Source organism: the organism of the source record quoted next, unplaced genomic scaffold (assembly GCF_019419815.1).
Source record: "Pyrus x bretschneideri cultivar Hongxiangsu unplaced genomic scaffold, Pyrus_bretschneideri_v1 Contig7, whole genome shotgun sequence".
In the NCBI taxonomy this organism is placed as follows: domain Eukaryota; kingdom Viridiplantae; phylum Streptophyta; class Magnoliopsida; order Rosales; family Rosaceae; genus Pyrus; species Pyrus x bretschneideri.
The window spans coordinates 5,510,830-5,652,666 of NW_025999809.1; the positions used below are offsets into that span (position 1 = coordinate 5,510,830).

Consider the following 141,837-nt stretch of genomic DNA (forward strand, 5'->3'; position numbering starts at 1 on the left):
TTTTAATTTAAAAGATGAAAAAGATAATATGAAAATCTATTAATCTATTGAGGTGTACAAAATCAAAGGACATTGATAAAAAATTAAAACTAATAAAATTTCAGTTTAAAAGTGAACAATACTGGAAGTGTTTCATTAAACTCTCTATTAATAGCTAGTCACCGCATCTAAATCTCCCTAATTTTGAACCTAGGGTTTAGCAACAAAAACTAGAAGTATTTCAGCTTCCAGCAGACCATAACTCTGTATAATACTGATACAACATCTTAGCTAGTATGAAGGAGCATTGTGTTCGCACTACTAGAATTATGCTCATTGCACACCATTTTTTGCACACCCTTTGCAATTGGTGGCCATAGATATAAAGCTACTACTCTTATTATTTTTTGGTGGCTTTACAGTGGGATGCCACTGCTATTTTGGTTACTTTACAGTGGGATGCCACTGATATCAATGGCCTTAAGAAATCAGCCACCAATGATTGGTGTCTGTTAACTAACTTTATTTCTTAAAAAATACACCAAAGTCTTTTTACATGTTTTTTCAACTTTGGGACATGTTATTTAATTTCTTTTTCAGTCTTCTCCTTTTTATCTGTCAAAAATAATTGTTTATTCATTTAATAATCCTATTCTACAGTAGCTTCACCCCCAAATAAATACGAAGTTAGACAACCCTAATTTTCATTTACATGTGTTCCTAGATTGATCTGTTTTAAGTTTAACTTCATTTCCTTGCAGGATGAGGTTGATGCTAAGATTGTTGTGGCTGGTATTTCAACAACCTGCAGTCAGAAAATTCACAACCGATTGGTATGTACCTGATTAAAATAATTTACGCTTTGCTACCATGTTGGTGCAATAGCAAGGTCTTGCACAGTTGTAAGTGTTATCTTATCGAATCATTATGTACCTATAATTGTTCTATATGCCGAGTTTCTTTTCTTTATGGAATACAGGAATAAAAATTTATATATACTAAAACCCAAACTCGGGTGGTACTGTTCTAAGGCAGTGTTGACCAAAATGCCCTTCAGTTCGTTTGTTAAGCCACTTTTTTGCCATCTTTTCTACAGTAAAATGACTTCCTTGCCCTCCAAGGCCACGTTTATCCTCTTCGATTTCAATTTCTTTGGGTGCTTCGGTTCTTTCTCTCCATTATCAGCTTTTCCTTATTTTGTTTGACTCCTGCTCTCCCCGTCTCCCTCCTTGCCTCACTCTTCTCTTGCACCAAGCAGCTCGATTTAGGGCTTCACCATTTCTCTTCGAATCAAGGTCTCTATTTCTTTCCCTATTTTCTAAATCTAGGTTTCATCTCTGTCTGGAAAAACCCTAGATCTCACCACTGTCAGAGAGTCCAAGCTCGGCCCTTCGTGCTTCAATCTGCCTTGCCGATCGGCTCATCTCGACGCCTCTACCTAAACCCCTATGGTAAATTTCTCAACTTTTCCCCCAATTCTTTTTTCTCTCTATTTTTGCGCTTTCGAAAGGTTTCAGATTTTCGCCTTCTTAAGCTTATGTTTCTAAAAGGACCTTGTTTTTGTGTTTAATTGGGTTGTTGCGTCGTGAATTTTGACTTTGATGTTTAATTTAGGTCTTTACATTGTGAATTTTGAATCTTTAGCCTGATTATGCTGTAATTAATTTTAATTTTGTGGGTTTGAGTAAATTCCTCACCTTTTCTTTTTCGTTCTTTAATTTTTGAGTTTGATCTGTTAAATATGTGTGTTACTGGGTTTTTCCAATCTGTTAAAGATTGAGACTTTTGTTCTACCAAATTTGAGTTGCAATAGAAGGAAGCTAGGAGGTGCAGCAATTGGAAGTCAGATTTCACTCCCGTTGCTGTAATTAGATCAAGTTCTGGCTGATTTGATATGAGCACACACAGATTGTTCTCTTGGTTTTTTACTCCTACCCTCCTAGAAACTTGAGGTACGAAAATTTCAATTTTTTTTGTGTTTTTGATTTATTTTCAGTGTTAATTTCTGATATGTGTATGAGTAATCAGGTTACACGACCAATTAGCTACATAGTATTCGATGAAAAGATTATTAAAATTAATCTCACCAACCATATATATGCAGAAGGAATTCTTTGAATTTAGAAGGTCATCATGTGCAAACTGATGCACTCAGCCAATGTAGGGTTGTCCTTCCTGTGTGCTGGGAAGTTTGTTTGGACATAAATGACTGGATTAAAACCAATTCCTAACTGATTTGTCTCAGAAATCCGTTTAGGTGTTAAGTAAATTCAAATCTCGGTTGATATGTCTTAGGAATCCTTTTAATTATTCCATCTGAACTTGACTATTTCCCATAAACTGGACTGATACTCCAAACTCTGTTTGGTGAACACGTAAGGTTTGATATTATCTGGGTTTGGCAGTGTTGCGCAAAGTAAGCCGTTTGTGGCTCACCAGAAAACCCCATGATTAGGCTTTATCATTAGGAACTCATAATGTAGTAGATATTCCTCAATGCAAAGGTCCCAATCCTAATGACTTTATATTTGATATTTAATCCTTGTATCAAATATAAAGGTCCCAAGTATAAATGCTGTTGTGGAGCTGCTTAAACAAGGTCCCTTTTCGGTTATTAAAACTCAATGTTACCTATTTTCATTTCCAGTTTTTAAGTCTTATATTTGTTTGCTTGCTACAATTATTCATTTTATGCCACACTAATATTTGTTTCCTTCTGTTTTGTCCTCTGTATTAACTACCATTTGGATCATGTGAATGACAACTTTCATGTATATTTCGAATAATGAGCAGTTTATTGTTGTTAATCTTTTGATCACTGTATATGTTGCTAATTTACCTTCTCAAACAACTTACATGTAAACATTGATATATAAAACTTATTTATGTTAATAGTATGGTTTCTTTACTTTTGAGATTGGTTGAACAACAACATTTTCTACTTTCTAGAGTTCATCCTCTTTATTTTAGCCCAGGCCGACTCACTCCACTCTGTTTGAAGATCTTCAACTTTTTCACATAAATTGCTCAAAAATTCCTGCTCTCAAACATCTTAGATCCCTCACTCAACCTTATGGCATCAACGCCCCAAAGGTATATTTCTCTCATTGCTTTCAGAATTTAGTGTGTATATGTATGTATATGTATATATATGTTGACATATATATGAAGACATTCACATATGGTAGAACTAAAAGGACGGTAGAATGCTTGAATAATGGAATAGAGTCGAGAGTATGGTGAGAAAGGACAATAAATAGCTATCACTATGTAAATGAATTCAATTAGAACTCAATTTTTTGTTTTTTGTTTTGTAGCTGCCTTGATCATTAGTTGGTGATCTCTTGTATTGGAATTTCCTGGTTTTTTGATATTCTGAAAAAAGAGAAAATGTTAATGCATTTATATGTGTAAGTATGCGCGCGCTCTCATTCATATGTAAATGCTTTGTTGTATCTTGTCCTCTGCCCATTGGTCATAAATATAGTATCTATACTTTCTTTATCTTATTCTTGAATACCCACGCTGATTGGGAGATCATTTGTTGTTTCAAGGTTGAAGGTGGTCTGCATTTTCATGAACTTGTCAATTTAATATGTTCTTAGTTGAAGTTGCAGAAGGGTTGCTGTGAATTTGTGGAGATTTTTTTATGGTAAACTATGACTGCAAACCCCTTGAAAATCTACTTTTCCCTGGTATTTATATGATCATATCTCAGTGTTGTCCTCAACTCTAATCACTTTCAGTTGGACTTGAGTTAAAGTTATTTTTACGAAATTTGTGGGTTTGATTTTGGGTGCAGGCTGCAGTTGATGATCAGATTCAAGTTATTGAGATGATTAAGCTCTTGGAAACAAAGGGTTCGAAGACTTTTTAAAGTTTGGTTACAACATTTGTACAAAATTCTATAAAATATTAGTTATGCAAATTTATAGTTGTATTCTTATATTTTAATGATATAACAATTTGTTTTCTCACCAAAAATAGAAAAAGAAATATGATACTCCAATTTGACTGCCCACACAGTGCATCTTTTTTTAAAAATATTATTTTACAACTTTGTCACCGATGTGAATTAGGGTGGCACTGCACGAAAGGCACCAATGCCATATTGGTAACCATTGTTACAATAAAGTCCTCTACATAGGTCACACTCTCTAGTTTAGTCGGTGCTTGGTGGCCATAGAGGTTTGCCACCAATGTGAGTGGCAACACTTGACAACAGCCACCAATGAAAAGGGTGGCTTATAGCCAAATTTCTAGTAGTGTTGTCAAATAAGGCAAGGCTTCCTACGAAAGAATCCATCGAGTCGCAACTGTACTTGCACATCCCATCAATCTGGAGTTGGTTATCCTGTTTGGACCTATGTTCCAGTAGTACAGCTCCACGCTCCACCCCGAGATCAAGCACTACTCCACCACTCTTTGTAAAACCAAGCGGCTTGCTAACCACATATTCCAGGTGTATAGTAAATAATTTAACCCACGATTTTGTATTGGGGGCAAGTACGCGTGTTATTGTAAGCTGCGAATGGATCCATAAGCTTGGTGTACTCTTCGATTGCAGGTTTATCCCAATGTAATGTGTAATATCTTTTCACGTTGATAAAGAAGTGGGAGTCCTAAAATCGTACTAGAAGGAGCTGAGCGTCGTTTTTTTGGTTGTCGGATTGGCGGCGAGTGTGATTGCAAATGAAGGTAGGGTTTTTTATGAGGCGACTCCAGGACTTGCACACTCGGCTGCATCGCCCTAGAGCTTTGATGGGCAGCCTCATCAAGATTTCCTGCATGATTTCTTCAGGAAGGAGAATGCTTTCCATTATTCTTCTACTTCTTTTGCTAATGACGAAGACGTCTGCCGTCGCTCCAAAGCAATATTGCAATATAATATTTTGCTCTAGTTTTTCTGATACAATGAATCTTATATACACACCTGGCAATTTCTGACACGACCCGATAACCCGACACGACACGACACGAAATTAACAGGTGTTTGGGTCGACACGATAACGAATCGGGTCGTTATCGGGTAACCCGATAAGCACCTGTTAAGATAACGGGTTGGTTCGGGTATACACGTGGGTAACACGATACACGATACGCAGAATATTATTTTTATAATTTTATAACCCTAAAAAAATACTATAATAATTATATACATTAATTTTACAATTTTATACCCCTAAAAATTATAATAAATATATATATATATATATTAAATTAACTATAAAATTTATAATAATTATAATAATTATATATACTATAATAATTATACCCCCAAAATATTAAGTCTATCTATAATAATTATATATATATATATATTAAATTTTATAAAAACTATAATAATTATTAATTAATAATTTAATATGCATGATGCATTGCATGATTTTGCATCCATTGAAATTTGATGTGATTTCTTTCCATTCAAATTTCAATAATCAATTTCTTGCCATTGCCAACTTGCCGCCCTTTTTGAAAAAAAAAATGGAGGGAAAATGAAAATGTTAAGAAAAGTTGAAAATGAAACAAAAAAGTGAGGGAATTAGGGAAAGATGTTGGAGGGAAAAGTGAAAATGATAAGAAAAAGTTGAAAAGGAAACAAAAAAGAGAGGGAAAATGAAAATTAATAGAAGTGGTGAGAAATTTTTTTTTTTTTTTAAGTTATTAACTTTTTATCACACACATGACTGTCATGATATATCTCACTATTTTTATAATGACACACGTGACACGTGATGTATGTACTATTCCGTGTACCAGTCAATTATAATTTATACGTACAAAATAAATAGATTTAAATCTACTTAATAAATATATATACACACACACACACGGAACTTGATTGATGGCATACGAATTCTCCAAAACTAATTTCAACGATCCAAACCGTCAAAATTGTTTGTATATGCTTGGAGATCACATCAGCAAAAAATCACAAAAAAAAAACATTCTGAGATAAAGTAACGGGACAAAGCTTTTCAACGGTTATAAACGAAAAATCACGATTTAACGGTTATTTTAACTCCGATTTTGATGATTTTTATAACTACACTCCTTGACCCTATATGAATACAATGAATGAATTCGATCTTCAATTTAAAATATTTACACAAGTGGATACCACAAAATCTTATGTTATACTTAATGAAAGTATAAATAAACTCTAAGTGTTAGTCAATCTATCGTTTTACGAATTCTCCAAAACTAATTTCAACGATCCAAACTGTCAAAATTGTTTGTATATGCTTGGAGATCACATCAACAAAAAATCACAAAAAAAAAACATTCAGAGATCAAGTAACGGGACAAAGCTTTTCAACGGTTATAAACGAAAAATCACGATTTAACGGTTATTTTAACTCCGATTTTGATGATTTTTTATAACTACACTCCTTGACCCTATATGAATACAATGAATGAATTCGATCTTCAATTTAAAATATTTACACAAGTGGATACCACAAAATCTTATGTTATACTTAATAAAAGTATAAATAAACTCTAAGTGTTAGTCAATCTATCGTTTTACGAATTCTCCAAAACTAATTTCAATGATCCAAACCGTCAAAATTGTTGTATATGCTTGGAGATCACATCAGCAAAAAATCACAAAAAAAAAAAACATTCAGAGATCAAGTAACGGGACAAAGCTTTTCAACGGTTATAAACGAAAATCACGATTTAACGGTTATTTTAACTCCGATTTTGATGATTTTTTATAACTACACTCCTTGACCCTATATGAATACAATGAATGAATTCGATCTTCAATTTAAAATATTTACACAAGTGGATACCACAAAATCTTATGTTATACTTAATGAAAGTATAAATAAACTCTAAGTGTTAGTCAATCTATCGTTTTACGAATTCTCCAAAACTAATTTCAACGATCCAAACCGTCAAAATTGTTTGTATATGCTTGGAGATCACATCAGCAAAAAATCACAAAAAAAAAAACATTCAGAGATCAAGTAACGGGACAAAGCTTTTCGACGGTTATAAACGAAAAATCAAGATTTGACGGTTATTTTAACTCTGATTTTGATGAATTTTTACAGCTACACTCCTTGACCCTATATGAATACAAAGAATGAATTTGATCTTCAATTTAAAATATTTACACTAGTGGATGTGGATATCACAAAATCTTATGTTATAATTTATATACTTAATAAAAGTATGAATCAACTATAATATTAATAATTATATACATTAATTTAATAATTTTATATCCCTAAAAAGTAAAAACTATAATAATTATATAGATGTAGGTGTAAATTGAATACAATTTCATGATGATCGATGTAAATTGAAGATTTTGTAAATGGAGGTATAAACTTTTGAGAAAGACTTACAATCTTAAAAAAAAAACTCTTTATCCTTGCACATTTAATATTTGTAATATATTAGTAGTGTATGTATTATTTTTTTTATTAGGCTTTTATTTTCGAGTGTAGATATAGTACTTGAACGAGAAATGTTTTAATGTTTTGAAGTAATATTTATGTGGCAATGTGTGGTATGTGCAAATTTAAAAAAAATATATTTTTTTCTTAACGGGTCATAATGGGTCATAACGGGTCGGGTCACTTTACCCGTTGGGTAAAGTGACACGACCTGTTAAGGACCCGTTAAGATAACGGGTGTGACACGACACGACCCGTTAAGATAACAAGTGTTACACGAAAACGACACGAACACGATAGACACGACCCGTTTGCCAGGCCTACTTATATATAAGGGACGAGGATTCGAACTCAAAATTTCGGTTGTGAATGATCTTAACCAACCGAGTTTTCGATGCAAAAGAGTTGGGAACTCCTTGAGGTATACATAGTAATAATACTTTCCTGATTTGGCCAGGAATTGAGAATTCTCCAATCAAACAAGGACACCAAAAAGAATTGAGTAATTTACTTTTGCTGGAAAAGGAAAAGGTCAAAAATTACATTGAACTTGTTCAAAATTAAAATGGGGCAAATTGCTGCTTCCAAATTTGCTCCTACAACGATGACACGAATCTGAACTCATCTAATTATTACATTGTGCATTCATCATATTTAATTCAAAATATGTTGAATGTTTTCCTTTAAGTTCATGATTAGTATTAAATCAAGTTCATACATAATTTTAAATCTTGGTTCATGTATGATCACTAGTAAGGGTTAGCCTATTCATGTAAGGTTGTTCCATGTCCACATTATTTAAAACCCCCCTCATGTATGAAAAGGCATTATCAAAAAATTGAGAATTACTTTTTAACTTGGTTTTGTGAAAGAGCGTTTTCTTCCATTCTCATCTCTTTTGTGAATTCTTAGAGTGACGACTTGTTTATCTTTGAGTGTTCACTTGTGATTTCTCTTTTGATCTCCATTATTGGTGTCAAATTGTTACCAAAGTTTCAGGTGATCCTACGGAGAAGCTCCTAAAGGAAATGGCTTATCCAACGGGTGAGAAGTTCCTAAATAATCTCGATCTTCTTCCAAAGTTTGATCATTGCCCGGATGGTTCTTGTGAAATTTGTTGTGGTGCATGTCTATACTTTTGTCTATGATGATGGTGAGGACGAATGAGAAGATAAAACCTGTAAGAAGGCTCCAACTACAGACAATGCCTAGAATTCATGTAGACTCAGAAGATAAAGTACACCGTCCGTTACAAAGTTTCAAACTCATTGTCATTGATGTATAGAGTACGGCTGCGGAAGCCACAGAAAACTTGAATTAAACTACGTCTAAAAGGGTAACTGAAATCACTTGACGGGCGTCGCACCCGTTCTTGGCCTCTCACCAAAATAATCTCATCGTAGGATTAGAGTTCCAATCTCTGGAAAACGAAGTTTTTCTATTCACAAACTCTTCATTGTTTTTTAATCTCAAGTACAAGGGATATTTATAAGGCCTTAAACCTAATGAACGCAGGGAAGTAAACTTGTTAAAATACTAAAACACCCATTGATTTAGGAAAGCCACCACTTTTGTTCCGCACCACTCGTGCGAGGAAATAGCTCAGGTTCTAGGCTAAATTTCGCGTTTTTCCAATTAACTTTGCCAATCATGTAGGACTTTCTGGGAAATCTTACGATAAAAATGATGCCAGGCGTGCATCTGTGCGGTGTGGAAGGCCAGTTCGAGCTCCTAAAGCCCTACAGCAGGCACCTGCCTGCAATTGATACAACACCAGAGGAAAAAAAAAGGTCACAAACAAATCTATGTTGCAGCAGCCTACCACATCAAAACACTGCCCCAACTTACCACTTGTGCAGCAAACGGCAGCATTTTCTCTGGTGGCATGTTGGTGCAAATGGCTACAAAACCAACAATCCCATCAGTGAAAAAAGTACATGACATGATAGAGACGACATCTTCGATTAGATAAACTAAAAGATTCTGGCAATGGATGGAGAGAAGAATTTGCATAAAGTAGTAAATTCAACTTTACGAAATCAAACAAGAATATGCGTGTGTGTGTGACTGAGATAGAGAGAAAGAGATAGAGAGAGAGACATACCATAGAGAACTGCTCCAATAAAACTATCTCCAGCACCTGTTGTATCTAAGAGTTCTTCTGGCGGTATTTTCTCAGCTGTTCCCACCAACAACCTCCCACAAACTCTCCCTATTCCGTTGGCTCTCAATTTTGTAACCGGCTGAAAGGATTAAAATAGAAAACTTGCAAATTAGTAGATCTTAATTTAGTACGAAGGACTATACAACAGTTCCAGGCTGATTTATTATAACGTAAAGGGAAACGAGTCTTGTTTGAAGTTCAAGTTCCTAACCGATGAAACACATGTTGGGATAGCTGTGCAATCATCCTTCTCTGTTTCAGTGATTCCAATAAGCTGTCGGCATCCATTTCTTCTATCTGTGGAGTCTCTGCCAGAAACAGAGTTTCAATGAAAACCTGTAAATTTTTTAAATCAGATAAAACAAACTATCTTTACAGAATTCTGAGCCACAGTTTTGTACCCTATGTTTTATATTGATTTCCTCCTCAATAAACCCGGGAGAGAACTTACCGTCCACACTTCTTTCAAGCATAATGCATCCATCTTCTCCCAATGTCACAATTGCAAATTTGATCTTTGGCAATTTCAAAAGCATTGAAACAAGAGCACTAGAAACAGATGCTGCTTCTGTCCATGCCTGTTCACATAAATGATCTAGCAGCGTTAAGCTTAAGCAACATGATGAAGATATACAATGAATGTAGAGAAAATCTTGTAAGAAATTTTTAAAAAACATAGATTGAAGAAACAATGAACAGCAAAAAAATGTTTCTGAATGTGGTCTAAGTTAACTGTAAAATAAGAGCAACACATTACCATACATCCTAAGTGAAACGTATATCTATAACATGCTTAAGACTAATAAATAATATGGTATAAGAAGAGCAGTGCTCTAGAAAACATCTTATTAACCGGAGATAAGTTTCCTTCACGTGCTATTTTTTTTTGGCTAAAAATTGTTTGGCACCAGACAGAAAGGAAATCAACGTCTTATCTCTAGTTTTAGGGGTTTCAAAAGAAAGAAATTGAGCATAAGTTAGTTTCCTTCAAGGAAGAACAGCTGACTTGCCTGTGGAAATTTCGCTGAGCATATGGCATAATCAGCCAAGTTTAGAAGACCATCCAACCCTTCTCTTAGCCGTTCACCTTCAACTAATATTGGTATATTTTTCCGAGCAGCCTGTAAGAATTCAGTTATGCTTTATTTATTCTCTTTAGTTAATGACAAATTTTCTTGGAAATTACCAAATGGTAAACTTGAAAGAAAATTAAATACTAGAAACAAGAAGATAACAGTTACCTCCTGCGCAACAACTAATGCAGTTTCATGTATTCGCCCATCTAAATAAAGAACTCTTGCTCCATCCAATGCAGATGATAAACTTAATTGGGAAAGGTCATCTGGTATCATGGGAGGATATCCTGGAGTATGAATACAGGTGCGGGTTTTCCTGGAAATGACACTCACAGTCAATCAAATTGAGAATGATTATCAAAAACAGCCTTTGAGATGCTACGTAAAGAGAAATTCCATTGCAAAATGTAAGGTCAGTGCCTACTTTTTCAATGCCCCTACTCACAGTTAATACCCTACACCTGCCCCTCCTGGGCAGGGCAAGTGCCTAACACTAGCTACAGTCATATGCATCAGATCAGATTCAAAATGTAGAAAGAAGAAAATAGGTTGCGTTAAGCAATACAGTCAGATTGCCACAAGGTTGTGTGTGCGTGCATGCAAGAACACGTGTGTGTGTGTGTGAGAGAGAGAGAGAGAGAGAGAGAGAGAGAGAGAGAGAGCATAACAGATATAAGAGAAGGTCCTAACGTTTCCTTGTCAACAATAATGTAGGTAAATGGTGAATTACCCTCCTTGGAAACCTGAAAATAAGACAGGTTGAGTAAGATAAAAATTGATAGCAATATTGGATTGCACAGCAGTCAAATCCTATTTGTTCAACAGTCGGAATTGATAATCAACCAATTTAAGAGTTCCCAGAAGCATTCAAGTCAAATTTTGTAACTATTTTTTAAATATATTTCTAAATCTACTTTTCAATATTGCAAAGGTGCATAAAGCATTAAGATACAGTAGTCGAAAGATACATAACATAACCCAAGAAATAAAAAGGATGGGCTATAGATTTAAAATACTTACGCAGCAATCATCATTATTAATATCATAATTGCCTGATAAAACACCGCAGGTGAAACCAAGATCATGAATGACTTTCCTTTTGAAGCTTACCACAACAAAAGAAGTATCAATGCCGTCGTCCTGTAGCCCCTCCAGTATACCCCTGCCTTGTGTATCATTTGCGACCTATAATTTCACATTGCTCAAGACATGTTACAAACTTACAATAATCAAACAACCAATGCTCGGCGAAAACAGTTGAAAATTCAAAGTAAAGGATTCAAATTGAAGACCTTGGAAATCAGCCTGGCATTCAAACCCAAACGAGCTGCGCAAGTTAAGGCATTACCTACATTCCCACCTCCTTGAACCTAAGAAACCAACCAACCATTGGCAACTATTAAAGCAAAGCCATAGCACAATTCACGCTCTAATAACACGTATTAACAATAACAATTGGGGGTCGTTATTGGCACTCCAAAACAGTCATCATGCGCTCTTAAGCATAAATGAAAATTTTCACTTGTTGAGTGCAAATGAGTTTTTTGGAGTGTCAATAACAGTTTAATAACACTAAAGAATAAAGCTTCGGCTGGATAGGGTGTTGGGTTTCACCCATGCGTCCCGGGTTTGAAACTCCCCCTCCCCTAAAGGCAGACGACATTTTTTACAACGACCTATCGATAACAGTTTACTAATTCCTTACAAAGCTTTCATCGGTAAAAATTGCACAAGCAACCGAGTTACTAAAGTCAAATCAAGTTGGGTAAATTCAAGTAACCTTTAAGCTGGTGGATCTGATTTTATCGTCCGGCTTAGGATAAGAGGCCACTGCGGCCAGAAAATCAACGACCACCGTGCCGACGCCGAGCTGCGCATTCACAGTTGGTCAGTATTTATATTATTAACAATCGTAAAAAGTATGATAATTAATTAATGGGGATGAACTTACGACGGTTCGGTTTTCGGGAAGAGGGGGGAGAGAATCGATTGACATTTTGAACCTGAAATCAAAACTTGAAATTAGTGATTAAAAGATGTAGAATTTTTGGTCGGAGGAGAATGGTGCGGTGGTTGGAGCAGAGGAGGGAGAAAGAGACCTGGCGGAGCGAGGTGGGGAGGGAGGGAGGGAAAAGGAGGTTGGTGAGTTGAGAAGAATGGCATTGGAAGTTGGGGAGAAAGAAAGCATTGTTCTGTTCTTTCTGATGTCCCAACGGCAAGGCGCGTGGAAGGCAATGCGTGTGTTGCGTCAGTATCTGTATGACTGTTGTTAAAGAAAGAGAGTCTTGTTTGGTTCGGTTTGATAGATAAAAGTATGTGTTATCCATATATTTTTTTATTTTTTTTATTTATCACATATATGATGGTTGAAAATTAAAAATGTGTGTAAGAAGTAAAAAAAGATATGTGGATATTATACTCCTAATTAAGTTCTGAATTAAATTGAATATGTTTAACCACATCGGCAATTGAACAAGTAAGATCCATGGATGGATTGGCTTGGTTGTTTTACGATTAATTTACAAATTGAACCGATTACGATTACGTTGGTAGATATTTGGTCAAATCGTAAACTGAACCATTAGTATTAGGTTTAGTAGTTCGTTTATTAAGATTGTGAATGTGAGTTGAACCGATTGATAAGTCTTCGAATTCATTTCCATTGTTTTTAAATTCAAATCCACTTTTAACCTTTAAAAAGTGTAGTTAAGAGTCTTAGAGAACAAATTTTGGAGCTAATAATAGTGCCAAAATGCAAACCTGCTTTAGGTCAACTGGTTACAGCAGTGAATATGCCCCTTGTGCTTAGTAATTTAGAGTATCGTTTTATTCGCTTTATTTAAGATAATGATCTTGTTCACTAGAAGAAGAAAAAATGAAAAATACAAATAAATGCTAGGCAGCTTGAAGACTAGGCAGCTTGAAGACCTTAATCTCCATATACTTCGTCCGTACAAATTAACAGAAGCTGACAATCATCAGCGGAAAGTGTCAATCTGAATCAGATAAGTTATATCTGGCTACAAGTAGGAGATGAATTTCAGCCCAACAAATACAAACGAGGGTAAAATTGTCAAATCAATAAGCCATTGAACTTACATTCAACTTACATTTCTCCATCCATCTTGAGCTTGTATGCAAATGAATCAAGAATTCCAAAATTAGAACCCATTAGTCCTCTCTCCTCACTTTCTCTCTCATCTTCCAAACATGGAATCCGCAGGATTTTCCAACCCTAATCTACACCGACGGCTTAACTAAAAAGCCGCCTCGGTCCTTTTTGAGCTGTACAAAATTCAAAAAATTAAGTTAACAAACTTGTTCAAACCCAGAAGCCATCGTTCCAAGCACGCTTCTTCGAGACCAGTCCCCCGTGCTCGCTCCTACTTCCTCTTACTCTGTAGAATGCTGGCTTGCTTCGGACCGTTCTCAATGGCCCTGACCTATTGCCGTGTCTGATTGGTAACAATATCTCATCCCCTACCAAACTTGAAGTTGCAAACGGTCTGTTTTCCATATCTTCAAGTGGTCCAGAACTGTACTCCATTGAGATGAATGAAGAGGCATGACCATAATTCATCCGGGAGTGAGTCCACCAGCATTCCACCAACTGCTATCAGATGGGGCAAGATCACCTTTAAAGTCAGAGTCCTGGACGGAAGACTCCTTTTGACTATAACAGTCCCCACCAGTCTCATCGTTATCATTGTATAGCAGCTTTAGAGCCTGCACAACTTCACCCATAAAAGGTCTGTGGGTCACCTCAGGGTGAACGCACATGGAAGCAATGGCTGCCACTTTAGCCATGTCGTCAAAGTCATAGGTTCCAGCTAAGGTGGGATCCACCAACTGCTGCAAGCCTTCTCTGCTCGTTAGCAATGGTCGTGCCCATGTTACTAAATTCTCCTGTCCCGGAGAGTGGGACATGTCAACCGGTTTTCTTCCAGAAAGGAGTTCCAGCAGCACAACGCCATAACTATAAACATCGCTCTTGACAAGTAGGTGCCCTGTCATTGCATATTCTGGGGCAACATACCTGTAAAATCCATCATTTTGGTCAAGAGAAGAGTTGAAATGGTGCTCAGACAAAAATTTATTAAAACATTATTTCATCACATAGTCATCAAAGTATACTAGGAATTTTACATTTATATGGACAGAGGATATAAAATTCTAATTAAATTGCTCCCTAAGTACTGTTAATCATTCATTAAAGGTTCCCAATCTCTAGTGAACTATGTTGTTATACCCAAGTGCATTTATCACCACTGTATTAGCTTAAAGAAAATATTGAAAACACAACGCACTGTAAAAAGCTTTGTGAAATCCTGATATCGTAATAGCTTAAGCAACTATGATTACCCAAAAGTTCCCATGACCCTAGTAGAGATGTGATGACTTCCCTCAGTTGCTTCCCTAGCTAACCCAAAATCTGAAACCTTGGGTGTGAAGTCAGCTTCCAGCAAAACGTTACTAGCCTTAAAATCTCGGTGAATAACACGAGGATTAGAATCTTCGTGAAGATAGGCTAATCCTCTTGCTGCCCCAAGGGCAATCTTCATCCTTGCATCCCAGTCAAGGGGCCCATTTATCTTGTCAATGCCTGAAAAACAATCATAACATACAATTAGTTAGTTGACACACTTTGGCAATTCAATTCAGAAGAATAACTTCAAGCCAAAAGAGACCACGGTAGACAAGAAAATATACCGTGCAAGTGAGATTCAACACTTCCATTGCGAACAATCTCATATACCAAACTGCGTGTCCGCCCTTCAATACAAATGCCTATCAACTTCACAAGATTACGGTGATGCAAACGGCTTAGCATCTCAACTTCTGCAATAAATTCACGGTCTCCATTCTGATTCTGATTATCCCTTGTAAGCACTTTGACTGCAACTTCAGTCCCATCTTCCATAATTCCATGGTAAACACGTCCAAATCCCCCTTCTCCCAAAACCCTTTGGGAACTGAACTTATTTGTTGCTTTCTCAAGCTCAGTTAGTGGAAATGTTTTGACAGAGAGAATACTGGTAGCCATGGTGGACATTAGGGACACTGAAGTGGAGCTTGCAATACTACTTGATAAGATAGACCCGATACCTGCTGCAATACACACATATCCAATCACTCAGTCTACAGTCGTTTACCATGGGACTGAATTAAAAATTTATTAAAAGCCACATGTTTACCAGATCTTTTGTGAACAGAAGGTGTGAATACAGGACCGACTGCGTTAGATGGTCTTCCAACTCTCCTCCCCTTCACAAAGATACAGATAGCCACAAGGAGAACCACCAGGACTACAAATGCAGACAGAGCAATAATCACAATCGTTCTAATATTCATCCTCTGGTTCTTGCCGCCAAAATCCGCGGTGATAGGGAGACCTCCAGCAATTCCAGCTGGATCATGCCCATTGTAAATCTCATATGGCGGTGAAGAAGGTAGCCCTGATTATAACCGTTTCAATCTCAACCTCAAACAATATTGAAATGATAATCCAACACATTAGCATGAGAATTAAGGGCAGTACCTGGATAACTAATGTATACCACTTCATAGTTTCCAAAAAGTGTCAAATTCAGAGGCACTTTCTTATGCTGAAATCTATCATATGTCAGTATCGCAGTGGTATTATCAAACTTCTCCCCTAGTGGAACCAAGTTAATATCCACCACTGTTCTTCCTTGATTTTGACTATCAGCACTTGCACCCATTATTTTCACTTGACCTTGTGTCAGATACGTGCCTTCAGCAATCTCAATCTCTAGCTCACTCATTACTGGAAAAATAGCATAAGGAGCTATGTCCAGTAAAAGTTGGACTTTCATGGGAAACACACAACCACAAGGTGAACCAAATGGAGATGTGGTAAGTGGCTCTACACAAATTTGATCACAACCTGCCAGAAGTACCATGATCACAGAAGTAAAGTGGTAAGGTACTTGCTAAGAGAAACAATATTCTGAGGCAAACTATCTTGTCATGACCATAGTTAAACTAACAAACTTTTTTTATTTCCATGAATCCGAGTCCCTTTTCTAGCAGCAGCTGCTAAAAAAGTTGGAAGCAGCACCCCAACCCAGAGTTGAAGGTAAAGCTTAGAACTTTTTTTTCCTTGTTGAAAAGATAAGGTGAAGCCTCAAACTCATCTTCCAAAAGATGTAATTAAATAGACCATTACTTTGTCGTCGTATTGAATAAATGGAAGGTCTAAAACATTTAACTATTGCCTGGGTAGAGGAATGGTTTTATAAGGGACTAGAAGATTAGTTGGTCCAGTTATTAGTTCTTGGCCACCCCATTGCGGTCATAATAGAAATTAAACAACTTTTTGGAAATTCAACAATTTCAACTGAACAGCTACTGATTGTCTGGATCTTGTACCAGATGAGTAACACCTGACATTGAGTGCGTGATAATTGATGACAAATCTGAAACCCCATATAATTACCTGGGTCATTTGATGGAGCTGGAGCAACAGCACGGGGTTTCACTCTCACATGATGATAACGATAATTGTTGCGCTGTGGTGGGTGAGGACTGCTAGGACCTGTAATTGCGAAGTCAACATCAATGCAATGCCAGGGACACTAGAGCATCTAGGTGTTCATAGTCTGAAAAGAATACATACCTAGATGAATTGGCGAAGGTGCAGGTGCAAGGATTCCCGTAAAAGGCTTGACCGCCCATGCTTTGGATCGTTTTGATGAAGCAAATGGAAGAACCATCAACATTGACCTTGCTGCAAATGGTAGGACAACCGCAGATTAAGAAACAAATGTATAGCTGTCAAAAGAAGTGAACTTAACACGGCAAGATGTATAACTAAAACACCGTAGCAGATGCAAGACCAACGCATACGCAGAGTTACGATTGGCAACCTCAAAGAATGATCATTTCACATACAATATTTATGCTAACACACTGTACTGCTTAAGGTGGAGCCTAGCAAATGAATTATGCATAGAATAGTAGCATCCTTACCGCGTTCGACTGAGAAATTTTTCATAGACAACGGTTGGTCTGGCAATTGAGAAGGAGACAAGTAAATATTTAGTAGAAAAACCCCCTGAAATAGTATAAAATTCAAAAAAAAAAAAAAAAACTACGTCAGTTTTCTACATAAACCACAACTTTTCGAGCAAACCGCGAAGATTTAAGCTAATAAAACCGCATAAACTAAACACTCCAAGCACAATTGGACTGCAATGCACAGTATACAGAGCTGAATATTTTACCTGAGCAGCAGAAAATCAAGCTGAGCAGGAGGAGAACAAACAGCAGAAGCAGAATTGGAGTTCGCATTGTCGAAATTCACACAGAACATCGTCAAAAGCAGCCTCCTTGGAGCTCGAGAGAGTGACCGGAGAAGTGTAGCCCGAGGCTTCTAGGTTTCCGGCGAGGTTCTCCATCGCATTGAGCTAGGGATTGCATGGTTTAAGCTACAAAAAAACAGTGGAAAGAGTGGCGGCGACTAAACCTAGGAGAGAGAATGAGAGGCGGAAACTGGGGGAGTGAGTGGGGGTTGTAGATCCATGAAAGGCGGTGGAAAGATCTAAAAGGAGAGAGAGGCGGAGGCGGAGGTGTAGACAGAGAATGTGGGTGTTTTAGAGAGAGAATGTGAAGAGAGAGAGGAGGAAGGAGGAGGCAGGTTGAGGGAGACAGTAGGAGGGAGGTGGGGGAGAATTTATTGCTTCTGTCTCTGAGTCTGGCGTGCGTGTGTACGGCTCCAGCAACACCGGCTTGGCAAAATCGAATGATGGCCGTCTGATCCACGCGCCAAATTGCGCGAATGAGTGTATGTGTTCGGGAAGGGGCCTACCTGACGAAACGCAAGTTACGTGGCCGTTTCACCTGATTTCTGTTTTAAAGATTTGGATTTTGTTTTATTTGATTGAACTTTTTTTTTGGTAAAAAAAAAAAAAAAATTCAATCAAATAAAACGGCCACGTATAAATAGAATTAGTAGTTAAACAATTGGATTTAGAAACTATTTTGGTCAGTGGTTCGCATCTTACCTAACATAGAAATAATTTATATATATTTCTTATACGTCTATTGAAACATATATAACGTAATTATTATGTGAATAGTCTGATATGTAATAATTGTTTATATTTGAGTTATTATAGTTGATAATAGCTCATTATTATGTGATGGTTGTAATAGATGAGTCCATATAATCTCACATTCATCGGTAATAAATAAAGTGATTGAAAAGTTAAAATCGCATAACAATATAAGTATAACTAAGTTTGATTTGGCACACCGTTTGATTAAGTTTGGTTTGGCACACCATTTAGTTAAGTTTGGTTTGTCAATTAGTAATTATCAAGATTGGGTTGAGGATCATCCTGATATCATTGAGGGTGTCCTCTTTTAAAATTGTAGTTGATTTGAAGTCCAATAAAGCTATCACATTTATTTTAAAAAATATATATAACTAAAATAATATTTAAAAATAAATATAACTAAAATAGCATTTGTTTAAGCTCAGTATTTTTTTTCAAGTTCTAAACTTTATTTTTTTCATAGGTCATGCATACTATATTACATTTTTTTAGATCATAAGCATTTTAATTTTTTTTACACAACAATATATTCTTTTGATAATATAAATAAATATTTTGATTTAGTCAAAACTCTATAAACGACGTGCCGTTTAATCTCGTTGGGATAAACCAGAAGATAAACTGGGACCTAGTCTTTCCCTCAAAACGAAGCAAACGATGTGTTAAACTCTCTGAATCTCTCCCATTAACTGCCACTTTGCTGCTTCCCAAAATTCCAACCCACCCTCACAAATTTACCACTTGTTTCCAATTTTTCCCCACGAATCCAATCTAATCTTCCCAACCGCCAAAAATTCCTACTGGTTTTCGAATTATCGTTCTTTCTTCCTCTTCGAGCTCCATGCTCTTCTGGGTTCGTTGGATTCTTCTGAATGGCCATGGCAGTTTTCGGCGTATCGGGCTCTAGGGTTATTTTCTCCGAGATCGGAGCTGTTCTGGGTTCGTTTTAATTTTGCCAGTTTTATCTGAATTTGTTTTTAATTGCCATTTGAAGGTTTTTGGGAATTGAGGGATTTTAGGTGGATACTATTTTTGGGTTGGTTTCTGTGTTTTTGGGCTTATGGGTTAGGATGGTAAAGCTGGCAGCTTCATTTGAGGTACAAGTGCTTTTCGCGTAAGGACTTCTGGGCATTGAGAAATGAGAATTGAGCTCTTCTGTTGTGCTGGTACGTTTTCGTTTGAGCTTTTGTTTGGCAGTAGATTTTGTTGTTTGAATTCAGAATTGGAAGTAGGGTTCTAGGGAGCTTCTCTGCAGAGTATGAGTGCTTTCTCAATGAGGATTTTTGGGCATTGAGATTTGAGAGCTTCCCTTGACTTGGTACGCTTTCGTTTAAACTTTGTTCGGTATTTACTGCTTTTGTTGTTTGAATACAAAATTGGAGGTTTAGGGTTTTAGGGAGCTTCTTTGCAGAGTGAAGGGTTATAAAGTTGATTTTCTTAGGTTTGGGGTATTTGGGTATTTGGTTACAGAGATATAAAGTAGAATTCTTTTCAAGAGTGGTCATTCGGAAGCCTCCTTTACTGGAAATTCGAGATAGGAGGCGTGAAATTTGGCAATTGGCAGAATGTTTGCTTTCTCTTCTGATTTCATGGCTGGTGGAAGGAATGGGGATCGTTGACTGTAAAAGGCTAGGAAGTTCATCAAACCATCAAGGATTTGCCAAACTCCATTGCTGATGGAGGGTTCGCCTAGGCTTGGGTCAAAAGGCCTAGTTAAGAAACATGAGTTTGTAAGGATATTAATTCAATGCCTGCTTTCAATTGGCTATGAGAAGTCTGCTTCATGCTTGGAGTTGGAGTCTGGCATTTCGTGCAAATCCGATGATTTTCAAATGCTGGAATCACAGATATCAAGCGGGAATTGGGATGGTTGTGTTGATACACTTAATACTGCTCAGGATTTGACAGATGAGACCAGAGCTGCTGCTTTGTTTCTTGTTCTCAAACAATGTCTTTTGGAGTATTTGAGTTGCGGGGATGACAAATTGGCTTTGGCCATTTTGCAGAAAGAGGTGTCAGCATTACATGTAGACAGAAGTAAGGTTCACAACCTTGCTCGGATCATCCTTTCCTCAAAGGAAATGGAGCAGAGCAAGACAGACGATATTGCTGTTTGTGAGTTGCGAAAAGAACTACTGCAGGAATTGGAAAAATTGCTTCCTCCACCGATCACGCTGCCTGAGAACAGGTTGGAACATCTGGTTGAAACCGCTGTTTTGTCCCAGATTGATTCATGTCTGTATCACAATTTGTCGGATGCTGTTTCACTTTATGCTGACCATTTATGTGGTAGGGACCAGATCCCTACTGAAACTGTTCAGGTGTGATTTGCCAGCAATATTGCTTATGTTTCGAAAATTGAAGTTATGAGGGTTTTACTTTTGTTTGCTCAGATGTTCTTCTGTTGGAGGACTGACATACGCATGAACACTTGTTTTCCCTGGTGCAGATTTTGACTGAGCATAAGAATGAAGTGTGGTTTGTACAATTTTCTAATAACGGGAAGTATTTGGCCTCTTCGTCAAGTGATTGCACAGCCATCATATGGAAGGTACCATAGAATTATATCCGTATAAGTTTTTATTCAACTTATTGAATATTGCTTTGATGCTAAAGTTTCAGTGATGATTAATATATTAAAGCGCACGATATTTTACTTATTTGGTGGAAGTGTGGTCTTCATGCATAAAAAATTGTGGATAAGTAGAAAAGGGAACGAGATAATCTTTTGAGATCATGGAAATTCCTGCTTTTATCTCAAAATTTATAAGGAAAGAAAAATAGTTTATTCTGTTTTAGTAAGAGGTGTGTAGGAAGGAATCTGGTTTTAAGCTACGTTAATATAACGCATTGTGTCACGTGGAGGAATGCATGATCCAAAGAGGTGTATCTTTAATCGTTAAATTTTGGTAATGCAGTAAAAGCATTTGTATTGTTCCCAGATGTATTATGGCAATGTTAATATAGGTTTCAATCATGCAAAACAGATATAAATGCTATACAGGATCCTAACTTTTATGATTGTTACTTTAAATAGGACTTTTGTGTTTGTATGAACTGATGCTTAAAAAGTGTGCGCAAAAAATGACAAAATAAGATACTAACTGGAATAACTGGAAGATGCCAAGGTGCTAGGATTTCTGACATTAATTCTGCCATTCTGGGCCAGGTCTTGGAGGACGGTAGGGTGACATTAAATCATACCCTGCGAAGTCACCACAAACCGGTATCCTTTCTAGCATGGAGCCCTGATGACTCAAAGTTGCTTACGTGTGGAAATGTTGAAGTACTTAAGCTATGGGATGTGGAAACAGGTACATGCAAGCATACATTTGGGGATCCTGGCTTCATTGTCAGCTCATGTGCTTGGTTTCCCTGACTCAAGGCGACTTGTGTGTGGCAGTTCCGACCCTGAAAAGGGAATCTACATGTGGGATTGCGATGGCAATGAGTTAAAAGCATGGAGAGGGATGAGGATGCCCAAGATTTTAGATCTTGCTGTGACACCGAATGGGGAAAATCTTATCAGCATTTTCTCTGATAAAGAAATTCGGATTTTAAATGTGGGAACAAATGCTGAACGCGTCATCTCAGTAGACCATGCTATCACATCCCTTTCAATTTCTGGGGACAGTAAGTTCTTTATTGTCAACCTAAATAGCCAGGAGATTCATATGTGGGATGTTGCCGGGGAGTGGGAAAAGCCACTGAAGTATATGGGCCACAAGCAGAGCAAGTATGTGATACGCTCCTGCTTCGGTGGATTGAACAGCACATTTATTGCCAGCGGTAGTGAGAATTCACAGGTATGCTTCCGAATTTGTGAATTTGCCTAGAGTTGTGCAGATATACAAATCATTCTTGTACCAATGAACCAAACGGAACCTCACAAAGTTCAAATCATTATCTTGTCTAGGTATACATTTGGAACCGAAGAAACTCTAGGCCGATAGAGGTTTTGCGTGGGCATTCAATGACCGTGAACTGTGTGAGTTGGAATCATAAGAGACCGCAGATGCTGGCGTCAGCAAGCGACGATCATACCATCCGCATATGGGGGTCTAGCCGACCTAATAAGATTCAACCTCAGAAGCTCAGTTGAAAAGATCACATCTCCTGTTTACATCCCGTCGCCTTCTGTATATATAGCCCTTGTTATTTTCAAGCTCCTATTCATCAATTAGTTTTGTGAATATGTTTTTTGAAAATTTTGGTGTCGATTTCCATTTTTAGATCCTTAATTTTAGTCTCCATGAACATAATGTTGGAAGTAAATTGGAAACGTGTTGTGCTATTAAATATCTGTTAGCTTTGCTTTTCTTTTGTTTTTCCATCAACGGAGACGAGAGATTTGAATTTCGCTAAATTAAGAATCTGGTGACATTCGGTGGTACGAGCCGAACTTTTGCCGTGCCACCCAAATCTACTGTACCTAGTGATAGGGGCATTGTTGAGATCCTAAAACCTGTTTCCTATTTCCAGTTTGCTGTGTTTCTCTCACAACCCAAAAACAAGGAACCAAGAAAACACTCCAAAACCGAAATGAATGCTAGGAGGCCGGTTGAGAAGAACTCCAACCAACGAGATGTTACTGTGATAGTATTTCGAATCAATTGGACATTTTTGTAATCTTAATATTCGAAAGTTAATACGTAAGACGGTGCGTGATGGATGGTCACGATTTATTTGTGACCTGAAGGGGAAAAAACGACATAACGTTTCGATTTAAAATTTTTCAAAATGTTAACACTGACGTGGCTCAATATGAACCCTCGAGAAATTCAGATGGACGGTTGGAATTAGGAAGTAGAAAGTAAGGTGGGGAATCAGAAGCGCATTTTGGTAAAAACGCAGCGCGACTGCGCATTTGGCCTTTTGTAAAATCGACGAAGGAAGTACATGGGAAAGAGAGAGGAACGGACTCTTCTTCCCGCATCAGAGAGAGCGAGAGAGCCTCGATTTTCTCTCCCCAATTTTCTCTCTCCTCGGATTCAGATTTCACAGAATTCTCCTCAAAATTCAAATTCCGAAATTGGGGTCGCAAGTTCGGGCGAAATTCCATGAAGTCCGATCTCACGATGGCAGGACCTTCGCGGCCGTTGGATCAGACCCCGATTTCTCCCCCTCCGTCCTTCGAGCATCTTCGCTGCAGGTCAGAATTCGAATCCCTTGATCGTCCCTGAATTGCGTTAGGGTTTTGTTTATTTGCTGTAATTCGATCCGTATGCATCTGCGATTTTGGATTTGGCTAAATTTGATTCTTGCAAGTGTTGAATTTGAGTTATATTATTGTAATTAGGAATCTCCAATCCGATAATCGTTGTGTTTAGTTTAAGTTGGATATTTTAATTCAGTTTTTCTATTTTCGTTTAATTTGAAATTATCCTGTCTTAGTGGTTAGTTGCACTTTATAGATTTCAAGTTCAATGTAGCTTTCCAATTCTGTTGGTTTGTGCGAAATGCTTGTTCGAATTATGATGTAGTCTCGAGTACATAGGACGGTTCGGTGTTAATGATCGAAAGTACAGAGGGCATAAGAATGGATCAGCACCGATGGACTTGGACCGCTTATACGCTTTAGAAGTGAAATGATTGTATAGCTATGGCTCTGGAATTGGGAAAATACTGCAAGGCTGCAGTTTGTGATGTTGATTTAAAACGATAGGTTTGGGTTTGACTACTTGGTGTGAATTGTTGGTATTATATATTATTAAAAGATCGACCATAAATAGAGAGATTTTTGTAATTTTTTGAAATAATAATTTTTCCTTGATTATTTCAAACGTTTCATTTCCTAAATACTGAAAGTTTACATGTGAATTAGCATCATAATACTCCTATACAAGTGAACTTTTTAATTTTTTTCAGTGGCAGAAATGTGGTTGGCTTGCTAGCACAAAGGGAGATTTCACCTAGAGCAAAACATGTGCCCAGAAGGGGGTGGGGAGAAACTTCTAAAAGGAAAGCTAGTTCCTCTTATGGGCCTAAGGGTGAAGCAACAAGAGATGCAAAACGTGGCCTTCTCTCATGGTACCAACCATTCTCTTTTTTAACTTTTTTCAAGCAGGTTTGGGTGTGACACTTTTTGTACCTTCTATATGAGGTTATCAAAGATGCCATGCAGTACTTATTGAATCTTTATTTCATTGATCTTTCAGGGTTGAAGCAGAGTCACTGCGGCACTTGTCAGCCAAGTATTGTGATTTAGTGCCTCCTCCAAGGTCAACTATTGCAGCAGCATTCAGCCCCGATGGAAGAAAACTTGCTTCTACACAGTAAGTTATCTCATTTTGTTCACTTATTTAGATTTGAATACTTATTTCTGATCTTGACTCTATTTCAAATCTTTTCATGCTTGCAGTGGTGACCACACTGTAAAGATAATTGATTGCCGAACTGGCAGATGCGTAAAGGTTTTGAGCGGCCATAGAAGGACACCTTGGGTGGTACGTATGGCTTGTGCAATTGCAGATCTATTTATTCTTCATCTGCTTCCTAATATTTGCATCTTTCTCTTTGAACTTCTTAGCCAAAAGTGAAATCTATGTAAATAGAAGTCTGCTGAAAAACCAGATACAAATTAAATAATCTTATCCCATTTGTTTGAAATATTATATATCAATTAGCTGGTCCAAAATGTTTAATTAATTAATTAATGGCTGCGGTAGTTGCTTCTGGGGCATGTGTTTTTCGGTACTGCCAAAATCCAACCACCAAATTGTGATTATTATTTTGACGTGGAAGTAACTAATGGCATTCTTACAGGTTAGGTTTCATCCTCTGAATCCAGAAATAATTGCTAGTGGAAGTTTAGATCATGAAGTTCGCTTATGGGATTTAAACACATCAGAGTGTATTGGCTCTCGTGATTTCTGTAATTTCTGAAACTTCAGTGTCTTACAAATTTAGTAGTGCAGCATTTTTTTTTTTTTTTTTTTTTTTTTGACACATTGTATTTTTCCTAGAATTCTGACATAGTTCATATCCCTTTATGAATCTCTTCCCAGATCGACCTATTGCATCTATTGCTTTTCATGCCAAAGGGGAACTCCTAGCTGTTGCATCAGGACACAAGGTGTTGATTTTTTATGACAGTTCTTTGTTATATCATCGAAGTCCTTGATGATTAGTAATGGGTATATATGTTTTGATAACACTGACATAGAAAATATGGTTTCAGTTGTTTATATGGAAATACAATGGGGAACCTTCTTCTCCAGCCATGGTATTGAAAACATGGCGTTCCCTTCGAGCAGTGCATTTTCACCCCCAAGCTGCTCCATTCCTCTTAACTGCTGAGGTAATTTTCCAAGGGTATTTAAATGATTATTCATTCCTGATATCGTATAGGTTACATTATTGAACTGATATGCAGGTCAATGATCTTGACTCTTCAGATTCTTCAATGTCTCGAGCAACATCTCCCGGCTATGTGCATTATCCATCTCCTGCTGTTTTTGTGGCAAACACTGATTCTAGTGAACGTCTTAGTTTGGCTACTGAATTACCACTTATGTCCTTGCCTTTTGTCTTCCTGCCGCCATGTGTAGATGATCCAAGAATAGTAAAGCAGCCTGAAAACGGGCCTGCTGGATCAAATAGCATGCAAGTCACCTCTGCATCAATGCAGTTTCAAGCAGATGCAAATGCAGCAGAGCAGGATGCCACCACAATTTCTCCAATGGAGACATTTCCATCAGCTCCAACTGTTTCCAATCTCAATGCTGAAGGCAATGCAGATAATTCTTTCCTTAATGGAACCAGAAGTGGTATTTGTAACCGCACAGGAGATGCAATGGAGACTGATGAGATGCCGGCTGTAGGGGGAAGCCAGCATGGAAGCTTGACTAATTTTGATTCTGCGAATAATAGAGTTGAAAATACTTCAAATCATCCTGGTTTTATTGAATCTGGGCAAGCTTATAGGACGTTTCCTTATAGAGATCCTGCATTCTGGGAGCTACCTTTTCTCCAAGGGTGGTTAACAGGTCAAAGCCAAGCTAGTTTTCCCTCAATGCTTCCTCTTAATCGTGGTGGGCTTGACAATTTAGCTCAATCTATGGGTTCTTCTAGTTTGGTGTCGCATCTGTCTGCTCATAATGTGGCGGATGTGGCAGCTTCTTTGGCATTGCCAGGAAGCAGCAGTGTATCTGGGCTTTCTGGAAGATCTGATTTGCAGCATTATCCACACTTCCGCTTCTCTGGATCAGAATCAGGGGATAGTACTTCCTTAAATACACAACCCGATGAGAATGATGCTCAGCCCATTATTAGTAGAATCCAGTCTGATATTGATACATTAATGGCTGCAGCAGCAGCTGCAGAATTACCATGCACTGTAAAACTAAGAGTATGGTTGCATGATATAAAAAATCCTTCTGCTATGCTGAATGATGAAAGATGTCGTTTAACCGTTCCCCATGCTGTTCTTTGCAGGTATGTGAACATCTTTGATATTCCTTTTTTTAGTTTTCTTTTTCCAGCTTTCTCTTTGTGATCTTCTTCATTCTTCTACATGGCTCTATATTTGATTGCAAATTTACAATATCTTCTAGCACTCACATCTATATTGAAAACAGTTGTAATCAGATGCATTTTATGGATTTTTTGTGCTTAGCTTGTACTTATGTTTATGTTACAACTTCTGTGTGTTGCATATGCTTTTGCAGTGAAATGGGTGCTCATTTCTCCCCTTGTGGGAGATTTTTAGCTGCCTGTGTTGCATGCATGCTTCCTCATACGGAAGCTGACCCTGGACTACAAAGTCTAGTTCGTCAGGATTCTGGAATTGCAACATCCCCGACTCGCCACCCAATCTCAGCGCACCAAGTTATGTATGAGCTTCGCATATATTCACTTGAGGAAGCCACGTAAACTTCTAATCCTTTCGTCAACTTTCTTATTTCCTTTATTCTTTTATCAACATCTTATATATTATGAGTTATTCAACTTTCTCGTGCAGATTTGGTTCAATACTTGTGTCTCGGGCTATTAGAGCGGCACATTGTTTGACTTCAATCCAAGTTAGTTTCATGGAAAATTTGACTGCTATTTGCTTTTGTTTCGATTTATTCACTGGTGCCTTGTATCATGCTTTTATTACCTTGGACTCATTTTCTAACAGATTTGGATCCTTGACCTCTTGTTCTATGAATGATAAGGTCGAAACTCATGGTTAATAATTATGCAGGTTTAAGTTGGATAATGACTTTCTTTTTTGTTTAATCTTATATGTCTATTTCTGGAAGCTGTTTAGCCTACCGTCTATTGTCATTTGCCACTGACAATAAACTGTATATGTTCCTGTTGCTTTGGTACTTATGGTTGATTTAGTGTAAATTCCAACTACTGATACTTTTGCTTTCGATGTGGAAAGGATATTTTGAGTTGAGCCTCTGTGTTTATGCTGTGTCCTGCAGTTCTCCCCCACGTCTGAGCACATATTATTGGCTTATGGTCGACGCCATGGTTCTCTTCTTAAAAGTATTGTCATTGATGGGGATACAACCTTACCTATTTACACTGTTCTTGAGGTGAGCGTCCAGCGTCTTCCCTCTTGTTCTGTAACTGAGTAGATATTATTTTATCTCACTTTCTGCTTGATGTTTGTTCTTTGGGAAAGTATTAGTTGGCAAAAAATACTATTCGTTGACATATGCTTTCTTTTTGTAGACATATAAGTTAGAAAGTGTAAAATGCTGGATAGTTTTCATTCAAGGAATGTAATAGTATGCCTTCAATGTTTATGACACAGTGATGAATAAAAATTCAAAACCGAGTGAACTTTTTCTCTTTTTACCTTTTTCTTTAATTGGAAAATGAAAAGCACTACAGATATATTTCTGCTTAATATTTTAACATGTCAGCACTGTCTCAGTTGGCATGTTGTTTACTATTGTTCCTAAAGTTTTACTTTGTCGCACTCTTAATTACCATCATTTCTTTTTTTATATAGGTTTACAGAGTTTCAGATATGGAACTTGTGAGAGTGCTTCCCAGTGCAGAGGATGAGGTTAATGTTGCTTGCTTTCATCCCTTTGCTGGTGGAGGTCTGGTTTATGGGACCAAGGTGTGCTTCTGACGTTTCAGAAATCTGGCAATGATCAATCTACTGCTCTTTTGTTCTTTTCTAGAAGTTTTGTTTGACATTTACAATACTAATTTTCTATGAATTGCAGGAAGGGAAGCTTAGGGTACTCCAGTTTGATGGTACTCATGATGAAAATTCCGTTGGACCAAAATACTTTGCAGAGGAAAATACAGCTGTTGCAGTATAGTCAGCAAGGTTGTAGCATATTCTTCCTTTCATGTTTCGTCATGAGTTTTCCTTGTGTCATTATAAGGGGTCAATAAAGTCATAAGTTGGGGTGCTGGGTTTGGCAGGTGATAATGTTACCATTTGAAGATCTTTACATTCGGTACACAATTAAAGTTGGTGTGTATGTGTTGATTGAAAAAATATAATGTTTGTTGTCAACTGTTGTGTTCTTATACGCCCACCCCACCTATTTGACTCGATTATTCACCGCATGCAATCTATTGGAACTTCACTTTGACATCTCTCTCTCTCTCTCTCTCAGAAACCGTTCCAAAATTTAATCTCACTAGAATTGAATTCCTCTTCTTTGTTCAGATATTGAGGGAAATGGTTCAGAGAATTGCTTGCTGAGCATATATTATAAACTCCAAAAGCCTAGCCTTTTTCCTTCAGGTAGATGTATTTTCCTATAAATTCAATATTTGCATGCTTACCCTTATAATAATTTGCGAACTTGGCTTTGATTTTTATTGGCTTTTGTTTATTTTTGGAGGGTGGGGGAGGGGAGGTGTTATTGGTATCATAAATTGAGGGTTATTTATGAACTTAACTATTTATTTTGACTTTAATAGTTCTGGAGATGGTTTTGGATCGTATCAATTGGTTAAAAATTTGATGTGTATTTGACTATTTGTGTTTGTTGGCTTCAATCTAATCCATTAGGGTTTCGAGTACTGGTGTTTGGTTTTTGTTTGAGGTTTGTGGCTTTGGATGGAAGTTTCCATAAAGTCGTATCATCTGTATGTGATTGCTCTATAATTTCCATGTCTAGTAATTCGGAAGATGCTAAGTTATAAAAACTAGACTAGAACGTGTAGCATCTCTTTTTCACCTCCCCTGCTCTGAGTCCTGTAAATTTACTCTGCAGACGATACAAAATGCATTTTACCGAGACTGTTGCAATCCAGATTTTACGAGCAGTGTGTATTTTCGTATTTTGGGAGTAATTGTCCGCCTTACATCTTTTGTTTGAATGGTTTTTTGGTTGCAGGATCCATGGCAACGTAGATATTGGGAAAGCAAATCCATAAAACAGCTTCTGCAGTTGGAGCCACATAGTTCTAACCCTATGCATGCTTCTCTCAAACCACAGTTCTAATCAGCTGGGGAAGCTGGCGTCGGGGTCCTGAAAGATTGCACAACCAGCTTCATTGAGGTGGATGGCGGAGTTTACGCATTTACGGGTGACGACAAAGTGAGATTGACGTTTCGTGCTTGTACATAAACCCTTGTTTGGTCAATTAACAGACCGTTCGAAGTCGACTTTGTATTCATGTAACACTATCTAATTGTGAAGTGCAATTTTGATACGGAGACTGCTTCTCTGTGTCTAGAATTCCAAAGAAAAAAAATCCAAAAACTTTTGTCCAGCTTTTGCGTCAACAGCTAATTATACTAAACAAGCTCACATTGTAGTAGCACAAATCAGCATCATATCCAAACAAACGTTTTGGTCTATTGGACTTGTACCATCATTTTACCAAAATACGAAACCCTAATACAGGGACGAAGCTAGAAATTTAACTAAGAGGGGGCACCTTAAAAAATTTGAGCTCATTTTTTGGACAAATAAAGCTAGTTCTTTTACAAATGCTGAAAAAATTAATTACAAAATGCCTAATTTTATTACTCTATTGTCTAATTTTATCTTTAATTGTTGACAATCTAATGCTCATTTGTACTAATTAACCAAATGCATGCAACTCAACAAAGTTTAGACATTAGTGCATGAGGGGCATTTAAAAACTAAAAGAGGATTTTCACTATTTTAATATGATTAATTGAATAATTAGCAAAGCAAAAAAAATGGGAATGATTAATTGAAAAATTCGTAATGAAAAAAAAAAAAAAAAAAAAAGGATGAGAGGGGGCATGTGCCCCCATTGGGCCTTACCTCCCTCTGTCCATGCCCTAATACTTCCCAACACAAAACGTTTCCCCTATCACTAGATATTAGGGTATGCTTTCTTGCTAGGTAGCCGAATATGTTGGGTTGTCAGATTGTTAATTGAAGCCATAACGTTTTTGCATTGATCTGACAATCTAACATGTTATTAAATTAGGGTGTTTCTCTCTTGCTAAATGGTTTGAGACATTGTATTGACAAAATGTTGATCAAGGTTGTTAATTGCGGTCACATACAAATAATAATCTTAACCAATTTTCATTTTGATAATTCATTCGTATATTGTGTCGAAATTAATAAATTAAACTTTTTTAGGGTAAATTGTTCAGAAATAAATGGTAGTCTTTATTGTTAGGGGAATTTGCACATATACTACTTGGACTTTGCTGGTGTGCGATACTACTTGAACTTTTAAATTTTATTATTTACAACCCCAACTTTATATTATATAGCAATGTACCACCTACAACTACAAATTTTGATCGAGTCGCATTTGATTCACGACTTCTGAAACTCCGCTATACTCCACAAATTTGGAAGCAATGAGAGAGGGGTGGTTGATTTGGTTATGTTGAAGGGTGTGGGGTGGGAAGCTGGTGGGGGAGATTAGATGGGGGCCTACGCGTAGGAGCTACTACCATTATTAGGGTTTTTTTTTTTTTTCTCTCTAATTTTTGTTTTCAAAATTAAGAAAATAAACTAAATTGTGTCCAAGTGGTGCACACGTTAGGTCCACGTAAACATTCGATGTAGCAACTGTGTTGCCCAAACCATCACTGAATAGAAATTTTAAAACAAGCGATACGTTGTAACGTAATGCAAAGTCTAGGTTGTAAATAAAAAATCAAGTGGTAAATACGCACACTACCAAAATTCCAAGTGATATTGCGTAAAGGGTGGTGCTATCAACAAATTTATTTTTATCTCTCATACACTCCTCTCAATTTTTGGCTGTCATATGAAAGAATTGGAAAAAATTAACAAAGATGTATGCAAAATAAAAAAACAGGTGTGTAAATAGCACTACCTTGTGCAGATACCTGTCTGGGGTAAATTACATTTTATTTTACCTTCTTATGTCTGAGTGAAGTCACAACCATAAATAGCTTCTTTAAAACAATTCAATATCGTACATTACTTATTATTATATTTTAGTTTTATACATCCGATAAATTTTCGTCAGCTTCACCGTTATATGTCAACGTGATCGTGTTTGGCCCCACAAAATTTGTACCACATAGTACATAGATAAAAAAACTCAGATCTGACCCATAATAGGATTCTCTCTTCCTTTAATCTCTCCCCTTCTTCTTGAATGGTTACGATTAAGCCACGTCAACATCTTATATTGAATTTTTTATGCAAACAAAAAGCAAAGATAAGGGGAGAGAAATGAATGAAAATAAGAGGAGAGATGTCACATTCCAGTCTCGGCTCCGACGTAGCACGATATTATCCGCTTTAGGCTTACCATTCCCTCACGGTTTTGTTTCTGGGAACTCCCAAGCAACTTCCCAGTGGGTCACCCATCTTGGGATTGCTCTAAGCCTGAACTCGCGTAACTTCGAAGTTCTGATGGAATCCGAAGCCAGTGAGTTCCCAAAATGACCTCGTGTTATATGGAGGTGGGCATGTACATATAAGGACACATCACCCCCCTTCTATGTTAGTCGATGTGGGATGTTACAATCCACCCCTTAGGGGCCTGACGTTCTCGTCAGCATACTCGCATCACACGGTAGAGTGGCTTTGATACCATTCCCTCACAGTTTTGTTTCTGGGAACTCACAAGTAACTTCCCAATGGTCACCCATCCTAGAATTGCTCTAGCCCGAACTCGCTTAACTTCGGAATTCCGATAGAATCCGAAGCTAGTGAGTTCCCAAAAGGTCTCGTACTATATGAAGGTGGGCATGTACATATAAGGCACATCACCTCTCTCTCTATTGGTCGACGTGGGATGTTACAATCTACCCCCCTTAAGGGCCTGACGTCATCGTCGACACACTCGCACCACACGGCATAATAGCTCTGATACCATTCAGTCACATCCCAGTCTCGACTCTGTCGTAATACGATATTGTCCGCTTTGGGCTTACCATTCCCTCACTGTTTTGTTTCTAGGAACTCACGAGCAACTTCCCAATAGGTCACCCATCTTAGGATTGCTCTAGCCCAAACTCGCTTAACTTCGGAGTTCCAATGGAATCTAAAGTCAATGAATTCCCAAAAAGTCCTATACTATATGGTGGTGGGCATGCATATATAAGGCACATCATCTCCTCTCTGTTGGTCGATGTGAGATGTTACAAGAGAGAACCGGAAGAGCGGGCAAAAAAGCGGGTGCATTGTGCCAAACCAGAAGAACAGGCGGGTGTCAATATCATTGCCCACAAATAGATGAATCATGAATTTCTTTGGTTTTCTCTTTCTAAAATATCATATTTGACCAGTCAAAGGAACGTTAAAGGCGATCTCGATTACGTAAAGAGGATTAGTTCCAATGGGACATGCATTGACCAATTGTTCTCCTTCTTTAGGCTACTACCACAAGATATCGATCTCTCACTAAATTTACTAACCCTAGAAAAATAAAATAATAAAATAATAAAATATTGAAAAATATGAATAAATTATGAGCAAAAGAAGACAATAATCAATATGAATAAATTATGAGCAAAAGAAGACAATAATCATGGATTAAGGATGATAATAATAATTAAGAAGAAGAAGATGAAGAAGATTCGAATTTGTAGTGTTTATCAACAGCAAGAGAAACATCCCAAGTGCAGGTGAGTCCCCTTGGGATGGTGACAAGATCTCCAGCTCCAAACTCGACATATTCCGACGACCCTTTTGGATAATATGCCTTCACTCTTCCCTTCAACAAATAACACGTCTCCTCTGCATCAAACTTCAGCTGGTACTTCCCCGGCGAGCAACCCCATCTGTAAATTCATAATTCCAAAACAAAATCATAAATAAACCTACAAAAAAAAAAGCCCTAAGTTATATATACTTGAGAGAGAGAGAGAGAGAGAGAGAGAGAGAGATGGCAACTATGTGCCTTTGACTGAGGAGCTAATCACACCTAATCCTCGTGAGCAATGGTTGATCTTTTATTATTTTGGTCCTCACTTATTTAGGGTTTAAAGTGGCGCACTTGGGACTCTAATCGGCACAGAGAGCTAATCGCGCCTAGTCCTCTATTTACCGAGAGAGGGAAAGGGAGAGAGGGAGAGACTTACTTGGGCCAGCTCTTGATGTCCAGTTGGGATAAGCGAGATTCAGAAGGGTTTCTTTCAACTATGATTCTTAGGTCTGAAGATGATGAGGAACTTGCTGAAGAGGAGGGTTCTGCAGCCATGAAAATATTAGAAGGAATGGTTGTTTGAGAGGATGGAATATGAGTTGCAAGAATGGAATATATCTTCTGGACTTTTTTTTTTTTTTTAATTTGGTTGAATTTTTGGGCTACATATATATTGTGAGGGTTTTTCGAGAAGCTTCAGAAAAAGGGAATCTTTTACAAGGTATGAGAAGGATAGGAAACCTTCCTACTGTAAAATCTCTCTAAAATTGTACAAATTGGGATCAAACAAATTTTATAACTTTTAAAAAGTTATTATTTAATAGACGTGTGGTTAAAAAATATTAGTTATTGCACTATGGCTTGTTTCCAAAACTAGGCGGCTTGATCGAACCAATCCTAGGGCAGGTCCTGAGAATTTGGGACCCTAGACGAGCTTTCAAAGTGGGGTCTCTGACTCTTGACCCTTTGTACATTGACACGTGTAAAAAAAAATCATTAAATACATGAAAAATCTATTTCTCATCAAATATCATTAAAAATTAATATATCTATATATATATAAAATAAAATAAAAGATATACAAACATTACTCAAATATTACTCGTCTCCCGTTTTTAGATGCAAATGCACTTATTAAGTTTACATAATTTAATTTTTCAATCAATTCAAACCAAAACAGAAGTCCCTACCCAGTACGCCAAATTCCAATCATTTTCTATTGTTACAATGTTACTTATTACATTTAATAAATGAATGAATGGTTGGATTACAGAGACAACATCTTACAGCTAGGGAAAATACTAGAGTCAAGAGGATTGTAATTTTCGTATACGTGACTAGGTGGATGATGCGGATTTGAATAATTTATTGTATATTATATAAACTAATTAATTTGAAATTTTTCAAAAAAGGTGAGAGTTTTAGCCTTTTAGGCACATAATAAAAATATATATGGTGTGATCTTAAAATAGGGTAATAAAACCCCATAAAAATAAACATAAAGGTGATATTTAAGAGAGAAGCAAAAAAGTAAAAATAAGATGGTGGAGACTATTTGAAAATGAGAAGATGTGCAGCTATAAAAAAAATTAAAAAAAAAAAAAGATGGTGGGACCATCTTAAGTAAAATCGTGCAATTAAAATGATATTGGGAATAGGGTTGTCTTCTTCCTCGCGCAGGGCTGACCCTGCAACAAAAGATTTTCAGATTCCAGCGTTTACATATAAGCCCGAATAGCTCCCCCCCCCCCCCCAATCCCTGACTTGCCTAGCTCCACCTAAAAGTTGGGGGCCCTTCTGAAGTGGGGGCCTTAGGCGGGCCCCTACTCCGGCTACCCTCAAGGCCTGCTCTGACCAAATCTCCTCAATTTCGAAATTTCCTTGTTGAACAATCTGTTCTTCCCAGTCGGAATATGAGGAGTAAATTCCTTCCCTTAGAACCATAGACAGTCAAGTGAAATCCAATCCACAAAATAATTTGGTCTATGGATATCATCGTTGTGATAAAGGTCGTAATGCCAGAAGAATCATTAAAGATATTTCAAATTGTTAATTCATCGCCAGAGATGGCTTTGAACCAACAGTTCATTATCTAATGGATTTTTTCGTTCTAATACTTCATCCAAGAGTTATCAGTATTTACCCAAAGTGACATGGGTGCCATAGAATTACTTAGTTTAGATACCATATGATTTACTTATTTATCATTAATTAATGAATGTTGTGCATATTCCTAAATTGGATTCTTTGGAAGCTAAGTATCTTATTTCTGGCATATCTTTGTATGTACATAACTTAAATATTATATTGACTTATTTATCCCTAATGAATGTTGTATTTCTCAAATAGGATTTCTTGAGCGTTAGGTATTTTACTTCTTGCATATTTTTGTCCCCAATGACGGTTATATCTATGTGGAGACGGGTTTCGTTCAATCAGACCAAAAAAAAAAAATTTATTAGTACCATACATAATTTATTTCAATACATAACTGATTCCCAAATTGGGACTAAATTTTTTTATAACTTGAAGAAAATTATTCCAGTATAGATGATTACTTTAAAGAGTTTCTCCTATAAAAAAGGAGCAAGATAAAGGCATACCCTTTATTTCCTCCCTCCCTCATTACTATTTACCATTGACTTATCACATGCATCATGTCATAGTCACCAAATTAAATTTCATTTTCCATATGCTTAAATAGGGTAGAGGACCAGCCCATGAAAGCGACTCTTTTGTGTGCAAGTAAGTTTACATGTGAAATTTATTGGACGGTTTTAGAAGGAGAATCTTATGTACATTTTTGTCTACCCAATTAACTTATCATTGACTTTTAACAAAATAACATAAAACATATTTCTTATCATGATTCCTTGCTAGCTACTTAATGGTGTGTACAATAAGGCGTGATCTTCTCGTACAACCATTTACTTTAATATGTTATTAGTTACAACTCAATGCTAATAAAACTCATCAAACACATACAGTGTAGGTAGGAATATTATTTTCTACGACCGGAGCATGGCGGATCAAATTTGAATACCTTAGAAGTCTGGTCATGGACTCAACAGCCTCCTTTGCAGAGCTGAATAAATGGAGCAGCGATGCCACCATCATCTTGTTCAAGAATTAGCGGGTGAAGTCGTCACCATGATTGTTCTGCAAGATACTGAAACCTAATTCAGTAAGCAATCAACATGTTTCCTAGAATCTTAGGGTCCTTATATAAGGATTGACGTGCACACAAGTAATCTCACTCCTAAGAAGATGCAATATTTAATTTCTAGATTTTCTTTGAGATTCTCTTGGTTTAATCCAAATTGGCCTATCCTAAAAGGTATCATCCTCGAGCTTTTGATCGGCACCCCTCCCCCATTTGTTGGCTAACTCACAATTGTTTATTCTTTTACAAATTACTTGGATTTGTGTATCTCCACCTAGTACAACAGTGCGCGAATTTAGTTCCAACAATGTACATTTCTTTCTAAAAGAAAAAAAGAAATTACTTTCTTAAAAGAGAAGTTTCATTACATTCATGCATTGTGATTTTTGCCCTACTAAGCTAGAACCTCACCCCTTATTAGTATTTGACAGGTATTGAACCAAAGACCTAAAAAAGTAGTTGACTTTCATAGTTGTCTAGTAAAACTTCTATAGTGTAAATTAGAGCGTGACTGTGTTTTGAAAATTATGAAGGTTATTAAGAGATGTATATTTCTTTTTTTCTTTTTTTAATTCGAGCATCAGATATAGAGTTAGTTTTCCTCAAATCTCCGGTTCAGAACGTGACAGTATCATCTTGTGTTAGGGTAAAAGGAATTTTACAATGCACCAATACAAACACGCTTAGGGCTCATTTGGTGGCTCAACTTAGACTTGAACTATTCTAACAAATTTAAATTATTGTCCTCACCATTATTTGATGAGCTTAACCGTACTTTATAAACTGGAAAACAGTCTAATAAATTGTGTCTTTCAAGTCTTGTTCAAAAAGCGAGATTCCATAGAACATGCTCGTACTCATTTCCAATCTTGTCCAGTCTCTGCCACCGAACGACCCCCTAAAAGTACAACCCTCCTCGTTTCTCTCTCTTAATCATGGGTTGGGTCAATTGAAAGGAAAATCTCTTGGACCCAATCAAGTATCAGAGCCCAAAGACCTCGAGGTTTCATCAAGCCCACACAAGCAGTACCCTAGTTTTTCTTGCATTCCAAACGGCTCGTAGAGGCCCAAAAAAGGGGGATGCTTAAACCGGTTCGAGTACAGACCCGGGTCAGTGTAGTTCACTAGAGCACGTTCTGTCAACTCCCACAACAATCAGTTGTTCACATATTCCGATCCTCACATTTTCTCTCTTCCTCTCTCTCTCTCTCTCTCTCTCTCTCTGCGCTTTTCGCTTTGTGGTTTCAGTCAAATCCATGGCTACCCAAGGTCAAGTCATCACCTGCAAAGGTACTCTCTCTCTCTCTCTAGATAATATATGTGTGTATACATCTTTCTGTATATGTATATACAAATGATATGGTTGGTTGTGATTGAGAATATGTTGTGTGGGTGAAATTGAAATTGGGAATGCGAAGCGGCGGTGGCCTGGGAACCCAATAAGCCGTTGGTGATCGAAGACGTGCAGGTGGCTCCGCCGCAGGCTGGAGAGGTCCGGGTCAAGATTCTGTACACCGCTCTCTGCCACACCGACGCTTATACCTGGGGCGGCAAGGTAAAAGCTTTTCCATTTCTCCTACGAGTCGGTTCCATAAAACTTGCACTTGCTTGGATTGTTAGAATAAGTTGTGATCTTTGTTTGGTTGAGATGATAATGATTGTTTAAATTTGTCTAGTACTCGGTGGCTTAGCCGGCGGCGACTGTTGTGAATGTAGTGCAAATGGGGTGGTTATTTATTGAATTTTTGTTGCTGTTTTGGTTTTGAAGCTTGGATCTACAGGCCTTCAGACGTCTCATCAAAATATGAAAATTTCCATTGCCTAATGTTGTATAGAGATATTGCGTAATAGTTATTTACCAAGTTACGAATGGAGGTGTTCTGAATGATGTCTGGAAATCAAATCTGACCGATAAATACGGTATAAAAGAACTGAACTGATTTCATAAATAGTTATGAAAACTTAGTGGGTTTCTTGGGATGGTTCGGAAGGAGCTTGAATTCTTAATAGTAGTGTCGTCAAGTCAAAAAATTTCAAATTGCAGCACTCTAGTTCATAGTTCTGTTTGTTCATTTTAAAGAAATATGACGGGGGCATTTGAATCTTATTTGAAGATGAAAAGTAGTCTGATTGAGGATCAATTTTATTTAGAGGGAAATGTACCTGTGTTCATTTAATTTGCCTTGCAGGATCCTGAAGGTCTCTTCCCTTGTATTCTTGGTCACGAGGCTGCAGGGTATGTTACTTATGCATGTAGTGTCGTGGATCAATGGTTTATAGTGTCTTTGGTGCTGAAAGGGGGTCCACTTCATCTTGGTGCAGGATTGTTGAGAGCGTTGGTGAAGGTGTTACTGAAGTTCAGCCAGGAGACCATGTCATCCCTTGTTACCAGGCAGAATGTGGAGAATGCAAGTTTTGCAAATCAGGGAAGACAAATCTCTGTGGAAAAGTACGTGCTGCCACTGGAGTTGGAGTCATGATGAGTGATCGCAAGAGCCGTTTCTCTGTAAACGGAAAACCTATCTATCATTTTATGGGTACATCAACATTTAGCCAGTACACAGTTGTTCATGATGTTAGCGTTGCAAAGATAGATCCAAAGGCTCCATTGGAGAAAGTATGCCTTCTTGGATGTGGTGTTCCTACTGGTAAGGATAATAGTACTTTTTTTAAGCTAGGCCTGGTGAATGTATTTCAACTTTTGTTAAAGCATACACCTTAATCATAATAATTTGTAATATTAAATTCTATAACTGGTTATATTGATAGATTAGAACATGGGATTTTCATCACCGCTGTCTTAGTAATTGGCTTCGTCCTTTTTATGGGGAAAAAGAAAGAAGATTGTAATGATTGTCTTCTTCTCTATGGTTGTTGCATATGATGTACGACTTATCTTATGCTTCTATCTTGATTAATCATGTGTGTCACATACTAGGTCTTGGAGCTGTTTGGAACACAGCAAAGGTAGAAGCGGGATCAATTGTTGCTATTTTTGGCCTTGGGACTGTTGGTCTTGCTGTAAGTTTGTAATCAAACCTTAAGTTAATAATCTTGTGCTGAGTTCTAAACTGTAATGAAGTAATTGTCATAACTTGACAGGTTGCAGAAGGTGCCAAAACAGCTGGTGCATCGCGAATCATTGGCGTTGATATTGACAGCAAAAAGTTTGATACAGGTACATATTAAGTTCTCCATATTAAAACCTTACTACACTATGTAGTGTCTTGTAATTTACTGTTTTCGAAAGTATGGAAGAGGTCTGGTTCTACATGCTTGGGGACAAAGCTGGTGTCACCTAGTGGGGCGAGAGGAAAAGTTGACTTCTACCCCTTATGGGAATAAGGAAGGAAGAATATTAGGAAACTAGTTCCTGTGCATAATGGTAGTCAGTAGGTCACATTCACGCTCCTTGCATAATCTTGAAGCACCTGAAATTAGCCTTTTTGTAGTATTGTACTTTTATTTCCTGCACCTTGGATTCTTTTTCTTCTGTTCTTTAACTTGTCGTATAAGACAGAACAATGCGTATCAAGCTTTTGTTTTTAATATCTTTTCTCATTAGCAGTATCTTGGATTCATTCAGCAAGGTTTTTATTAACAGTTTAAAGTTGACATTCTATTGCAATTTCTTATTTGCAGCAAAGAAATTTGGAGTTACTGAATTTGTGAATCCAAAGGATCACGAGAAGCCAATCCAACAAGTCCTTGTTGATCTCACTGATGGTGGTGTTGACTACAGTTTTGAGTGCATTGGAAATGTCTCCGTGATGAGGGCTGCCTTGGAGTGCTGCCACAAGGTGAGTGCATTTATGACCGCTGGCTCGAATAATTTTGCATAAAACGCATCTGGAGGTTGCTGAAACTCTTTGCAGGGCTGGGGGACATCTGTTATTGTTGGTGTTGCGGCATCAGGGCAGGAGATCTCTACTCGTCCTTTTCAGTTGGTAACTGGTCGTGTCTGGAAAGGAACAGCCTTTGGTGGTTTCAAGAGTCGCTCGCAGGTGCCATGGCTTGTAGAAAAGTACTTGAAGAAGGTAAATGATTTTTAACAAATATTCAACAATATGAATTCCTTTGTAAGAAATTATATAACGTATAACATTATGTCATGGCCTTTTGCAGGAAATCAAAGTTGATGAATACATCACCCACACTTTGACTCTTGGTGAGATCAACAAAGCATTTGATCTGATGCACGAAGGGGGATGCCTCCGGTGTGTGCTTTCTACCGATGCATGAAGTGGGATGCCTCCGGTCTGCCCTTGCTTCGGATTCACGAAGAATTCCATGTAGGCTCATTCCTAGTTTCTCATGTGATGGAACTTTCTCCTTATCCTTATCCCTTTTAGTGGTAAGATTTCAAAAAATAAACTTGACAGTCCCTGCTTTGTTTATAAATAAAACTTCTGGCTGGTTTGCTACTTGTTATATTAAAAAGTCTTGCTCTTGTGCTTTGCTATCGTATGCGATTGTCGGAATGTTTTGCTGCAGAATTATAAGATTCTGATTGGCGTTTTGTCATAACTGAATCTTGTTATCCATCGCGTAGCCTTACGTTTATCGGTTGAGAAGCCTAAATGCCATTATGCCAGTTTATGAAGAAAGCTTATTTCTTCCTTCTTTTTTTTTCAGTTTTTGCTTTTCCGTCAAAGAAAAGCCTTTCATTGTCCTAAGTTTCAGGAGCGAAATGGTACACACCCTTTTTGGCCTTCCACACACCCATATTTATGTCCGTTGATTTTGTTTGATTTATTCAATCCAGTGGTTATCAATAAAGAGGGTTGTGTGAGAGGCTAAAAAAGGCGTAAAAATCATTTCATTTTCAAGAAAAAGATTAGGAGTCTTAATACTTTCTCATATAAAAAGACCCCAAGTCCATAATATTATTAGGGTAATTAGATGGACGGAAATAATGGCTGTGGAATTATATAGGTTACTAATATGAAAATTGAAAAGAAAACCGGAGGAAACTTTCGGTTTGTAACTGATTCGTGGTCTTGTACTTGTGAAGACGAATACATGTATTTGATGTGAAGCGTGGAGGGTTTGAGATGTGAGTGTAGTGTGATAACGTATGTTGAGCGTTTAAGATAATTTTTAATTTAAAAAGTAAATACGCAGTGTTGTCAGTAACGGGGTGTAATCAACAAAATGTAGGGTGTCAATAAAACAACCCTTAGAATTTTCATGTTTTTGGTACAAGCACTACCTTGACCAACAACAAAACATTTGGAAGGCTACGTCAGTTGTATGACTCTTTGTAATACCAAAAAATGACCAACTTTAACTCGTAACAAACATCACCCATCTTCAAGAGACAACCAACCGGCAGCTCGAGGTGGATGAGACGCAACGGTGTGGCCTACTCAAGATGGAGGAGCCCAGTTCCCGGCTTTGAACTCTTTATAGAAGCTGGAGCGTTTAGAAACAACATAAAACACTGCACGAGTATAAAAACGACTCTGGTAAGAAACCAAAAGGAACGAAACAGATGTTGTATCTAAAGTCTGAACTGAAGGTGACTGCTAAAGACGCACCTGGGATCCCTGGAACGATGAAGTTAGGTTCTTTCAGAACGTCATTAAGTGTTCTCTTTTCGTTTACTTTGACCCATTTAGAGGAACCTTTTCCTGGGGAGCATCAGATAAAGGAAATTCAGATAACCTTGTCGAAAAATGTAAAAACTGGGGAAAGGGGGTCGATAATGTTTATTTGTAACTGGTGAGTAGACAGGTGACTGCAGCAAATTGAATGTTTAAAGCTGAAAAGACCAATCCTGTGCTGAGTCTTTGAGATCATATGAGCATGAAAACGTACAGCTATCAGTCCACAAACCCAAGAAAACCATATCCATCGCAGCCAAGTGAAAGCATAGCACGCATATGATAAACACCCGAAGACAGGGATAGAGAGGATAAAAGGAAATTAATCATTAAAGAGAAGAAGCTAAAATTTGTCCATGACCAGAGGCCACCAACAATATAACTTTTCATAGCCTAAACCACAAACACGCGGAAACACAAGCAGGCATGAGCCACTCTAGTGCACCGGAAAATCATATCCAGCCTAATAGCTGAAAACTCAGAGTGCATAATCAATGAACTACTGATAACTGGGCTAAAAAAGAATGGTAAAGGCACCATACCTGCTGAGCTGCCACCATTAGAATTCTCATTGGCATCCTTTTGCTCGTCATTGATGCTTTCCACATTAGAAGCCGGAGTGCCCTCTAGGAGACAACGGAGGATCTCTGTCTTCGACAGAGAAACTCCTGAACCAGCCTGTCAAAATCAAGGATGGAGAAATAAAAAATTAAGGATCTTCAAAGATACAGAAACCTCTTTACTTGCTGACATACCCATAAAAAAGTATTACTTGGACATGCAATCAACAGGTCTACTGCAAAAGAACAAAAAATGGAGTTGACTAGGTTTAAACAAGTTCACTCATAAGCCTCGTTTCCTGCTCTTTGATGCACCCACAGGAATCCCCAGCAGGCTCTACTAGTTACACTTTGACTTCAATTAACCTCAGGGTAAAACAAACCATTTCTACAAGCCAACTGTGATCTCATGCCCCAACTATCGAGAACTAGACAAACCTAACATCTAATCACAATCCTATAAACTACGTGCATCCCAAAGTCCATGAAATATTACCTCAAATAAATGGATAGAAGCATCCTCGAATCAGATAATGTGTTTACGTTAACCCAACAGTACAACAATCAATGCCACAACATCCATTTCGCCAAACTTAATAATTAATATCACTTCATGTAGCTGATAAGGTTAGACTCCCGAGATATAGTGACTCTGCCAATTACTCTCAGAGTCTCAGTACTCCAACACGATATAAGCAACCCAAAATATAGATAAACTTCTTGAGAAGTTTACTATCGCAAAATATTGAGAAGACTCTTCAAAAAGAAACTTCGTTTTACTTTGAGTGAAAAAATAGAGTATATTTTTGCAATCACTATATGTCAACAAAGCGACTATAAACTAAAATGACTTACTTCGTAGTATAACTCAATAGCATCACGAGTGTAATTGTGTTCCTGATCCCATGACAAAGGCGGGCAGCTATCTGAAAACATGTTTGAAAGTTCAGGAAACAACAAAATGTACATCTATCCAAAAGCATGGCATGCTACATAGAAAACTCACAGACAATTCAACTTTAAACTATAATAGAACACTTTAAAAGAAGGATATCATGTCGAGATGAGCTGACAACATGTCGGTCTCACAGAAATCCTCAATGAAGTCACTGGACATAACCTCTGCATACAGCAGAAGAACTGGCCAATGAAGCATGTTATTCTTGTCTAGTACAGGCTTTCGTAATCCGGTAAGTTCTCGATACATTGCCTTCCCAAGCTTCATGCGTCGATTTTCAATTGCGGAAACAAGGTCCTGCATTGTTCCAACAAACAAACAAAGACGAGATCGATAATCACAAAACAAGCATAATCGCAACATCCCCATTACTCTATAATTATTATAATCACACCTTCGCCTCTGCAATAGCCTTGGAAACTTGAGCCTCACGCTGCTCATGTTCCATCTTCTTCGATTCAATCTGCCTCAACAGCTTCTTCAGCTCCTCGTTACCCGGGTCATGTTTAAGCCCGTTTTCGCAATGTGATGTTGATTCAGGCAACAAGTTCAACGAAAAAGACGCTTTCGCAGCTCGGTACAAAGCCTAACAATCAAAACCCACATTTCTTAAACCAAACAGACTAAAATTTCAAACAAAACCCCAGCTCAGAAGTACACAAAAAAGACTAGAAATTCAAACAAACCCAGCACAGAACAACAACGACAACAACCACCACGTGGCGAAAACGGAGCACCTTGAGATTAGTGGGGCAGAGCTTGATCGCTTCCTCGGCATCAGTAAGAGCGCGCCTGTAGTTACCGAGCAAAAGATTGACATGGGCTCGATTCGAAAAGAGAATTGAGGTGTCGGAATCGTTCAAAGCTTGCTGATTGATTGCCCTCGTGTAGCAATCTATGGCTTCAGAGAAATGCTTTTTACCCTTCTTCACACACTCGTTCCCCTTTTCCTGCCAAACCCAGAATTATGAAGAAAAAAATCCATATGGTCATAGAGAGAGAGAGAGAGAGAGAGAGAGAGAGAGAGGGGACCTTGAGTTCAATGGCAGCGCTTTCTTTGAGGGCGGCGATGGCGTCAAGGTCGGCCTTTTCACTTTCGGTTTGGGGTTGGGATCCCTTTTCCATCAGCAGCGCCATTTCTTACTTCAAATTCGTCTCTTTGTTATGTTTTGTTGTTCTTCTGCTATTTGCAATAGAGAGAGAGAGAGAGGAGAGAGAAGCAGCGTTCTTCAGTCCACTGTCCGCAGAGTTTCTAGACCCATCTCCAACAGGAAGCAAATTATGGTTGGTGATGGGCTTGCTGGGCTGAGTTTTAAGTTCTTTTCTTGGTGATGGGCTTGCTGGGCTGAGTTTTAAGTTCTTTTCTAAACAGGCCTTTAATTCTTGGATAAAACTTTCCTTCAACGGGCTATGCTTCATGTCTTCCTCTTCACATTGCGTAACAAGTTCTTCGATGTAGGATGAATAGAGCAAGATCTACCTGTAAATCGATCGGAACCTGTATGCTTTGTTCCGATCGACCAACACTCCTTTTGAAGGTCTTTGGTGATTCTGTAGGCTTTGTTCTTCGGAACCATCTTGGTGTGGCCGTGAGGTTGGAACAACTTTACACGTGGCCTAATGGCCCCGTTTAAAGTTGTTTTATGTACTTAAACGTTTTTACTAAAAATGCTTTATTGAAAATACAATTGATATTATTTATAGAAATTCAAATGCTTTCTGAGAAAACACTTTAAAGTAGTCCTGAAAAAGCACTAGCAAGCGCTTCTTTATAAAGTACTTCCAACAGGAAAATGATCCTTAGCAGATCCTTTTCCTGATGATTCCGTGATCTTGATTGTCCATCTTATATTGTGTGATCAAAAATCAATCAAAATTTAAAATTAAATATAAATTGTTCCTAACAAAAATTGACCGCACGATGTACAATGAACGGTCACGATCACAAAATTCCCGAAATCCCCAGGAAAAGGGTCCGACATTTTGATTGTCAGAAAACAGTGTTAGTTATTTACATAAACAAACCCTAGCAACAACTTTTTATTAGAACAAAGAAACTTTGTCATTTTCAATTTTCTTTGGGAACCCAAAAGGGCAGGAAAAAAAAAAAAAAAACAGCATGCAAGAATGAAGTACCCCATAATTTCAAGCATATGAATTAACGAGTAGAAGACTTAGGAAACAACCTGCCTCTATAGTGCATCTCCAAGCTAGGGATACCTTGTACCACTACTTCAAACACCTATACACTACCAAAGCTCCTCACAACCACCTTATTTTGCCGGATCACACGCGTGTCAAAACAGATTTTTCGTTTCAAAAGCTCAAGTGAGAATCACTTCACCTACGTACATAAGCTTCCCGCTTTTAGGGAAGGATTAACAGTTACAGTCGACTAAACCTGCGCAAGACCATTCCAGGGGGGTTCAAAATCAAAGATGAGCGAATCTATAAAACTGGGCTCAGGAGACATGATATTCAGATGAGATGCCATTAGATCATTTGATTCTGCCGGACCAGACTGGGTTTCCATAAGCCAGCTTTCAAATTCTTCACCCAAACCATTGAAATTAGAAACTTCGTTAGACCGCTCATTGACAGCACCTAGCCCATATACAGGGTCGGTGCTTTGAATTTCAGAAATATCAATGGGAGGCTGTTGCTGGATAGGAGATGGCTGCTGAAACTGAGGTTGCTGAATGGGAGGTTGCTGAAGCGGAGGCTGTTGCTGAATTGGAGGCTGCTGAATTGGAGGCTGCTGAACAGGAAGCAGCTGAATTGGAGGCTGCTGAAATGGAGGCTGCTGAACAGGAGGCTGCCGAATGTTTGGACTGGAATTGTTTACCCAATCAGAATTCGTAAAATCCAAATCTGTGACACTCGCACCTAAATTACCTTGCAGACTAACATTCTGACTCTGATTCCCATACTGATATCCACCTTGACTGGAATCTGGACTTGGAATCCCGTACTCACAAAAAATTTGGCTATCATTTTGACTTTGATTCCCTTGCTGTTGAAAAGTTTGGCTATAAATTGATTGGGGAATGGCCTGACTATATGTTTGGGGTTGGGAGTGCAATGTATTTCCAACGGAAGTGGTCATGGGCTGGGAAGCGCTCTGATGCACACTAGAATGAACACCCTGCAACCTCAAGGGGTTTCTGTCATTTGATGTTGCCATGGGAGTGGACGTTCTCCCGTATACTGATGGAGTGGTACAACTACTGTTATTTGACGAAACAAATGTGGTTCGGTTCATCGGCAAGGAAACCCCAAGAGCTCCTACTCTTTTGAACGTCGAATGAGAAGAGACGGGGCCTAAATGACCAATATTTTGACCTCTGTTCCTCCCAACAACATTAGCGCGTGCACCAAGCAACTGCTTCGAAACTGAACATGGTTGGACTTGGTTCTTAGGGAAAAGATATTCTGATTGGTGGTTTCTGATACTAGGCATGGTACGACCAGCTGAGGTGCGATGGTGAATTGTGGCTGGCCTAGAGACCTGATTCTGTGATATAGAGTTAGGTGCCAACTGAATAATATTGTGTGGTGGAACTGGACTGTGTTTAGTCGGTGCCAGATTGTTTGAAGCTGGTAATGGTGCAATTTTCGGTGTCCTGAATTTTTTTCTCAGTATTCTCCATGTCTCTTCTTTATCCGTGGCATGACAATGATTAAAGTTGGAGCCTCCAGTGCTCCAGTGTACACATGGCGCCAGCGAGTCACAGACATAACAATGACACTGCATTTTAGAAGGAAAAAAAAAAAAAAGACATCGTAGTGGTATATTGTCAAACTCAGGTAATAAAATAGTATTTGATGGAAATTCTATAAGCAACAGCTTGTAAGAGTCAACTCACAAGATCACAGTGGTTCTCATGCTGGGTAGTTTTGAAAGGGAATTTGGCACAAAGATGTCGTGGATGAGGGTAGTCTCTACATGCTACCTGCAACCAAAGAAATAAGGTCAATTAAAGCTGGAAAAGCAAAAGGTGCGTCCATTTTCCAACTAATACAAAAATGAAGGGGTTAGACAATGTATGGTGCTACGGTCCTGTATTATGAGAAACAAGTTTAACATAAGAAAATAACAACAGCCTGAGAAAGATGAAGTGGCCAAGCAAGCAAACAACACCAAAAATTCAAAGGGAACTTCATCAAACCCATTGAACTGCAAAATCAAGGTCACCAAATAGCAAGAAACAGGTTTTCACTTTTACCATAAAACAAGAATATCAATATAACTATGTCTGAAAAACAATATCATCCAGAAAGACCAAAGTTCAAGCTCACAGACAACGGGGAAAAATTTGAAATTTGTGTGAATCATTCCAATACATCCACAATTAATTCTCCCTTACTAGAAAGTTAGTCGCGAAACGTAGAAAAACAAGTCTTGGATTGTTCCTCTTTCATATGATAACATTATCATTAGCCTAACCCAAAACTGAATGCCACAACTAATCAGTTTGCTACGTTTTCATGACTACCAAAACAGAGTTAAGCACCAGTCGAAAAATTATTAAGATGCGATAACCGTAACCCTTCAGTTGAAATTAAATTTCTTTAAATCCTCTAATCAAATCAACAATAAAAAACTTCCAAAGCATTTAGTTATCTTTCTCTAACTTCCAATTCAGAGTAAACTAAACCAACCAAACAATGCAAATCGTACTTAAACCTAAATCAGGTCGAATTGTTCACCAAAAAAAAAAAAAAAAAAATCAGGTCGCATTCATACCTGCCCCGTTTCCCCAACCACAAGCAACTCGTCGGAGCCGCTACCCGAATTCTCCACCACCGAAACCGGCTTATCCGGGTTGCCGTCCAAGACCACACAGTCATCGTCATCATCCGCCACCGTCCGTTTCGAAGACATTTGCCTAGGCTTGGAGTTGACCACACTAATCACCACAACGTCATCGGAATCATCGTCGTCGGTTACCTTGTCGACGGGTTCCAGAAGCTCCGATACCCAATCAAGGTTGTCCTCCTCATCCAGTTCGATCCGCCCCAGTTCGTCGTCGGAGCTTATGTAAATTGGACCCAAATTCATCGCTGATTGAAGTTCACAGACTAGGGTTTGAAGAAAAGCTCGAACTTTTGATTGAACTGGAGAATTCGAGGCATGGGTTGTGAAGAAAGAAACGAATGAATCAAACGGGAAGCCAATGCTCGAACCAAATGAAAATGGGCAAGCCTCGGATTTCCGGGCAAATTTCCGGACTTTCCCGGGAAAATTTCTGTAAAGGGAAAGTTGAAGGATTGAGGAAGGGCATTTAGGGTTTTGAATTGAGCGAGAGAGATGAAAATATTAGGGTTTGAAATGGATCGTCGATCATGGCGGGGAGAGAGAGAGAGAGAGAGAGAGAGAGAGAGAGAGAGAGGAGGAGTGCGGAAGTGACTCAACTCCTCGAAGTCGTTCAACCTAAACCGACGACGTACGTTTGGGATATTGACGGAATTTTCCGTTTTGTGAGGGGCGTGTGTTGGAACTGGGATTATCGTTCATGCCGTTGGGTCATGCAGGCCTTGTGGTCGTGGGTTGGGTAGACAATCGGTGGGCTAAGTTAGATTTTGGGTTATCAAGAATTTGTTAGCGAGTTTCAATCTCAAGTCGCAGATAGAATCGACATTTTATGTGTTTATAAGGAGTCGGTTTATTACAAATTATAATATTGTGAATTGATTTTATGATAAAACCTCAACTTCTTTCATTATATCAAAGTTGATTCGACATTATACTCCAAATCATCTCATTTGTGTTGAGACTTGAGATCAACCCCTTCAAAATATGTAGGTGTCTGATGGAGTTCTACGTGTGGTGCATCACCAATTGTTGCTAATTTGTGAATTAGAGTGAATATTTTTTCTTCATAACTGCTTCATCTTCTACATTTAACTTGGACAGTCCTTAAAAATGATCCTATTAAAAACAATTCTCTCAAACAAATGCAACCTTAATTTCTGTTTTATGTGGCCTTTAGTCTGCTAACTCGTGACACTTTTTCAAACCAAAGAAAGGAATTAACAACTGGGCATGTGGTCCTAGTATCATAAAATTGTCTAAGACATATGTATGTACCCGGGCGAATTTGTAGCACCATTTCATTACACAATTTTTGACACAAATTTTTTGTGGGACGTACACTGTAATGTATTTTAATGATCCGAACTATCTATATTTTAGAACATTATTTATAGATCATCTTTGCAAAAAATTAGACAAATCCAAAACCATTAAGACATTTATTTATAGTGAAGAAATTGGACAAAGATAGTTCTACAAAGAAACCATAAACCCTTAATCTAAAGGTCGTATGATTTCAAATTTGAGTAATTTTTTGTAGACATGATATTTGAAAGAAGGTTTAAAAGATAGACGATTCGAATCGTTGAAATACATCACGGATCCGTTCCCATAGTTATATACACACGTATACATAGCAGTGTTCAATGTGAATTGATTGGTCCATATAGCATCATATACCATGTAGTACATTGCTATTTACATATAGCAATGTTGGAGGTGGATTGATGGGTAAGTGAAAGCAACCAGACCATCCGACGTATATACTTGTTAGGTGGGTTTTGATGAACTCTATTCATTTCGAATACCAACATTCATCATCTCTTTAATTTTTTACTACTTATTGATAATTTTTAGATGCGTACTAGTATTTAAACTCGCGCAATGCTGCAGGGTGTAAAACTCTGTTAAATATGTGAAATATATTAAAATCTATTCACATTCATATTAGAATCTAAAAATGATTCAAAGTGTACTTGGAAATCACGAAATATAAATGTCTTGAACAAATGTAGAAAATCTTAAGGGGGTGTTTGATTGGTCTCACTAAGTGGGACTGGACTAGACTGGATTAAGTATTTAGTGTAATCCCATGTTTGGTAGGTAGAGGGACTGAGTTTAATGGGATAAACTCGGACTCGCTCAGACAAATTCCTTCGCTAAGAGTTCTTCGCGAGGACCCCCAATTTTCACGGTACTACTAAGCCCAGAGAAAGAGAAATTCGTCGCTCGTCTGCGAGAGAAGACGTCCTACTCCTTCGCACTCGTCATCCTCACCGTCCTCTGCGTTCTGCTCGCCGTCCTCTGTTCCTTGTCAGGTAAATTTCGAATTTGACGATTTTCTTCTTCGATTTTCTTTTGCTGATCGTGAACGACCTCGTTGAACGACTTCGTTGTTTTGGTTTGAAAACTTTTCAATAACTAATCTGAGCAGTTGAAAATAAATTAAGGTTTTGATTTTTAGGTTCAAATTGTTATTAAAGTTCGGCTTTTACTGGAGTGGATTTGATATATATATATATATATATATATATATATATGAATTTCATCTAATATTTGTTCTTCTGCCATCGTTGAATTTCATCTAATAATTGGTATGTATATAGTCTATGATTATATGTGTCTGTATGTATGTACGTACTCTGTGTGTGTGGGTGTTTCATTCTATATGGGTATGCTGATTTTGGGTGTGTGTGTGTCCTGGAATTCAGCATATTCAAATCCTTGCAATTGGACCGGAGTTCGTTGTTTTGATTTCAAGGTAACTTCTCTAAATCTCAGTGGACTTAATTTGTCTGGCACTTTGTCTCCGAGCATTTGTAATCTTCCTTACTTAACTGAATTCAATGTGTCCAAGAACTTCTTCTCTTGTCCTTTCAGTAGTGAGCGAAGAAGGTGGGTTTAACTAAAATGAATCATGCTCTGAAAAATATCTTGTTTATCTACTGTAAGTTGGAACTAATGGTCCTGCTTCAATTTCCTGCATCTAATGGCTCATGTTCATGGGTTGTTTGTCTTCTTGATTGATGAATCATATTGCAATATATATGTGAAGTCAATGAATTCTGGGCTTAATTGCAAGCAATAATCTTACCATTGCCTCCATATCCTGTTTTGATCTGGGTTCAGATTTTCGTTTGGGAGATGCATCCTTATCCTTCTTTGTTTGAGTATTCGTCTACTGTGATCATTGGAGTTTGGATATATAAAAGAAGGAGCTCCATGGCAAAAATGAATACAAATAGAGCAACCTCAAAAGTTGTAAATTGATTGGAGCTCCATGGCAAAAATGAATACAAAAAGAGCAACCTCAAAAGCTGTAAATTGATTGCTCAAAGGCTAATTTTTTTATAATTAGTTAGATATCCTGTACAAATGGAAAATAGAATGAGCGACTTGTTTCTTTTCCGACTTGTGATAGCTACATATTTGAATGCCTTTATTGTTTGATTATGTTTAAAATATCTTTGTTCAACCTCTACTTCTTCATTCAACAGATTAAAAAGACCAAAGAAAAAAAAAAACTATAATCGTTAATTCAAACTGAGCATACGAGTATTCTTGTTTGATCTCTAATCCTTGTTTCCATTTAGTTCCTCTTGCAAGCTTGTTGGGTTTTTAGTATCAAAACTTATAGAAGTAAGTAATCAAAACTGAGCACAAAAAAGATTTGTTAAGTAATGAAGTTACCTAAAATTCAAGCATTTGTAATGCTTAATAACTTGTTTCTAGCACTTGGTAACTTATATAAATCAAGTAATGAAGTAACCTAAAATTCAGTTAAGTAAGGGTTTGGCAAATTGTCATTATCTCGAGATTCTAGACTTGTGCACAAATAGGTTTCTTGAAGAAATGTTGACCACTTTTTGCAAAATGACCAACCTTAGAAAGCTTTACCTCTGTTAGAATTATGTGTTTGGTGAAATGCCTGAGGAGAGAGGGAATTTAGCTTCACTTGAAGAGCTTTTCATTTACAGTAATAATCTTACCGGTGTCATTCCCATGTCGATTAGTAAGTTGATTTGTGTTGATTTGACTGTGAAGTTTGAAAGAAATGCCGGTTGGTGAAGAACCTTGGGTGGGGATTCGTGTTAATTTGACTGTGAATTTCAGAATCTAAGTTGAGTTTTTTCAGATTGTGTTCAATTTGACCCTTCACGTAGTTCGTTCCTTTGATTTTGGTGTCAAATTATAATGCTTAAGTGAAAGATTGATATTTTTATACACATTGGATGTAATTATGTAGTTATTTTCACCATGTATGTCGAATTTTACTAGATTATTTGTACTTCTATTTATTCAGTACGATTGGTGGTTGTGATCTTTTAGGCATGGAATTTATACACAGAAGGCAAGTCCATTGAAATGCTCCATACATCAGTAGGAGACTCCAGTAATCCACATGAAGTTTTGCGGTCAATCCATGTGGGTTTTTTATGTGTGTAGCGAAATCCGACAGATAGGCCAAGCATGCCAGCTGCAGTTCTGATCTTGAGTGATGTGGATTGCCTGAACCTGAAGAACCTGGTTTTTACAGTGAAAGGGATCTAGATGACAACAAAGTCGATCCTTGTGCGAACAAGGTTACAGCTTTTTCATCTGATGAAGACACTTTTACCCTACTCAAGGCTCGATAGTTGATATTTCATGTTGCTGTTTATTTCATCATAACTTGATCTGATGTCTATTGAAGTGAGTCAAGTCAATCAGATATTTATTGAGTAATCCTACTTATACATTTTCTTGCTTTACATATGCTTTGCTCTGATATCAGCGGTGACTCGATTGGAGAGGAATTCAATTTGATTAGATGATACATTAGAATTTCTGTGATTTGGATTCAACAGATTGTTCACTGTATTTTTTAATGTTTGCTGCAGTATGGGATGAACTAATGGTTTTTTTCTTTTCGGTACAACTTAATTAAACATCGTTCAAAAAAACACCAACATGAAAGGTAATAAGGCAAACGACAAAGCAAACAAAGCTGCAAAAACACAACCAAAAAAAGCAAACAAACCTTTAACTTTAATCTACAACTTAAAACCAAAGATGAATAATAATTAAGAAAAACATCATGAACCATGTCGTTTGTTGGGAGAAGACTTTGTTATATTGATGTTTGGAACAATGCTACTCTTGAATCATGTATGTTTCTTTTGTTGGCAAGAAAATTTGGTTTTGTATTTTTATTGAGTCTCACTCTCATCCAATATTATTAATTTTAATAATATCTTTAATAAAAAAAAAAGCAATTAAAATAGAACAATAATGTAGTCCTAGTCTGGGCAAACACCAAATTGGTGAACAGTGCTGTTTTCATTATCCTGGTTATTAGTCCAACACTGCACCAAACACTTCACTAAGCTAGTCCAGTTTAGTCTAGTCTAAGCCAGTCTAACTTAGTCCCTGCAGCTAGTCCAGTCCGAGACAGTTCGGTGCAACAAACGCACCCTAAATGTATTTAGACACACGTAACATTAGACACACGTACCATTTGAACATTATGAGCGGCTTATTATCCAAAATACAATAGATTGGTTGGCCAATCAACTTTTCAAAAATTGAATTAAGTTCGAAAGTATGCGATCTCACATCCCTGGTTGCTTATCCCTATACATGCAGCAAAATAGCTATACGAGAAATCTGACATTATGCAGCAAAATAGCTATAAATTTGAAATAAAGTACTTTTTCATCTTCTTAATGATGTTTTCAGTCAATACACCATTTGTCCCCAAAAGACTTTTGTGTTATAAGCCTTGTAATTTAATATTCCACCAAAGAAAAAAAATATAAAACACACAAATGCACCCTCTCCTTCTCCTCTGTAAAGGAAGAAGACAACAAAGAGAGAAGATGAAAAGGAACCGACTTAAGTATCAGGTGTTACATAATTTACAAATGCATGTGATTCGAAAAAGAAAGTTTGAGTGCAAGCAGTGAGATCCCATCCTTGCATTGCTGTTTCCACATAGCACTCTGCACACAAAATTCGTAAAAAAAAAAAAAAAAAGGTAATACATAGTCCATACGCAAATCAACCAACAAATAAAAAAATCATTGTCTTTCAATCCCAATAGATTTGAAAAACCAGTTGATCTCTTCAAAACCCATGATACAAAAACATAAATTTCAAAAGACTCTCAGGCAAAAGACCAAAGCTAACGGCTAGCATGTTAGATGCTCGGTGCTACACAAACATATATTTGTCCGTGTTGTGCTCGAGTTACCGAGTTTAATGTAACATCATGCTTTCGTGTCTAATCTCTGATGTGAGATTGGTTGCACATGTGGCTTACTATATGGTAGCCATATGGTGGTCTCCCACGTGAGGGGATGTGTTAAATATGAGTCCCACATCGGGAAATTTAGAAAATAAAATAAAATATATAAGTGTATAGTTTCACTCCTAATACACTGAGACATTTTGTGATAAAACTCAACACCTAACAAAATGTGATTAACTTGGGACAATATCAGTATGGTTAAGAGTGAGACAATGACTCGTCTCTCTAAATATCTCACACTGCATTTCCCAAGTCTTCTTCTCCAATGCATAGATTCGAACCATAAAACTCAAAATAAGTTTAAAGATTTGTGTTTGTGCATTGAAAGAAAATCAGAAAAACTCAAACCTACCATTATTTTTTTTTACTCAAATATTGGAATGCATGTCTAGTATTGGTAGTATATAGTTTTGTATCAGAGACCACCTAATAAGTAGATGACGTGAACAATATCTGGCCTATTTTTTAAGATGACGAAGAAACTGCATTTGCGCCACATAAGAAATAATCATCATTAAGCTTTGACTTCTCATAAATTTATATTTTGTATCCCAAATGATAACCAACTGCATAGTTTGACAGCAATGCTGCAAATATGACTTTCTATGCAGCCTATAAACGAGTGTCATATCTGTCGCTTGATCAATTATAAGTAAGATTCAAATAATCAAACAAACATAAAGCATAGATGATAATTATTTTTTCTTTTTTGAACAAACGATACTATCTATACTAAGGTGGGTGAATTTCACCTCACTATGGGCGCAATAATGTGGTTCAAACTTGCGTTTGGCGAAAATCGAAACTAAGACCTCTCACTTACAAGTGAAGAGAAATATCGCTAGACCGTAATACTAAGTGGCAACATAGATGATAAGTTTACAAAACCTTAAGAGTGGAATGACAAAATAAACACCTCATAACCTATTTGAAAACTACCCTAAATGTAAAGGAAGCAAAATATGAACTTTTGTAATAGAGTCAGGAGCATGGACAATGCAAATGAGATCTTGCAAGATTTCGTATTTGGTTTATGGAGATTGTGGAAGAACAGAAATGAAGCCGTGTTTCATGGAGTGCACCGACATCCGATGGAGATTTTGGAGGTCTGGAAGAAGAACATTGGGGAATTTAGAGGAGCGAAGCTACAGGTGGCTACCCCTTCGTGCAGGTTTGGCGCAGCGGTGAGGGAGGTAGCGAAAGGACAAAAGGTGGCAAGGCAGAAACCGGAGTTCGCGACTGTTAAGGTTAATACCGATGCGGCATGGTGCAAAGAGTCATTGCGAGCGGGAGCGGGCTGGGTTGCTCGATTTTGCAGGGCTGTTGCGGGCGGGGGGAGGCTCGGGTGATCTGCATTTTTCAAGTGCAGCGACGGCTGAAGCTGCGGCCATTTGGGAAGCGATGGAATTTTGCATTGAGAGATGGAATATGATAAGGTCATTTTTGAGTCTGATACAAAGAATGTTGTACAGATGATCAACAAGGAGTGTGCGCCTGACCTTGCTTTGAAGGTCTTTGGTGGTTCTGTAGGCTTTGTCTTCGGAACCATCTTGGTGCGGTCATTGAGGTTGGGACAACTTCACGCATGGCCAAAGGGCTCGTTTAAAGTTGTTTATGTACTTGGCACATAAACGTTTTTGCTAAAAATATGCTTTGTTGATATTAAAATGCTTCCTGAAAAAGCACTTCGAAGTGCTCCTGAAGAAGCATCTACTCTCCATAAAGGGCTTCCAACATTTTGATTGTCAGAAAACAGTTTTAGTCATTTCCATGAACAAACCCAAGCAACAACTTCCTATTAGAAAGAAAAAACTTGTCATTTTCGATTTTCTTTGGGAACCCAAAAGAGCAGGGAAAAAAAAAAAAAAACAGTATGCAGGAATGAAGTACCCCGTGATTTCAAGCATATGGGAAACCCAGAAATAATAATTAACGAGTAGAGACTTGGGAAACAACGTGCCTCTATACTGCATCTCCAAGCAGGGATACCTTGTACACTACTTCAAACACCTATATACTACCAACGCTCCTCACAACCAGCCTTATTTTGCCGAATCACAAGTCGTGTCAAACAGATTTTTTCGTTTCAAAAGCGAGGGGGGTTCATAACCAGCAACACTGGATAGGAGATGGCCGCTGAAACTGAGGTTGCTGAAGCGGAGGCTGTTGCTGACTAACTTTCCGGCTAGAATTCTAACCAACTTTCCGTGTCTTGAATATTTTTCTCCATGTTCTATACATCTCTTCTTCATCCGTGGCATAACAATGATTAAGGGCCCAATGTACACATGGTGCCAGCGAGTCACAGACATAACAATGACACTGCATTTTAGAAGGAAGAAAAAAAAAAAAAAAAAAAACAAAGACATCGTAGTGGTATATTGTCAAACTCAGGCAATAAAATAGTATTTGATGGAAATTCTATAAGCAACAGCTTGTAAGAGTCAACTCACAAGATTACAGTGGTTCTGGGCCCGGGTAGTTTTGAAAGGGAATTTGGCACAAAGATGTCGTGGATGAGGGTAGTCTCTACATGCTACCTGCAACCAAAGAAACAATATAAGATCAATTAAAGCTGGAAAAGCAAACGGTGCGTCCATTATCCAACTAAGAAAATAACAACAGCCTGAGAAAGATGAAGTGGCCAAGCAAGCAAACAACACCAAACATTCAAAGGGAACTTCTTCAAACCCATTGAACTGCAATATCAAGGTCACCAAAAAGCAAGAAACAGGTTTTCACTTTTACCATAAAACAAGAATATAAAGATAACTATGTCTGAGAAACAATATCATCCAGAAAGACCAAAACTTGAAATATGTGTAAATCATTCCGATGCATCCACAATCAAGTCTCCATTACGAGAAAGTTAGTCGCGAAAGTTTGAAATATGTGTAAATCATTCCGATGTATCCACAATCAACTCTCCATTACGAGAAAGTTAGTCGCGAAAAGTAGAAAAACAAGTCTTGGATTGTTCCTCTTTCATATGACAACAATATCATTAGCCTAACCCAAAACTTAATGCCACAACTAATCAGCTTGCTATGTTTTCATGACAACCAAACAGAGTTAAGCACAAGTCGAAAAATTAAGATGCGATAACCGCAACCCCTTCAGTTGAAATTAAATTTCTTTAAATTCTCTAATCAAATCAACAATAAAAAAACTTCCAAAGCATTTAGTTATCTTTCTCTAACTTCCAATTCAGAGTAAACTAAACCAACCAAACAATGCAAATCGTAATTAAACCTAATCAGGTCGAATTTATACCTGCCCCGTTTCCCCAACTACAAGCAACTCGTCGGAGCCGCTACCCGAATCCTCCACCACCGAAACCGGCTTATCCGGGTCGCCGTCCAAGACCACACAATCATCGTCATCATCCGCCACCGTCCGTTTCGAAGACTTTTGGCTAGGCTTTGAGTTGACCTCACTGATCACCACAATGTCATCGGAATCATCGTCGTCGGTTACCTTGTCGACGGATTCCAGAAGCTCCGATACACAATCAAAGTTGTCCTCCTCATCCAGGTCGATCCGAGGCAGTTGGTCGTCCGAGAGATGCGATCGGGCTCCTTCAGCACAGATTGAGCTCCGAGGTAGCTGGATCGGATCAATTGCAGGAGAAGCATGATGATCGCCGGCAAGAGGGGCAGAGATGCCTTCCCCGGCACCTCGAGAGAGCATTTCCCGACGAAATTTTTCAAGAGAGGCATCGAAGGCCTTTTCGAACGCCTTTTCAAGGGCATTGTCGATCGCAGTGGCGATGAGGGAAGGTAAAGAGGCGATGATAGCCTCCAAGGAAGCAACGCGAGTTTCCATGGCAGAGTCACAAGTGGCAGCGGATTGGCGGGCGCGCACAGAAGGGAATCCAGGAGTCGATATGGGGGATGCCATTGATGAAACCCTAATCTCAACCTTAACCATTACACATGCAAGAGAGAAGGAAAGGAGACGAAGGAAAGTCACTTTGGTTTATGAGAATCTTTCCCTTAAAATCACATTCCTTCTTTTAATCTTTACACCATTCATAAGAAATCTAATAATTTAAAACTAACATGTGGGCACACTCTGAAATTTTTTTATTTTTGTTTTTGAAGTAGAAGGAGAGTGGAAGAGAGTGATAGAGAATGTGAGAGTAGAAATTTTTTTTTCTTTTTTAATTAGAAATATGGTAAGATTATATGTAGGTGATATTTTGAAAAAAAAAAGTAAAATTTAATTATGTGAAATTACATTTCTGCCCATATTTCTTATTCTTGTTTTGTTTTAATTAGAATGTTAAATTTGTAATTTCATAAAATTTTAATTGATAATAAGTATTTTATCTATTAATTAGTAGAGATTATGTCACATATTTAATGAGCTTTATTTTATTTTTTTATTTCTTTTATTCAAACCCAATTGAACCACCAAACCATGAATATTTTTCCATCAAATGCCTGAACCTTTTCTTACCGAGGAAGATAGAAGATGGCTAACTACGGTTGGCGTGTGAAAAGAGGAGGAGGGTGTGGTGGAAAAGAGGAAAGGTTGTTGAGCAAAAACAATAAAAAAAGTAAAGCTCATTAAATTCGTGGTACAACTCAAATTCAATAAAAAAAAATTTAATGATAATATCATAGAAATTAAGATTTTTAAATCAAAATTACAAATCTAATAATCTAGTCGTTAATTATTAGATTATTACTTAAATGTTAATTAATGCGCTTATTTATTATCGATGACACATATTTAGTTTACAAATTTGATTTAAAATTTTGGTCTTCCGTATTACCTTTTTTTATGCTAAGTAAGGGAGTTGGCTTACCTTGACTACTAATAATAACATGATTCAAATCAGTTTTTACGAAAATCGAATCTAACACCTTTCATTAATAAATAAATATAAATATCAGATATTTTTTAAAACGATTTAGACTAAAGGGAGTAGAGAATCCGTATACGTAAGCAACGAGTCCAGAATCGGCGTCAAAAGTCGGTTTTAATAAATAAGTACCGAGAAAAAGGCACGTGCTGATCTGTAAAACCTAGGAGGATTTCCCGCGACTAATTATTAATTATATTTAATTCGGTACAAATTTGACGGTCAGGATCGTTGGACTTACAACACGACAGCATCGCAACGGCATTTACAGTTTTGTCCGGTGGAAGTGGGGTACTTTCTGCACGCGACACGTCGGATGTTAAAGCCAAAAACATTTCTAGTTAGTGGAAGTTAGTACATGTTTTTAACTTTTTTGTAATTGCGTTTTAGGCCTTGAGGTTTTTTATAATGACGTAATTCCACCCATTACTCTCTTATACATAATGGGGAGCCCCCCCCCCCCCCCCCTCTCTTTTTTTTTTTTAGTTAATATTATGCAGTTAGGAATACATCATGGAAATATACATATTACCCATTACTTTCTAATACATCATGGAAAGTATTCATTCTACATTCTTTTAAGTAGTTAGGAATAGTCGAAGTGGTGACAATGAGCGGAGAAATGAGTTATGATTAAGTTATAGGCAACTTTTAGAGAAGGGAGGGAAGAGCAAAAGTTACAATCGTATAGGGTCTCAAATTTGTTTTGAAAGTTATTGCTTTGTAATATTAATATATTGTCATGTTTTTTTTTGTAGAAAACTATCTTAAGGAGGGGCTCTTTCAATTCCAAAAAAGTTAAGGGGAAATTGGTTAATCTCGCAATCAGCGTCAGAGCATACTTACAATTTCGAACTAGAAGTAGTTACTTGTGTCACCTAACTATCAACTGCCATATGTATATATGAATTTACGTAAGAATTAATATATCACGCACCAATTGGAACTATTGATAGTAAACCTCGAACCTTGGTGGGCAACACACAAAGCAGGAAACCAACTAAGCCAACCCTCGTTGACCTCAGCCACTTCCCTTTAATATTAAGCTTCACATAATTTGTAGGAGGTGATTCCGTTTAGCAACATACATTTTTTTTGTTTTATAGGAATAAGTTGTTTTATTTTATCAAGAACAAAAACATAATCTTAATTAAAATACTTGTTATGTAAAAATAATTACAGAGTACGAATACAAAATAAACAAAAGAGAACATCAAATAGTCTCTTACAAAATAACTTTTTTTTTAGTACATCGATATTTTTATATTAGGAGAATGAGAGTTCGGCTAAGTCACACAATGGGTAACCTAATTTGGTATCGAATTCGCCATCCACGAGATTCGAACCTAAGACCTTTCACTTCTAAGTGAAGAGGAATGCCATCAAACCATAGTATTAAACAGTTCTTAAAAAATAACTTAAAAAGTTGCTCCTTCCATTTTAGCAACATACTAAGGATCCAATCATGCGACGTTTCTTCTATTAGAAACTGGATAATATATAAATAATTATAATATTGTTCATAATTTCAATTTTGTTAGAAATGCTTCAAAATGGGCAGTATAAATGATAGTTCTCCTAGACACTTTACTTTCTTTTTGTAATGTACAACTGATAGGAGCAGAATCCTAAATCAAATATAAAATTTCTTAAATTAAATATTCTTAATCACTTAAATTATAAGTTCCTAAAGAGTAATATCCAATTATATATAATCAATCGTGTGCATCCACGTCTACGTAAATTTTCTTTTCGTATAGAATAACCAATATATATATATATATATTTTTTTTTTTTGTGTAACGGCATATCGTCCAAAAAATAACAAGACCTTTTTTGTTTCTCTTCTTTTGTCCCGATAAGAAAACTGAAAATGTCTGCAATAGCGAATATGTGAAATCAAGGGGTGGTTTCTGATATTCTCTGAATTTCGATTTCTACCTGCGTTGTCTTTTCCTTTTTTCTGTTCGCTCTCCGCCCTCTGCTTTCACAGGTCACCTCGTCCTTAAAAAAACCTTCCTCTCCTCTCTCTTTATACAACCCCATTCCAAATTTAGCAACTTTCTCTCTCCTCTCTCTCTCTCTCTCTCTCTCTCTCTCTCTCTGAAGGACACTCCATTTGAAACCAAAAAAGGAGGTATGAATTTTTATTTGTTTTATTTATTCATTTTTTTCTTATTAGTCTGCATTATGATATTTAATTTCCTCATGCAGTTACCATCTGAATTATACCTCTTCATCTTCTGTTTCAGTTACAAATCAATGCAATCATGATAGCATTCACAAATTTTGAAATTTATTTGAAATTCATAAATGCTTGATTTTTTGCTATTTCATTTCTCTGCATTATTATTGTGTTTGTATTGAATTTTGTGCTTTGCTTCACATTCTATGGGTACTTTCAGGGTGCAAATTGCTTGCCTGATTAAAAAGTTCAAAACTTGTGTGCAAAACAGTGGAGTTCATGTTTAAAGGACATAAATTTGTGGATTTTGTGAGTCGATTGAATGCTTCTGTGATCTGGGTTTTTGCGAAATCGAGGATCAAACACATTTAAGGAGAGAATCCTTTCGGATTTCGTGTGTTTTTTTTTTTTTTTTTTTTTGCATCTGGGTCTTGTTATTGTGGGTCGGAATGTTGGAGTGATAAGAAGTAGTGAAATGGGTTGAGTGTATGCTGGTTTTGGGATTTTTTAAGCAATGGAGCGACGCGTATTAATTCGGTGAAATGAGCATTTTATAAAGATTAGATTAGGGTTTTAAAATGGAGGGTAAAGAAGATGGTGAAGCATACGAAGAGCGGCCTCCGTCGCCTACTCAGGTTTTGCAGGAAATATCTGAGGAGGCATTTAAGGTGGCAGGGGAAACACTGCAAAATGTGGTCTCAGGTAATTCGAGCATGCCACCACTGGCACCGGGGCATACGCGGTCCCAAAGTGAAGTTGTAAGTACGACACACAGACGGAGCAATAGCTTTCAAAAATTGAAAACTCAGATGCAGAAGGCTTGGAGATGGGGCGGAAGTTCGCGGGATGGTTTGCGGTTGTCTTTCAATCCTGAGGTTTTGGCAAACCAAAAACGCCAGTGGTATCAGCGTCACTCCAAATCAAAGGTGTCCTTTTCTATGGCATTGCTTGATACATTGTTACTACACAAAAAAGGAAAAACAGAAAACAGAACTTGATTACTCGAGAATTTCATGCTATCGAGTAATAGTAAATTAAGAGGGTTTAAACTTAATCTATTGTGTAAGAAAGTTACCTTTTTCCCACTACTTTGTTTATGAATATAGGTATAGGATTTTTGATTGCATAATCAGACATCAAAACTAGAAAAAGTAAATGATTAAATGTAGCGATTATAAAAATCTTGGAACCAATTTCCCCCGCGATGCTTGAATGTTATTGCTTAAAAATCTCTTTTCTTTACCGGTTTGATTGTCTGTCTAATTACTAAAGTTTTATGATTATGCCGTTCTAGGGCCATATAAAATATACCGAGCCAAGTTCACTCTTTGAGCATTTTATTATTGCGGGGCTTCATCCTGATGCTAACCTTGACACTGCGGAGGATGCATTTGTTAAAAGAAAGAAATGGGAGATGGAGATGATAAATTGCGGAATTGTTGACCTTAAATTGCTACAGCAGCGGGGACCTCCAATTCCTACATTAGAACCTCAGGTTGGGTGTATAACTGCATCAGAATTTCCCAGGAACTTTATTTCTCTTCGGCATGCGATGATAATTTATATGTTCCTGAATGTTTTACTGAATCTGCAGATACTTTTTAAATATCCTCCTGGGAAGCGGTTTGATATGCGTTTGACAGATTTAGCTTCCTTTTGTTTTCCTGGAGGGGTTAAGGTTCGATATTGCTCATTTTCCATTAATTTTAAATTCACTCATTATCTTGTATTTATTTAACACTTATGTTGTATAATATACTGTTCTCTTACAGGCACGGTTATTGGAGAAGACTCCGTCACTAAGTGATTTAAATCAAGTTGTTTATGGACAGGTACACGAAACCGTGTCTCATGTAATCTATGACATATATATTCATCAACTTTTCAATTTCTCTTCGTTTTATCTCGTGACAAAACACAACTTGTTGTAGGGGTTGGTTCAATTTCAATCGGTTATATTTTTTGCCAAAACAAAAAATTGAACTGAAATTATTGTTTGGTTCAGTTTTCTTCAGTTTGGTTTGACTTTGGTTCGGTTTTTTTTATATTTATAAATTCTGAAAATTCTTTAAAAAAATTGAAGTTGGTCCTTTGGAAAAAAAAAGGAAGGAAAAAATATCGAGATTTTGTAAAACTTCAAATTTGCGTCTCTGACAATATTGTCGTACAGGGGCTGGTGTTCACAATCTAGGTACTAATAGCACAGTAACATAAACACTGTATGAGGAAAAGTAGTGCCTGTAGCCTTTTTATTGCCTTTTCATTATACTTCTGCATCTACATTTCCTTTTTCTACAAAATAACCAAGTGAAAAACAAAAGAATACAAAGTGTAACTGGTATTGAACAATGGAGAGTAGGTGACACAAAATTACCTTTTCCTTTTTATTTTTCCTCGCTCATATCTAATGCTAAACAGTTAGGAAATGAACCACCAATGTGTATCAAGCTAACACGCTTTTTCGCGTGCAGTCGATCTTGCACGTGGAAAGGCAACCATACATGTTGATGGAGAAACGCAGGTGCAGTCCCAACCTGCACTTTTAAAACTAATAAATAAGTAGGGTAACAAGGATATGAGGTTTCAAACACAAGACCCCTGGAGATAAAGCTCTGATATTACCATTGAACATCGGAAGCTAAAACAAGATCGATTGTTTTAAAATGGGTCCTAAGTTTAATCAGTTATGTGTAGCCTCGAAAAAGTCATTGTGAGTCATGTCCATTTAGAGTTTGCAGACTGATTTTCCACTTTATGTTTCATTTCATTATTTATGGATTAGTTTTACATAAATATTTAAATATAAAACACAGATAGCACTCTAATTATCGGATATTCTCGACAGGAGCATTTAGGCAAAGATGATTTATCATTTATTTTCTCACTCAAGGTATCTTATGTTCATTTTGTCCCCTTTGAAGATTTGTACAGTTGTTATTTCAACATGCTATATGCATATGTTTGTAGCACACACGGTTACTAAAAAGGTAATACCCTTTGATCAGGTGGCACACAATGCAACACTTTATGGTGTTTGCCTACACGTGTCAGAAATTGTTCAGAGGCCTCCTGCTATCTTAGGCATCTCATCACCTAATTCTCATTCGACGGGAGGACTCTTCCGCTTTTTGGTTTCTGCACCTCGATGCTACTGTGTGCTATCCAGATTTCCTTTTTTTGAGTTACATTACGAGATGCTGAATAGGTGAGTTGTATTTTTTATTTCTCTATAATTTGTAAGTATGTTATAGACATTTCAAAGTTTACTTTATCCTTGTAAAAATCAATGCATTTCACCGCATTTTACTTACTTGGATGCAGTATCATTCAACAGGAGCGTCTGAAGCGAATAACACAATTTGCTAGTGAAATGGCCCTCAATGATTTTGTCCCTACATTGCCCAAAGTACAAGATTATGATGATGAGTCCCCTGAGAGGGAGTCTTTTGATAATTGGATGGAGTCCGCAATACCAGTTAACAGTTCAATTGCACTTACAGTTGCTGGTGCAGGAATCAGACCGGAGGACGAGACTCCCCCTTCTTCACTCAAGATATGGGAACCACAGTCCCCTGAAAGTGTTTCTGCTAGTGAAAGTTCAGATTTTTGTCAAGTACGGTATTTAGACAAGGATGGTAGAAAGGATTCACAATGTTCTGATGACTATGGTTTTGAGGCCTCAGAAACTCGTTCAGAGGCTTCAGAAAGAATATGCGCAATCTATGGCAATGACCATACTTCTTCAGAGGTTGGGACATCTTTCTCCACCAGGAATCGCACATTGGAGCGTCTTGGCAGTTCTGAATCTCTATTCAGGTGGTAAATATATGTCTATCCTACTATTCGATTTATCGTTTTATGCTTTAGAGATGAAGTAGTGGGGTTTTTTTTAATGCTATGTCTGTATATGCTGCTATATGAGATTAAGTAGTACTTGAATAGCTCCATTATTAGTTTCAATCTCAATTCTTTATGCCGTGTAAAATAACTTGATGCCTCTCACCCATGTTACCATACAAGTACAAGTTCAATAATCTATTATTATCTTTGGCAGTCCAGCTAGAAGCATGGTATCGGAGGATGAAGACGATGACCTTTCCTCAACGTGTGATAAAGAGTTTGGTGATGAACTAATAATGGAATGGGCTAGGGTGAGTTTACCAACACTGCAATCTTACTAATCTTATTTCTCTATTATTGATAATTTGATTTCCCTTTGACAGTTAATTTTTGTATCAACTCTCTATGATAGGAGAACAAGAACGATTTATTACAGATTCTTTGTGGTTTTCATGCTCTGCCTCTCCCGCAACGAGGAAGTGAGTTATCTTTTCAACCTCTTGAACATCTACAAGCTACTGAGTATAGGCGACCTTCAGTTGCTGCTCTTGGTTTTGACGAGAATAGTGTTGATTCATTTGAAGATCCTGGGGTATTTGGTTGATTACTCATTTTTTAAGGCCTCTCTCTCTCTCTCTCTCTCTCTCTAAATTTTGTTGTATTCTTTAATATTGACTTAACCGTACTTCACTTGGTTAAAGGTCAATGTTATGTTAGCTGCTGCTGAGGAAGCGCTCGCACTATCAATATGGACAACTGCAACAATTTGCCGAGTTCTCTCCCTTGAAAGTGTAAGCTCCGATGTTTGCCTTGAGTCCAGCTGGTGTTAAGATTGTAAATAATTTTTACCATTTGGTCCAGATTCTTTTTAAGCAATATTTATTCGCATTATGTGACGCAATTAGGTTTTTGTTTTTCCTTTGATTCAAGTCCATTGTGAGACTGAAACATTTTGAATCCCGTACCACCACTGACACTGATGTTTATGCTTGAGCTCTTCACTTTTCATGTGATTTACCATATTTTGTGGATTGTTGTTTAGTTACAGAAAAAAAAATATGGGAACTTGTTAGCATAGCTCTTCTGGAATTGTTAGGCATACGACCCCTTGACATTCTAACCTAACTGCGTATTTGCATGTGGGCTCACTTTTCTCCCTGGAAAAAGAAGTCTATTTTTTTTTCCGTCAACCCCTTAGTAAATATTGTTGTCTACACTTACTGATTCATCAGCGGTGTTTTTGCCAGATTTTGTCATTGCTTACGAGGAGTATTACTAGAAAAACAAGTGGTGGTAGTGTGTCCGAATCTGGTAAGTAATTGTTTGTATTGGAATTAAGTGCATCAATCCTGAAAGCACTTTCTATTTTCATCGTTTGATCATTTGACACTGCAATCAATGCAGGGTGTGCTATCAGCTACAGTATTATCTCTCATTCCCATGATTCGTCCATTTCAATGGCAGAGTTTAATGCTTCCTGTAAGTTCAATATTATTGCTGAGTGTAAAATATTTGCTTATAGCTAAAACCTTGTTAATTATTTAAGCGATATCATTGATGACATCCTGAAATATATGTTTTTCTCTAAGTTTCTTCAATATCTTCAGGTTCTACCAGGGAAAATACTTGATTTTCTTGACGCCCCAGTTCCATTTATTGTGAGTTTCGTTTCATTTTTATAGTTGTATTTGTATAATTGTATTTCATTGTATTACTCTCTTGGACCGAATGTTCGACATTCTAGAATTCATCTTTCCAAGTGAGGTGTTAATGCTATGCTAGTATGTGCGGTTAACTTTAAGGCTAAAAACAGTTCCTTGCTTTGCTTGGATATTCTGTATTCACAAAGCCAGAAATAAATGGGATGTCATCGTGTCATCTCTAAATTCATATACTTCTTAGGCAGTTAAAACATTCCGCATACAATTTTTCTCTTTGATTTGTTTAGTTTACCTATTACTGAGTCTTGAATATTTGTTTTGAAACAGCATGTACGATTTATGAACTAGGGTTTGAAGTGAAGTGGTAATCCTGTCAAGTATTACCCTCTAGAAATCTTATGATAGTTTTAACTCTCGGAATTCTATTCTGTGCCTAAATGTTACATTACTTTCTGGTATATATAGAAAATCCTAAATGTATGACCAAGAGAAATCATGTTTCAAGTTCTCACTTAAATTTCGAGGGTTGTAATAAAAAAACTGTCATTAATTTTAGTTCAATTTCCTTTGTGCTCTTGTCATACGGCAGATTGGGATACAACAGGTTCCTGCAGACCTGAAGAGGAAAAAGTCGGATGCCTGTTCAAGTTAATGTGCAAAAGGATCAGGTTTCTTTTATTCTCATTTAGTTTTTTCAGCTACTTTTTTCCTTATCACTGGCTTTATAAAGAGGTAGGTGTCTCTAGAACGCTATGGGAAGATCTTTGAATTCTCGCATCTTCGAGTTTGATTCAAGCAATGAGTTGATCATTCAAGAAGTCTTTTTTCTTATAGGGATTATCTCTTCAGAACTACAGAATGCTCAGTTTTTTTTATGCCACCTTAGAGGAATTACAACGTATTTTAAATTTTTCAGTAATGGCCTGCACTTTCTCAAATTAAGAATAACGAGTGTACTTACTGTTACTTTGTTGTTCATGCAGGTGAAAATGTGTCATTTGCCGTCACTTCCAAGACATAAAGATCTAGCCACTGAATTAGGGCCCATCCATGCTAGACTGTCGCGTGAAGGTTCATTTGCTCAAAAGCATCCTGTATATAGGTGCAACGAAGTGCAGGTTTACTGTCATACTTGCATGCTTACTGCTTCTGCTCGTGATTCTGCTGGATTTACACTAGGAAACTTCATATTTTATTGCACGTGCATATACCAAATTATGGAAAAATGTTTTAGAATCAATGATTGTTCAACAATATGTTTATCATACTTTTCTAGGCAGTTCCAGCATTTTACTTATCACGAATGCGAATACATATCTCGTTCCTATATGTTTCAGGTCGAAGCTGCAGGCCAGTTTTTGGAAGTCATGAAGAACTATGCGGAGTCACTTTGTTCAGATCTAAGGTCTTACACAATAACAAGTGTACAATCAAACAGTGACAGGGTAGAGAAACTAATACCGTAATTTCTATATTCCTAGAAGTTCTCGATGAAATAAACTGAAAATACCAGAGTACATGGCTTATTACACTTTTGGCATGTCAATCTTTTACCGTCCTTTCAGGTTTCTTTACTTCTTAAAGATAGCTTTATCGATTCCTTTCCGAGCAAGGACAGACAATTTATGAAGGTAACCTGCAATCCTTTCTAAACTTCTCCTGGATCTTTCATTTATAGCCTATTGCCTTTCTTTTATTTCATTTGCAATTTTCGGCTTGTGCAGTTATTTGTGGACACACAGATGTTCACTGTTCTAACTGACTCTCGTTTGTCAAGCTTCGAGAGTGGTGACCCCTAAGAGAAACCTGATACAGAAGTTAAATGAGCACATCATTGGAAGATTCCAATTTGCAACTCAAAGATTTGTCTCAAGGATAACGACTTCTCCAACTGTTGACGAAGGACGAGGTGCAAGTAACTTGGAGGGAAGGGGAGGAATGGCTCCTGGCCCCGTTGGGATGGCCTGCCGAAGGAATTTTATTCAACCTAACATGGTTTGGGAGCTTCTATCTCTGCGAACTGCTAGCTAAAGCTTGCAGCAAATACTTTGCAACATAAATGTTATAGTCCAAAGCGCAAATCTCCACACCAATATCTATTGCATTGCACACCCGACAGGATCATAATCCCAATATTTTACGGGAATATGATGTTCGATGTAACGAATTTCTGTATAGTATCAAAAATCTTGTAAATGTCAATGGACATAAAAGATGTTGCTTCTGATGTCGATAAAACATAGAAAAAAAAAAATCATGGGTCCTGAAAAATATTGACACTAGTTGTAGCGTAAACTCAATCATGTTTACCCATACCCTTTATGTCTCCTAATAAATACGTAAGGTTTGTATACTACATAGGGTAAAGTTGTCATTAAAAAGTGGGTGGATAAATAGCAGCGCTCTTTCACATACCCTAGTTGGATCTTTTGTCTCTCTGATGATCCTCCCCCAATCGAAGTAGGATTCTATCCCCTGCAAATTTCCCTTGCCTTCCCTCCCTTCCTTCTATATGAAGGGTTACGATTAAGCTATGTCTATATCTTGTCTTGACTTCTTTATAGAGAGAGAAAACAAAGAGGAAGGTGAGAGAGAAGGAGAGGGGAGGGGAGGAGAGATGATTGGGAGGGGAGAGGTGGTGGAAAGCTACAGCACTTTTCTTTGCCAACCGAACAAGTGATCTTGCTCCTTGAGGAATGTGAGATTGAAGGTATCATAAAGTTGCGGGAGTTGCGGGCCTTGGTGGAGAGAAGGTGGAAACCTACAGCACTTTTCTTTGCCAAGGAACATAGCGAGTGTCCTGACCATGTGGCCGGAGGTGGACCAAAAGGCATTGTGCTCAACGGTGATGATCCGCCGGTGCCACTACAGGACAATGAGTTTCAATGTTTCATGGAATGCTACAACCAGTGGGAATATCAGCATAGGTTTTTACAAGACCGACTTGGCGCACGGAGCAAATTGTTGATTGATCTTAGTGATGAAGGTATAGTCGATATTGCATCTGTTGAAGAGTTGGACTACCTTTCATGACGCAGGAAAAGTGGAGCAGCAGAAAATGACCATCCACATGATTGGCCTTTCGAATGCGGATGTGAATAATATCAGTGACTACGCCATGTATTCCGGTTATATCCTCACTGTTTATACTGAGCGAAACATTAACTTTTCTTCCGAATGAAATATATAGTGAGGTTTCGAGTTGAAGCGCACATTCCATGCTCAACGCCAAGCCAATTTGGCAGCGTGGCTCACCAAATCCACCCAAAAACCCTAGCGTGCAACATCCCGTCCATTCCCCCCATCATTCGGGTGTTTTGGCAACATTGTCCGGATCCTGCACTGCTTGTAGAAGGCCAGGAAGACGGAGGGAAGAGTAGTTGTAGTAGCACGCACACAAGCGAGCCTGCATCGAGTTGCCTTTCCGACAGGGAGCAGTATTCCCAGGCCTATAGAGCCATTATGATGCATGAAAGCATTACGAGGAAGTTTTTTCCCACGAGCGGAATACCAAGATGATGTTACAGAGGCCGATTACACAGACATGGTCCTATATCGGCTCATGAATGAGGTTGCGGTGCCCTTGAAGGACGCCTTCTCTTCTCCCAAAAAGAGGACAGAAGCTCTGTGGTTCACAAATATTTGGAGGAAGTGAAAGTGGGCAAGACGGAGATTCAGGCGGATACCTTGCTTCCACATGAAACATACGCAATGTTCATCTCTGGAACGTAGGGAAAGTGGCCGAGTTTCAGTGGATGGCAATGGTTGAGGACTTGAAAAAGCAAGGCAAGATGAACAACTGCTTGGCCCTATGCGACGTCATCAACTCGACATTCAAAGTTGATATCCCCAATGCTTTAGGACTGTTGGTGTCTGAATTGAGTGAAGAGCCATGGAAAGGGAATGTGATCAGTCACGGCGATTGCCAAGAGGTGCATTTTATACAAGGCTAGGATGTTAGGTGCAAGCCACGGAGACTGATCATGGTGGTGAATATTGTAGCGCCTGGAAGACTGAGTGTATGAGGCCAGGATGAAGGCTATGAGAATGTGTTGCCACATATTTTGTTTTGGTTTGGACTTTGTCGGAATACCAAGCCGGCGCAGCCTTGTGCAACATCGGTCTTGCTGACGGTGCTCTTGGACAAGATATCGGCCGAGACCCTGTCGCGGAAGCAGCCACATCCGGCGAAGAGAGGCTGGCCGTGGTGGACTGACACGCCTAAGATAAAATATGGAGCCTTAACTAGTTGTGTTCGATATCATTGCATGTTATTTTATCTTGAATTTTTGTTTTTCGTTTGTAGGACCGTAAGGATTGACGGGTTCGAGCTAGAACTAGACATTTCTGCAGACAAGTTATCACTGCTAATTAAACCTTTCCAACATGAGAGAGAGGCATACATATTCTCAACAGCTACCGTACCAGGGTCGTTAACGATCCACCAAACCGTACTAGTTAGGGTCGTTACAATTTCTCATGTTCAAAATGCTTCATTGTACAATGATTCCGAGTTGAAAGTCGAAGATTTGTCTGTCACTCACGACTTCTGTAGCTGTTTTGACGAATCACAAGGCACAAGTACATTTAGAATAAGGCGTGGAACGGTTTCTGTTTCTGCCGAGGATGGCCTATAAATGAATTCTTCTCAACCTACTATGGATTGGGAGCCACTGTCTCTGTGAACTGCCAGCAAAAGCTTGCGGGAATAGTCTTAAAGGCGAGCTTTCTCGGATCATTTCTCTTCATCCTCAGAGTCTGATTTTGCAAAAACTGTTTCAGGCTGGGTTTGTGCATAAGCTGGAGCAATGTACTTTGGTTCTTTTACTGCAACATCTGCATACTTCAGTATGGCTTCTCTTGGATCTTCGTCCATCCACGTCTCCTTGATCATACCCCCTTGCTGAGATGGGACCCAAAGGATCAGTATATGTTTTCTGCAGTTAATTAATCCTGGAACTAAAGATAAATACATGTTTAATGGGGAAAAAAATCGTTACCTTCATGAGGTACTGGGTCAATAAGCTTCCCTTACTTGCGCCAACTCTGCCACCAAAACCTGGTCCCGTCATGGGGAGTTCAGGCTTATGGGATTTCAGTGGGTCCTTCAGTGCTTTCTCTCGCTCACGCTTACGGCTTGGCTGGTCTCTGAATAAGGGTAGAGCATGAGGGTTGTGAACCACTGGTTTCGCCACAAAATCATCAAAAGACTTTTTCCTGGGGGCACGTGCAACACATACAAGGGCTCCTCTTTCACTAAGAGTTGGATCATATAACACATGAGTGCCTCCTTGGCTTTTATCTCCTGATGTTGCAAAGATCTTCAAAAATAAAGGCATGTTAGATTTTTCATTTTTTTTTTATTTTGGAAAATCAAAGGCATGTAATTTCTGAGTACATGTATCCACTCTACATAAATTGTGCATGTGTGCGTGCATAAGAATGTGTTGTGCTATTCTCAAATAGACCAACAAGCGTGCTAGACCAGTTCAGGAAAATGATGGACTATCAGTGAGAGCATTACCTGATTGAGTTTTGGGTGCCAGGCACACTGCACAACACTACAGGTGGGGGATATCCCAACTTTTGAAACAAGTTCAAGTTTTGCTCGATCAAAGAAGCATAGCAAACCTCCAGTGGAGCTCTCCCTTTCAATGGACGTTCCAGTCAAGAAGAGTTGCTCATCGGGACTAAAAGCTACATTAGTTTGGGCATAGTTGTTTGGGAGATCCTCAAACGCCTTAAGAGGATCCTTCATCTGACGCAAATCCCAAACCTAGTACACATTATGTAATTAGTAGGGAAATACACAACAGAAAGAACAAATCTTAAAGAAGCACATCTTAGACCGCTAATAAACAGCAGTATATTCTTTAGACAGGAAATGCATTACCTTCAATGTACCATCAAGGCTTCTTGATAGTAATATTCTCCCATCCATAGAAAATTTAAGCCCGGTAATATCGTCTGAATGACTATTCTGAACATGTATATCTGGCCTGCTTCCCCATCCAGGCTTAAGGTTCCATACCTATCAAAATGATACATGCAGTGTGAGAAGAAGCTAATGCAAATATCGAACAATATAAATCCATCTATTTATCTCTCCAAGCAATGCAAACTTCCATTTGTGGGGAGGGGCCTTGTGAGCTAATTCACTACTGCGATTATTGAAGTAAGATATTCCAGCCAATACCTGTATAGAACCATCTCCTATACCACCTGCAATACGTTTTCCGTCGCGATCCCAAGCACAAGTGGTGACTGGAACTCTTCCAGGCCGAGCAAGTTTTGGCTTGATTACCTATTCATTGAAATATAGCATCATTTAGTCTAACACATCAAGTTCAGTAACATGCATTCTCATTAGCAAAAGCAAGACAGAGTAGAAATGAATATAGTGACAATAAACTCAATTAGCAATCCAATTCTTTATTACATAAAGCAATTCCAAATTCAGCAATGAATAAAGCAAGTGACGCTCATATTATTCAAAAACATTGCCTTAAAGAAAATCGAAAACAATATCGAACCTGTTTCTGAGTTTTGAAGTCATTGACATCCCAAATACGCAGTGATCCATCCTCAGATGAAGTCAAAATCGTGTCTTTACTTTTAGGATTCCACTCTCCACAAGTCAATCCAGTTATGTGGCCCTTGGTGTTCTTGAGATCACGAATATACATGTCCCCTTTTACAAACTCCCCCAATGTAAGTCCATCACGATCATAAATCTGCAAAATCCGCATGAAATCGAAAAGGGTATAAGCAATGCAAATTGCCCATCACACACCAACCCCAAATACAGAAAACCGAAATCAAATAATGCAAAACAATAACAGGAAGATGAATTGTAAGGTTGAGCAGCACCTTCGCCGTAGCCGAGCCAGTAACACAGAGAAACCGGTCCGCCGTCGGGCTCCAGCTGATGGTTCGAACTTGGTGGCCTTCTGATGGCTCGAGCTGCCGGAAAGACTGCAACTTTGAATTCATTCCCTGGAAATCGTACATCCGCACGGAGTAGTCGTAGCTGCCTGAAACAACTCGAGATCCAGTGTGATCGATGGCGAGGGCGGAAACGACTTTTGTGTGTCCCTTGAGAACAATCTCATTGCTCACCGGAATTCGAAACCTGTTTACGAAATTTGCCTCCGAATCAGAATCGGAATCGGAATCGGAATCGTCCCTATTGGACCCCGCCGGCGGCCTCGGCGGTCCAATCAACTCACCATCGTCGTCGTCTCCAAGCTCGGATCGGTGGCGGCGGAGGGGGCGGTCCAACCATGGCATCGCCATCGTCGTTCTCGTTAGGGTTGGAGTTGGGGTTGGGGTTAGGGTTTTTGGGGGCGCGGATGGAGCTGAGCCAGGTTTGGGAGGAGGAGGAGAGAGAAGGGAGGCCGCTCGTTTTGGAGGCGGCGGAGGAGGATTTTTCCGGAGGGTTGTTGCTGACGGAACGACGAGTCGTGTTGTGAATGGCTTCGAGAGGGGTTTGAGACTTAGATTGCTTCCCGAACGAGATAGGAAAAGCAGCTCTGATTCCGTCGTACATCTCTGCCTCGTCGTCCGCCATTGGAACTTGTCTTTGTCTCTCTGCACTACACTCTTCTTCTTCTTCGTTTCGTCGTCGATGCCTAAAACGTCGCCGTTTTTCTAGTGTTTTCCGACGGAGACCTGTTTATATGCGTCCATGACTCCACCGCCTTTAACCGGGAGAGAGGGGAATAGCTGGTGGGCTAGCCCAATTTGTGTGTTTTCTCGGACTGAGCCCAAAAATATTTTATTTTTTATAAAGCCCAATTGACTTTTGATACCCAGTCCCTAAAATTCAACTTGGGATGTGCTATCCACATACGCCTTGTTAATTTCTGTCATTTGATATTCTTCAATTCATCTAATCCAAAAGCCAAAAATTAGAAGGGTATATGAGAAGTAAAAAGAGATGTGTGGATAGCACACCTCTTTAACTTACAAAATTTACAACAGTAATGCTAAGAGACCAACTATTTAGTTTTAAATTTGTAAACCATATGACATGACTGTTAATAATTAGATTATTACTTAAGTATTGATATACAATGCTTAGTTTTTTATTGATGACACATTATATGGTTTGCAAATTTGGTCTAACACAAGTCTTCCTTGACCACCATCATGTGATTCATTAACGTCAGAAATTCAAATATCAAACTTGAGACGTGGCTTGTGAAATACAAGCCTGAAATTCATCTCCAACCAATGGAATATATATATATATATATATATATATGTATATATATATATATATTTTGTGTTAACTAAAGTGTTTTTTTTGAAACATCACCATTCATAAGAGGCTTACATGTAAATTGTAATGCTGATATTGTTTTGTGATATTTCCAGTCAATAATAATACACGAAGAAACTCATAATTGTTATTATATTATTAGCTCACGAAGCTAATGGTCATATACTTGTTACATGTATTTCCCATCGCTAGAGATCCTCATCAAATAATAAACATTCACAATCACAACAGTTTTCATCATCAGCTGTAAATCAAACCCAAAATCAGTTTCACTATTTCCAAACTATCCAAAAATCAACTCGTACCACGTTAAACATCAGTACACCGACTAGCTACATGCACACAAATTCAATAGATGAAGGCACTTTTCTCTTCAGGTAATTCATTGCTGTCATCTCTTGCCTTCTCTTCCAACACGACTTCTCCATTTTCTGTGTTAATTTCACGATTGACGGGAAGTCGTGTTGGAGGATGCGTTTGACTAGGATACCTCCAACGATTGACAATATCAATAACAATTTTCTCTAATGCCACAAGATTCTTGATTAAGTACGTGACATGTCTTCTAGCAGGTGCATCAACGCGATAATTAACCTTCGATTTCCACTAACTTGAGGCAGTGATGGGGGCATGCTTTAGATTTCTTAATCTCATCCACATATTCCCCGTCACCAATGTAATTCATCTGCGCCAAGGAAACAATTTTAATTTTTGTTTATACCTTTCGTTCTTCAAAATTATCAACAGAAATGTTTTACTAAGTGATCTACGAAGTACAAACACATACCTTCACCAAGTGAAGGAATGGTAAAGGGGAAGCTGTATCGATGCAGCGTAGATCAGAATAGATACCTCAACAAGTGAAGGAACATTACCGAGACGCAGGTCTATAACACTACCTTGATAGATAAATGAAACAAGGTTTGCGTCACGAATCTCAATCCTTTTGAGGTGAACACTTGCGTATATCACGAGATACTTCAATGCAATTGAGGAGCCAACAGCTCTTAAGTTAACCAAACTTTTGGCACCAAACACTATTAATCATTCAGGAAATGGACGGTTACACAAGAAGTATTGAAGAGTATTAACAGTCACATCAACATAGCAGATATTAAGAATTTTTAAGAATTTAAATTCACTATTGTATCCATGAGAGGGATTTGGATCCTCTCCTGACCAATCATTATGGGCCATTGGATTTTAATCCAACGGCTACAAATAGAAGATCTCTTTAAAGTTATAATAAGAGTGTAAAATGACCATTTTCCAAGACCTAGTAAGTAGTCGGGACATATTATTGGTAGTAATCATATCTTAAAAAGAATTCCAAGTCAAGTTTTGAACTCCCTTTTCCATTGCAAATTGATTCCATTTATCAACAGAACTTGTAAACCAACCATCTAGTGGAACGCATTCCTTGAATTCTTCGACCATTGGGCCTTTGTGTTGTTCCATGACACGATTCACCTAATTGATGTATCTATAGATTTCCATGTCTCTTAAATTCCGTTTGAGGGCTATTAAACCTATCACATTTTTATTAAGATGATAGTTAGCATTGTTAGGTACTCAAGCTCAATGGAAGAGCCCAGCCCAAAAGACTAGTCCAGTAAGTGGGAGGACCCCAAGAACTTAAGTACCACTACACCATTTCTGATGTAGCCGATGTGGGATCATAACATCACGCCACCCTTCGGAAGATCTGACGCCCACGATGGCCCTTACTTTGGTGGCTTTCACTCTTAATGGCGGTGCATCCTTTGGTCGTCCCCTTAAGGTAGCCATTTTCAGGTCGCCCCCTCCGCAGCGTCGGGAACCTAGGCTCTGATACCAACGTTAGGTACTCAATCTCAAGGGAAGAGCCCAACCCAAGAGACTAGTCCAGTAAGTGAGAGGACCTCAAAGACTTAAGTACCACTGCACCATTTCTGATGTAGCTGATGTGGGATCATAACAAGCATCAAAGTTGAGAGTTTAGTAGACATCCACGCGTACTATACCATTGCTTTGAAAGGATATGTCTTTCTCAAGATACACTCACCTGTATTGGGAAGATAAAATATATAAATCCTAATGAAACCTAAGAATTTGAAAATTTAGAGGGTATATAAACTATGGGTGTGTGTTTCATCTCATTAAGTTTCATTGGACTGGCTAGGATTACTAGTCAATGTAATCCCATGTTTGTTTCTTGCATGGACTAATTTAAATGAGACTAGCAGGGACTCACGCTGACTATGCGCTTCATTAGCCGGTCTTCGCTAAGGACCCCAAAATCAGGCGGACTGCTAAGACCTTCACCCCTCCCATCTATGTCTTCTTCTTCGCTTCGCCCCTACCCCCACGCTTCGCTCCACGTCGACAGAGACTCCACGGTTGGATCGATGTCGCGGCTCTTGTGGCCTCATGGCGCTGGATTTGGGTTCACCGACTGCCTCACCGTGCTGAATATGGGATCGATTTTCTTCTGGAATTGCCCTTCTTTATGTGTTTTGTTGATTGAATTGTTGTGGGTTTGTTTTGGATTGTCTTATTTGGGGATTTTGGCGTCTGGGTTGGTGAAGTTTTGTGGGTTTTTGTACTTAGGTTTTGGAAGTTGAGGCAAGTAGTACCTCTCAGACTTTCAGAAATTTTGGATGGGTTTTTGGAACAGATGGGGGATATGCCCTGCAATTCGATGGGTTTGGAACATATGGGTTTTGGAATAGATGGGGTCAAAGTTGCAGAGTACCTGCAATTCGAGAAGAAGAAGAGGGATATGCTCTTTTTTTATTCATATATTAATTTTGATAATAATAAATTAAAATATAATAATAACTTTTAGTTAGTCCATCTTCTTAGTTCGACACTGCACTAAACACTTTACTAAGTTAGTCCAACTTAATCTATTCTAAACCAGTCCAGTTTAGTTCCTGCAGCTAGTCCAGTCCGAGATAGTCCGGTGTAACAAACGCACCTTATATGCATATTGGTTACATACACACCACTAAATCCACATATTTATAGTTATACTTTAATATGCCTTTTAACCAAGATCAAAATCAGTTTTTCAAAGGTGGTGTTGTTCATATACCAATTTTTATCTTCCACACACTCTGTTAATTTTTCTCTTTTAATTCTTTTCAATTCATTCAATTTGATATCTGAAAATTGAGAAGAATGTGAAAAGTATCTCTCTGATTGACTAACTCTCTTAAAGTTGTGCTTTACCAACCATTTTTGTTAGCCAAGTCTCCTTCTCTTTCAACCATTTTTGTTAGCCAAGTCTCCTCTTTCTACAAGCAATTTCGGGAAGGTGAATTTGGGAAGTCTGTACCATTGAACTCTGTATCTGTAATCCATCTCCAACCCATTTAAATCGTATGTGCGCCGCCGGTCCCACTTTATCCAATCATTCACGCAAAGAATTGACCTCCCATATTCTACCCTCGACTCATCGTTGACTCTCTTTGTTTCAGTGCTGGCCTCAAATTTAGTCGGTACAACCGTGTTGCTCACATGACCAAAATATGTAATAAATAAAAAGTTAAAAATCCGTTGCATTTTGCCCAAACACATTAATAGCTTAACGCGTCTTACTTGCTCTAAAATCTTGATTTAAATAACACTTTTTTCTTCTGTCACTTAATATTACGGTCAATTAGCATTTATTTATTTATTTATATGTGAGAGGTTTCATGGTCAATTCTTGTCAAAGACGGATTCGAACTACATTATTATTGTTCGCTTATTGTGAGACTTAGTCTAGTACCTCATCCCCGTAGTGTAGATAATATTATTTGTTCAAAAAAAAAAAAAAACTTTTTCTCTCAAAGGGGTAATGGTAGAGAGACCACACTTTTTTAACCAAATTTTGTAAACCAAATGATGTGGATGTTAATGATTGGATTATTACTTAAGTGTTGATTAATATGCTTATTTTCTATTGGTGACACATTATTTGATTTGCAAATTTGGTTTAAAAATTTAGTCTCCCTAGCATTATCCCTCTCAAAGTTCGATTCCTAATTTTCCATTGATCATAGTAATTAGTGTTAATATATTTGTATGTGTATATGACTATGTGAATGAAATAGAAACTACACACTTATTAACAGGGTCGGCCCTGAGGGTGGCGGCCGTCTAGGCTCCCACTCCTAAGAGACTCACATTTTATATAAGACACACATATATACATGTGTGTGTATATATAAATTAATTTTACAGACTTTGAGTCTTTGTCTAAATATATATACAATAGCCCATTGCCTCTGCAGAAATAAGTTTTTCAAAGTTAAAGTTGATAAAATCTTATCTTCGGTCAACTATGTCGCAAAAGAAGATTGAATGAGTTAGATATTTTTTAATTGAAAAAGTTACTAAACTTAATTAGTACATTTACATATGAAAATGCGAGATATGTAATATTTAAGCAATATATTTTTTTGACGAAAATCAGAAAAATCTCGGCCTCTAGTTCAAAGCTCGCCTAGACATATAAACGAATATTTTCTTTTTCTCCTTTTGGGCGTGAATGTTTGAATTTATGGTTTATAGATAGTGGGAATTGGCAAGTCAAAAAATCGAAACCCTCACATGGTGAAATGGGGCCAACAATTTTGACCAAAAATATAGGGTCAACAATTTTGGCCAAAAAAAAAGTGGGCCAACAACTTATGTTATGACATTAAGAAAAAACATAACTAATGGTAATGATATGATTACCATCCATGATGTCCCATGCCAACACTATACTTCCGATCATGACATGGAGAAACCCCATGAAAGTTTTATCTCACGTTAGCATCTTATCCTCCTATAAATTCAATGCTGCAAAAGCTAGAGAAAGTGGCCAACCAAACAACAAAGCCGAAGTCTTTTTCCATCAAACTTTTTCATAAAGTTTGGAATTTTGGAGGGAAACGAAACTTGGGTTCTTGTTGGTTTTTAATTTCAAGCTACTAGCTAGCCAAGTTCCAAGCTGTTCTTCTTCAATGGAGATCAGTTGTGATATTCAGAAAGCTGGCCACAGTTTTAGACGAAGTGGTTCTTCCTTCTGGATTGACAATGGCAGCGGAGTTTTCTCAACGTCTTCGCACGGAGAGGACGATGAGGAAGCTCTCAAATGGGCTGCTCTTCAGAGACTTCCAACGTTTCAGCGCTTGAAGAAAGGCCTGCTCGCTACTCCTCAAGGGGAGACCAACGAAGTTGACGTGAGCAATCTTGAAGTGAAAGAAAGGAAGAATTTGATCGAGCGGTTAGTTGGAGTAGCCGAGGAGGATCATGAGAACTTCTTGTTGAGACTCAAGAACCGCATTGATAGGTGAGAATTCAAAATTTTCGCAACTCTGCGTGTTGCCATCTTCTCGGTTTTTGATAATGATGGGGGTTGTTTTACTTGGTTTTTATCTCAGAGTTGGAATTAATCTTCCAAAAATTGAAGTTAGATTCCAGCATTTGAAAATTGCAGCTGAAGCTTATGCAGGAAGCAGGGCTCTGCCTACAGTTTTTAATTACTGTGTCAATTTAGTGGAGGTAAATGATTAACTACTAGAGTTCCAAGTTCTCCATTGCATGTTTGGACCCGTCTGATAACCATTTCATTTTTAGTTTTAGTACATTCTTACTGAATATTTGTTTTCGGCTTCCTAAGGGTTTGTTGAACTCCGTTCATATTCTTCCTAGCAAGAAAAAGCACTTGTCTATCCTCAGAGATGTTAGTGGGATCATTAGGCCTTGCAGGTGAGAGAACGTTGCAAATTTGGTTCATCTGTGTTTTGTGTTTCGGTCGGAAAATAAAATCTGACCTGGTTGATCATGTGTTTATTGTACAGAATGACACTGCTTTTGGGTCCTCCGAGTTCCGGAAAGACCACTCTCCTGTTGGCTTTGGCTGGAGAGCTTGACCGGGATCTTCAGGTTAAACAACACGAAATCTGGGTTTCTGATTTCCGGTTTTAGCTTCAGGGGTTGCTCTTGGTTTTTGTCACTCGTTTATCTGAGAAAAAAATTGTTGTGCAGTTTTCAGGACGTGTGACGTACAATGGTCACGGCATGCATGAGTTTGTGCCTCAGAGGACTGCTGCCTATATCAGCCAACATGATGTTCATATGGGAGAATTGACAGTCGGAGAAACATTGAACTTCTCTGCAAGATGCCAAGGGGTCGGAGACCGTTATGGTGGGTTTAGAGAACTGACTTCTGTTCAATTTTCAGAATCAAACTGATGACTCTATTAATCGTTGTTGGTTTGAATTATGGCAGAGATCCTAGTCGAGTTAAGTAGACGAGAGAAAGAAGCGAATATTAAGCCGGATGCAGACATAGATATCTACATGAAGGTGAGAAACAAGAAAAGCTACTTAGCAGAACTTAGATATCTACTTGAGAGGTCAATTAGTTAGTTAGTTAGTGTGTTGTTAATTATGTTTTCGGAATAATCAACAATTTACGTACTGTTAATTCACTGTTTCGGTTAATATAGGCGGTGGCATCAGAAGGCCAGAGGGTACAAGTGGTGACAGATTATACACTAAAGGTAAAATCACCTTTATATTTTGTACTAAGAGAAGGATTTTCTGAAAATTACCCTTTATTGATCAGAAATTCATTTGATTTTTCCAGATTTTGGGATTAGATGGATGTGCAGATACCTTGGTGGGGGATAACTTGATAAGGGGCATCTCCGGCGGACAAAAGAAACGACTCACAACTGGTAGAAACATAATTCTAGTTCTTAATAAACCACATGATTTTCAAAATTTTAAGCTAGTGATTTTGATTAATGAATTTTATATAGGTGAGATGTTGGTTGGACCGGCTAAGGCATTGTTCATGGACGAAATATCTACGGGTTTGGATAGCTCAACAACATATCAAATCGTGAATTCGATCAAGCAATATGTTCACATTCTCAATGGGACTGCATTCATCTCACTGCTGCAACCAGCACCTGAGACTTATGAACTATTTGATGACATTGTTCTCCTTTCTGATGGTCACATCGTGTACCAAGGTCCTCGTGAAAATGTTCTTGAATTTTTCGAATCCATGGGGTTCAGATGTCCTGAGAGGAAAGGCGTGGCGGACTTCCTGCAAGAAGTATGTCACTACATAGATGTGGTTTGAGCATTACACATAAAAGTGTCATATTAATTTTCCATGAGTGAATAAATCATAATATTGAATGTTGTAGGTGACATCAAGGAAAGATCAGGAGCAGTATTGGGCAAGCAGAGATGAGCCTTACAGGTTCATCACGGTCGAAGAATTTGTCGAGGCATTCCAATCATTTCACATCGGGCGCAAACTTAGAGATGAACTCGCAACTCCATTTGACAAGGCCAAGAGCCACCCAGCTGCATTAACAACCAAAAGATATGGCGTTAGTAAAACTGAACTGTTGAAAGCTTGCTTTGCGAGGGAGTTCTTGCTCATGAAGAGGAACTCATTTGTCTACCTTTTCAAGCTTGCCCAAGTAATGTTTTCCTTTATTCGACTTACTCAATGCTTCACGCAAACTTACATGTTTTTAATCTTTATTAAAAGTTTCCTTATTTTCTTTAGCTCTCAATCTTGGCTATGATTACAATGACATTGTTCCTACGAACTGAGATGCATCGCAATTCAGTAGATGACGGGGTAATTTATGCTGGTGCTTTGTTCTTCTCCCTGGTTGCTGTTATGTTCAATGGACTGGCAGAGCTTTCGATGACTGTTACAAAACTCCCGGTATTTTATAAGCAGAGAAACCTCCTCTTCTTTCCGCCGTGGACATATACCCTTCCCTCGTGGATCCTAAAGATCCCTATCACCTGTGTTGAAGTTGTGGTTTGGGTATTTATGACCTATTATGTCATCGGATATGATCCAAATGTCGGAAGGTAAAAATAACTAGAAAATTCCCCTACCTTTTTCATGTTTTCTCCATCCGAAATGATAAATATTTATGCACATTATGCAGGTTGTTTAAGCAATGGCTTCTACTCCTACTCATTAATCAGATGGCTTCGGGGTTGTTCCGATTCATTGCTGGAGTTGGTAGAAGCATGACTATTGCAAGCACATTCGGATCATTTGCACTTGTCATGCTTTTCTCCTTGGGTGGTTTTGTTCTGTCAAGAGGTATAACAGTAAAAAAAAAAAAAAAAAACTTACTGTTTCATTACATACTGGTATTTGAACTTGTATATTTATCTTTTGGTTTGGATGGCGCAGTCGATATAAAGAAATGGTGGATGTGGGGCTACTGGATATCGCCTTTGATGTACGGACAGAATGCAATAGTAGTCAATGAGTTCCTCGGAAAGAGTTGGAGACATGTAATTCCTTTGAAAATTCATTTCAAACATTCTAGTTTTTGTGTTTTGTCCCCAATTCATATTCTAAGTTCTTTTTTACCTTGAAGGTTCTTCCGAACTCAACGGAACCATTGGGAGTCGCTGTTCTGAAGTCACGCGGATTCTTTACAGAGCCTCGTTGGTATTGGATTGGCGCAGGAGTATTGGCTGGATACATGCTTATATTCAACTTCTTTTTCACTTTGGCTCTCACTTATCTAAAGCGTGAGTACTTTCGTCTTAATTCTTTGCATCAAATCTTCAAAGCGACAGTTAACTCAGAATATATAAACACTGTGCAGCAATTGGGAAGCCACAGGCTGTTAAGTTGGAAGATCCTATCTCGACTCCTCAAATTAGTAGAGGTAATATATCTTACATTCATGGATGTCGCTTTTGTGTGCAATTGTCTATCCGGCATAAATTTTTTGATCTTTTTGACAAAACCAAATTTTGTGGGTGTACAGAAAATGGAAATGGAAGTAACTCCTCCAGGTCTTCCTCAATTACAAAAGAAGCTACTAATGACGCAAATGGTAACAAGAAAAGAGGAATGGTTCTTCCGTTCGAACCACATTCCATCACCTTTGATGAAATCACATACTCCGTGGACATGCCACAGGTGATGTATATGCAACCAAAGTAAAATGTGTCTGACACTTGACAAGCTTGTGCAAATCCAAAATTGTGACACATTTCTTTGAATCGAAATTGCAGGAAATGAAGAATCAAGGTGTTCCCGAGGATAAACTGGTGCTCATTAGGCGTGTAAGTGGTGCTTTTAGGCCTGGTGTTTTGACAGCTCTAATGGGAGTGAGTGGGGCTGGTAAAACAACTCTAATGGACGTACTAGCCGGTAGAAAAACTGGAGGATATATTGAGGGAAATATCACAATTTCCGGGTACCCAAAAAAGCAGGAATCGTTTGCCCGGATTTCTGGATATTGTGAGCAGAATGACATCCACTCTCCTCATGTTACTGTCTATGAATCCTTGATGTACTCAGCATGGCTGCGTTTATCTTCAGAAATCGATTCTGAAACCAGGAAGGTTGGTATTCGAGCTTTGTAAGCTTAAATTTAATTCTTTATGAACTGATGGAAAATTAGGTCCAGTTATTAAGGCAACTACTGGCCTCATTGTCATTATGTTTCATAAACTTGAACATGATTGCAGATGTTCGTTGAGGAAGTTATGGGACTTGTGGAGCTAAATCCGTTGAGGCAAGCACTAGTAGGGTTGCCTGGTGCGAGCGGTCTTTCAACTGAGCAGCGTAAGAGGCTGACCATTGCGGTTGAACTAGTGGCTAACCCCTCCATAATATTCATGGATGAACCGACTTCAGGCTTGGATGCAAGAGCTGCAGCCATTGTTATGCGAGCAGTTAGGAACACCGTGGACACTGGAAGAACAGTTGTCTGCACCATCCATCAGCCAAGCATTGACATATTTGATGCTTTCGATGAGGTGAAAATCAAAATCTTCTTTGATACAAATTGTTTGAACTTTGAACTCTATTTTGACTGGTCTTTTCTACTTGAGTATGATATATGTAACATGTCGTTGCAGCTATTCCTACTGAAGAAAGGAGGACAAGAGCTCTACGTAGGACCATTAGGCCGCCATTCTTGCAATTTGATCAAGTACTTTGAGGTATAGTGAATGAAGAAATTTCAAGCCTTGATAGCTTTATAATTGTTGAAGGTTTTCTAATGCATGCACATTAATATCTAGGGGATCGATAACGTCAGTAAAATTAGGGATGGCTACAATCCAGCAACATGGATGTTGGAAGTCACTTCGTCAGCCAAAGAAATGGCTATGGAGATTGATTTTGCTGAAGTGTATAAGAAATCAGAACTGTACAGGTTTGTTTATTACCTATTGGCCTAAGAAACCATTTACAAAAGAATGTCTCTCTTCGTAAACCAGATTTGTTGAGAAAATGTACTTATATATGGCATAATTGCAGGAGAAACAAAGCACTTATTGCAGAACTAAGCAACCCTGCTTCTGGTTCTAAGGATCTTCATTTTCCTACTCAATACTCTCAGCCCTTTTTATCCCAATGCGTAGCTTGCTTATGGAAACAACATTGGTCCTATTGGCGCAATCCGCCATACACAGCCATCAGGTTGATCTACACAACCATCGTAGCATTGATGTTCGGCACAATGTTCTGGAACCTTGGCTCCAAAACGTAAGTCACAATGCCTCGCACATAAAAGATAAATATACTCTAACCAATACGTCTTGCTTCCAATGTAACTATGAAACTTTTGAGTACAGAACGAAAGAAAAGGATCTCTTCAATGCAATTGGTTCAATGTACGCTGCTGTTCTCTTTCTCGGTATCAAAAATTCCACAACGGTGCAGCCTGTTGTGGACTGTCGAAAGAACAGTCTTCTACAGAGAACGAGCTGCTGGAATGTATTCTGCCTTGGCATACGCCTTTGCACAGGTGACTAATCATACATTTTACCTAAGACTAGCCTATATTAAATTTAATTTATACGATTACTTGCATTATTTATCTTATCTTATGCCAAGCTTCCATATTTCGTTGCAGGTTACAATTGAGATCCCTTATGTTTTTGTACAAGCCCTTGTCTATAGTGTCATAGTTTACGCAATGATCGGGTTTGAATGGACTCTGGCTAAATTCTTGTGGTACTTATTCTTCATGTATTTCACATTTTTGTACTTCACCTACTATGGCATGATGGGAGTGGCCTTGACGCCGAATCAACACATAGCCGCTATAAATTCCAGCGCATTTTACGCAATATGGAATGTCTTCTCGGGGTTCATAATCCCACGGACTGTAAGTGTTGCTTTGCCCTTAGTTCCTAACTTATGCAGGCTTTGATGTCCTTAGAAGTTAAAACATATACTGATGTTTTATTTTCTGATCCTGCAATTTTCATTCGTGTTCATTTCGCCAACGGCAGAGGATTCCTATATGGTGGAGATGGTACTATTGGGCGTGTCCGATGGCCTGGACCTTGTACGGACTGGCTACATCGCAGTTTGGAGACATACAGGACGAGCTCGAGACGGGTGCAACAGTGGAAGAATTCATGAGGCAGTACTTCGGTTTCAAGCAAGAATTTATCGGAGTGGTTGCAGCTGTGGTTGTTGGATTCGCTCTACTCTTTGCACTTATCTTTGCCTTGTCCATCAAGATGTTGAGTTTCCAGAGGAGATGAATATTTTGTTGCTTGTACATCAAGAATGCAGGAACTGCTTTGATCTTATGTGCAACTTTTTGTAATTGGTCAATCCCTTCCTAAGTTTATAAATGTTATAATTCTTTTGGTACAAACACTCCAATGAATGGAGATAGAGCTATGATACAACACTATCATAGCATAAATATAAACAATTTAATATTAAAATTGAAGTGTTAGATTTAGTATTTAATCCAAATTTTATAAGAAAAAATATTTCTTTTATTCAAGTTAAATTCTAATATAATTTTAATTAAGTACTAGAGAGAATTCAAACTTGAGTACATAGTAGAGAGCACACTGTTCTAACCAACCTCTTTAAACTAATATGTTTAATCAACCAAAAAAGGGGCGTTTTGATATAGGCGCCTCGTTTTTTAATTTTTTAGATTAAACATACGCTCCTTTTGAAAATTTGATCAAACATTTTCCTAAAATTTTGGTTATTAATTTCAGTTTTTCACATAAGTTCAATTTTGTTTAGAATTTTAGTTTTTCACGACTTCTCCTGGACATTTCATTTTTTTTTTCTTTTCCTATTATCCCTATATTTATGCATTTATTATCCATCTTTATGCATTTTTTTATTGTTTGTTATGATTTTTACTTTTTTTTTTTTTGTGAATATAGTAGGATATTTATAAAAAAAAATTGTTAGATTTTATTATTTAGAAAACCCAACACATAATAAAGATTTGTTTGATTATATAGCTACATTTAATTACCTATAATATAGACACATTTAATTTTATAGTGGATTTGATTTTTTGTATTTCTCGGTAAATTTGGAATGTAAATGTATCAAAAAGAGTTATTTGATAGAGACATTTGGTTTTGTGGTACATTTGGGATTTTTTTGTTCATTTGGTCTTTTAGTACATTTAGAATCTAAACGTACCAAAAAGGTTACCTGACAATGGGCACATTTGGTTTTATGGTACATTTGGTTTTTCTGTACATTTGAAATCTAAACGTACCAAAAGGGTTACATAACAATAGGTACATTTGGTTTTATGGTACATTTGAATTTTTGGTACATTTGGTTTCTCGTACATTTGAAATCTAAACGTAGCAAAAGTCGATACTTTTGTTCTCAAATGTACCATAAGTTTTAAGTATATTTTTTTATATATCTATATGTGAAAAAAAATATGTATTGAAGACTTTTTATTGAGACATTTTTAATAGAAGGAGAATTTTTTTTTTAAATACTGATAATAAGGAAATGAGGAATTAGTTAATTAATCTTTTATTTTATTTTATTAAAAAAATATCATTTAATGCGTAGAAGGGGATTGACGAAATTAAATTCCTATATTATAGACAATTAGTTGCTAAGCTACCTTATGCCTCTACATAAATGCATTTAAATTAATAACATGGAAATTAAATAAATAGAAAATTATTGAGATGACAATTGATCAAAGCACCTTAATCAAATCTTTAAAAGGGATGAATGTTTAATCTAACAATTATAAAAAATATATAGGGCATTCTAATTTTCCTGTTTAAATATGATTACTCCACTCTAACTAATACCGAGACTTTTTGTGGTAATACCCCACACCTGATGGATTGGGCAGGTGGTAAAGTTGGGGACATTATCGGTGTCGTTAGTGTGAGACCCCTGGGCTCGTCGATCTAAAAAAAATTTCAACATAGTATCAGAGGCCTCGGTTACGGGCTTGTCACAAGTAAGTGTGGGCTTAGAAACAAGCTTGGATTCTTAACATAGAGCCGGCTCTCTGAGTTTTTAAAGGGCACTTCCTGAAAAGACTGAAAACAAGTCTAGACTCCATTGGAGCCGACCTCTGAGTTTCAATTGCCGATGTGTGGACCTTCACGTGTGAACTACTAAATGAGGTTACACGTGAGAAGGCGTGTTAGCAGTCTCACATCGGTGGGGGTAAAGAAAAGCAATAACTTTAAATAGGATTACCCCACTCTAATTAATACCGATGCCTTTTTGTGGTAAAACCCTACACCTAACGGATTGGCCAGGTGGTAAAGTTGGGAATAATATTGGTATCATTACTCATTAGAATGGGCCCCCTAGGCCCGTCAATATAAAAAATTCCAACATGGTATCAGAGCCAAGGTTCATGCCCATGCAAGCTAATGAGCTTGTCACCAATAAGGAAATAATCCAGGACTCTTAACATAGAGCCGGCCTCTGAGTTCCATTGAAAGTAAGTCTGGACTATTAACATAAAGCCGACTTCTGAGTTTCAATTGGCGATGTGTGAATCTTTGCGTATAAACCACTAAATGGTCCCACATTGGTGGGTGAAAAAGAAAATCATGGGTTTAAATATGATTACCCAACTCTAACTAATATTGAGATATTTTTTGATAAAACCCTACATCTGATAGATTGGACAGATGGTAAAGTTAAAGACAGTTTCAATGTTATTAAAGTGAGGCGCCTGGGCCCACGGATGCAAAAATCCAACATGCATATCGTCCACACCATTTCCTTTGGGTAGCTTTCTTTGATGAATTTGTATGCCGTGGAGTGGATGATTCCCTACCGTCCACTCAGCAATCATAACACATTCCGCTCCAATTTCTCAATTTTTTAGAAAATTCGAATTGAATCTTTGAAAAAAAAAAAGAGAAGCAGTTCGTTCATCTTCTCGTTTGTTTTTATTTTTATTTTTTCTTGGAAATCCAAGGCATCTTCATCTCCCTCGTTTTTCTGCCATAATTTTGAGGAACAAAAAAGAAGAACAGCAGAAGATGAGTGGGTTGAAGCCAATGGACGCTGAGCAACTCAGAGAGAATGCCCACAAAATGGTAGATTTCATTGCTGATTACTACAAAACCATTGAGGATTTCCCTGTCCTCAGCCAAGTTCAGGTTTCAACTCTCAATCCCATCTCTCTCTCTCTCTCTCTCTCTCTCTCTCTCTCTCTCTCAATTTTCTTTTACGAGCAATATTCTACATTAAACTAATTTATACCGTTAGAAGGGGATTCAAACTCGGTGCACTGGGTGGTTGTTGTGTTGCACATCCTTTCAACCAATATGGCTATGCACACGCGTTCCTTTCTCTCTTATATTTTAAATGCAAAGCCAATTTGAACTCTGAAGAAATCTCTATTTCTTCCGTTTATCAGTGTTGCCATTAGGTTTTGTGAAAACTTTTCAAAGTTTGAATCTAAGTATTGGAAGTATTCCACATATATTGGCACAGATGATGACTCAGTTAATTCAAGTTTTTCTGTTGTTATAACTTTAGTCACATTTTGCAGCCTGGATATCTTCGTGATCTTTTACCGGATTCTGCGCCTACCTATCCCGAGTCTTTGCAACAAGTTTTCGATGGTGAAATTTCTAATAGGGTTCTTATGTTCTAGATTTTCTTGCATACCTATTGCAAATGTGTATACAAAAGAAAATTCATGGCCTGATTATATATGTTTGATTTATATGACTCATGTGACATAAACATATGTGAAAAGCAAACTTTTATGTGGTTGCAGACATTCAGGCTAAGATTTTACCAGGGGTAACGCATTGGCAGAGCCCAAATTTTTTCGGATACTACCCTTCAAACAGCAGTGTTGCCGGATTCCTAGGCGAGATGCTAAGTGCAGGCCTTAACATTGTGGGGTTTAGTTGGATAACTTCTCCAGCAGCAACTGAACTTGAAATGATCGTCTTGGATTGGTTTGCTAAAATGCTTAAACTTCCTGAAGAATTTCTTTCAGCAGGTGAGATGATTGTTCTCTATACAACTATATTTTTTTAATGAATTTCTCATAAAAAATTGTGCTTTTTCTCCTTTATCAATAGATGAAGAAAGATATTTCTTCAACCGTTGAGCTTCTGGACTTATAGTCAGATATATTGTTGCAGGACAAGGCGGTGGAGTGATACAAGGCACAGCTAGTGAAGCAATTCTGGTTGTACTATTGGCTGCTCGTGATAGGATTTTGAGGGCGGAAGGAAAAGAAGCCCTTGAGAAGCTTGTTGTGTATGCATCTGATCAAACACATTCAGCTTTGCAAAAGGCTTGTCAGGTACCTTCCTTATGTGCTCTAGTATCAACATAGTTGTATATATTGTAAACACTTAAATTCAGCTTGCTATATTGATAATATCTTTCATTTTTAATGATTTTTATTGTTTAATGGCAGATAGGGGGAATCCATCCTGAGAATTGCAGGATGCTGAGTACCGATTCCTCTACTAACTATGCCCTTTCTCCCAATGTACTTAATGAGGCGATTTCAAATGACATCGCAGATGGTTTAGTTCCATTTTTCTTATGTGCAACAGTAAGATACAAAGAAACTTCAGATCCTAAGCATGTTTCCATTTTGTTCTTGAAATGTTCATTAACGGGATAAATTTTGGTTTAAAAACAAATATTCGAACTATTTAGAATAATGGAATAAGTTTACCACATGCATAAAATTAGAATCCTTATTAACTAAAGAAACTTTGCATCTGTACTTTTAGGTTGGTACTACTTCATCAACGGCTGTTGATCCTTTGCTAGAACTGGGAAAGATTACTAAGGTGACAAATGAATCATCTAATCTGCTTTATGGTTTATCAATTTTATGCAAAACCTCTTTTAATACAAAGATCGTGTACATTAAACTTTTGTGACATACTCTTGTCAATAATTGTAATTCTTCGCATTTTCTCAGAGCAATGGAATGTGGTTCCATGTGGATGCTGCATACGCTGGTAGCGCTTGTATATGTCCAGAATACCGAAACCACATTGATGGTGTTGAAGAAGCCGACTCATTTAACATGAATGCACATAAATGGTTTCTTACGAACTTTGATTGTTCGTTGCTCTGGATCAAGGTATGTCATTACGCGGTTGTGCACATTGTTCATCTGCTAATTACTTTGTACTTCCTCCAGGTTTTGCCAACTGCTACTCTCTCTACGAACCACATGCGAGCATCAGTTCTGAAGAATTTGCGCAATACCATTATCATTTTCTGCATTCACGATATGAACTTTGAGAACTGCCCAAATAGTTCTACATGAATTGTACTTCCATGCAGTCAACTTGTAATGGAAACGTGTGATCCTGTGGGAAATTAATATGCTCGTTCATTAATTGTCGGAGATTTAGCATGACAATTTTGCCTTGTGACAAAATATCTGTTTTGTGTGACACCGTTTTGCTATCGTTTTCCAGTTCTTGTGATTGATTAATAGAGCATATACTTATTTACTTATAACAGGATAGAAACGCTTTGGTCCAGGCGCTGTCTACAAATCCTGAGTTCCTTAAAAACAAGGTAATTTTCTCCTAAATTATCTTCTTTACTATTAGCTATGGGTATTTCACACTAGCGTTTTCTCCCTTCTGCACTTCTTCCATTGTTTCCATCCCTTAATTCTCCCTTGATTATTACGTTGTTGATCCTGCAGGCCTCTGAAGCAAACCTGGTTGTGGATTACAAAGATTGGCAAATTCCACTTGGACGTCGGTTTAGGTGTGCCTTTGAACATTTTTTTCACATATATAGTTAGATTGGTCTTTTGAGTACTCGAAGCTCATATATGCAACCTAGTTGGGAGAAAATCAATATATTTACTTTCGTAAGGTTCCCAAACGCGGCAATATAACTCTCCGTTGTACTGCGCTCAGTGACATTGGGTTGTCTTAGCCCTAATTTAGTACTGAAGTGATTCTGAAAAAAAACCAAAAACACATAGCTGCAAAACCCAGCTTTGAAAAACCAGTTTTTTTTCACATCTGTTCATAAAAGTTTATCAAACACTATAATACTGTTTTTTTTTTTTTTTTCCAAAGGCACTTTTACAAAAAAGTTTACCAAACACTCTGCTGCTTTATTTCATAGTTGATTATTCTCACAACACATTAAAGACAGTTTTTTTTTCAAAACATAGTAATACCAAACCAGCCATTAGTAGTAGAGAGATCATTTAGAGTAGAATCTCTCTCTTTAAGAAGGTAAGCTAATGTCGAGCCTGGTAGCGTGGACTTATAACTAAGTAGAGGATTAAAGTGATTGGTTGCTTGGATGAAGCCTAACCAGGTGAGGTTACGGTGGTCTTGGTCTGTTTGGTGAAATCACACAATGCGCATCCTTAAGCCCTCGGGTTAGTAGGGTCCCCCATCCACCATGATTGGACACCTAATAAAAAAAAAAAGGAAAAAAAAAAAGAATGTAAGTTAATAAACTAACACATTAAAGCTAATATCTGAGTGTTATATATCGACTGCTGCTTCCAGATCACTAAAACTATGGATGGTGCTAAGACTTTATGGTCTGGAGAATCTACAATCCTACATAAGAAACCATATCGATTTGGCTAAATGCTTCGAAGATCTTGTTGCTCAAGACTCCAGGTTTGAGGTAATTAATTGTATTCCTAGTGAAGTTTCTTGTTTGACTACTATATTTCATTACAAGTTGAATGCTGCAATATTATGAACATTTACCTTGTTGATAATTCACCATAACTGGCAGATTGTTACTCCCCGAATATTTTCGTTGGTTTGTTTCCGTCTTCTACCCCCTCACAACGATGAAACTTATGCGACGAAACTGAACCATGACCTACTAGATACTGTAAACTCGACTGGAAAAATTTTCGTTTCTCACACGGTAAGCTCACTATTTGGTATCGTTGACACCTTTTCTCTGTTGTAAATTCGCAATTCCTGATGATACCAACATGTTATATATGCAGGTCTTGTCAGGAAAGTACGTATTACGTTTTGCAGTAGGAGCTCCATTGACTGAGGAGAGGCATGTGCTTGCAGCATGGAGGCTTTTGCAGGAGGAGGCTTCTGCCCTCCTTGCACCTCTTTAGTTTTTAGGATATGATTTATTTCTGTCTAACCCTAAACTATATTATGCAAATGTGGGTTATGGTAGTTGGTCAAAGCAGTGTGACGGTCTCTTAGAATAAATTAAAGTAGTTTAAAAAAACTATATAATAAATAAAAAAGTGCGCAAAGCTCTTATTTATACAAATAGGAAATCGTAATTAAATTTACAAGAAGAGCGGTGGAAGTGAGGGGAATAAATAAGAAGAATTAATGGAAACATCTTGAAAGTCAATATAACTTAGGGTCTGTTGATAACCATTTTTAATTTTTATTTTTTGGCTTTTACTTTGGTGCTTGATATATGAGGAAATATATGTGAATAACAGTGAAAACCAAAAACTAAATACGAAATGGCAGTCAAACAAATCCTTAAAATAGTTTTTGGCTTTTGATTTTTAGTTTTTAGTTTTCATTTTGTGTACTGTCTTATACATATATTCTACCTTTGTCCTCTATCAGTCATCCACTCTAGCTTTTACATCCCTCCTTCCTCTTATGTATTTTTCAAAAATAAAAACTAATAACTAACATGAACAATAACTAATAACTAAAAATGAAATAATATTAGTTATGATCTCTGAGATTTGCATAATTTCTCATGTTGGTCTCTGAGATTTGAAATCTATATGATTGATCCCTAAGGATGTAGTCAAATTAGAATTTGACATGATTTTAATGGACTTTAAAATCAGAGGGTAGTCAATTAGGATTTTAGAAAATGATTTTAAAAGACTTTGAAATCATGGTATAGTCAAATTAGGATTTAAGAAGATTTTAAAAATACATCCAAATCCAGAGATAGTCAAATGAGATTTTAAAAGACATTTTTAGAATGATTCTAAATCTATGGGTATTCAAAAAATAAAGATTTGTTAATATTTCATGAAGAAATGGATTTCATTGGATTGAAGAGCTTGAAGTATATATACCCAACACCAAATACAATCCCACCTCAACCCCTAGGATTTCTTTCAAGCTTATGTTCCATTCTCTCTCTTCGGCCCTCACTTCTCAGCCATAAGCAGCAGGAGAACTACTTCACTGGTCCATATACTGGTGAATCAATACTCACTCGCACACCTTTGACCCTTTCCACTATTGTTCTCTATATTTTTATGCCTCAATTTGATAAAGGGTCGGTTAAACTCATTGAATCTGCCATGGAAGTGGTAAGTTTGTCAATAAAGTTCCAGATTGACTTGAGCTACGGAAATATACCATTTCAAATCAAATCCTAGACGTTTGATTACCAATCCAATCTGCAAAGTAAGACCAAAATTCAAAACCCACCATCTATAATGTAAGAACATATTGACCCACTGGTAAAAAATCAAAACCAAAGAAGAAGAATTTGATTTGCACCTAAAACTCCAATTGAATCACTCAACCATGCTCCGAATTGAATTTGAATAAAAAACAATCATTCTTCAAGTAGACAGAAAATGGATAAGACAATTAAAAAGTGTAAATTGGGTTGACAAGTCGGCTTGAAAAGAAAGCAGCCGCACAATCATGTTTTAGGGCACGGAGGGAGAAAATGGTTTTTCTTTTGTTATTTGAAAAAAAAAAACAATCTAATAAAGATAAATGAAAAGAAAAGACTAATGCAAATTCATCAAAATCTACAAATAAAATCCATACAAATCCACAAAAATCTATAATATAAATTCATATAAATCTGTCAAAATCCATATAGAATTGTAAGTACATTAAAATCCTTTGAAATCTGTCATTTAAAAAAAATCTATTAAAATCCTCTGAAATCCAAATTGACTAAACCCTCTAAGTTTGTCAACTATCAATCATTTTGATTATTCCGTAAAAAATCTCCATTATACAAGAATAAAAGGACCAAAATGCCCTTAATTTTGTCAAATCATTTTGGTCTATTGTTTATTAAATTGAGGGTATATTTGTCATTTTGATCCTTATTTAACGTAATATTGAACAGAAAGACCAAAATGATTGATGGTGGACAATCTTATGGACCACTTCTATTGATTTCAAATCTCAGAGACCAAAATGATGTGTTATGTAAATCTCAGAGACCATTTTGGCTAAAAAACCCAATAATATTCAAACAATGGAGTAGAAATCAATATTCTCTTTTGTTGCATCTTCCAGCATGAATGGTATATCTGTTTCCTAGCCGACACACTTCTAGACTAACACAAACACTCGTTTTAAAACATTACACGGAAATAATCTGATTCATTCATTTTCGATTCCTATTTGAACCTGTTTGCAGGGTGATGGTAAAAGTTTATTTTTCAGAAACTGCTACCACTTTTTATACGAAACTGTTAGCTTTAAATACGTTCAAATTACATATCGAAATGCAGTAATTTTTAGATTAATATTTGATTTGTGGGGTAATAAAATTACAGATATTTTATCTCAAGCTAAAAGAAATCATTAAAATTACATATCGCAACGCACAAGTTTAATGTGCCAGTGCCATCACATTCACTTCAACTATCCAAATCATATCTTTTCGTTTGGTAGATTTTGTGGAACACGTTGCTTCCATCTTTTAGACAAATGTTAACCACATATGTCACTACCAACTTTCACAATCGATCTTTATCACAATTTATCCCATGTATATAATAATTTTTTGGGTAAATTACATAAAACTACCTTAATTATTGGGTCAGTCACAGTTTCATACCCCGTTTTTAAAAAATTTCAATTTCATACCTCATCTACGAATTTGTTACAATTTCATATCTTCCGTCAGTTGTCTGTCAATTCCTCCATTAAATATTGACGTGGCTTGAGACGGGACCCACTTTCTATTAAAAATTAATTAAATGTTCAAAAAATTAATTAAATATTAAAAAAAAAAACACCAAAAAAAATCCAAACCCACACCCAGATCCCCTTCCCATCTTCCCCATTGACCTGTGTTCCTCACCCTCCTTGCCCTCCCTCCCCCCCCCCCACCCCAAACCCTTCCTTCCAACCCAGAACCCCACCCCCACCTCCCCCGCAACCTTTTTCTCTCTCCCGAGCCTCCCAACCACCTCCCTTTCCTCCACTCTTCGAACTCGACCCCTCTAAGCCCAACCCGACCATCCACCTAGACGACAATCCCAAACCCCCCTCACCACTAGTAGCAGCAACGACATCATGCTCGTCACCAAGATCCTGATCCACATCGCTACACCCAAATTGTGATCAGCTCCAACGAGGGTGAGCAAGATAGGTCTAGTGAAGGTAATGGTCGTAGAGCTCCTAGTACTCAAGGACCAGTTAAGGTGGTCCGACTTCGACGGGAATGAAGGGTTGGGTGGGGTGCGACGATCTGGACAATCTGGGTTCAGATTTGTTTCTGATTGTTTTTATTTTATTTTAATTTTTTAAGTTTTGAATGGGAGGGGAGGTGAAGAGAGTGGAGGAGATGGAGGTGGTTGGGAGAAGAGGGGTTGCGGGGGTTGCGGGGGAAGGGGGTCAGGTTCTGGGTTTGGAAGGAAGGTTTTGGGGGCGGGGAAGGGGATCTGGGTGTGGGTTTGGATTTTTTTTATTTTAATTTTTGTTAATATTTAGTTAATATTTAATTAATTTTTTTTAATATTCAATTAATTTTTTAATAGAAAGTGGGTCCCGCCTCAAGCCACGTCAGCATTTAACAGAGGAATTAACAGACAACTGACGGAAGGTATGAAATTGTAACAAATTCGTAGATGAGGTATGACATTGACATTTTTCAAAACGGGATAACTCAATAGTTGAAGTAGTTTTATGTAATTTAACTTTTTTGTCGACATATAACAAAATTATTGTTACTTATTGAGATTCTTATTTTTATAAATTCAACATCAACGGCAGAAAAGGTCCGCACTTTGGTGATAATTGCATGAAAAACTATTTTCTAGCTAGGCATTTGCGGCATGTAAAACGTTCATATATGTGTGTGAAAAATGTTGTCCCTTATCCTTATGCATGTTGAAGAGCGCTATCACCATCACATTTATGATTGGGGAAAATAGAATGCAACATTTCACAAGCCTTGTGGTTGGACGGACGTTATATATGGTACCCTAACCCGACCCTTTTTCCTGCCGTACAAAAATCGGGGTCACCCTGATCATGATTGGCATCTCACCGACAATGAATATTTGTTACTTCTATCATTGATGCCGTGTGTGACATCTCACATCGTCCAGGGGAGTGATCCGTATATGTATATTCCCATCTTTACCTAGCACGAGTCCTTTTGGGAGCTCACTGGCTTTGGGTTCCGTAGGAACTCCGAAATTAAGCGAGAATGGGGTTAGAGCAATCTCATGATGGGAGACCCACTGGGAAGTTGCTCGTGAGTTCCAAAAAACAAAACCGTGAGGGCGTGGTCGGGACCCAAAGCGGATAATATCGTGCTACGGTGGTGGAGCTGGCCCGGGGAGTGATCTGCCTCGGGCCGGGATGTGACAATATGGTATCAGAGCCTAACCCTGGTCATGGTGTGCCGACGAGGACGTCGGGCCCCTAAGGGGGGTGGATTGTGACATCCCACATTGCCCAGGGGAGTGATCCTTATATGTATATTCTCATCTCTACCTAGCATGAGGCCTTTTGGGAGCTCACTGGCTTCGGGTTCAGTAGGAACTCTAAAGTTAAGTGAGAAGGGGGCTAGAGCAATCCCATGATGGGTGACCCACTGGGAAGTTGCTCGTGAGTTCCCAAAAATAAAACCGTGAGGGCGTGGTCGGGGCCCAAAGCGGACAATATCGTGCTACGGTGGTGGAGCGGGCCCAGGAAGTGGTCCCCCCGGACCGGGATGTGACACCGTGTGCACTACTCGCTAGAGAGAGAGCTCAAATCTTTGATTTCATGATCGTCTAAGCTTAAAATGGCAGGGTCTACCAGAAGAAGTTTAGATAATCACATATTAAAACTTTGAGGTTTGATAGTGTAAATAGCTAGATTACATACATATATATATATATATATATATATATATAAAGTGTAATGAATTCCAACAGCAAAAGCGGCATAGAAATGAGTTCTTCTACAATAGGCTGGGATTGACGTCAAATTTTAACATATACATCGTTTACATACATGTACAAATAATGTTATGAGTTTGTCATCGCTAAATTTTCAACAAAATAAAATGTCTAAAACTAAAAGTGATGAATTTTTAATGTAAATTTTAGTATCATATGGATTTAATTGTGCATTTATAGCTGCTCTTTAAGATGTTGCTTGTTACCGCGACTAAATGGGATAAGAAATTCAAAAGCAAAACAAATTCATGAGTAGCGTTGTAACATGTCGAGATTATGCTCTTCAAAAGAATGTCGAGATTATACTCTTCAAAAGAAGAACACGTTACCGTGTGATGCAATCTCTGTCCGCACACTGATCAATACTTTTGTTTTGATGCTTTTGACCATTACTAGATTCAACCATTTGGATAAGTACGATGCCAAGGCAAAGTCCAAAACCAGCTGGATGAAGCTGCAGGTTAACCATTCTTAATCAGCCCATGGACCTAAAACAGTACTCATGCATTCAAGTACAAATTTTTTTACTTAAAAATTAATTTATCTATATTTAACATATAAATTCAGGTAAATTATTTTACACGCAAGTACATATGGAGAAGTGTTATTGACACTCTAAAAATCTCATTCTACACTTCTCACAAGTGTATTTTTCTTTCCAAATATAAAAAAGTTTGGAATGTAGAATGAGATTTTTGGAGTGTCAATAACAATTCTCATACATATAATAAAAATAAGGGTTATTATACAAAATGGTCCCTAAGATTTGCATGATCAATAGAAATGGTCATTGAAATTGAAAATCAATAGAAATGGTCCATGAGATTGTCTACCATCCATGATTTTGGTCATTACGTTAAAAACTCTTTGGGCAATTTTCAAAGCTTCGTAACTTAATCGATTCTTAACCAAATTCGACCCATAATATATCAAAATGAAGATAAGAAAGTGTAGAACAAGATTATACTATTTGAAAGCCCAATGATTGCCGGAGATGGCCGGAAAATAGCCTGAAAGGTGACTGGTCCGCAGGAAAACTAGAAAATTCGCCGGAAATTGGGTAAACTTTAAACGTTCATAACTTCTTCAATACTCAACGAAATCGAGTGATTCAAAAACAAAAATCATACTTCTCAACGAGATGAAGATAATGATATCTTTCTTTACTGCTAACTCGCCGTGGTTTGGCTGGAAAACTACTCGAAAGTGGCTAACTTGAAAATGGTTAGCCACCTTCGAGCCATTGTCCGACCAAACCACGGCGAGTTAGCCTTCAAAAAATGTACCATTCTCTTCATCTCATCAAGAAGTATTATTTTTGTTTTTGAATCACTCGATTTCATAGAGTATTGAAGAAGTTATGAACGTTTAAAGTTTACCCAGTGTCCAACGAGTTTTCCAGTTTTCCTGCGGACCAGTCACCTTTCAGGCTATTTTCCGACTATCTCCGATAACCATTGGGCTTCCAAATATGTATAATCTTATTCTACACTTTCCTATTTTCATTTTGATATATATATGGGTCGAATTTGGTTAAGAAACGATTGAGTTACAAAGATTTGAAAATTGCCCAAAATTGTTTTTAACGGAATGACCAAAATCATGGATGATAGACAATCTCATGGACCATTTCTATTGATTTTCAATCTTAGGGACCATTTCTATTGATTATGCGAATCTCAGGAACCATTTTGTATAATAACCCTAAAAAAAAATTGTGCCCAATATATGTACTAATACATGCAAGATAATTTACTTACATCATTTCTTATTGTTATTTTATTCAAAATAAGTGAAGAAAGTTGAGGTTCCATCATAAAACAAATTGGCAATACAGGGAGTAGCCCAATCTCTTATAAACCCATGCAAGGTCCATTCTTCCATCAATGTGAGACTTATTCTCAACAATTAGTTTACCTATATTACATATAATTAAATAACTAAATTGGCAATATAGAGAGTAGCCTAATCTCTTATAAACTCATGCAAAGTCCCTTCTTCCATCAATGTATGACTTATTCTCAACAATTAGTTTACCTATATTACATATAATTAAATAACTAAATATAATAAATAAATTATTTTACATGCAATAATAATAATGTGCCAACATATGTAACTATTTCAAATCCTCCCCCTTTAAATTATTGTAATTATTTCCAATATTTTCTTTTCTTTTGTGAAGTTAGGCCCACCTATACCTCTTAGTATAAATAATATTGTTTGGTTAAAAAAAAAATTAGGTGAAGTTTTATTTAGGAATCACGATGAATCTAGGTCTACAGAAGCCTTGAAAATGTCTCTTTATTAGCTAGCTAGCTGGCTAGACATTTGTGACATGTGGAAGATGCATGTGCATGAAAATGTTGTCCCAACTGCAGGTTGGGGAACCTAACACCGTCACATTTGGTCCTTTCTTGGTCCCTTCCACTTTACACTTGGACCACAAATGTACATCAAACCTTATATGGATGGAAAATCAAAGGCGTCAATTATGAGTTTACTGGGGTTGGACGGACTTTATGGTATCCTACCATAATTTCCAGCTGTAATCATTGTAGAGAGAGTAAGAATGAGGATAACCGCTTTCAGTGCCCAATATTAAGGATCCGAAGCTTAATAATTCATAATTGACAATGGAGCTCAGCCATATATTTTGTAAGGAACACTTGTATTCTTTTTTTTTTTTTTTTTTTAATTTTATTTTAACAAACGATATTATCACACTAAGAGGGTTGGAGAGTGGGCTAAGCCTCACAAATGAGTTAGTAATAATGTGATTCAAATTTGTCTTTGGTGAAAATCAAACTTAAGACCTCTTACTTATAAGTGAAGAGAATACTACTAGACCGTAGTACTAAGTGATAACTTATAACTTAGTTGATTAGAATGGTTTTCTTGGCATGAAAAGTTCAGTGTTCAAATTCACCCTCTCCTCCAACATCGTCTGGTTTAAGGAAAAAAAGAGAGGATGTATGATGACACTTCTACCAAATGATAGTAATCACAACTTACATTTTTAAAGTTTGATGGACTGAATATTTAGTGTTGTATTTTTATGCGCAAGTGGAAGTGAAATTTTATCAAAGTACTAAGTTATCAACGACACGAAAGTGAAGAAGCAAACAATCTCAAAATAAGAACATAAGAGATTGACGTGGTTAAGCCTACTCCACGGGCGAAGCATGACGGGGAATTTCACTAAATAAACAAAGAAAACAAAAGAGTTTAACTCTTACAATCCAGATTCCACAAACTACAAACCCTATATAAAATGAGTAGAGAACAAAAAAATATACAGAGGAGATTCTCCCAAATATCAATGTCGCATGTGAAAACCAAGAAACAAACAATCTCAAAATAAGAACATAAGAGACTAACATGGTTGGGCATAAAACTTACGTCCAAAGGCACGACCATGGAAATTTCACTAAACAAACAGAGAACACAAAAAAGTGTTTAACTCTCAACAACCTAAATCTCACTATTTACAAACCCTAGATCAAACGAGTTGAGAACTCAAAACAAACGGAGGAGATTCTCCTAAATTGTTCACTAAACTCTCAAACTCACAAATTAACTCTCACAAACTTGCCACTCAAATAAGTCATGAATTTTCAACATACTCATACCTCTAAACAGTGATCTCCACCCTGAAACCAAAAGAGAGAAAACTCTTTAAGCTAATGGCAACGACACACCACAATAATCAAACTCCTAAGGTCCTATTAATAGAGTATATGACTTCTACAATGAGAATCATAATAGGAAGTAAATCCAAAACCTAACAGGCAAGGAAGTCAAATCTTATCCTAGAAAAGAGTCCCGCACAACAACTTAGAGTTAACTATCCTCCAAAACATTACCAAACAATTGAAATTACGTAGAGGTATCTTCAAATCAAACAACATTCTTTTATTATATATGTAACTTATTTTGCATGTATTGCTACATATATTGGACACATTTTAGTATCATAAAATATATGTAAATAAATTAAATTTGAATCAAATAACATGTATGTGCATTGAATTTATAGCATTAATGCCATTTCTTTTTTTCGTCGGTAAATAAATTCATTCCTTTCATTCAATCTGAAAATTTTGAATCAAATAACATCAATGTGCATTGAATTTAGGGTTCTTTAGATATAGACCCTTGCAACTCTTATTTCCTATATAAAAACCCACCTAATTATAAACATCCAAATAAAACCCAAATTTAAAAGTGATTGCCATGTAGGAAAGTAATTGACCTATTAATACAAATATTTACAACTTGTACCACAATATTCAAAATAAATTAATAAATATTATTGCTCACCTTAATTACAATGAACAAATAATTTTTTGCATATTATTACCCCTAACACACACATATATACACATATATACGTTCAAATGTATATAGTACTACCATAAGCTCAATATATATATAGTTTATATACCTATATGTATATATATATATATATAGTACTACTATACGTTAAAAAAAACATATATATATGTATGTATGTGTGCATGCACAGTACTACATATATGATCAAACATATTATACTAATTAATCTATCTATATGTAAATTTATGATGAGCAAATAACATATATTTTGTAGGTATTTTATTTGGTGTGCATCATCATATATATTGGGCAGATTTTATTATTATATGTACAAAATAATGGGTAAAATGGTATTGAATAAAATAATAATTTTTATTTTATTTTATTTTTTTATGTAGGTACATTATTTTGCATGTATTTTGCATAAATTGGGTTTGCTTTATTACGTAGGTAAATTATTTTGCATGTATTTTACATATAGTGGGGAAATTATTTTGCTTTTTTTTAAGCAATCTAACATTTTAAAATTGGAATAGTAGGTGCACTAAATCAAATAACATTTTCTGTAGGTAAATTATTTTGCATGAATTTTTACGTATACCAGCCATGTTTTTTTTTATTTTTTATTTTTATTTTTTTTATGTGTGTGAAATAATTTACCTACATTTATATGTAAAATATAATTTGTTGACTTAACTAAGCATGTATTATTACATATATTAGGCATGTTTTGTTGTTATTATATATTAGGCAATAAATTTATTGTTTCTATTTTCGTAAAACCATTAATTCTACCTTACAATCTATATGGAACTAATTGTGTACATCAAACATTCAAATAGGGGTGTTTTGGGCATCAAAAATTTTTAAATGTGTAAAGTCAAATATAAATAATGAATTTACTGATGTGAAATCTAGTCAATGAGTTTTATTTGAGGAAAAAACTTATGACAGGTTTTATGTAGAGAAAATTAAATTTTAAGGGTTAAAGTCATATTTTCAGTTGAATTTATAACATATAATGCCCTTTCTTTTTTTGTTTGTAACCCGTTTTTCAATAGGGGAAAGTTTATAAAAATAGATTGGCATTAATTCACATAATATGCATACAATTAATTGTAGATAACACAAAAGTAACATGCGCAAAGTAAAAGTCAAAATAGCAAGTGGTCATTTACCATAGTGGTAAAAAGGTGTTAAGCTCTTGCATGACAATGTGGGTTCGAACCTTGTTGGTGACTAATCTAACAAAATTTATTGTTTGACAAAAAAAAATATATATATAAGTCAAAATATAATTAGTGGTATTTTAGATATTCACGAATTACAAAATTTGTAAAGTCAAGCTTAACTAATAAATTTACTTATGTGCTGCCTGTTAAAAACTATATCGGGTTTTAGAAAAAAAAGAGAGCATATTTCAAGGGCTAAAGGCCTATTATATCTACATTTAATCTACTGCACGTACATACAAAATGTTTATGCATGAAATTGTCACTATTCAAATACGTATTACATCCTAATATATTCCGTAAATTTCTGGTAGAGTGGAACGACCGATCAAGATTACGAAGTAATTGATTTTGTAGTTCATGCCACACCTATTAGTGGGAAATGCATGGAATGCAATGCTAAATTAACTGAGAGGCAAGAATAATATGTCAATATTATTCTGAGAAGAACACGTACGTGAACATGTGAACTGTATGATTGATGCAATGGTTGTTTGTTGAGTCTTCGATCATTATTGTGCATGGACAAGCAGCTCAACCATTTGGATAAGCACGTACGAGGGCATAGTAATAAACTCCAAACCCTAACGCGGTTACTCAGCTGGGATGAAAATGCAAGCCACTTACGTGCATATGGATTAGCCAATATCTAATTAAGATTAAGGAAGTGTTTAACTCCTCCTTAATCCTCAATTAGCCCACAGAGTCGTGGACCTTCCAACCGAAAAAAAAACATATCAGCACGGCTCACAGGACTCGTACGTGCCTGGGACATATATTACGACGTACCGACAAGAAACTGCATGCAATAAAATATGTCACCAACAAAATGCAAACGTGATACAATTCGCTTCTCGTATATGTGCATAGGTCGGTTGGTGAACCGTGTGAGAGATGTACAAAATCAAAATGGTCAATCATCTTCCGAAATATAAAAACTTTATATTATACTAATATATATATATATATATATATGTATGTATGTATGTATAGACAAACAATTATAGTTTACAATATTTGAACCTACTGCTTCATCTAACAAAATAAAGACTAATGTCTTAAACCAAATAATCATGACATGTATTATTAAATTTTATGGAGTTTGAAAGACACAAAGGTGCCGTCCTAATGAAAACTGTTGGTCCAATCTAGAGGGGTGAATGTGAATAGAGAAATGTTACGGAAACTCTCTTAAAAGTGGAACTCTCCGCTATCTTATGTTTTTGGCACAATTTTCCTGCTATTTTATAAAATATTGTGCCAAAACTACGAGGTAGCGGAGAGTCTATAGAGAATATCACTTCGAGAGAGTCTCCTTAGCATTTCTTGTGAATATATGACAGCTCTTTACAACTTGTGTGAGCTTAAGTCAGCATCAATCCAAAGACAAAGAATTGAATTCCGAGTTCAAGAAAGGCTGTTTAGACGTTTAAATAGTGATGGATACCCAGTGGCTAACTTTGTGAAGATCGTAAGTTTTAATGCCAAATGCTTGAATGGCAAATGGTTTAACAAGAACAATTAAACACCAACTAGCCTTAAGCTTATTGTGCTACTCTCTTTACTGGTTAATTACTTGCATGGTTAGCAATTAATTAATATGTAGCATTATAAACTACTGAAAATGTCACCTTACATCTTAAAATTCAATTTTCTTTACGCTAAAACCCACCATAAAAAAATTTTCAACAAAAATCCAATGACTAGTATCCAACTAAGCAAATTTATTAAACTTTGCACAATTTGTACTTTTGGGTGCCAAAAATACCCCTAATAACATTTGACTTTAGGTTATTTACTTGTTATCAACATTTGTTTTACAAATTAATCTATACACATTGAGTTTGTGTATGCTTCAAGATCTTGTAATGGCTTAGCCCATAGGATATTGCTCAGTTTGCCACTTCTATTAGTTTGGTTCGAGGAGCCCTCTTGATCTCATTCAAAAGCTTCTTGTCCAAGACTTGATAAAATATCGATGTTTCACAAAAAAAAAAATCTATACAATTAAATGTCTCATGCATAGGACGAAATAAATTATACAAATTGAAAAAAAAAAAAAATAATGTCATGATTTGAATGCATATATATTAACAACAAAATTACATTATATAAGCAAATTAGTTTTAAAACACATAGTATATATGTATATAATAACAATACAACGTGCTTAATCTATGTGATAATACATGCAGAAAACATGTTATTTAATTCAAAATTAATTAACTATATTTTACATATAAATATAGATAAATTATTTCAACGCATATATACAATAAAAAGTGCCTATTATATGTAATAATCCATGAAAAATAATTTAACTACAAAATAAAACAATAGTAATTGCTTTTATTCTTATCAAACAATATTATTGATTGTACAAAGAAATTTTTATCATACAAAAGATACCTTTTTTTTTTTTTTAATATGGGTAAGGAATTGTTACTGACACTCAAAAAATCTCATTTTGCACTTCAAACTTTCTATAATAGTAAGAAAATTACACTTGTGATGAGTCTAAAATGAGATTTTTGGAGTGTTAATAATAATTCCCTATGGGTAAACTAATTTATATATGTTACTAAATTTATGATACAAGAAAGGTAAAATTCCATATAGGTTTAATTGCTCATCATAATTAGGGCGAGTAATAACATTTATTGACATAATTAGAATTTTATGGTATAATAATAATTAGTTATATATTTGTACAGTCTATTGAAATTTGGATTTCATTTGAATGTTTAAAGTTAGGTGAGTTTTTATTTAGGAAAAGGAGTTTTAAGAGTCTATCTACGAAGAACCCTAAAAACTATTTAGAGCTCAGAACGTAAAACCACAAAATGTACCAAACAAATGGATGTAAAAGGTCGCCATGAAACTGAGAGGGCAGCCTATTGAGTTGAGCTTTTTGGTGTATAAAGTTTGCCCTTTTTTTTTCATAACATAGCACAGTAGTATAATTAGAAAACAATTAACTTTTATTTTTGGTTAACAATATTTTTTTATAAAAAATGTACGATGTTCATTAACGATAGAAATACGTACAAACTTCAAGAATATAATACATATAGTGAACCTCGATAAAAATCTTGTCGAAAATTTTCAAAAACGAATAGTTTGATTCTCTATTTGAAGTGCATTATATATAACAACTATTTTGAATTAATAACAAAGAATAAAGCTACTTTATTCTTCTTCGTTGGGATGACTTTAATTATGCAGGCATCCTTGCTTGCATTGCCTATAAAATGCCATGCAATTGGGAGACACATAAAATGTAGCTCACTTGATGAGCAATTGTTTCACTGAAAACAAAATGAGTGCATCACATATTCACAGTCAGAGATCACGGCCCAGAAATTATAAGAACTGTCACCAAAAATTAGAAAAGCAAGTGCCCCCATTGCCACGTGCTTGTCAGCTAGAAAGAAGTTTGATCATCCTTCACCTCAGGCCACAGCAGCTGGGGGCCATACCTAGGGAAAACCACAAAAGTCTCCTGGTGATTTTGTCATCACCTTCATAACTGCAGAAGCAGCCAACTTAGTATGCTCAACACAAAAAACAAACACAATTTTCTCATGGCACCCCAACCCATGATTTTTTGAATCCCTGTTGATTTCAGTTTCATGCATTACGTATGCCAGCGTGCTACTGCTACCCAGTTAACATATATGTACCTATAATTGTTTCTACAAAGCAAGATTTATAACTCTTCATACGTTTGCTAATATGTATGAAATTAAAAAAAACACGTGGTTCTTACACTACAGATGGTAATTAACCTAATACTTGAAAAAATCGGGATTAATTTATTAAGCGGGCAATTGTTATCATTCATACTCTCTTCCCATATTAATGAATTCCTCCATTTTGAGTATGTGAATATGCTTTATGTTGTGGTAAGTTTACTTATATAGAATGGATAGTGAAATTATTCAGCTTCTTGATTTGCATACATTTTCTAAAACATGGTGTTGGAACCGTTCAAATTCATGATTTTCCTTTTATTTATTGACACTTCTGAATAAAAAAAGGAGTGAATTCATTAAAAAAAAAAAAAAATCCATATATCGGAAAATTTATGGATCAGATCAACCAAGCTTCCTCTTTCCCTTCTCTCCGGTTGATGACTTCTCTTACTAATTAAATCACTAATGATGGTAGTGAAGAAGAATATTTGGGATGCTCAAAGCCTCAAACTGAAAGCAAATATTTGATCAGGTACCTGATTGAGAATATTTAAGGTGCTAACAGCAAAGCCTCAAACTCAAATTGTAGTCAATATCGGAATAATATCGAAATATTAGTAAGAACCCAAACAAAATTATCATCATGGCATCAGAGTCATATTCAGTATTCTCATTAACAATCCTACGACCTAACACCACCCAAAGTACTCACTGTAAAGTGTAAACAAACAAATATCTGTCTCTGTCTCTCTCTTCTCTCTCACACACCACCAAATGGACTGTCCACTCATAATCTAGTGTTTTCTTGTTTGATGAGATCCCCATCATGATCTCAACAACAAACACATCTAAACACAACTAATTAAACATGTCAATAATAATAATAATAATAATAATAATAATAATATTCTTTTTCTACAATTTTCTTTACCAACAACATATTCTTTATCTACAATTCTCTTTCTGAAATCACACTCTACAAACATGTACATTTACACATAAATAATAGGGTTTGCAAACTAATAGTAAACAACTAAACATAGTATAAGTTGAAAATTAAAAAACTAGTAATAAACAAATTGTGCAAATTTGAACTTAACGGGAGAGGCAAATACTATCCATAAATTTATTTGAAGTATTTGAAGAATTCATAATCGGACCACTCAAATTTTAATCTTGATTTAAAAATCATTCCTATAAAAAGCATTCGAATCAGATTCAAACAATTAAACTTGCCTAAAAAATCTCTTTCTAATATCATACACACATGTCTCTAACTCTACAAACATGTACATTTATATAAATAATAGGGTTTGGAAAACTATAATAAATAAAGCTTAATATAAAATGAAATTAAAACCTAACAATGAATTAACAAACACCGTAGACTTTGTCCAATTGGTTGGAGTAGTGTGACCCTCTGCAAGTTCAAATTCTGTACTATATTTTGGATAAGTTTGAAGTAGGATATTACTTATATTAAAAAAAAATTACTAAAAAAAAGAATAATAAACAAATAACTTTCCTATTTTCAAAAGGAAAAAGATAAATACACATTATTTTTTTTCTACACACTAAATAATTTGGTTATTGTTTTCTTTTTCGTTTGATTTGTCAATTAAAAAAAAAAAAAAAGAGTATGCAGGAAAAAATTGGCATGCAGTATAAAGTAATTTCACTCATTTTGGTCCCTCCTTTTCCTTCCTACTCCATCTTGCTTTCATGAAGGCAGTATAAAGGCTCTCTCCTTGGAAACTTGACATGCAGAGTTTAAAAAACCATATAACAAAAAGAGAACGAAGAAAAAACCCCATAAACAAAGACCCTCATTTTCTTGTTTCTCTCGACTTCCGCACGTTAAAGCCCTCAGCTTTCTCAATTCTCATCGCCATTAACGTTTTCTGTGTCAATTTTCAGTGTAAAATCTTTGTGGGTTTTGTTCAATTTTGCGTTTAGAGAGAGAGAGAGGGAGGGAGGGAGAGAGGCAGAGCTTGTTGGGCAACCTCCATCACAGGCTTGCCTCAGCACGTACCTCAATCGGTTCACGCCATTGAATCAAAAAAATTTCAGGTAAGTTTTAATTTATGCAAAAAAATTTCAGGCAAGTTTTAATTTATGTTTTGGTATTCTTCCGTTAAGTTTTCGAATTTTCGTCATCGTCTTTGTCGCCTTGTGCGTGTGTGTCTCTCTCTGAATTGCGTGTTGTTGATAAAAATCTGTATCTGTTTGTTTCCATGTGCAATGTGTCTCTGCAGAGTATCTCAAAACCCAGATGGTGAAATGCCCTTCTCTATCAAACAATTCGATCTCTCCTCTTCTCGCTTAGTAGCTCACCATCGACTCACTCTTGTCAATCTACTCCTGCATAAGTTCCGCTACATCCAATAATGGGTCCCACTCTCCTCCTCCTTCTCCATGGAAGCACCTCCTCAGCTCCTTCGTTATCTCCAGCAGCTCAGCAATGGTCGATTACCCTTTTAACAGCTCTGAAGGCTTTGCCTGTTTTGGAGCTGGCTTCAATTCTCATCAATTTGGTACTGTTTGTTGGGTTCCTCTTCGTCCTCTCAGCTCGACATGTGTTTGCTTGTCTGGGTCGGATTAGAATCTTCAAGGACAATTCGGGTTCGAACTCGAGCTCAATTCGGCATAATAGTGCTGTGGATGGAGGAACTCATGAGATTAGAGTTGGCAGAGACTTCAAATTTTCCGTCTTTTGTTGTTTCTATGTGTTGTTTGTGCAACTTTTGGTGTTGGGTTTTGAGGGGGTTGGTCTGATAAGGGAGAGACGTAATGGGAATGTTGTGGATTGGTCTGTGATGGTCTTGCCTGCTGCACAAGCTTCGGCTTGGTTCGCGCTGAGCTTTTCGGCTCTGCATTGTAAATTCAAGGTGTGTGAGAAATTCCCACTGCTTTTGAGGGTCTGGTGGTCAGTGTCATTTCTGATTTGCTTGTGCACTTTATATGTTGATGGGAGAGCTTTTGCAATTGAAGGATCGAAACGCACGAGTTCTCATGTTGTGGCAAATCTTGCTGTGACACCGGCTCTAGCGTTTCTTTGTTTCGTCGCGTTTAGGGGTGTTACTGGTATTCAAGTTTCTGGACAATCGGATCTTCAAGAGCCATTGCTGGAAGAAGAAGCAGGGTGTCTTAAGGTTAGCCCTTATCATGATGCTGGGCTTTTCAGTTTAGCCACACTGTCTTGGATGAACCCGCTTCTTTCAATTGGGGCAAAGAGACCGCTTGAGATCAAGGACATTCCCCTTCTTGCGCCACAAGATCGAGCCAAAACCAATTATAAGATCTTGAATTCAAATTGGGAGAAAGGTAAGGCTGAAAACCCTTCAGGGCAGCCTTCTTTAGCCTGGGCAATTCTCAAGTCCTTTTGGAAGGAGGCAGCTTGTAATGCTGTATTTGCTGGATTGAATACTCTTGTTTCATATGTGGGTCCATTTATGATTAGCTATTTTGTTGATTACTTAGGGGGGATAGAGACGTTCCCCCATGAAGGGTATATCCTTGCTGGTACTTTCTTTGCGGCAAAGCTTGTTGAGACCTTAACGACCCGGCAGTGGTATCTCGGGGTAGACATTTTGGGTATGCATGTAAGATCAGCTCTAACGGCAATGGTATACCGAAAGGGACTTAGACTTTCCAGCTTAGCCAAGCAAAGTCACACTAGTGGAGAGATTGTTAACTACATGGCTGTTGATGTGCAAAGGATAGGGGACTACTCTTGGTATCTCCATGACATGTGGATGCTTCCTATGCAAATCATTCTTGCCCTCGCAATTTTGTACAAGAATGTTGGAATTGCTTCTGTTGCGACATTGATTGCCACCATTATCTCCATTGTTCTTACTGTTCCAGTGGCAAAGATACAAGAAGAGTATCAAGACAAGTTGATGACTGCCAAGGATGAAAGAATGAGGAAGACTTCTGAGTGTCTGCGAAACATGAGGATTCTCAAGTTGCAAGCTTGGGAGGACAGGTACCGGTTGAAGTTAGAGGAAATGCGTGGTGTAGAGTTCAAGTGGCTACGCAAAGCTCTCTACTCTCAAGCTTTTATTACATTCATGTTCTGGAGCTCTCCTATATTTGTTTCAGCCGTAACATTTGGTACCTCTATATTCTTGGGTCACCATCTAACTACAGGTGGTGTTCTTTCTGCTCTAGCCACTTTCAGGATACTTCAAGAACCACTCAGGAATTTCCCTGACCTTGTATCAATGATGGCTCAGACAAAAGTTTCCCTTGATCGAATTTCTGGATTCCTGCAGGAGGAAGAGTTGCAGGAGGATGCAACAATTGTCCTACCAGTAGGCATCACAACTACATCAATAGAAATTGAAGATGGTGTCTTTTGCTGGGACCCTTCATCACCCAGGCCAACGTTATCAGGAATACAAATGAAAGTGGAAAAAGGGATGCGTGTGGCTGTTTGTGGAACGGTTGGTGCTGGAAAGTCAAGCTTTCTCTCTTGCATCCTTGGTGAGATTCCGAAAATATCCGGTGAAGTAAGTTGGTATTTTTGAACTTTTGGTTCTGTTTTGGATCTCATGTTTTCTTTCCTTTCATGGAGTTGTTTTCCTAGGATGAATATTAAGTATTAATATTCCCAATACTTGTTTCTTACCTTATCATTTCAGGTAAGGCTATGTGGCACTGCTGCTTATGTTCCTCAGTCAGCGTGGATACAGTCTGGAAATATTGAAGAAAATATTCTTTTTGGCAGCCCAATGGATAAACCAAAGTACAAGAAGGTTATCCATGCTTGTTCACTGAAAAAGGATTTGGAACTTTTCTCACATGGAGATCAGACCATAATTGGTGATAGGGGTATAAATCTGAGTGGTGGCCAGAAGCAACGTGTGCAGCTCGCAAGGGCGCTGTATCAAGATGCTGATATTTATTTACTTGATGACCCCTTTAGTGCAGTTGATGCACACACTGGGTCAGAGTTGTTTAAGGTTAGACTTGCTGATAGTATCACTGATATCACAATTCAGTTGAAGTGGTATTTTACATATATTTACATTGATTGATGGCTAAGTATATTATATTGGGCGATGCAGGAATACATATTGACAGCATTGGAAGATAAAACTGTGGTCTTCGTGACCCATCAAGTTGAATTTCTGCCTGCTGCTGATTTAATACTGGTACTGTCTTCAAACCTTTGATATACTGTTTCTGAATTGAAAGGTCCACGCTGGCATTGATAGTCTGTAGCTTATGTGTATAAGGCCAGTCACACATTAGCAGTTGTACCATCTCTGTTGGCTTGGAGAATCTTGTTGTTCTTTAAGTTTATTGCAACACCTTCTAAGTATTTTCTTTTCCGTACTTTCTACTTCCCTTTCCATTTATTCCAAATTTAGTTTGCTATATCTGACTTTATATATTCTATTATATGTGCTTTTGAGAAGTCGTCTGTAACCTTCATTTTCTGCATATGTAGGTTCTTAAAGGAGGCCTCATCATACAGGCAGGAAAATATGATGATCTTTTACAGGCAGGAACTGATTTTAAATCACTAGTCTCAGCTCACCATGAAGCAATTGAAGCTATGGATATTCCCAATTATTCATCGGGAGATTCAGATCAAAGCTTGTGTGCAGATATTGGGCTCCGAAAAAATTGTGATAAACCTAGCAGTAGTGTTGACTGTTTGGCAAAGGAAGTGCAAGAAGGTATGTCAGCTTCAGAGCAGAAAGCAATTAAAGAGAAAAAGAAAGCAAAGCGCTCAAGAAAAAAGCAGCTTGTCCAAGAAGAGGAAAGGGTACGAGGAAGGGTCAGCATGAAGGTCTACTTTTCATATATGGCTGCAGCATATAAAGGATTGCTGATTCCACTCATAATTATTGCACAAATAGTATTTCAGTTCCTTCAAATCGCTAGTAGTTGGTGGATGGCTTGGGCAAATCCCCAAACAGAAGGAGACCAACCGAAAGTGAGTTCGATGGTCCTCCTTGTTGTTTACATGGCCCTTGCATTCGGAAGCTCTTGGTTTATATTTGTTAGGGCTGTTTTGGTAGCTACATTTGGTCTAGCAGCTGCATCAAAAATTGTTTGTGAAGATGCTTAGAAGTGTGTTCCGGGCACCAATGTCTTTCTTTGACTCTACTCCTGCTGGACGGATCTTGAATCGTGTAAGTCTCACATTTTTTTTGGAATTCAAGTTATTTTTTGTTTGTAACAAATACCTAATTCACATACTCCTTTCGTTTGCATATATAATTATTGCATTGTTTATTTTCTATAGGTATCAATTGATCAAAGTGTGGTGGATCTTGACATTCCTTTTAGACTTGGTGGGTTTGCTTCAACGACAATACAACTTATTGGTATTGTTGGTGTGATGACAACGGTTACCTGGCAAGTTTTGCTGCTTGTTATTCCTATGGCCATTGCTTGTTTGTGGATGCAGGTAATTAAATTTTTTGCCCTGAATTTGTTGTGTTAACTCCTATTTGTTAGTTAGAGAATGAAGATAAAAAGAAGAAAAATATAACTCACTGTTAGTGCACTTCCTCTAAGTGGTAGTTAAATCAGATTTTAGTACTTTAATCACATAAGATCTTCAAAAAATTGTTCTCTTTTTTTTTTTTCTTTCAAGAGATCGGGAGCGTATAATTACTTATATATTTTTGTTTCGAAATATATAATATTTATGTACTATGCACCATCTAATGGTTGCTACTGCAAAAGATAAATCATATTGTTTGTGATCAGTTTCATCACTTTGAGCAATCTTATTGTTTGTCTTTTTATCACGTTGTGTATATAAATCTTTGAGCTAATTACTGTATGTTACGTTATCAAACCTACTTTATTGTACCTAATGTGAGCATTCTTCGATACAGAAATACTACATGTCTTCATCAAGGGAACTGGTCCGTATTGTTAGCATCCAGAAATCTCCAATTATCCATCTTTTTGGTGAGTCAATTGCTGGTGCTGCCACTATAAGAGGATTTGGACAAGAAAAAAGGTTCATGAAGAGAAATCTTTATCTTCTTGATTGCTTTGCTCGCCCATTCTTCTGCAGTATTGCAGCTATTGAATGGCTCTGTCTGCGCATGGAATTACTCTCAACTTTTGTATTCGCTTTCTGCATGATTTTACTTGTGAGTTTTCCACATGGGAGTATCGATCCAAGTAAGTACATGTCTTATACTTTTATCTGTATGTTATCATGAGATTTGAGTCCCGTAAAAACATAACTTGAATATGAAATAGCATTGCCATGCTTAAGATTTGCTTGGTATGAATGATCGCCTCCCCATTTCGAAGCGTGCACACATATGTGAACAATCTTTGACTTGGTTTATGTGGGAGTATCTATGACATTGTATCTCTTGCATGTTAACCTGATTGAATCTCTGAGCTCATAATTTCAACCATCATTATACTACTTATTTTGATTTCGCATTTATTAATGAGCTTTGATGTGCATTTTACAATTTGTAATGTTAAAAAAGCACCCTTTCTGCTTGCTTAAGAAAACTGAGCAGGTTTGAGAACTGGATTAGTGTTGATATTGTCTAAAGTTTAGTTGCACGAAATAATTCAGAGGATTAAATGGCGTGATGGGACAATGACAAAGGATTTGAGTTTGCACATTATGACAAAATGCCACATCTAATGGTAATTGGTTTTTCCATGTAGGCATGGCTGGCCTCGCTGTCACGTATGGTCTGAATTTAAATGCACGCCTATCACGATGGATACTTAGCTTTTGCAAGCTTGAAAACAAAATTATTTCCATTGAAAGGATATATCAGTACAGTCAAATCCCAAGTGAAGCTCCATCCCTTATTGAGGATTCTCAACCTCCATCTACATGGCCAGAGAATGGAACAATTGACATAATTGATTTAAAGGTATGCTGCTTGCAGTTCAAGCTCATCCGATCTTTACATGTGCTCCTGATTAACGTCAGGGATAAGTTTTTTCGCTGTGCCTATTCATGATGTCGGGGACAGGTTTTATTATGCTTAGTCTTAATTTTGGAATAATGTGTAGTTTTGATATATATCAAGTATTGCAATTGGATTACGAAATGATAACATTTCTGCTTCCTTGTTTCCTTTGAAGGTTCGCTACAAGGAAAATCTTCCTGTTGTCCTTCATGGGGTAACCTGTAGTTTTCCCGGTGGAAAGAAGATTGGAATTGTTGGGCGTACTGGAAGTGGTAAATCTACCTTGATCCAGGCATTATTTCGACTTATTGAACCATCAGCTGGGAGGATCCTTATAGACAATGTTGATATTTCGACGATTGGTCTTCATGATCTCCGAAGCCGTCTCAGTATCATACCCCAGGATCCTACCTTATTTGAAGGGACCATTAGGCTCAATCTTGATCCCCTTGAAGAGCATTTGGATCATGAGATTTGGCAGGTTGATTGCCGTTGCATATCCTATCTTTTTCATTTGGAATATGACTACATCCTCTGGGATTCAAACAATTTTTTTTTCACCTAAGCAGCAGTATTTTTCAAGAATTTGTACATGCGTGTATTATACACATAGATCCTAACTAAGGTTGCCTTATTCGGTACAGGCACTTGACAAATCTCAGCTTGGAGACGTAATCCGTGAAAAAGAGCAAAAGCTTGATGCACCAGGTGTGAATGAAATCTCTTATACATCCAACCCTATAAATAAAGAAACTAGAACGTCTTGGTTTGGGTATATGGCTGCCAATGAGTTGTATTTTTATGTTGAAATTGCAGTGCTGGAAAATGGAGATAATTGGAGTGTGGGGCAGCGGCAACTTGTTTCTCTCGGAAGAGCATTGCTTAAGCAGGCAAAAATATTGGTGCTTGATGAAGCGACAGCATCAGTTGATACAGCCACAGACAATCTCATCCAGAAGATTATTCGTACAGAGTTTAAGAACTGCACCGTGTGCACTATCGCACATCGTATTCCAACCGTCATCGATAGTGATCTAGTATTGGTACTCAGTGATGGTAAGTAAAATGATTTGTTATGAATTTCCACACCTATTCATCAATAGAAGGAAAATAGTCTAAACTCGTGACTGAAAATAAAAAAGTTCCTTCTCTTGAACCATAATATATAATGATGAAGAAAACTGTGTCGAGTTTTCATATGGTTCTTTGCATGTAAATGCATTGAGATGTCATTATTCTGCATTTTTTGGGAAAGGTTATTCTTTGGTGCTTCAGGGAGGTTTTATAGGGATTCATGCAGTGCTTATTAACCTAGACATTTGATGTTTTTGCAGGTCGAGTTGCAGAGTTCGATACTCCTACACGACTATTAGAAGATAAGTCATCCATGTTTCTAAAATTGGTAACAGAGTATTCCTCTAGGTCAAGTGGCATACCAGAGTTTTGATTCGGATGTCATGGCCGAGAAACTTTGATTCAAAGGCAGCAGCAAGAGCAGATGATACAAAACAGTTGATGCCGCGTTCCTTGCTGCTGCTGCTGCATTCGGAAAATTGAAGACAAATGGGAAGGATAAAGGCGCACATCATTGTATCAATGCGGAACCCCATTGGAGGAATGTTGTTTTTAATTCATCCCACAAGCCAAATCGGGGAATTCTTTCACGGTCAGTGTTCTTGTTCGGACAAATAAGTTAGGTTGGCGATGGGTGTAATAAAATGCGCGAGAGAGGCAAAGACGGGAGTAGATTTGTGCGTAATCGTGCTCAATAATGTAGTTGTTTAGATTGACGCAGTAGATCTATTGATTTAGTTAGGGAATAGGTGCAGCTGGGTTAGTCAATGTTTTTGGTTTCAAGCGAAGATGGGTGAATGTTTGTTCCACAATTTTTGGTAGCAAAAGAACATGTTAAAGACCCTAATGCTAGAATCTCAATCCCACTTTTTTGTTCTTGTTTCCTCACAGATAACTCTGCTTTGATGTATATATTAACACTTCGGCTATATCACTTATTCAGATTGAAAGTCTGACAACATAACAAGTTTAAAAAACTTCACAACAGAAGTTCTATTGTGATGTGATCAAGGCTACACGTTTAAATCAATGAACGTTTAACGTTATTAAGTTGGTATGTTATGTTAAACTATCGTACACATGAGTGAAAATTAAATCACTTGTCTAAGTTAACGGTTTGACAACATAATATGGTTAAATTATTTGAAAAAAGGAGTTCGTTCGATTCAGATTGACAATATATAATGTGAAAATGAGCGTATTTTCCTATGATTTCGACTTTGAACCGGCTTTTGACCCTTTAAATTAGTCCAGAGTAGAATATCGCTTTTATTTAAAAACACAAAGGGAAAAAAGAAAAAGAAGAAGTGGGTCATTTGTAGAGTCCAAGTTTATCATGGCCCAAACCAAAGTAAAGCATATGCCCAACTCAGAACTCGACTCAGACTCAGTACGGATCCCAAACATCTTCTTGATCCAGCCCCTTTGTATTTCGCACAGGTTTCTCTGTCGCCTCTCTGTCTCTCTCTGTCTGTCTCTCTCTCTGGCCTGACTCTGAACTTGTAGCTGAGAGCGCGATGCAGGCCGTGTCGAATCGCGTTGGGCGCCAGTATCTGACCCAATCATCTTCAATCTCGTCGCTCAAGTCAATCTACCCCCTTTCCGATCACTGTAACTTCTCATTCCCTCTCCATTTCTAGGGTTTGGTTTTCAAATTCCCCCTCTTTGGTGACCTCAATTTGTCAATTTTGTAGATTATGGAGCTGATCGTCCAAAGCGCGGATCTACCCTCGCCACCAAGGGAGTGGGGCACCTTGTGCGCAAGGGCACAGGTGGAAGATCATCTGTCAGGTAACACCCGAATTCTTTATTTCTCTTTTGGCGTCAGTCAGCCTGGAAAGTTTAAACTCTTTGTTATTGCTTCCGTTTGTTATCTGAGAAAATGTAGGAAAGGTTAGAACTTTTTGTTGAAATTGATTTTACTGCATTGAATATTATTGAAATAGTTAGAATGTTTAATTGTTGTTGCTCCGTTTGTTTTTGGGGACAATGTAGGAAAACTTAACGTCGAAATTATTTCTCTTATCAAACTAGAATGAGCCTATTTTAGGGCAGGATAGATTTCTTACATTTTTCTTCGTAAGCAAAGTTGTCATTGGTGATGCAATGTGTGGAATTGTTCAGGTCGACGGGCTGAGGGCCCACTCCAACAACACTGATATTGTCCCCACTTAACCACCTGCACAATCCTCAGGTGTGGGGTTTTATCACAAAAGGCCTCGGTGTTAGTTAGAGTGGGTTAATTCTATATAAATAGGTCTTTGCCTTTTCCTCTGTCCAATGTGGGACATAATAGGGTTCCAACACTCCCCCGAACGTGAGACCCCATTTATGGGTCACACGTGAAATTCCACACGTCGGCAACCACATGTAGCCATGTCGGGACTCACCCAATCGCACGGGGCCAATAGGGACCCACCCAATCACGTGGCATCTTTGGCCTACGTGGAGTCATATCGAGACTCACCAATCACGTAGGGCCAATGGGGACCCACCCAATCACGTGGCAGTACGGGCCTGTCCCTTGGCTCAGATACCATGTGGAATTTTTCAGGACGACGGGCCGAGGGCCCACCCCAACAGCACCAATACTGTTCCCACTTAACCACTTGCACAATCCTTAAGTGTGGGGTTTTATCACAAAAGGCATCGGTGTTAGTTAGAGTGTGCTAATTATATATAAATGGGTCTTTGCCTTTTTCTCTGTCCGATGTGGGACAGAATGGGGTTCCAACAGAATGCAACTTCTAAGGTGCTAATTGCCAGCTGAAGTCTTGAGAAAAAAATGTTTTATGATTGCGCTTGGTGAAGATAATGTGCTATTAATGCTTTAAGAAAACATAGGTGTTGGAACTCGAATTTTTGTGTTTCACATGATTGTGTTGTTTTGTGTTATTTGGAAATTTAATTTGTCTTTTTTCAGTGGCATTGTTGCTGCAGTTTTTGGATCTACGGGGTTCCTTGGGCGTTATCTTGTGCAACAACTTGGTGAGTTAACTATCTGTAAATGCATTTGATTTGAATTCCGCCAATCAAATGTATGCATTGTTTTAGACTCTGTTTGTTTGGTTTAGAACCTTTCGAGTAGGAGATTGTTGGACTGAAATTGATCTATGGAAGTGTGATTTTAATCTTTCATCTTTCAAAAAATGACTGAAAGATACGTGGTTATCTTTCATGCATGCTTGTGCTGATTCTTTACTTCTCTTCCAGCCAAAATGGGAAGTCAGGTGTTAGTTCCTTTCCGTGGTTCTGAAGACTCCCATCGCCACCTCAAGTTAATGGGGGATTTGGGACAGGTAAGGTTTTCTGTGCTGTTTCTTAGTTAATGTTCTTTCTTAACCGGGAAAGTATTTATTCCCATTCTTCAATCTATTATGTTTCCGATCTTCTCATATTTCACTTACTCAGATAGTACCAATGAAATACAATCCAAGAGATGAAGATTCAATTAAGGCAGTCATGGCAAAAGCAAACGTGGTTATCAATCTCATTGGTATGCATTCTTCAGTTATGACTTTACATGTTAAAGATCCATAAATCTTTGGCTTCAATGAAGGAACACTTTGTAGCTTGGCAGGGAGGGATTATGAGACGAGAAACTTTAGCTTTGAGGAAGTGAATCATTCCATGGCACAACAACTGGCAACAGTATGTATCCTGCATTGACATTCATGACATTATTGTTGTTCCTGTGCTGCTTCTGATCCTAGTGCCATCTACTTCTCTTAAAAATTGATATTTATAAGGATCATCCTTAACAAAAATGGTAAAAAGTGTATCAAGATTATAATGCAGCAGCTGTTTAGCCTGCCTACAATTGAAATTTTCTTTCAAGATACATGGAAGTGTCTTTTGGGATCTCAAATTCTGTTCAATATCTGATTAGTGGTAAAAAAAGTTGGATGTGATTATTCAAGTTTTGTAGTAAGAAATATTGTTCTTCTGTTTAATCTTTATCTTTCTGCAGATTTCCAAAGAACATGGGGGTATCATGAGATTCATTCAAGTTTCTTGCTTGGGGGCATCTTCCTCATCTCCCTCCAGATTTCTAAGGACTAAAGCTGCAGCAGAGGAAGCTGTTTTAAGTGAATTGCCTGAGGTAGATTTATGTGCTTTGATTTCACGTAAGTAGGCATGCTTATTACAGGAGCAGTGTCTAACATTCGTTTTTCATCAACAGGCTACCATTTTGAGACCTGCAGTGATGGTTGGTACTGAGGATCGGATTTTGAATCGCTGGGCATTTTTTGCGAAAAAATATGGCTTTCTTCCGCTTATTGGGGATGGATCTACCAAGTATGTCTTCAATCTATCATTTGAACGTCAGTTAGTTTAAATTGTTCAATTTGTGTAATTTAACAACTCTGCTCATGCACATGTTGTTGATTCCAACCTGTGCAATAACTTGTATGCAGATTCCAACCTGTATATGTTGTTGATGTTGCTGGGGCAATCGTGGCAGCTTTGAAAGACGATGGTACCAGCATGGGAAAAGTTTATGAACTTGGTGGGCCTGAGGTCTTTACAATGCATCAATTGGTAATTTCTCATCTGTTTATGTGAAGTTGTTTTGCATTGATATGGAATTTCTCTTACTAAGCATCAAAAGACTGCAGGCAGAGCTTATGTTTGATACAATCCGTGAATGGCCCCGCTACGTGAAGGTTCCTCTCCCAATTGCAAAGGTATGCAAGTGTGTATTTGGATGCCAAGAGTAACTGGGCAAACCCCAAAAACCCACCCCCCCACACCCACCACCACCACAACCACCCACACACACACCCCCCCCCCCCCCCCCCCCCCCAAAAAAAAAAAAAAAAAACACACACACACCAAAATAAGTGTAATGTTGTTACTTTAACTTCGTTTAGTGATCATGTCGTGTGAATATTTTTATGACCATGTTAGTTGTATGTCTTCATACCCTAGGTGCATGCTTCTCTTCTCTTTTAAAATTAATTATGTCTAATTGACCTCCAATGTTTATGGATTTGATTGTTCCAGGCAATGGGAGCTCCACGAGAAATATTGCTTAACAAAGTTCCATTTCCATTACCTAATCCTGAAATCTTCAACCGAGATCAGATCCTTGCCCAAGAGACAGATACACTCGTGTCAGAAAATGGTAACTTCGACAAATTTTAGGATGTGATAGTTCCTTCTTCCCCATCATCTTATCCATGGTTGGTTTTTCTCACTTTCCTCAATTTTGTGGTGGGCTTTGTAGCTTTGACTTTCAATGATCTTGGACTTGTGCCCCATAAGCTGAAGGGTTACCCTATTGAGTTTCTTATCCAATTTCGCAAGGGTGGCCCCAACTACGGTTCTACTGTCAGTGAAAGAGTTTCTCCGGATGCTTGGCCATAAGTCCCAGGCTTTCTAATTTCCAAATGCTTTTCAAGTCCAGGAGTTCAACCCACTTGGAAACTTGGAATCAGGTTAGGGTTGCAGGACGTGTGTTTTATCTTCTTTTTTTTCTTTCTCTTTTGTGATCCAAACTTCAGTTTACGTTTCTCGTGGTATTTCAGAACAATTGTACTAATACTACTACGATTTGTACGACAGGTTTTCAGAGGGTGTGGGTTGCTTCTTTTGAGAAATAGTAGGAAGAAATAAAAGATATCGAGAATGATTCTTTTGTAGTTCCATATCTGTAATATTTGACCGAATTTCGACCATTTGTAATTTCAACGCATCTGGCATCATTTTGTTGTGCTTGTTCATAAGCCCTGTGCCATGAAGGGAATTTGATGCATCTTTTCATCTGTTTTTGCTTAACGGACGTCCTGAGGTAGTGGGATGGGAAAAACGGAATTTTGTTGTCTTTAATTTTACCCTTCATTTATTAAATTTATAGATTCTGCTTTCAGCAGTAGTCCACTCCATTTAGTTTTCTTTGAATCTAAACAAAAGATTCGAAACTTAAGGGATCGAAATGCTTTATATTTACTTCTTGTGCAAAATTAGTGGTTTTTTGTGATATCTAACACTTCCTAATGGAGGTTTGGGTTAAGGCCTGTGGGTCAGAGCTGTGTGAATGCTCTTTTGTGCAAAATACAATCTCCATCTCCGGCGCATGGTTTAAAATATTGCCTTGTAAAAGAAAGTAGCGCTATTTTTTAGGGAAATGATAAACACAAACCTTCTTGAGCTTCTCACACACTTTGTTTAATTATGGGTTCGGTTTACTCAAAACGATGCCAATGTGTGAGAAGCTGAAAAGATGTCCGAAAATTAACTCCAATTTCTGACTCTGAAATCAAATGCAATTTGCTTCTTAAAATTCAAGTTTGACATAAAGTCTTTCAACATGGAATATTGGCTTTTCTTCCAAAGTCTAATACCAGATTCATAATGCAAGCAAAGGAAGCAAGAAGGATGATCTGGAATTATAGTCTGAAAGATATAGCTTCATGGTGCCATCAAACACATTATGGAGCCAAATGCAGACCACGACTTCTTCGAACGCATCAACTATGAAGGGAAGAACACTGGTGCATCATTTTCCATGCATCCAGGCATCGGAGCTGAATCGCACTCGAGCAGCTGTTGCTGCATCAACATTTATATAAACAACAATTTGCAGGGAGCTAATAATTCAGTTTTGCATGGGAGTTCTGTGAAAATGAAGGATCCGACGTGAAGTTTGGTAGGTCTTTTTTATTTAGAGCAAACAAGAGAGAGAGAGAGAGAGAGAGAGAGAGAAAGTCTATCTGGTTCAAAGCAGCTAGGGTTTTGGCCCACGTTTTTATTTGTATCTATTATATTCCTCTTGTTGCTTTCATTGTTTTGTCCATGAAATTTAAGATTTTCGTGCTGTTTCATTTGTGTGTGGGAATTTAATCTTTTGACGAAAATCATCACACTGACCTCCTCCTTCCATTTCGCACGATCTGCAAAAACAGATGCAAAGTTTTCCGACGCCACCATTTCAGCAATTTCATGTCGCTCGGATATGTTCCAAATCGTGTTTTGATATGAAGATCTAGTAAACTAGAAATATTGGCGTTGTCGGTATTGAAGTTGGAACGCATAAAGAACTTCGATTTTTTTTTTTTTGTTTGTTTTCAGAATAATCCTAGGCCATGAAGTTGGAAGCCATTGAAGCTTCATCGGCTCTGCCCCTCCTTCGTCGCCATCCATCCCTTTTCCATGCCCTTCTCCTCCTCCCATTTCACATTTTCTCTATCCACCCACTAAAACTAAAAACACCCAAAAAACGACTCAGATATTTTTTTTAATCAACACTTTGAAAAGGTAACGCACTCAAACCTAATTTAGATGAATTTATGAGTTATTGATGTTGAACTAATCTTGTTTCAGTAAATATGTTTGAAATTTGAATGTTTACCTCTTTTAGTTTCTGTTTCTACACTACTTTTGTGTGATTTGCACTAGAAGTTATGTCTTTGTGTCTTTACATATTTAGATGTAAAGTATGACTTGTAGCTCGAATGAAAAAAGAACACTTGTCCATAGCCAAAAATTCGTTTATGTTTCTACATATATTTCTTTCCTCTTTTTGTTTTTTTAATATCAAATTTCTACATATTTCTGTTTCTACTTATTCTTAATTTTTCAAATAAATATGTTTATGTAAACACTGTTCAAGCAAGAAAGTCTGAACTGATTGTGCAAAGTGTAAAACTATAGGACATAACGAGATGCAGATCATTTTCGTTGCTCCAAACTATCCTTGTAAAAATCAAGGATATATACAGTAAGGCAAAACTGAAATGTGAAAATCAAATCTACGTTATTTCTCCTTTTAGGAGATTAATTTATAATTAGTCAGTTTCAGGCAATTTTGACAAGTCGATGATATAATGTTTTAGAAGTTGTGAAGGATATAAAAAGAAGAACTCGATATATCAGTGATTGGTGGGCCTATTGAAGTCGTTATGTAAAGTTCTATGTTAGTCGGCAAGCTAATATTGTTGTTCAATCGTTTGGCTAACTTTGATGATTTTTGGTAAATGATCAATTGTTTTGATTTGAAGAACCTTCTGACGTTATGCAAGATGTGCTTTTGTACATTGTAATTTTCAAGTTGTAGGTATGATATGAAAACAAAACGATATATGCATTTTAAAACAAATTTTCATGTTTTTTTCTTGTCTCACACATAAAAGATGGAAGATGTTTATCTTGAATTGCAAGTATATATCAATATGCCCTCATAAAATACCATAAGAAACCTTCGTAGATGCTACCTATCTATAAATTCGAATTCTCTGCTTAATATTTCTCTTCCATACTATCAACAAATCAAATATCGTAATTGTTCATTCACAACAGATGTTGCTTTTGTTCGATATTTTATTACAAAATTCAAAACGTTAGACACTTGGCAACATTTGAGCTCAGAATAACTCCCTCGTCCAGATCATTAGATCCATCAAGATCATTACAATCAATCAGTACAAAGATCCTAGGTCACAGAAATATTTGTAGGTCGCCCACTATCTATTGCGTATTAAAGTTGTGATGCCCAACTCGGGGACAAAAAAATATATAAGATATTCCTTGCATGGCATGTGATTGCACAGGTTTAGCTAGCTGCTCCTTTTTTTTTTTCTTTGCTTTTTTAAAGATAGCAATGGATTAAGCGAGTTGAACTACGTATAAAATTTGATCGTTGGATTATAATAATAAAAATTTACTTTTTAAGCCGTACAAAGCAGAAAGAAAAAATCAAGATTCCAAAAGTAACCATAACTGCTTGAATAAATAATGGACCTCAACACCTACATGTATAATAAAGGACACGAACCATATTTCCCCACTGGTCCTTTTCATCTTTTTTCTCGGTACGAAAATTATGTAGTCACTACTAGTCAATGTGCTTGATTAGTCCTTGTAGTCCTAGTATTGTCGAGCCATCTTATTGGAGGACACAAGAAGTTAGAGTGCAAACAAACAAAATATATGATGGTCATGTAAGGACATATCATTTGTAGTTTATAAATTAAAGAATGGAGCACCATGCTTTCATTTAGTGATGATGAGAGCCAATGTCAAGGGAGATGGAGATTCCATACCTTTAACAGAAGTTCATTCATTGCTCGAAGATATTCTATAAGAACATATCTAATGGGAGCCTTCTGACGTAGATAAATTGATAATCTTGCCTCAAAAATGAAAAAACTAATTTCTAGCCCAATAAAATTAAATTTGCTTAGTCAAAATAAAGCCTAGGCACCTTGCGAGAGAGTAGGATTCTCTCCCCTCTTAATCTCTTTCTCTTTCATCCCTCCTATTTAAACGGTTATGATTAAGTCACATTCAACATCTTGTTTTAAATTTTTATCTAAAAAATAAGAACAAAAAGAAAAGTGTGACAAGAGGAAGAGCATGGAATGATAATAAGACGGAAGAAAATCTCACTCCTCTTGCGAGGCCAAATTAGCCACAGCCTAAGCCTTGAGCATGGTAGGACTAGAGCAAAAAATATATTCACAAGCTATATCATCGTTTTGAGGGGCTAGATTTTGCCTTTAGCCTCTTGCCCTTGCCTAACACATTAGATATGCTCTTAACTTCTTTTTTTTTTCTCATTTTGTTATGAGACTAAATTTAGATTCTTAGGGTAAATTACATTTTCATACCTCAGGTTTGGGGTCTATTTCAATTCCTTACAACATCTTCAAAAATTTCACTTTTATACCTTAAGTACTATTTTATTTCAAAATAATATCTCCGTTACATTTTCCATCCATTGATCCGTTAAATGCTGACGTGGCTGCCACGCCAAATGTCTTCCACGTGGCAAAAAAAATAATTTTTAATTTTATTTTTTAAAAAACATGAATTAAAAAAAAAAAAAAACTTGAAAACGCAGAAACCCACCTCACCCCACAACCCCTCTTCTCCCTTCCAAGCATCCCAACATCCCTAAACCTGCAAGAACAAGAAGAAGAAGAAGAAGAAGAAGAAGGAGGAGGGGAAAAAAAAAATCCCAGAAATCATCTTCGCGCGGGGGGTGGGGGGCGATGGAAGGGACCGCCGGGGGGGGGGGGGGGGAGGTGGGAGGACGGGAGGGATAGTTTCAAATTTTTTTTTTTTTTCCCTTTCTTCCTCCCTCCTTCCTCTTCGTCTTCTTCTTTTTCTTGTTGCAGATGTGGGTCGATTGGGAATGGGGGAGGGATAGTTCCAATTTTTTTTTCTTTCTTCCTCCCTCTTCTTCTTCTTCTTCTTCTTCTTCTTACAGATTGTGGGTCGCTGTGTATTTCGGGCTTTTTTTTTTTTTTTTTTTTTTTTTTTTTTTTTAAGGTGAGAAAATTTAGGTTTTGGGTGGGATGGGATGGGTTTTTGGATGGGAGGGGAGGCGAAGAGAGTGGAGGAGAGGGAGGTGGTTGGGATGCTTGGGAGGGAGAATAGGGGTTGCGGGGGTGGGGTGGGTTTCTGCGTTTTCAAGTTTTTTTTTTATTTTTATTATGGGTTTCTGCCACATATTTGCCATGTGGCTGCCAAATGTCTTCCACGTGGCAAAAAAAAAATTATTTTTAAAAAACCATGAATTAAACAACCCCTCTTTTCCCTCCCAAGCATCCCAACATCCCTAAACCTGCAACAACAAGAAGAAGAAGGAGGAGGAGAAGGAGGAAAAAAAATCCCAAAAATCACCTTCGCGCAAGAGGGGATCGGTGGTGGAAGGGGGGGAAGGGAGCTGGGTCGGGGTAGGGGACGGTCGTTGGGCGCCCCCCCGGGGGGTGGGGATGGAAGGGAGTTGGGTTGGCCTGGGGGGACGGGAGGGATAGTTTCAAATTTTTTTTTTTTTTTTCCTTTCTTCCTCCCTCTTCCTCTTCTTCTTCTTCTTTTTCTTGTTGCAGATGTGGGTTAGTTGGGAAGGGGGGAGGGATAGTTTCAATTTTTTTTCTTTCTTCCTCCCTCTTCTTCTTCTACTTCTTGCAGATTGTGGGTCGCTGCGTATTTCAATTTTTTTTAATTAAAAAATTATTTTTTTGGCCACGTGGAAGACATTTGGCAGCCATATGACATATATGTGGCAGCCACATCAGCATTTAATGGATCAATAGATGGAAAATTGTAACATAGGTATTATTTTGAAATAAAATAGTATTTAAGGTATGAAAGTGAAATGTTTTGAAGATGTTGTAAGGAATTGAAATAGACCCCAAACCTGAGATATGAAAAATGTAATTTACCCTAAAACAAACTTTGGACTCAACTATAATTTCACCACTATTATTGCACTGTAAAAGCATGGGCAGATCCACGTAGAGATTCGGGTGCTCTCTGAACCCTCCGCAGGTTGGGGAAAATGCTTGTGGAGGTTCGGAGACCCTCTGAATGTCAGATAGGAGCTTTTTTTTTTGTATCCATCAAGTGTTTGACAAAATGCATTTTTGAAATATCTTGGTAGCATTTGGCAAGACGTGTTAAATAAAATGACATAGGATCTTGACATCACTTGGCATATTACTTCGGCATTTGTTGATATAAACATATTTGACGATAGGTTCACTAAATAATTAATAAACCCTAAATATTTTACAATGGGACCCATAAGATTAGAATTTTGAATTTCACTGACTATAACCTATCATTTCCCTATTGTTTAATTCATGATTATTTCTCACTGATATAATAAGTTGTCGTATGGGGACTAAACTATTAAATAAAAAATTAAAGGTGTTTCCTTAACAATCAGAAATTTCTTATTGCTAAAGGCACATTAATAATCACAATCTTTCTTGCTTTACACGGAGAAAAAGGGGGTATTTGCAAATTGCTATCCTTTCCCTGCTCCCAACAATTGTGGAACCCAATGTAAATTAATTAAATATCGATATGTTTACTATGGTCATTGCACCATACATGTGATGAGCCTCTGAAAGTCATTGAAATAAGAATAATGTATTCTTAATGGGAATGATGTATTCTACTCCCTACTAATAACGTATTGTTGTTGTATTAATTTTCAATCAAAACCGTTCTAGTTCATAACCTTCACTTGAAGATCATTCTACCAAAATTATTCGTATCGAAAATCACTTAATTATCTAAATGAAAAGTTCATTATAAATATGTTGCTTACTACTCAACCTGTCAAATTGTTCCGTACTTGAATGCATCAATTGTCTCCAGTTCGGATGTATTTTGTATGGTTCATTTTCAAATGAAAATTGAGAAACAGAATGATTCGAGTCACAAAATTTATACGATAAATATACGTCATTTGTAAGGGATAAGATATGTGCATCCTCTCTACGAGGGAATGCAAATATCACGCTTAAAAGATAAATAATGCAGTAAATAAACTCACTGTTAGCACAAGTGTCAAATTACCATGCATGAGCCTTTTCTTTGATTGGGCAGTAGAGTGCGGAGCCAGTCATGATTTACTCATGAGAAATTGACAATCCAAAATTAAGCTTACTCATAAGATGGATCCTGCCCCTCTCACAGGCACATGCACATGCACATGCTGGAGAAAAGCTTTGTGGTACAACCATATGGTTGCAGCTTGATCTAATCCTCGATTGAGATGGTCGGTGCCATCTTCGCCATATACCACTCTCTCTTCAGATTTCGTGTTTATATGACATTAGAGTGTTTGTTATTATAACAATCTGATATGTTAGGTTAAAAAAAAACTGTAGAAATTATTGATGAAACATATATTGTTAAGAGTGAATCTTACATCGAGAAAAAGAGAAATTTTGCATGTGTTTATAAGAGGTTTAGCTACTTCGTATATTGCTAATTGATTTTATGGTGGAACCTCAATTTTCTTCATGGTTTCAGAGCAAGTTCTCACATGTGTAAAGTCCAACAGCCACACACGCTCCAACTTATCCGATTTGTGTTGTCATGTATTAGGCTTAAACATTTGCCATACGTGAGAGGGCTTGTTGAAAGTGAATCCTACATTGAGGAAAAAAGACCGTGCATGTGTTTATAAAAGGTTGAGCTACTCGTTATATTGATAACTAGTTTTATGGTGGAACCTTATTTTTTTTATTGTTATCATTATTTTAGTTGCATGTTTGAATCAACGGTTTTAATTGATTTGCATTATATGTCAAAACGTGCATGTCAGTATCTCATCACATAAAGGAACGATGATCCTCGCCATATCCTGGAAATCCTCAAATCACATCCGTTTATCGTACATCGTGTGGTAAAAAATTATTGTAAATTTTTTATTTAAAATTAAATATAAACAGTACTTAACAAAAACTGAACGCACGATGTATAATGAACGAATATGATTGAAGGATTCTCGTAATCCTCACAAAGAGGTTCTGGCAAGGATCTTCCCTCCACATAATAAAGAGATATTGACACATACGTTTAATTAATGTTATTTTACATTATAGGTTGAATAATGCACATCAAAAATGTACTGTAAGATATGGCTGATAGTTCTCATGATTACCACTTTTCTTAGTTCTTTATGGGGTAAATAAAATGAGATTGTCTAAAATCAATTAATTACGATGGGGTCCAAGATATCAAATTAGGAAACAATGATTTTTTTCTAAAATTTGCTTATTCATTCATGTTAAGAAAAATCAAGAAACCTTTGTCAAATCTGATCACAATGGCAAAAAGAGAAAGTCATTTGTTATTTTCCGAAAAAAAGAGAGGAAACTTGTGTTATTTGTGGTTTACTACCATTGGTTTTAGTCTCCTTTTTGACATCGTACAGTTAACTCTAATTTGCATACAAAACAAAGTTAATTCTAATTTTAACCTTATATTTTGAGACCCACTTAGCTCACAATGTTACCAACACTCTATGAATAAGGTCTTCTGTTCGGACACCAAACAAGACTAAGATCATGTTCAATAGAGAGGGTTGAAGATTTAAGAGCCAAAAGATAATCTGGTTTGTTCAAAAACTTAGGGGTGTGTCATTAGAGTCTTTCTGGTATGTAGGAATTTGAAGTTCCTGACGTCGGACGCAAGAATTTCTCTTCTAATTGATTCAATGTGGGGCCCTTTAACATTATTTTCCATTTTTACTTTGTCAAAACTAAATATTATTCAATGATGCACAATTAAATTTAAAATGACACTTCAATAAAAGAGAAACCTAAACCCCAATCAACAAGAACATTTCTCACTCACAAATACGAGTTGGATTTTATAAACCGGATTGTGGAGATCCTAAGGATCCTCACATCTTAGCCATTCATCGTGCATCATGCGGTCAAAAATTATTTAACTTTTTTTAATTTAAAATTAAACACAAATAGTACCTAATGAAAATTGACAACACGATATACGATAAACAGTTAGGATGTGGGGATCTCTAAAATCCCCACAAAATGAATCTCTCCTCTTCCTTGAGTGCTACTTTGCTCACTTCTTAAAGTAAGAGTGATGCTCACTCTCTTCATTAATTGGCTTAAATTAATTTAACTTAATTGATGTAACACACGAATTACAAAATTATAACTAATTACCCTCGCTTTAAGCGGTGAGTAAAAATAAATTCAATATTTTTGTGGCAGGAAGAAATGAGTGGGATTTTCAACTTCATGCATCGTAGATTCGTAATTTGAGGAGAAATTTTTAGTTGTAACGAGAACACAAGTAGTACACAACGTGTTTTAATAATAATAGTAGAAAATTTTAATTGTTAAGTTATTAACTTTTTAGCATACATATCCTACCTATTTAGTTAGTGACACGTAATGTACTATACTGTATACCAATCACACTGAAAAATCTCTTGTAACTTGAGGAAGTGCAGTGACATCACCACCATCAACAAGACACCGTCCTCCCATCATTCCACGCGGCAAGATCCTACCGGCTACCGACATTAAACAGCCGCCGGCTCACATTGCTAACGTGCGCCCACTTTCGCCTTCGACGCGCGAACTCCTTGTGATATTATACTCACTCTCTCTCTCCCCCTCTCTTAATATCAGCACCAAACAACGTAAAATTTTCTCGAACTTTATTGGTAAATCGAAACCTACAGTAAGTCTCTCTGTCTGTCTTCCTTTGTTTCGATTTCTTCCACATTGTTTCCTGTTCAATGTTTTAAAGTTTGTTTATTTTTAGCTGTTAACAGACTGTAAATTTCTGTAATATTGATTCAGCTCCGAAAGAGGCGCAACTTACGGAACAACCCATTCCTTCTGAATTGTTGACTGGAAAACTGGTTTGTCCTAGATTTGGGCGATTTCAGTTTGTTAAGGTTGCATCTGTTACTATATTCTTGTTCCTCAAATCTCTATATCTCACTTGGAAAAAAAATAAAGTTCTCTGCTTTGCTTTTTGGAGCTGAATATATAAGCTTTTGATTTAAGTTGTGTGGGTGTGTTCTTTGTTGGTGCAAGTTTTGGGATTTGGGATTTGGGTTTCTGTTGATTTGGTGATTGATTGTGTTGATTTGGTGATTTGGGTTTTTGTGGGATTTTGGTGATTGATTTGGGGGATTTGGGATTGCGGGAATTTGGTGAATGATTAGGGATTTGGGATTTTGGGTTCAAATGGGGTGTAGGAAGGTTGCTTGATTGAGTGGATTATGAATTCATTGAGACGCCGCTCTCCGGACAGTGCACCTGTGGAGCCAATGGAGAAGGGGACAGGAAAGAGTCAGAATACCAGGATTTGTTTCTTGGCCTCTTTGTCTGTGTTCTTCTGGATGTTATTGTTCTACTTCCATTTCGTTGTGCTGGGAGGTAGTACCGTGAATGAATCTGTCAATATACAAGCCGCTCCTGTTTACACCGAGGTGAAGCCTACCCTTGGAACTAATGATCTTCAGATGGACAGCAAGAGCATTGTATCGACACCTACCCCTGTAGCCCGTTATCATCAGACGGACAACCAAAACACTGAATCGACACCTACTGGTGTAACGGTTGATCTTCAGATGGACAACCAAAACACTCAAGCGACACCTACCTACACGGATGATCATCAGATGGACAACAAAAACACTGAAGCGGCGCCTACTAGTGTAACCGGTGATCAGCAGATGGGCAACCAAAGCACTGGATCAACCCCTACCAATGTAGCCAGTGCTCAGCAATCGGAGGCCCCTGCGAAAATCGATCACATCAATGAAGTGGAGAAATATCCATTCATGAGAGCATTGAGAACTGTCGAAAACAAGAGTGATCCATGTGGTGGGAAGTATATTTATGTGCATGATCTTCCATCGAGGTTTAATGAGGATATGTTAAAGGAGTGTAGGAGTCTAAGCCGTTGGACAAATATGTGCAAGTTCACAACTAATGCTGGGCTCGGGCCTCCACTTGAGAATGCAGAGGGTGTGTTCGGGGATACGAGTTGGTATGCCACAAATCAGTTCGCTGTGGATGTCATATTTAACAATCGGATGAAGCAATATGAGTGCTTGACAAATGATTCGTCTATCGCTGCAGCTATTTTTGTTCCCTTTTATGCTGGGTTTGACATTGCCCGATACCTTTGGGGATTCAACATATCAAGGAGGGATGCGGCTTCACTTGATCTGGTTGACTGGCTTATGAAGAGGCCAGAATGGGGCATTATGGGTGGCAAAGACCACTTTCTTGTTGCAGGAAGGATAACATGGGATTTCAGGAGACTGTCAGAGGAAGAATCGGACTGGGGTAACAAGCTTCTCTTTCTGCCGGCTGCTAAGAATATGTCTATGCTTGTGGTAGAATCAAGCCCGTGGAATGCTAATGATTTTGGTATTCCATATCCCACATATTTCCATCCAGCAAAAGATGCTGATGTTTTCGTTTGGCAGGAGCGAATGAGAAGATTAAAGCGTGAATTCCTTTTCTCTTTTGCTGGTGCCCCGCGTCCTGACAATCCCAAGTCAATTAGGGGGCAGATCATTGATCAGTGCAGGAGTTCAAAGGTTGGTAAGCTGTTGGAATGTGATTTTGGGGAAAGCAAGTGTCATTCTCCAAGCAGTATAATGCAGATGTTTCAGCGCTCTCTTTTCTGTCTGCAACCTCAAGGTGATTCATACACACGAAGGTCTGCTTTTGATTCAATGTTGGCTGGTTGCATACCTGTCTTCTTCCATCCTGGGTCGGCATACACACAATATACTTGGCATTTACCAAAAGATTATACAAGGTATTCAGTGTTCATCCCAGAGGACGATATTCGCAAGGGGAACGTTAGCATAGAGGAAACACTTAGTCGAATTCCTCCCGAGCAGGTGAAGAAAATGAGGGAGGAGGTCATAAACCTTATTCCAAGTATGATATATGCCGATCCCCGCTCAAAGTTGAGGATTTTTAGAGATGCCTTTGATGTTTCTGTACAGGCAGTTATTGACAAAGTTACAAACTTGAGGAAGGACATCATCGAAGGCCGTATAGATGATAACTTCATTGAAGAAAACAGTTGGAAGTATGCTTTGTTGGAGGAGGGACAACGTGAGGTAGGAGCTCACGAATGGGATCCTTTCTTCTCGAAGCCGAAGGATGGGAACGGAGATTCTGTTGATGCATCTGCCGAAGCTGCCAAAAACTCTTGGCATAATGAACGACGACATCAATCATCGGGCAGATAACAGCACAGCAATAAGGATTCCACTGATAGCTAATGCATGAAGACAACCGATCAGCGGATGAGCCTTCCCGCATTGAGTTTCGGCTGGTATTGTCACGAGCGCTCATCACTGTTGTCGCCCTCAAGATATCCAGGCCCCAGAGTCTTGTTCAAATCCAAAACATATACGCATTCTGCTTCTAGTGCTTTTTTTTTTCTTCGATAGAAAAGTTAATGTTTCTGCATTACGTAATTTTGTCTAGTAATTCTTTGCCATGTCATTTAGCCGAGTTTTTCGTGTTCGTATTTACTTACAGGAAATAAAAATGAGTATAATTATGGGTCCTCTACCATACAAGCGAATGTGTACGATGTTGCATGGATACAATTTCCAGGAGCTATATATGTCACCATAAGCTTCTGCTTCTGCACAAACCTAACTTCTTTCTTCTTTTGTTTTGTAGGCCGTGAACTTGGTATGTTCTTTATACAACAATTTGGGCCGGTCTTTCGGATCACAGGTTTTGCCAAGTCTGAAAACAAATGTCAAAAGAACTGTGATTAATGAAAAAAAATGTGGGATAGAAGATGAGCAATTGCACACTATTTTATTTACCAAATGGAAAAAATTGTACCTTTGTGTGCATAGCATTTGCAACCTCTCTTTAAAGTCCACGCATTAATTTAGCGGGGTTCTAGGCTGTCTCCGGTGTATCCCCTTCTCTCTCAAAAAGAAGGGGATGCATTTCCGGTAGGTCCCGTGGTGTGAGATACAAGAGAAAGAGAATGTATTATGTCTCTTGGTTCTCAACAGACATTAGTAAGTAGGGAGCTGTTGACGGTTAAGCAAATATCAAATATACAAAATTCTACTATATTCGGTGTATGACATGCATTAAAGCAATGAATGATTAGATGTGGATTGAAAGGTCCAATGAATGATTCAACAACCAAAACTCAGAAGTTTCAACTATTTCTAAGGCACATAAACAATCAAACTGACAACTGTTGTTTAGTTTTTAATTCTACGAAGATCTAAAACGAGATTGTCACTGCATATAATATAATGTCGTGATGGTGATTAGTGGTGTCTTGATTCATTTGAATCATTTGCCCTATTATTCTTGGATCAATGAACTTCTTGCTTCAACTGCTTATAGATTTTTTTTTAAATTTTTTACAAATGTTTAGTGGTGTCGTGAATGATGAGGATCAAACTTGCACCATGGTGCATAGATATGATTGCTTTTCGTCATAGGCATGATAATTGTTTTCCGTCACTGTGGTAACGCACCACATGCCCCCACATATTAATATTATGAATATACTAAACACAAGAATTTATTATTAAACACAAGAATTTATTATTAAACACAAGAATTTAGACCCCATAATATTTTAAAAAGGAAAATTATTTTATGAATTCATACACTAGGGAGGATCCTCACTGGATCCTTTGTGAGGATCTCGCGGATCCTTCAATCACATCAAATTCATCGTGCAGTCATTTTTCGTCAGGTGCTGTTTATATTTAATTTTAAATAAAAAAAATTACAATAATTTCTGACCGTACAATGTACGATGAACGTATATGATTTGAGGATCTCCGGAGTCCTCACAAAAAGATCCCTGGGATCCCCACAAAGAGGATCCGGTGAGGATTCTCACTCTTCATACACCACCGTATCATGTTTAACCTGTATTCTGTTTTTTTTTTTTAAAGCTCTCAAAGCACTCTCACTCTTTATAGTAGAACAAACGCGTTTAATAAAAAATATTTTTGACGAATGAAACATGAAATTAAAATTTTAAAAACAATAATAACCTGAATTTAAGAGACAAAGAAAGGAAAATAAAACTGTGATTGTTGCAGTCCTATTAGAATGAGAATGTGATTGTGTAAATCCTAATGTATCTAGGGATATCTTTGAATATTCCCTTTAGTAGTTAATATCTTATTAAAGTTGTAATCTTAAAAGAGTAAGGAATTAACCTTCCCTACTACTATAAACAAAGGCACAATGAGGTGAAATAGAACACACATCACAATTATGCATCTCTCTCTTCTCTCTCTATGCCGCACTCTCTCCCTCTCTCTACGGCCTCCATAATCGTTCAGTAAATTTTGCATACAACATGTTATTAGCACGCTCTTGATGCTGCGCTAAAAAGAGATTATTCTTCAATCAGATGAGTATTACGCTTTAATCATTCTTTTTATGATTAATATTATTATTTTATTGAATTGATCTACATGCTATTGATTCAATTTAATTTTTCTATGTGATATTCCGACTTTCTGAGAAGGATTTTCTACAAATTCAAAGGTTTTTCTTGTTTTTTACCAATCAGGTACCTTAAAATAAATGAAGATATTTGACACGACAATGAAGCATGAAAACATTCCTCATAATGCATGAACCCCCTATATTTATATTTACCTTCCGATATATATATATATATATATATATTGTATATGTTGATATATTTGTCAATGAGAATTGTTATTAGCACTACAAACTTTTTATAATTAGAAAGAAAATTACATTTGTGAGGAGTGTAGAACAGAAGGATCACTCATCTGGACAATGTGGGATGTCACATTTTAGTTAAGATTGTTAAGGTAAAATAAATTTTAGTTAAATTTGCGTTGACGAGAGAAAATAATGGAATGATTCCATATGAGCATAAACATGGAAGGAAATCCAGGTTAATTCTTTAAAATTATATGGCTCATCATATTAAACTTTTTTTTGCCAATTAATTGAGGGGAATATATTATGAATAAATTGATTGCGTACTTGCTATTCTTGAAATTTGAAATAAAGACACACTTACAAATAAAAATAAATACTACTAAACCGTCATTCAATTATTGACAACTCCTTTTCGAGTTCTAATTTCTGTGTTTCTGACCTGAGTGAGAATAAATGGTTTGGGTGAGTAGGGGATATTTAAAACCAACTTGGAAGGACTAAAAAGATGGCAACAGAATGGAAAGACAAAGAGCATGCCTATTTATACATACAAGAGTACAAAACTAACACTTTTATTAAAAAGTACCCAAATTAGATAGTGTATTAGCAAAATGTGTCAGTCTTTACGTGTCCAAACATAACTGCACCATTGCCTATTTATTGATTGGTAAAAACTGGTTTCCATGTCCATGTATAGGATTGTTGAGTCAACGAGAAAGGAAAGAAGTGGAAGACACAGTAGACTGAAACTACTTCAACACAAGTTTGTTATTAGTTGATTGTTTATTCGATGCGCATTTCTCCGCTTGTTGTTTGGGTTCCTTTTATTCCAGTTATTGGAATCGTTCAATACCTTGATGGCTTTAGGTAATTAAACATAGATGGTTCTAAGTCCTTGATGCTTATTTTGCTTCTATTACAGAGTTTGTGAGTTTGGTGGCTGCAAAAATTGTAGCTTTTATTGAGGCAGTACGTGAAGCTTGGGTCCGTGATGGAAACACCTCTGGATGAACATTAACCAATTCCCCTTTGGTTCTTCACCACTTATACATACTGGTGCTTTGGTTGTTGCTAAACAATTAAAATAAGAGAACTTTCATGGAAAGGGCTTGAACTAAATTTATCTTGATAAAAAAAAATCACGCTATAACTTTATTTAATGAAAAATACTTAAATTTTAATGAAAAACTCCTAATTTTTTTGAAAAGAAAAAAAAAAGACAAAAAACCTTAAATTTAAATGAAAAAGACATAATTTTAAGGAGAGACAATTGGAATTGCCAAGATGGAAGGAGATGAAAGATTTGAGGTTTTGAAGGCAGATAATAGCAGAGAGATTCATAAAGGATAATTGATAAACCAAATTTCATTGGATAGGATTAGGAACCCTTATTCCCCAAGAAAATTCGGAATATATAAACTTTACTTAGGGTACAAGCTATAACTATTAACTAAATCTTAATTTTATTTATATTCAAACGTCGGACACCATTAGCCGTTGGTGTGAGAATCTCTAAGGCTAGGGCCCAATTGGGTGTTAGAATCTTGACTTTATTTGGGAATTTTGGTTGCCAGTTCGTAGTTGGCCCTTGTCTGCAAGTGAATGACGTAAGGTGACCAGGCAGAAAATGAGACATGCAGGAAAAAACCGGTTAAAAAACCCTAAAGTTGGATCAGCAGCCGTCGGTGTAATATGAAGAAACATTCAAATTTGAGTAATTAGTTTCCTCATTCTTCTTGGAAGTTGGAACATATATTCCTATTTCCTTTAGGAAATAGGAAAAAGTAATTGAGTATACGGTACACCTATAAATAAAGGGTTTAGCCTGTTTTCTAAGGCGCATATATTCAACCTTCAACTATTCTTCTGATAAAGCATCAATGTCTTCTTTATCTCATCATGTCTCAACCTAGAAAATATCAATCTTTTGTTTTGTAAAAAAATACATCCCTTCTACTTTTGACATCATGCAATCAGGTATATATGCTTTTTATGTTGTTACATGCATATCTTGTTCTTACGCTTTTTTACAGAAATTATCGAATTGTGCACTAGCTTATATACACAAAGGCTAAAAAGAAAAAGATCAATCTTTTCCTTGTTTCTTGCCACACCATTCCACAAAACACTTCTTTTTTTTATCATCGTCAACTCTCTGATGTTTTTTCTTTTTTGCTTGTCAGATTGGGCGAACTTGTCAACAGATGTTTTGTCTTTAATTTATGACAGGTTGTCTATTGTATCAAATTGCATACAATTCGTGGCCGTTTGTAGGTCATGGCATTGTATGAAAAAGGATAGAAAATGTAAACGTGCTAGGTTGACAACTCCAATGGTCTTGGTTTCTGAGAGGAAAGAAAATACATAGTATGCATACGATTTTGTGAACAATCAAGTCCTTGGTTTGCAACTAGAGCTACCAAAGAAGCGATTTTGTGGGTCTTCCAAAGGATGGATAATAACAGTGGAGGCGAATTTTGTTGTAATCCTAATGAATCCACAATTTAATGTTAAACGGTGGACAACGAGGCCAATCATTCGTCTTTCTCAACTAAAACCTGTAATTAACCGCAGAATACGAGGTTTTGTTAAAGCTCATTATGACTATTTTGTCGTCAAGGCTACGATTTCAGCAGACCCGATCTCAAACTCCAAAAATTGCGTTGTTATGGTTCTATATGAGCCTCTTAGTCAGTTGGCTTTTATTAGACTTGGTAAAGACACAAGATGTAATTATATTGATAAGCATGGTGATGATATCTATACATTTATTAGAGGTGTTGTTCTAATTGAAGATAAGATTTACACCGTTGATGATTGGAGCAACCTTTGGGCTTTTGAATCTACATCCAAATCCACTGTAGATGTACAATTGGTTGCTACTGGCATAGCAGATCAACCTCAGAAGATGTATCTTGTCGGTTCAAGGAAAAAAGGACTATTGATGGTTTACAGATTTAGTAAGTATCGAGGGTTTACCCGCGAATTGAGGATGTTTAGAATTTTTTAGTTGAATTCTAATGACGAGTGGATTGAGAAAAACGACTTAGGTGATATTGCTTTGTTTGTGGGTGATAACGATTCAGTATCTATGCTTGCTTCAATGCATTTAGGGTGTCAGTCAAACTGCATATACTTCATCAATGACAATGACGGTATACATTGTCGGCATACATTTAACGATTTCGGGGTGTATAATGTCAAAAATCAAAGTGTTACAAAACCTTCACGTTTGGGGAACCCAGTGAAGAAGATGCAATACCCTCCATTTATGTTTCTACCAATTGTTTACATGTAAATTTATTATTTGTCCCTCAAGATATTATTTTAAATTTAATTTATGAGGTTTCTCGCAACTCTTTTTTGTTTTTTAAGGAGGACAATTGGTGACAAGTCACGTTTATCTACCTCTTTGAGGCTTGGAGAGGCTATTGGGAATTTAGATTTTTTAGTTTTTCACAAGGACAATCAACCATAACTCACCCATGACTTTATTATTTGCAATCACTTTACTGCCCTTAACGGAACCTAATTCACCTATTATTAAGGCAAACGAAATTATGAAACTATTAGCAAGACATTCACCTCTAACATCATATAAGTTCAAGGAAATCAACCTTTGGCTGTTCTAATTTATTTTTAAAAGTTCATCTACAAAAGGCAATAAATTATTCAAAATTTCAAATTAATATCTTCATAGGAAATTGTTATTAGTACTCCAAAAAACTCATTCTACACTCCTAACTTTCTATATTAGGAAAGAAAAATACATTTGTGAAGAGTGTAGAATGAGATTTTTGGAGTGCCAATAAAACTTCCCTCTTCATATTGTCGAATAAAATTTGCAACCCTATCAAATAGACTACAAATCTTTTTGGTTAAATTTTCATGGACGGAAGGAGCATTGAAACTGACACACCCCGACCGAGATCAGGGCGTGCTGGCCGTCGCTCGAAGGTGACGTAGCCATGTGCACGTGCGGAAGCTAAAGAAAGTAATGTAAAAGTACGAATAAATTAAAACCTAGCATACAAAGTACTAAGACAAGTACTAGCGTAGGTGAGACGCTAAGTTCAGAGCAAGACTACAGCAGTCCAAAGAAAATAACACGACAATAATACACCCGAAGGTGACCCTACATTGGTGAGTATCTGTCAGAAATGCCGGGACGCCCTCTGGGAAGACCACCGCAACCGCTAAGCAACTAGAACCTGGAGGGGCGCAAAACAAAAG

At 37.3% G+C, this 141,837-nt stretch overlaps 15 protein-coding genes and 3 pseudogenes across 17 annotated transcripts; 10 read left to right on the forward strand and 8 right to left on the reverse strand.

Annotated features, from left to right (window-relative positions):
* Positions 1–8,807: 8,807 nt before the first annotated feature.
* On the reverse strand, positions 8,808–12,888 carry LOC125468252 (annotated as a pseudogene).
* Positions 12,889–13,540: 652 nt separating this feature from the next.
* LOC125472473 (receptor-like serine/threonine-protein kinase ALE2) lies at positions 13,541–18,299 on the reverse strand. The gene is given in 10 exon segments (XM_048573976.1): positions 13,541–14,210; positions 14,213–14,664; positions 14,991–15,231; positions 15,339–15,734; positions 15,824–16,084; positions 16,168–16,536; positions 17,089–17,187; positions 17,269–17,379; positions 17,622–17,660; positions 17,876–18,299. Coding segments are annotated over 10 exon segments (2,295 nt in total). The 5' UTR covers positions 17,943–18,299; the 3' UTR covers positions 13,541–13,950.
* A 1,048-nt stretch (positions 18,300–19,347) lies between these two features.
* LOC125472461 (WD repeat-containing protein WDS homolog) lies at positions 19,348–23,027 on the forward strand. The gene is given in 5 exon segments (XM_048573942.1): positions 19,348–21,030; positions 21,159–21,260; positions 21,879–22,079; positions 22,081–22,515; positions 22,626–23,027. Coding segments are annotated over 5 exon segments (1,569 nt in total). The 5' UTR covers positions 19,348–20,385; the 3' UTR covers positions 22,812–23,027.
* Positions 23,028–23,581: 554 nt separating this feature from the next.
* On the forward strand, positions 23,582–30,397 carry LOC125472419. 3 transcript variants are annotated; one of them, XR_007254369.1, is made up of 15 exons: positions 23,582–23,861; positions 24,584–24,739; positions 24,868–24,984; positions 25,071–25,155; positions 25,475–25,583; positions 25,717–25,784; positions 25,890–26,009; positions 26,085–27,145; positions 27,379–27,579; positions 27,672–27,732; positions 28,129–28,242; positions 28,665–28,778; positions 28,888–28,994; positions 29,343–29,420; positions 30,019–30,397. XR_007254369.1 is itself a non-coding variant. In XM_048573830.1 (14 exons), exons 1-13 carry the CDS (start codon positions 23,770–23,772, stop codon positions 28,984–28,986), a joined length of 2,403 nt encoding a protein of 800 aa, XP_048429787.1. In that variant the 5' UTR covers positions 23,582–23,769; the 3' UTR covers positions 28,987–28,994; positions 30,019–30,397. The 3 variants fall into 3 exon arrangements, 1 of the variants encoding a protein (XP_048429787.1); XR_007254368.1 differs by having other exon boundaries at positions 23,583–23,861; positions 24,578–24,739; XM_048573830.1 differs by lacking the exon at positions 29,343–29,420 and having other exon boundaries at positions 24,578–24,739.
* A 3,181-nt stretch (positions 30,398–33,578) lies between these two features.
* LOC125472583 lies at positions 33,579–34,701 on the reverse strand. The gene is made up of 2 exons (XM_048574226.1): positions 34,182–34,701; positions 33,579–33,881 (listed from the first exon to the last, which is right to left on the reverse strand). Exons 1-2 carry the CDS (start codon positions 34,298–34,300, stop codon positions 33,653–33,655), a joined length of 348 nt encoding a protein of 115 aa, XP_048430183.1. The 5' UTR covers positions 34,301–34,701; the 3' UTR covers positions 33,579–33,652.
* A 3,331-nt stretch (positions 34,702–38,032) lies between these two features.
* LOC103959983 (alcohol dehydrogenase class-3) lies at positions 38,033–41,339 on the forward strand. The gene is made up of 9 exons (XM_009372369.2): positions 38,033–38,198; positions 38,327–38,463; positions 39,098–39,144; positions 39,231–39,556; positions 39,847–39,929; positions 40,011–40,086; positions 40,551–40,708; positions 40,784–40,945; positions 41,034–41,339. Exons 1-9 carry the CDS (start codon positions 38,165–38,167, stop codon positions 41,148–41,150), a joined length of 1,140 nt encoding a protein of 379 aa, XP_009370644.2. The 5' UTR covers positions 38,033–38,164; the 3' UTR covers positions 41,151–41,339.
* Positions 41,340–41,988: 649 nt separating this feature from the next.
* LOC125472383 (tetratricopeptide repeat protein 4 homolog) lies at positions 41,989–45,629 on the reverse strand. Its single transcript, XM_048573726.1, has 8 exons — positions 45,065–45,629; positions 44,770–44,982; positions 44,427–44,618; positions 44,129–44,329; positions 43,930–44,010; positions 43,057–43,192; positions 42,449–42,541; positions 41,989–42,351 (listed from the first exon to the last, which is right to left on the reverse strand). The coding sequence occupies exons 1-8, from the start codon at positions 45,167–45,169 to the stop codon at positions 42,278–42,280; spliced, it is 1,095 nt and encodes a 364-aa protein (XP_048429683.1). The 5' UTR covers positions 45,170–45,629; the 3' UTR covers positions 41,989–42,277.
* Positions 45,630–46,427: 798 nt separating this feature from the next.
* On the reverse strand, positions 46,428–49,452 carry LOC125472551. The gene is made up of 3 exons (XM_048574191.1): positions 48,780–49,452; positions 47,899–47,985; positions 46,428–47,780 (listed from the first exon to the last, which is right to left on the reverse strand). Exons 1-3 carry the CDS (start codon positions 49,092–49,094, stop codon positions 46,428–46,430), a joined length of 1,755 nt encoding a protein of 584 aa, XP_048430148.1. The 5' UTR covers positions 49,095–49,452.
* A 7,559-nt stretch (positions 49,453–57,011) lies between these two features.
* LOC125472621 lies at positions 57,012–59,207 on the reverse strand. The gene is made up of 3 exons (XM_048574290.1): positions 58,411–59,207; positions 57,591–57,677; positions 57,012–57,459 (listed from the first exon to the last, which is right to left on the reverse strand). The coding sequence occupies exons 1-3, from the start codon at positions 59,065–59,067 to the stop codon at positions 57,331–57,333; spliced, it is 873 nt and encodes a 290-aa protein (XP_048430247.1). The 5' UTR covers positions 59,068–59,207; the 3' UTR covers positions 57,012–57,330.
* Positions 59,208–61,885: 2,678 nt separating this feature from the next.
* LOC103927976 lies at positions 61,886–69,920 on the forward strand. The gene is given in 20 exon segments (XM_048574192.1): positions 61,886–63,118; positions 63,487–63,687; positions 63,787–63,870; positions 63,965–64,024; positions 65,038–65,082; positions 65,198–65,397; positions 65,514–66,008; positions 66,247–66,343; positions 66,445–66,624; positions 66,734–66,823; positions 67,280–67,297; positions 67,299–67,343; positions 67,437–67,511; positions 67,640–67,690; positions 68,283–68,321; positions 68,353–68,361; positions 68,677–68,811; positions 69,031–69,138; positions 69,259–69,324; positions 69,418–69,920. Coding segments are annotated over 20 exon segments (2,421 nt in total). The 5' UTR covers positions 61,886–62,770; the 3' UTR covers positions 69,493–69,920.
* A 2,117-nt stretch (positions 69,921–72,037) lies between these two features.
* On the reverse strand, positions 72,038–75,377 carry LOC103927978 (WD repeat-containing protein 70). Its single transcript, XM_018642742.2, is given in 8 exon segments — positions 72,038–72,596; positions 72,694–73,014; positions 73,218–73,469; positions 73,587–73,724; positions 73,890–73,997; positions 74,227–74,427; positions 74,564–74,945; positions 74,947–75,377. Coding segments are annotated over 8 exon segments (1,887 nt in total). The 5' UTR covers positions 75,264–75,377; the 3' UTR covers positions 72,038–72,428.
* A 710-nt stretch (positions 75,378–76,087) lies between these two features.
* On the reverse strand, positions 76,088–77,174 carry LOC125472552 (annotated as a pseudogene).
* A 3,611-nt stretch (positions 77,175–80,785) lies between these two features.
* On the forward strand, positions 80,786–87,621 carry LOC103927975 (pleiotropic drug resistance protein 1). Its single transcript, XM_009336964.3, is given in 25 exon segments — positions 80,786–81,282; positions 81,374–81,494; positions 81,613–81,701; positions 81,794–81,878; positions 81,981–82,140; positions 82,225–82,301; positions 82,445–82,498; positions 82,585–82,675; positions 82,760–83,061; positions 83,156–83,437; positions 83,527–83,843; positions 83,924–84,084; positions 84,178–84,281; positions 84,368–84,524; positions 84,602–84,664; positions 84,767–84,921; positions 85,017–85,349; positions 85,476–85,766; positions 85,869–85,952; positions 86,034–86,167; positions 86,272–86,499; positions 86,589–86,688; positions 86,690–86,761; positions 86,870–87,124; positions 87,252–87,621. Coding segments are annotated over 25 exon segments (4,302 nt in total). The 5' UTR covers positions 80,786–80,953; the 3' UTR covers positions 87,510–87,621.
* Positions 87,622–90,141: 2,520 nt separating this feature from the next.
* LOC103927974 (phenylacetaldehyde synthase) lies at positions 90,142–94,514 on the forward strand. The gene is made up of 12 exons (XM_009336962.3): positions 90,142–90,389; positions 90,785–90,857; positions 91,016–91,246; positions 91,392–91,555; positions 91,673–91,813; positions 91,998–92,057; positions 92,192–92,356; positions 92,746–92,802; positions 92,936–93,000; positions 93,765–93,888; positions 94,003–94,140; positions 94,226–94,514. Exons 1-12 carry the CDS (start codon positions 90,270–90,272, stop codon positions 94,346–94,348), a joined length of 1,461 nt encoding a protein of 486 aa, XP_009335237.2. The 5' UTR covers positions 90,142–90,269; the 3' UTR covers positions 94,349–94,514.
* Positions 94,515–110,382: 15,868 nt separating this feature from the next.
* On the forward strand, positions 110,383–118,566 carry LOC103927972 (ABC transporter C family member 5-like). The gene is given in 13 exon segments (XM_048573620.1): positions 110,383–110,711; positions 110,897–113,155; positions 113,288–113,608; positions 113,714–113,800; positions 114,100–114,699; positions 114,701–114,790; positions 114,904–115,068; positions 115,505–115,799; positions 116,310–116,524; positions 116,739–117,044; positions 117,208–117,271; positions 117,380–117,619; positions 117,898–118,566. Coding segments are annotated over 12 exon segments (4,623 nt in total). The 5' UTR covers positions 110,383–110,711; positions 110,897–111,028; the 3' UTR covers positions 118,011–118,566.
* Positions 118,567–119,059: 493 nt separating this feature from the next.
* LOC103927971 (NADH dehydrogenase [ubiquinone] 1 alpha subcomplex subunit 9, mitochondrial) lies at positions 119,060–123,403 on the forward strand. The gene is made up of 13 exons (XM_009336960.3): positions 119,060–119,248; positions 119,332–119,428; positions 120,561–120,625; positions 120,851–120,936; positions 121,049–121,133; positions 121,218–121,288; positions 121,608–121,739; positions 121,821–121,936; positions 122,056–122,179; positions 122,257–122,325; positions 122,645–122,765; positions 122,868–123,078; positions 123,206–123,403. Exons 1-12 carry the CDS (start codon positions 119,155–119,157, stop codon positions 123,005–123,007), a joined length of 1,200 nt encoding a protein of 399 aa, XP_009335235.2. The 5' UTR covers positions 119,060–119,154; the 3' UTR covers positions 123,008–123,078; positions 123,206–123,403.
* A 9,704-nt stretch (positions 123,404–133,107) lies between these two features.
* On the forward strand, positions 133,108–135,485 carry LOC103927970 (xyloglucan galactosyltransferase MUR3-like). Its single transcript, XM_009336959.2, has one exon. It carries the CDS (start codon positions 133,152–133,154, stop codon positions 135,147–135,149), a length of 1,998 nt encoding a protein of 665 aa, XP_009335234.2. The 5' UTR covers positions 133,108–133,151; the 3' UTR covers positions 135,150–135,485.
* A 4,086-nt stretch (positions 135,486–139,571) lies between these two features.
* Positions 139,572–141,004, forward strand: LOC108865607 (annotated as a pseudogene).
* The last annotated feature ends 833 nt before the right edge of the window (positions 141,005–141,837 follow it).

Bases quoted from the DNA above. Each gene is read 5' to 3' on its own strand.
- LOC103927974 (XM_009336962.3), top strand. From the start codon at position 90,270: ATGAGTGGGTTGAAGCCAATGGACGCTGAGCAACTCAGAGAGAATGCC. The intron at 90,858-91,015 runs GTGAAATTTCTA...ATGTGGTTGCAG, and splicing joins TTTGCAACAAGTTTTCGATG to ACATTCAGGCTAAGATTTTA. The intron at 93,001-93,764 runs GTGTGCCTTTGA...TGCTGCTTCCAG, and splicing joins CCACTTGGACGTCGGTTTAG to ATCACTAAAACTATGGATGG.
- LOC125472621 (XM_048574290.1), bottom strand. From the start codon at position 59,067: ATGGTTAAGGTTGAGATTAGGGTTTCATCAATGGCATCCCCCATATCG. The intron at 57,678-58,410 runs GTATAAATTCGA...CTTTGGTTGCAG, and splicing joins TAGTTGGGGAAACGGGGCAG to GTAGCATGTAGAGACTACCC. The intron at 57,460-57,590 runs GTGAGTTGACTC...TCTAAAATGCAG, and splicing joins CCCAGAACCACTGTAATCTT to TGTCATTGTTATGTCTGTGA.
- LOC125472551 (XM_048574191.1), bottom strand. From the start codon at position 49,094: ATGAATTTGGGTCCAATTTACATAAGCTCCGACGACGAACTGGGGCGG. The intron at 47,986-48,779 runs GTATGAATGCGA...CTTTGGTTGCAG, and splicing joins TGGTTGGGGAAACGGGGCAG to GTAGCATGTAGAGACTACCC. The intron at 47,781-47,898 runs GTGAGTTGACTC...TCTAAAATGCAG, and splicing joins ATGAGAACCACTGTGATCTT to TGTCATTGTTATGTCTGTGA.
- LOC103927971 (XM_009336960.3), top strand. From the start codon at position 119,155: ATGCAGGCCGTGTCGAATCGCGTTGGGCGCCAGTATCTGACCCAATCA. The intron at 120,937-121,048 runs GTAAGGTTTTCT...TCACTTACTCAG, and splicing joins TAATGGGGGATTTGGGACAG to ATAGTACCAATGAAATACAA. The intron at 121,740-121,820 runs GTAGATTTATGT...TTTCATCAACAG, and splicing joins TTTTAAGTGAATTGCCTGAG to GCTACCATTTTGAGACCTGC.
- LOC125472383 (XM_048573726.1), bottom strand. From the start codon at position 45,169: ATGGCGCTGCTGATGGAAAAGGGATCCCAACCCCAAACCGAAAGTGAA. The intron at 44,619-44,769 runs GTGCTCCGTTTT...TTTGATTGTTAG, and splicing joins TCTGCCCCACTAATCTCAAG to GCTTTGTACCGAGCTGCGAA. The intron at 44,330-44,426 runs GTGTGATTATAA...GGAACAATGCAG, and splicing joins AGGCTATTGCAGAGGCGAAG to GACCTTGTTTCCGCAATTGA.
- LOC103959983 (XM_009372369.2), top strand. From the start codon at position 38,165: ATGGCTACCCAAGGTCAAGTCATCACCTGCAAAG. The intron at 38,199-38,326 runs GTACTCTCTCTC...GGGAATGCGAAG, and splicing joins TCAAGTCATCACCTGCAAAG to CGGCGGTGGCCTGGGAACCC. The intron at 39,930-40,010 runs GTAAGTTTGTAA...ATAACTTGACAG, and splicing joins TTGGGACTGTTGGTCTTGCT to GTTGCAGAAGGTGCCAAAAC.
- LOC103927970 (XM_009336959.2), top strand. From the start codon at position 133,152: ATGAATTCATTGAGACGCCGCTCTCCGGACAGTGCACCTGTGGAGCCA.
- LOC125472583 (XM_048574226.1), bottom strand. From the start codon at position 34,300: ATGGCTGCAGAACCCTCCTCTTCAGCAAGTTCCTCATCATCTTCAGAC. The intron at 33,882-34,181 runs GTAAGTCTCTCC...ATGAATTTACAG, and splicing joins GACATCAAGAGCTGGCCCAA to ATGGGGTTGCTCGCCGGGGA.
- LOC125472419 (XM_048573830.1), top strand. From the start codon at position 23,770: ATGAAGTCCGATCTCACGATGGCAGGACCTTCGCGGCCGTTGGATCAG. The intron at 25,785-25,889 runs GTGTTGATTTTT...ATATGGTTTCAG, and splicing joins CTGTTGCATCAGGACACAAG to TTGTTTATATGGAAATACAA. The intron at 28,779-28,887 runs GTGTGCTTCTGA...TATGAATTGCAG, and splicing joins GTCTGGTTTATGGGACCAAG to GAAGGGAAGCTTAGGGTACT.